Source organism: Callospermophilus lateralis, chromosome 7 (genome assembly GCF_048772815.1).
Source record: "Callospermophilus lateralis isolate mCalLat2 chromosome 7, mCalLat2.hap1, whole genome shotgun sequence".
Lineage (NCBI taxonomy): Eukaryota > Metazoa > Chordata > Mammalia > Rodentia > Sciuridae > Callospermophilus > Callospermophilus lateralis.
In genome coordinates, this window is record NC_135311.1 from 96,980,694 (window position 1) to 97,124,872 (window position 144,179).

General features: G+C 38.4%; 1 protein-coding gene across 1 annotated transcript; it reads left to right on the plus strand.

Annotated features, from left to right (window-relative positions):
• The first annotated feature begins 38,598 nt into the window (after nt 1-38,598).
• C7H1orf87 (chromosome 7 C1orf87 homolog) lies at nt 38,599-116,255 on the plus strand. Its single transcript, XM_076863477.2, has 11 exons — nt 38,599-38,705; nt 55,172-55,406; nt 66,908-67,042; nt 67,825-68,088; nt 71,381-71,502; nt 75,246-75,411; nt 82,211-82,308; nt 98,348-98,412; nt 106,451-106,530; nt 110,031-110,238; nt 116,095-116,255. Exons 1-11 carry the CDS (start codon nt 38,599-38,601, stop codon nt 116,253-116,255), a joined length of 1,641 nt encoding a protein of 546 aa, XP_076719592.2.
• The last annotated feature ends 27,924 nt before the right edge of the window (nt 116,256-144,179 follow it).

A 144,179-nucleotide genomic window follows, 5' to 3' on the forward strand; every position in this document is an offset into this window, starting at 1 on the left:
ATTCTGAATGAGTAAATGATTAAGGCAATGGTTAAAAAGCAAAATGGAAAACAATTTCTATTTTTTGAGAGGCCATTTTCAACCACAGTAGGATTTTGCCTACCCCTACGCTTATACATACTGCTCCTGCTGTTACCTCACACTTCTTCCCTTCTTAAAATAGAAGGAATATTATCCAAATCCATTTCATGATTACCTTTGATACGCTAAAGTTTAGTATTATGCTCCCAATTTTCACTGACGATTGCTATAAAAAAAAATCCCTAAAAACTTAGTACTGTATTTCTTCTTATAAAGTCCCACACTAGGAATTTCTTGTAGTGTGGGCCAATGCTTAATTTCCCCTAATGAATGGTATCCTTTCTTCTCTTTGACAATATAAGCTATTTAAGCAAGTATATTTCATTTTCACTTTAGAACTTTCTTCAAGGATGTTCAAAGCCAAATTTCTTACCCAACCAATATTCATTATATAAACGTTCTTGTTTGCATATTTAGTCTTACTTTATTTTCTGATCTACTTTAATTTAACCAATATTTACTTACACTTTATTTTTTTGCACCAAAGTGTTCTAGAGGCTTGGAGTATACCAGTTAAGAAAACGATAACATTCTACCCCTCTGGAATTCACCTGGTTTGCAGGTATGATTTTCATGTACATCATGCACATCAATTCCAAAATTAGTACAGTACATACAATCTAATGTTGATGTCTGTATTCACGAATACCTGATTCCTTCTTTTATAATGTATTCATTATAATGTATCTTTCATCTAAATTTCATAAATGCTGACTTTCACAGATTTGAAATCTATAAGAAAAACATAAAATGTTGGTGGAATTAAAATCAGCTCACTTCTGACTTTCTTAAATAATGGTAATATAAAGTTTATAGGCAGCTTCAGTAATCCCTAATCAGCGTTTCTAACACATTAGCAGTTGGTGTCTGGAGTCTGACATTTGCTGTGAATGAGTGCCTGACAGCTTTTGTTGTAAGTTTGGGCTGCTTTTGCCTAGCAATTTGCCCCCTGCTGTCTGGGGGGAGGGAACTTGACTCCAAAATGCCCTTCATAGTGTCACTGTCAATCTCCCAACCCCACCCCTGAACTCACCCCTCCCCTCACATTAACTACCCTGAAGGCTTCCTAGTTACCAATTAGGACTGACTTGTTCTGTGATGGTAGAGGACTCCTCCTGAGATGCTGAGATGCACCCACCAGTCTCCAACAACCTCTAGGAAATTTGGGGTTTGTTTGTTTGCTTGCTTGTTTTTTTAATTCAGGACCTTATCAAGACAAGTTGAGAGGTGAACCTATATAATGAACTAACAATATACAGTCTGAGAAATGCATAATAAAGCAAAATGCATCTTCAACTGTACATTTTATACAATGGATACTTGATATTTATGTCCTTTTCATCCTTTTTCCAAAGATTTAGTGAAAACTTGAGAGAGTGAGATGGCTAAGCAAATGAGATGGGTTATATCTACTCTTTTTCCTGTCATTGTCTAAGCCGTCTTCTGGGTCCCATGCTGCTCTTTTCCTATATGTCTGTTCTGCCAGAGTATCTGACCTATGGAGGCCTGAGCTGAAAATGACCCCTCATTATAGAGAAAAATGGAAATCTATTCATTATATCTGGCTCCTCCTACCCCATCTCTGTTTAATTATATTATTCTGATTATGATATAGGCTATACATACAGCAATGCTATTCTATACAACCATAATTCATGGTACAAGAAGTCAACAAATTACTTCTGTACACACAAAAGAGAAAGTGACAATAGAATATAGATAGAAATATCAGCACGGATGTGGACCCAGTATAGGTCACTCCTGCTTGTGTGATTGAAGGGTATCATTATCTATGGATGAAATAGTTCACAGTTTGCTCACTTTTGTTTTCTACATATTGATGAAAAATATGACGTCAGCACTGCAGCAAAGTAAATAAGAAGCTTCTCCCACATCACCATTATGTATCTTGGTTCATTTTCTTTTGATAAGTATACCACATTTCCAACAGCTTATTTTCTTTCACTTTCAGGCAGTTGGTGGGAAAATATATCCCTAAGTCATTCATACAAGATATAACATCAACAAATCACAAATGCATTTTACTAGGTAGAAGAAGCTAATCTCAAAAGAATATGTGCTGTATGATTCCATAGATATAATATTTAAAAAAAGACAAAACTTTTGAAAATAAATTAAAGTCTTATTTTTGTTATAAGGATGAAGACAAATCAATGGTTGCCAGGGAGGGAGGAAGAGAAACAAGCTGGCCAAAGAGACAAAATAAGGGGTCTGGGGAGGGGAGAGAGAGAAAACTGTTCCTTTCATTTCAGATATGGTTGCATGGATCCTCCCAAATCCTACTAAATTCTCTATAACTGGGAACGAATCTTATGTAAAACAAATAAACAAGCATTGAAGGACACATGATTTGTTTGTATGGTAATGGAAAGAACTTTGGTTAGATATCTCAGAATTACAGATTTGCTGAACTAATATACCATACATTTATACCATCTTTAGTTATTAGCCTTTGGATTTAAGTATCTAAGGCAATGCTATCTTATCATTTTAAGATAGGTTTAAATACTTAAATAACCTATAATCATAGAATCTAAAAGCTAGAAAGAGTCCTGAGAGATTGTCAGGAAAAATCATATCATCATCTCAACATTTTCCAAAAAATGATCAACTAAATTAAAAAAAAAATCAAACTAGGCATATAAGGGAATACCTTTAAACCAAATTCATCTGCAAAAATCCTAAGGTGGGATCATACAGAGTAGCAAAGTTGGAAGGCTTTCCCCTAATATGAGGATCAATTTGAGGATCCTTTCTCATCGCTTTAACTCCCCTCTCTGCTGGAGGTCCTGGCCAAAGACACAAGAAAATGTTAGGGAATGACAGTTATTTCATTATCTTCATTGTGGTGCTTTTTTTTCACAGATATATATTAAACATCAAAACTTAACAGATTACATACTTCAATATGTGTGACTTATTTCATATCCAGCATACATTGATAAAATTTAAGAATATATACCATTTAAGTGATGGGAAAACTGGAAATTCATATGCAGCAAAATGAAACTAAATCCCTCTCACCATGCACAAAACGCAACTCAAAGTAGATCAAGGATCTAGGAATTAGACCATAGACCCTGTGTCTAATAGAGAACAAAGTAGACCCAAATCTTCATCATGTTGGAATAGACCCGACTTCCTTAATAAGACTCCTAAAGCACAAGATATAAAATAGAGAATTAATAAATGGGATGGATTCAGACTGAAAGGCTTATTCTTAGCAAAAGAAACAATGAATGAGGTGAAGAGTGAGCCTAAATGTAGGGAGCAAATTTTTGCCACACACACATCCGATAGCACACTAATCTCTAGGATATATAAAGAACTCAAAAAACAAACAACCCAATCAATACATGGTTTAAGGAGCTGAACAGACACTTCTCAGAAGAAGATATACAATTGATCAACAAATATATGAAAAAATGTTCAATTTCACTAGTAATTAGAGAAATGCAAATCAAAACTAATCTAAGCTTTCATCTCACTCCAGTCAGAATGAAAGTTATGAAGAATACAAACAACAATAAGTGCTGGTGAGGACATGAGACAAAAGGCACACTCATATGTTGCTGGTGGAACTGTAAATTGGTGCAACCAGTCTGGAAAGCAGTATGGAGATTCCTTAGAGAACTTGGAATGGAACCACCATTTGGCCCAGCCATCCCACTCCTCATTTCATACCCAAAGGACTTAAAATCAGCATACTACAGTGACACAGCCACTTCAATGTTTATAGCTGCACAACTCACAATAGCTAAATTATGGAACCAACCTAGATTCCCTTCAATAAATGAATGGATAAAGAAACTGTAGTATATATATACAATGGAATATTACTCAGCATTAAAAGAGAATAAAATTACAGCATTTGCAGGTAAATAGATGGAGTTGGAGAATATCATGCTAAGCAAAATAAACCAACCCCCCCCAAAAAAAACAGGAGCTCAATGTTTTTTTCTGATAAGTAAATGCGAATCCGTAATGGGGTGGGGGCACATGCATGGGATAAGTGGAGGAACTTTGGATGGGGCAAAGGGAAGGAGGTAGCAGGTATAGGTAGGTGTAAGAAAGATGGTGGAATGAGATGGACATCATTACCCTAGGTACATGTATGATTGTATGAATGATGTGACTATTTCACGGACAAACAGAAAAGTGAAAAATTCTGCTCCATTTATGTACAATAAATGGAAAAGCTTTCTGCTGTCATGTATAACTGATTAGAACTAATAAAATAAATAAATAAATAGTAAAATGGACACAAAACTAAAGAAGCAAAAAAAAAAAAAAAGATACTATTTGAGTACAGTCCTTTCACCTATTAGAAGGCAAAAATATAATCCGATTCTTGGGCTCTCTGCTGTCATATCATCCTTTATGTTGGAAGTAGACCCAGTGTATTTCAGGGGCAATGGAACATTCCCTTCTGACAAGAGAACAAAGCAAATTAGAATTCCAGAAACTGTTCACTGGGACCATAAACACACTGTGGAATCTAATCTCTTTAAGAAGCAGGAAAGTACAATAAGAAGACTCAGAGTACAGAAGCACACAGATTTAAATTAATTTCCGAATTCAGCCATTCTTATTTGTATACTTTAGATATATCTATTATACTTCTGAACTTCGGTTCCTGCTCTGTAAAATTAAGACAATATATTTTCCTAGAGGTGCCATGAGGAACAAATAAATTATTCTGTATTAAATGACATTAGGCATTCAATAAATTAAGATCCCTTTCTCTTCTTCTGAGTCATCTAAGTCTTTTATGCTTTTATTCTTTTTTTCTGAAAAGTGTTGCAAATGATTATCCAACTTACTTATCAAGTATGTCTCTTCATCAACCTCAGTCTCAGTCAGTGGCTAGCATAGAAAAATCAGGCATGGCTCTTACCTAGAAAGAGCTTAGAAGAGAAAAGTAATACATAAATGCTATACAGATATCCTACAATTAAAGTCAGAGCTATCTAGAAAAGAACCATGCAGGCAGAGTGACTAATTTTTCTAATGCTTCAGGTAAGGCTTTTTAGAGAAGAAGAAAAAGCAGGTCTTGAGATGGATAAGAGTTATATGTAGATTTGATTGTGATAATTGGTATTCCAAGTGGGAAAAACAAAAATTATAATTGCATTGAAAGCTGGGTTAGTTAGCTTTTTGTTGCTATAATGAAATACCTGAGGTAGACCAAATTTATAAAGAATAGAGTTTCATTTAGTTCACAGTCCTGGAGGCTGAAAGTTCAAATGGCATGGCACAGGCCTTAGCAAAGGCATGGCAGGAGAACATGTTAGAGGAAGAAAGTCAGAGAGATGGCTAGGGCCAGGCTCAGGCTATTACAACAGTTCCTTCTCATGAACTAAAAAGGGTCCCTGAAGAAAGACTTTCAGCTCTTTTAAGGACACATGTCTTCCTTGCTCTGAGGACCTCCCACTAGGCCTCACCTCTTATAAGTTTCTACCACCTCCACACTGGGGAGCAAATTTCCAATACATGGACCCTTGGAGACAAACCAAATTCAAACCATAGCACTTGCTATCATGAGCAAAGCACTTTTTATAGCTAACACTTTATGATGTAGCTCCACATTGTTTGAGATTAACTTCAGCGACTCCTGCAGCAGGAGTGTCATTGCATAGAGATCTGACCAGAAACCTCTCTTACTCAGGCTCTGGGAAAGTACACAGAAGAAGCCAAACCCTTGACAATCTATCCTGGGGAAAAAAATGTCCCCTGTAAAGATAAATTGCACCACACTGACCTCATATCAAGGTCTCTTCTCCATTCTGTAACCACAGGAATTAGAGCAGTTGCAGGTCCCTGGAGCAAGTCAGATAGGAAGATAGAGTCTGACTGTTATTTTTTTTTTCCCAAACAATTTTCAAAGTGAAACAAACTATCAACCCCTAGGGAAAATGCTGAACACCTTAGAGAAAGGTATCAAATAACCAACCATACCATAAGCAGCAAATCTGAAACATCTGGAATCAGTTCTTTTTGGAATACACATGAAAAGCGATATATTGAATAGATCAAGGGAGGATCCTTCTCCTGAGCAGGACAAGTTAATTTGATTTGGAAGCACAAACAGAAAACTCTTCCATTTCCACTGCCTTCTAACTCATTTCCTTTCTTGAAGACTGTGGTAATATGCTGGTCTGATTAGAAGTTGCTTGGATTGAGATGCACCCTATAAAATCTGCAAATAACAGATTCTTGATTTCAAGATCTGTGCTCATTCCTTTGCAACATATTGCTTCTGAGAGAATGACAAAGGCTTTTCCCCAATCTCCACCAGACATTTTAGCAGGATCCTAAGAACACAGAACCAAGGACTGCTAAATTTTGGCGGGAGAAGAGAAGATATTGGAGATTAAGCATATGAGTCCAGAGAATGCAATGATGTAACTTCCCATAAAGAAGCAACCTAATAACTAGAAGAAGCTAAAAAGAAACACGGGAAAGTGAACTAATTACAAGTTTGGCACTATGCTAATTACTTTCTCAAAGCCAGTGATAGTTATCAATATCTCCTTTATAAAGATACAAAAACTGAAGCTTAGGGTAGTAAAGTGTCCGGTCTAAGACTGCTATTAATAACGGACAGAGTAGAGATTGCAATTAAAATCAATCTGACTCCAAAGCAAATGCTCTTAACCACTGTTCTATTCTGGAAAAAAAAAAAAAAGCTAGTAACCTGCCGCAGTCTGGCTGGGCACAAATCACGAGCCACTCACAGCTTTGTAGATTCAAACAGCAATTCTTTATTCCCGATCTCACACCGGCCGTCTACAAACACGTTCTGGGGAAATCCACGTTCTCTGCCCAAATCCACACCTCCACTGGGCTTCTGTCTCCCAAATATATTCTGAATCCCGTGAGAACTCAAGGGGAACTCAGGCAGCAGGATACGCCCTATTCTAAACGGGGAAAGCCCTAAACTCTGATTATCCTAAACCGGGAACACCCTAAACACGGATCCGCCCTGGTCCTTGAGCAAGGTCAACTTACATGCAATGTCGCTGCAAAATGTCCTATTTCCATGAGTCCTTCCACTAAAAAAAACATGGGGGTACGCTGGCAAGGAAATTGTCATACCTACTTGGCTGATGGCTCCCAGCAGTAACCAGTTTATTTATACAGCATACTTCAGAGCATACAATATGTGCTGAACAGCATGCAGAGACCAACCAGCCCACAGCCAAGAATAATGCCTTCCCTTCAAAGTTATAAAGTCACTCTAACCTGTTCTCCAATCACCTGGACACCAGCATAGTGTGGAGTGGAGGAGACATTTGAAACCACTGGACCTTTGAACCAGCAGTGGCTATGTAAATGCATAAAACTGCACACTGAGAGCAATGGAAGTACTACCATTAACCAGGTTCAAATGGAGTTTCCCTTCTCAGCTTATAGGAACTCCAATTCTTTAAAACAACAAAAAAAATGCAGATCCATTGCTGAACATGTAGTAGCTCTGTCTCCTTTTAATTCTGAATGTAGGATGAGAATACAACTCACTATGAATGCCATGGTGATGGATATAGTAAGGTAAACAGGGAACCATGCAGTCTTTTACAGAGAAACCTCAACTGGTTTGAAGGCTCAGTCAAAGCTGAAGAGACCAGGTGTAAGCAGAAGCCAGAGGAGTAAGAGAAAACTTGGGGATGGAGTAGAGGAAGTAGCTCAGGCAGAAGAGCAGCCCACGCAGCTGCCACCAGAGGAAGAAGAAGCAAAAGGAAAGGCCTGAACATGACCCTGTCACCATTTACGGCCACCAATCATAGCAAAAGTGCACTAAAGAAATTTGCTGCAAATAAATAAAATAAAATGGTCTCTGGGCCTTCAATGATTGAAGGCAATTGGTTAAAAGCTTTCCAACCAATGTTCTCTGTACTCATTCCTACAGAGTGACTTGATTTCTCTTCCCAACACTCATTTATTATCCAGCAAAATCTGTCTGGCTGACTTTCCCATCAAACCCTTATTCAGGGTTATTTTAATGTTTTAATGTGGCTGAAGGCTGTAAAGTTGGGGTTGAGTCCTGTCCAGAAGTCCTTCATTACTCCACATATAAAAGGGCCACTTAGTGGGATACCACAATCTGAAAAGTTCATGGTCTATAGGAGACTATTAGTAAGGCATGTGACTAATTAAAACCCTTCTACTAGCATTGGATACAGAGTTTAGCTGTTCCTTCTTCCCTTTTGAGTGGTATTCTTGTGTCTCCTTTGAATGATGGCTTGAACTGTTGGCTTTTTCAATGACTTTATCTGGATAGCACCAGGTAGTATGTGATGTACAGATGAATTCATTCTTTCATTTGTTCTTCCCACGGCTACCAGAGTGAAGAGGTCAGGACATACATTATTCTTAATTCTATTTTATACATGATATACTGAGGCACCAAGCTTTAAGTTCTTTAACTAATTTATTGCTGAAAAAAAGCTACCCTAAAACTTAGTATCTTAAACATTTCCTTGTGCCTCGTGATTTGGCAGGTAAGTATTTGAGCAGGGCTCATCTGGATGATTCTTCTGCTCAGATACCAGGGAGCGCTCTCATTGGTACTCAGCTGGCCAGTGGGCTGGTTCAGAAGATCTAGGTGGGCTATACTCTTAAATATGGCAAACTGGCTGATATAGTTGGAAGTTTGGGCTCTGATGAGCACATCTCTACATGGCCCTTCCAGACTGGTGGTTCCTGATTAGTCCCAAAAGAGAGTTCCAAGATACAAGGCAGAAACAGCATGACATTCACAAACTTGAAAGTTACACAGTCATTCTCTCACATTCTAGTGGTCAAACCAGTTCACACAAATTCAAAGGGAGAATTTGTAAACTTTAATTTTTAGACTGCCACAGGCTCATAGGAAATGTTGTAACTGTGACTTAAACCCAGGATTTTGATTCCAAATTTCATTCTCTCTACTGACAGTCTGAGGAGTCACCTGTCCCTGCAGGCTAGGCAGAGACATTGGAAAAGAAGCTGGAAGTCAATTGTGGCAAACCAGAAAGCAGAGATCCAGGGGATGGCCAAACATTTGTGGCCAATTGTGCTGTTCTATCATGAAAAACTAGTAATCCAGATTTTTATGTGAAATTTTCCCATTATTAATTCCCAGTATATACTTCAATATTTTTATATGCAGTTTTCTAACTCTATTCCATATCGCACAATTTTAACTTCTCTGTTTTGTTCTTATACTGGAGGGAAAAATTAGCAATTTTTTTTTCCTTTAAAACAAAAAGTTAATGCTACAAATTCAGCCTTAGATTCTAATCCTGGCTTTACCACTGGCTAATTAAGACTGGTGCCAAATTACCTATGTTCTCTAAGCTTGTGCCTGCATCTGCAGGATAAGAATAATAATTTCTTATAGGAGTACAGTGAGAACTGAATAAGGCGAAAGATGTGAGAAGTCTAGCGTTGTTCACTGAACACTGTAGGCACTCAGTCAATCTTATTTATCACGATGAAGGGGAAACACTCTTCCACAATGGGATGAGAAATACTATAGAGAACTTTCACTGTGCCTCTTAAAACCTGTGGTGTTTTTTTTTCCAAGTTATATTCTGGGTTCCCCCTCTGGCTGACTTCCTTATTCTATCCTTTTCAAGTCTCAGTTACCTAATCTGCAAAACCAGAATGATAAAATCAGTCCTACTATCTATTCTGGGGGATCAAATCAACTTTTTGTGTGTGAAGGAGCTTCATTAACTGTTACCACTGTTTAAGGCACAATGAAAATACCATCACCATGGGCTATTGAACATTCTAACCCCTTGTCAGATATCAGAAATAGAAAAGCAAAAAGTGCACTGATGAGGAATAAAGCCAGGATGTGGATCAGGAAGTAGAGAGGCTAGAAGGCAGGAGGGTCAGATCATTACTCAGATGACTTTGGCACTATTACTTAATTTCTTTGGTGCTTGCTTGAATTTCTCACTGATAATATAAATAATATAATCTCATAAAAATGATAGACATGAAGATCCACTGAACAAGCTCATGTGAGCTATCTGACAATGTCTCATGTGCATCCTTAATGAATCTGTTGAATCTGACTGTGAGTCATTCTGAAGTCAAACAGAATGAAGCCAAGAAGACTGAACGAGATTGCTCATCTTTTAAACTCAGGGGAACACACATACACACACATGAGTGAATGTAGAAAAGTTGATATAACCCAGAAAAAAACTGTGGAGTGTCCCACTATCGATCTCTTGGTTTGGAAGTTTTGGTATACTTAGATAAACATTGTGAAAAAACTAGAAACAAGGAGGTACACATAGGACTGATCTTCTTTGCTCTGTGTGTGTGTGTGTGTGTATGTGTGTGTACATGCACGCACGCCCTGTGAACCTATAGTTTTTTCAAAATAAATTTTTTTAGAAAAAGAACGAAAGGAGTAACAATAGAAAGTAAACCAAACAAAGAGGGAGAGACAGAAAGAAATCAGCAAGACACTAAATCAGAAATCAAGGCAAAGAGTGTAGGCAATAGATCAGGAAGATGGTGGGGCAAGAGAAAATCTATAGGTACCCCCCCTATAAAAAAAAAAACTAGCTAAAAAGCCTGTGGGAAAGAAAACAACTGTAGAGCAGCAGTCTTAGGTTTCAAATGAGATCATCCTCTTCAACAGCCTGAAAACTTCTTGCCTGGTTACTGCTCTGTTCAGAAAAATATTTCAGGACACAGAGAGCCCAATGGTTGAAATAGAAATAAGCAAATGACAACATGCGACTGAGGGTGCAGTAAGAATAGGGGACATCATGGAATCGTGTCCACTGGGAGACATACCCAAAGTGGACCTTTCAACAAAGTGTGTGTGGTCTGAATTTGTCTTGGAGCTTGCTCTGAGGCAAAGCCTTGAACAGTGTATTTGGCTTTCCTGCAAACTGGTGACCATTTTCTTGTTTATTCAATCCTCAGAAAGGTTAATTATGCTAGTGACTGTAGTTGGAAAACAATTCTGAGAAAATGCTTTGGTAACAACAGGTTGGCAGTGTATGGAAACCATCTGCTTCCTACAAATGTTAAGGTAAACTTTCAAATTTGTGGGGTTAGCAATTACAGATTGTATAGTTGTTTAGTGGAGTGAAAATAATGTTGTGTTGATGTAGACTTTCTGGATCTTCTTGAAACCCAGCCTAGAAGGAACACCACGTTGTAAGAAGAATGGTCTTCGGGCCTATCAAAACTTTGTGTAAGTCATCTTTGTTTGCACGTAAAAGGCTAACAGAACGAGAACATCGCACAAGGGAATACAGTATTTATACTGAATGTCTTCTAAGTAAATTAAGCCTCTCTAGTGTGCTCTTGCCTTGACCTACTAATGGGAACAAGATCATAGATGGAAGATTTGTTTCTTATGAAAATATTCAGTTTATTCTACAAAGGAACATAAAATGCTGCTCCTCTGACCCCGTGGCATGAGCTGCTCTCAAGGGCTGCAATTGTGGTGGTTCCAGCTGCTTTGTCATGGACCCGTCCATTCCTGCCTTAGAGCCGCTGGCCCCCCACCTCCACTCTGCAGGAGAGAGATGGAAATGGCTAATGTGCTCCCAATTTAGCAATCGCTGTCAAGGCAGCTATCCATCACTTATGGGTACTTCTCAAAGAGAAAGATTCTTGTGAAAATCATTCTGCAGAAGCGGAGGGGGAACATTTTAAGTCAAGTGAAATTCAAAATCATGAATGGCAGTGGGGAGTGGACACAAATCATATTTGCTAATGGAAGTGAAAAATCTAATTGGTCCCTTGTGTTTTCATCTTGCATAGCAACACGTTATTATGCGTAGGCCCTACGTGGCTTGTGTCCATTACTTATGGGGGAACAATCACATAGATACATAAAACTAAAGTTTTAGTAATCCTATATCTCTAAGTGATTAACATTCTCTGCATAGCATCCCTTGCCCTGAAAAACCATTTGTGATGCTTCTGTTAAAGTCTGAAAAGAAAGAGGGAAAAAATGATGCTCTCTACCTCAGTTTCAGTTTGTATGTGTTAGCATCATATAAGAATGGTCCTAAAGAAGGGTTGACAGAAGAAATTATATCCCAGCCAGGACACTGTAGAACATAAGAAAGAGCCCCTACTTTGCAATTAGAGAAGAGATTTGCTTGAATAGAGACTCTGCCACTATATCACTATATACTTGGTGTTGTACTGGGTATTTAAACTCTGAATCTTAAAGAATGCTCACAATTTGAACTAAAGAGACAACTACAATATGTCTCTCATAAAGTTACTGTTTGTGGCAAATATCTGGCAAACAAGTAAACACAATATCTGGCAAACAAGTAAACAATCCAAACATATCAAGACTCGGGGGAGGGGGGAAGGTAATAGAATAAGAACCAGAGATGATCTGGGTTTGAAGACATCAAACATGAACTTTATAACTACTGGTGGCACTATGATTTACATAAATAGATAATAATATAGAGATCCTAATCAGAAAATAGGAATCTATAAAAATCACATTAAAATTGTACAACAAAAATATATAATCACCCAAATGAAGAATTCAATATGAAATAAGAGTGAGCCAGGAATTAGGTCAATAGAAAATATTTAAACTAAACAAAAGTCAAAAGGATGAAAATTTTAGAAAATATAAGAGAAATAGGAGAGATAATTTAAAGGTCTATTGAGTGTGTGCGTGCGTGCGTGTGTGTGTGTGTGTGTGCGCACATGCATGTGAATGTTTGTGTTATACAGCTTTTCATTGCTCTGACAAAATACCTGAGAAAAACAACTTAAAGAAGGAAAGGCTTATTTGGGCTCATGATTTCAGAGGTTTCATTCCATGGTTGACAGGTCTCACTGCTTTTAGGCCTAGGATGAGGCAGAAATATCATGACAGAAGAGCATGGTGGAGGAAAGCTGCTCATCTCATGGCAGCCATGAAGCAAAGAGAGCTAAGGAACGGGGAGAGAAGAAACTGGAAACAAGATTTACCCTTGAAGTTACTCTATTTGTGTGTGTGTGTGTGTGTGTGTGTGTGTGTGTTGCTAGAGATTGAACCCAGGGCCTACCAACTGAGCTATATCCTCAGCCCTTACCCTGGAAGTCTACATCCCTGATGACCTAATTCCTCCAACTGTGCCCTATGTCCTTGAGTTTCCATCACCTCCTAATAGCATCATTATTTGGGGACCAAGCATTCCATTCAACAAGTAAGCTTTTAGGGGACATGTAAAATTGAAATTTTATATATATACAGAATTATAATATTAAGGTAATATATAATATATAAATTGCATATAAACCATTTTATATTATACACACATATAATGGGAATAACAATGTGAAAAAAGGTCAGAGGCAATATTTGAAAGTCAATAACTGAAAATTATCAAAATTTTTTTTTAAAAACTATCAATCCATCAATTAAAGGAGGATGTATACACAGAAAATCACAGTTTGGCAAATCATAATAAAATGCTGAACCCGAAACAAAACAATTTTAAAACAACCAGAGGTAAAAAGTTGTTTACCTTTAAAGAATCAATAATATTCATGGCTGGCTTTTCAATAGGAGCTATAGAAGTTATAGCACTATAAAAAATACTGTCTTTAAAGTAATGAAAGGGATTATCAACTATCAACCCCTAAATCTAAAATCAGTAACAAAAATCGTGAAAAATGAAAACTATCCCTTGCATTCAACAGAATTTACTTATAACCTATCAAAACACATGCACAAGAAAACTCATCACAGCTTCATTTTTAGTTGCCAAAATTTATCAATAATAAAATGGAGAGTTGGGTGTGGTGGCTCACACTTGTAATCCCAGCAGCTCAGGAGGCAGAGGCAAGAGGATTACAAATTCAAAGCCAACCTCAGTTAAAAGCAAGGCACTAAGCAACTCAGTGAGACCCTATCTCTAAATAAAATACAAAATAGGTCTGGGGATGTGGCTCAGTGGTCAAGTGTCCCTGAGTTCAATCCCCGGTATCCAATAACAATAATAATAATATGGATAAATAAATTGTGACACACTTATACAATGTCAATAAAAAATAAACTAGGACTGTTCATACATTACAGATGAACACCCATATGTAAGATTGAGTATAAAAAAGCCAGAAACAAAAGTACATATTATAAGATTCTGTTAATGTGAAGCTCAAGATTGGACAAACCTGACTTGTGGTGGGAAAACACAGAATGGTGACTACTTCTATGAGAAGAGTATTATCTGGAGGGAGGGAGCTTCTGGCATTCTGCACACATTCAAAACCCTGACTTGAATGGTACAGATGTTAAATTTTATCAAGGTGAACTCAGGATTGTGCTTCTAAATGTAATATATAAATTATTCGTCAACATTTCTTACATGATGTAAGTAAAAGTAAACAAAAGTAAACCCCCCCCAAAAAATAAAAAGTACAAATAAAAATATTTCCATAAAAGCAAACAAAAAACCTTTAGAAAATTTGTTGTCAACAGAACCACACTTAAAGATAGCTCCTCCGACAGGAGGAAAAATCATCCAAGATGATGAAATGAAAACGTAAGAAAAAATTAAGGACAATAGAAAAGGTACATAAGTAGATAAACCTAAGTGAAAACTGTTTATAAAAAACAATAATAATAATGTCTTAGGAAATCTAAATATGTATGTATTATATTGCTTGAAATAAATAACAGAAAATAAAGAGAAGAGCAAATAGGATACAAATGAGCTAAATGCTAACAACATCTAGAAAGAGGTGAAAGATCTATATTATACTGGATTATAATCAATTAAGGATTTTTTCCTATAATTTACTGAATACTCAATAAAGATATATCAAAAATTAAAGGAAATATAGCCAGTTATTTAAGAGGTTAAACAATTAGGTGATAGACATCATAGAGAAAACAAAAAGCACAAATTACTAGTAAATACATCAGACATAAATGGTCTAAATATTTCAACTAAAACAAAGATTATGTAAAACAAACACAACAATGTGCTCCGTGTCAAGACATGATCCTTCAATACAAAGACATAAACTTTAAGTTAAATGATAACTTCTTAACCTGGATTTTCGGAGAAACAGACTATGACACAAAATTCTGAGTGAAGTAGATGCCACAGTCATGTGTAGGGGAGTAGAAAAAAATAAGGCAGGGATAAGAAGGAATACGGGAGGCACCATGATCAGTTTAATGCCTGAGGCAACTGTAAATGAATCCTGCTATGGGCTTCTGAGAGGTGGTATAAAATATATATCACTATTCTCTCCACTGAGGCATGAAGAAGCTGAAGTATTAATTCCTAATCTCCCATGCCTTGGTGGTGGAAGGCCACACCTGGGGAACTGCTAACTCCCCTGCAATTCCTGCCTGCTCAAGTCAATTGAGATTAAACTGTCAAGCAGAAAGTACAATTTTTAAAAATATATATTTATTTTTAGTTGTAGTTGAACATAATATTTTTACTTTATTTATTTATTTTTATATGGTGCTGAGGATCGAACCCAGGACCTTGTACATGCTAGGTGAGTACTCTACTGCTGAGCTATAACCCCATCCGCAGAAAGTAGAATTTGACTTCACAGAGACTCAGTAGGATGCTTTGACATATCCTTGAAGAGTGCTGAGTAGCTTCTGCCATACTCAAAAGTCAAATGCTGTGCAAACATTAATGTTTAAAAACCCACTCATGTCACCATACTAATATGAAACCACGTAGGCTTCAAGACAAGACACATTCATATAAATAAAAAAAGAGCATTTCATAGATTGAAAGAAATATCTTGCACATATTAATCAATATAAACCCATTTTTGGTGTTTTGGTAAAACCCATTATCCAAGAACTGGTCTCCAAAAGTGGAAGATATCAAGAGATCAAAGAAAGAACAAATTCAGAATAGCAGCATGAAAATTATTACGGACTTACAGAGACGGTTGTGTCTTGGGTGGCAGCAATTCAGGAGGATCCCATTTTCCCAGGTGGAATGAAGGAATTTATGAACTCACTAGACAAACGTGGGTCATGGCTAACTGGGGTGTACCAAGCTTTCCCCAAAACTATCAACATATCAAACCTCAGTTAAGAAACTATGGGACGTGATAGGAACCCATAGGTTACTTTAGTGACTTTGTTTTATCCTACAAGGTTTTGAATGAATTTCAGGTTTAAAATACAAGATGCAGTAATAGTCAAGATAGCTGTAATCAGCTCAAGCTGGATCTCTACTCACCACTTTACACCATAGGAAATGTAGGTAAAATGAGAAATAAATCTACAGTCACCTGGAAATAGTGACATGCTTTTCTTAATATCTGATGTATTTCCAGGAAAAATATCAGTAAGAAAAGAGGATTTGGATAATACAAATCCCACACTGGAACTAATTGATAAATATAAAGTACTTCAAGTGAAAGCATTAGTAATGGAACATAACATACATTCTTTGCAAGGGTACAGAGAACATTTATCAGAATTGGCTGTATGCCAGACCATAAAACCAGTCTCAACAACTAACAAATTATTGATGTCATACAGAATATGCCCTCTGAAAACAAGTCATTTATGACTAGGAATCAATAAGAAAAAGTCTAAATTTATTGAATCCCTAAAATGGGAGATTATGTAAAATATTTCTAAATGGCCCTTGAGTTGAAGAATAAATCACAATGGAAATGTATGAATATTTTGTACTGAAATATAACTAAAACATAACTTTAGGCAGATGCTGAAGTAAACTTAGAGGAAAATGTGATGCTTTAAATGTACACATTATAAAAGAAAACTTAAAAGGCTGAGACTCAATGTTCTAAGAAATTAACTCAGAGAATGGTAGGAAGGAGGTAAAAAGAGAACAGAAAATGAAATGAAAAGTACATACAGAAAATGATCAAAGCAAATGTGATTATTAGACAATAAAATTAATAAATGTCTAGCAAGATTGATGAAGGGTAAAGAAACAAATAACTGGGTATAAAAATGAGCATATCAAAAGATAGATCCTAAGTCTTTTAAAAAAGAAAAATAATGAGAATATTCTGAATAACCTTATGCCAATAATGTTTAAAAGGTAAATAAAGCTGCCAAATTTCTGGGGGGAAAATTTGTTCAAATTGTCAAAAGAATAAGTAGAAATCTAATCTAATAAGTAGAAATCTAATCTGATTCTGTACCTACTTAACATTGCTAAATCTCTATTATGAGATATTCTGTAAATAACATCTCCAGACTCAGACAGCTTCAGTGGTTAATTCTCATGCTTTGAAGGAGGAAATATCATCAATCTTCCACGAAGATTCCCAGAAATAGAAAGAAGAGCAAATTTTATGAAGCCAGAATAATCTTGATACAGTAACCTGGGAAGGATATTACAAAAGAGGAAAATAACAGAGAAATCTTTCTTTAAAAATGCATTAAAAACATACATAAAATATTCATAAATCCAAACCAGCATGTAAAAATGTTAATACACCCAGGAAAAGTAGAGTTTATTTCAGAAATAAACAGTTTCTAACAATAACTAACAAAAACTATTTCTTGATGCTATAAAGATCACAATGCAAAAATGTAGAACATTGAAGTTTCCAGAATTAAATAAAAAGTGGGGGGTAGGGGGGACATTATTATATTTTTAGGTAAACAACACAGATTTATTAAATAGGACACAAAAATCAATAATAAAAAGAAAAAATTTTAAGTTAGATTACATCAAGATTAATAACTCTTATATGCCACAGATAGTATTTAGATTGGAAAGTCAAACCATAAGCTGGAGAATATACTTGCCATATATGCAGCAAAGAATCCACGTCCAGATTTTTTTTTTTTTGTAAAAAATAATAAACCTACAAATCAAGAAGAAGAAGGCAGAGAAGTGAATAGGCATTTCACAAAAGAAGATATGCATGTGGCCAATAGACACATGAAATGACATTCAACTTTAGCAGGCATTATGGAAATGCAAATTAAAATAACAAAAGCAACATCACTACAACAGAACGAGTATAAACAAAAACTCTGACCACCAACTGTTGGTGAGATACAGAGTTGCAAATCTCTCATTCTCTGCTGGTGAGAAAATAAATTCTTTGAACTACTCTGGAAAACCCTTGGACAACATTAAAGGTAAAGATGCCTATCTTCTATGATGCAGAAATTAAATGCCAGGTATGTAGCCAATAGAAAAATGTTTCTATTTTATCTTTGTATTAAGAGACAAACACAAGAATTCATAGTGTCCCCAAATTGGAAACCACCAGATGTCCTTTAGTAGTAGAATGGATAAAAAAGATACCAGACAACAATAAAGAACAAACTATTGCTACAGGAAACAACCTGGATGAATCTCACAAACATAATGGAGAGAAATAAACCAAACAGATTATACAATATATGACTCCATTAAGATAAAGTTCAGGAGAGGCAAAATCAATCTACACTGTTGGAATTCAAACAGCACTGACCTATGCCTAGGATGAGGCACTAGGGAAACACAGAAGATGTGCTTTTTTCTTTATGCTGGTGTTAGTTACATAGGCGTGTGTACTTCATAAAAAGTCATAGGTCACTTATGACTTGTAAATTTTTATACTGAAATGAGACAAAAGTGAATGTATATTAATGTACTTCATAAAATGAAAAATCTGTGAAATGAATGTACATGAAAATACTTTGCATAAAGTTTAGATCGATCGTTCAACTGTGGGAACGTGTAGATGCTTCGAATAGGTTTGATAAAGACAGAAGTATCCAAGGTGGACTGAAAGATAGAACGAAAAGGAGTTGGGGAGGGAAGGCAGATACTACTATAGCTGCCCTGCTAGCTGTCTCATTCACTCACATAACCTGTGCTTGCACAAAAAAATATACCACTGCAGCAATACAATGACACCAGGTACCAGGCTCTGAGTTTTTCTTCTATCCTGCCAGGAAGCTATTTCTACACTCATTATATTATATAGGTGACAATTATGAGGCTTAGTGAGGTTAGATAACTTTGTGCAAAATCATGCTAGGACAAGCCTGAAGGAATGTCTCTGTGACTTTCAGACACTATTAACTGGCACCTTCTACTGCTTGCACAAGAGTTTATTGTTTGTTTAGATATGTGTTTTAGAAAAGCTAAGTGAATAAGACCAAAGGATCTCATACTTCTCATACTCTTTTCCTAGTATTTATTTTTCTTTTCCTTTTAATGAACAGTGAAGATTACTCAGGAAAGGGAGAAACAAAGCAATAAGGCAGAGTGGCAACTTGACTTGCTGGACCTGGGCCATTGGAAGTGTTCTCGGGACTTGCACTTACAGGTTTAGACAGTGGGGCTCTACAGTCACGTTGACAAGTGTGCTGAGAGCTATTCACTAAAGAAAAATAGTCCTCTTCTCTCTGTGCAGGTTATGTTCCTTTCCATTGCTCAGAAAAACCTCCTCTTCTCAAGCTGGCTTTGGCCAGGGGCTAATCTGACATCCATAGTATTAACACAACACACAAACCCCTTCCATGTGACGACCTCATTCCCGGCATTTCCTACATTGAAGCAGCATCCAAATTTCACTCATCTCTTTTTAACTCTTTGTATTCAGTTTCTTGCTCCTCTGAAAATTCTTATTAAAAACATGGCTGTTGTTCATCTACTGGGTGATTTTATAGCCTTATCTCAATCAACCCTCATCACAGATCTACCAGGTAGTTTATTAATTCCCATTTTGCAGAGGAAGAATGTGATGTTAAGATATGTTTGGGTATATCTTCAAGGCATAGTTATTATGAGTCAGGTTTAGATTCTGTCAGATACTACAGACTTGGCTCTAGACCTCTGTGTATGCTGCCTGGCCCACACTGTCAGCTGGTATCAACACCTTGAGTCAGGAAGATCGGGAAAGAGACTGAGAAACCTAAAATGCTGGCCGAACTCAGCAAGCTTAGCATTTTGAGGCTAAAGGAAGAGCCCAGGGAAGGTAATGGGGAATGAGAGTGACCAAATTATGTGTCACTATGAATATGACATAAAGAATCCCACTATTATGTAGAACTATAATGTACCAATAAAAATAAATTGTACAAAAATAATAACAAATGAAAAAAAGAAAAAAGGGAAGAAAACCTTTCATACTTCAGTAGACTCTAAAACATTAGTAATTGAATTGCATTCGAATTCATAAGGTTTATTTTACTATCATTCGGGTCCACTTGTTCTTGCATTGAACAAGCAGGCCTTTTGTTAACGTCTGTTAGATGACACATACTAGGTTAAGAACCAGGAAGTCATGTGGGATTATTATTATTATCATGATTACTGACTGTGTGTCATATATTCTCATTTACTTTACAACCTAATTGGGAAGATAAACAAGTTATCAAAACAGAGTGTGTTGTCTGTTATTGCAGAGGAAATTATATCCCAGGTTATCAAGGAGAAAGTTCAAGTATGATTAGAGTTCTGTTGTCAAGCAGACATGAAAATATAAAATATATGTGTGTATTTATGCGTATGTGTATAAAATTGTTATTATTATTATTATTATTAGGGAAAGACAATTAACCTCAAGGGCATTCAGCCATTGAGCCACATCCTCAGCTTATTATTTTTTTTAATACGGGACCTTGCCATGTTGCCCAGGCTGGCCTCTCTAACTGGTGATTCTTCCCCCTCAGCCTCCTTAGTAGCTGGGATTACAGGCATGTGCCTGGCCAAAAATACATTTTAGAATTAAAATGAATATAGTATGTTTGGATCCCTTATATATATGTGCCTTGATAACTAGAAAAATATTTGGCAAAAACACATTCTTTGGATGATGCAGAATAAATAAGAGATTTTCCCAATATGACCTTTTCTTTAAACAGTAAAACCCAACTAGTATGAACTTTTAGGTCTGATTCCATCTTCTGTATCTTACAGGGTATTCTGTATAAAAAAAAGGTCTTTGGAGTCACAAACAATAATGTAAAGGTCAAATGTATCACTAGATTTTCTAATTCTTTACTTCTATTAAAAAGATCCAATTGTCTTATTTAGCTTAGCATGATATTCTCCAACTTCACCCATTTACTAGCAAATGCCATAACTGCATTCTTCTTTAGACCTGAGTAATATTCCATTGGAAAAATTATATATATATATATATATATATATATATATATATATATATATATATATCACACAATCCCCAAAAAACAAAGGCCAACTGTTTTTTCTGATATGCGGATGCTAATTCACAATGGTGGGGGGGTACTAGGGAGTTTCCTTAGACTAGGTAGAGGAGAATGAAGGGAGGGGAGGGGATAGGAAAAATAGTAGATTAAAATAGACATTATTTCCTTATGTATATATATGACTGCATGACTGATATGATTCTACAACATATATAATCAGAAAAATAAGAAGTTATACCCCATTTATGTATATATATCAAATTGCAAAAATGCATTCTATTCTCATATATAACTAATTAAAACAAAAGTTTTAAAAAGTTTTAAAAAGATCCAATTGTAAGAATACTGGCCCAAATTGTTTTAAAAACTGGGGACAGCATATAGAAACATATTTTGATACATGTCATATTATTCAGAAACTGTTTCTCACCAAAATTCTAACTCAAATTCTTTTATTATTATTTTTTTAATGGTATTTACTGACTTCCATCACTGGGAAGAGTGAGGCAGTTCCAGCCTTTTAAGTCTCTGAGGCCTCACAATGCTTTCTGAATGTTCTCCATCTCTTGCTTTTGGTGTTTTATTGTCTATATGCTTTCTCTTTTTTTATAGTTATAAATAATTTATTTATTTATTTATCTATTTATTTCTGTTTTTAGATATTTTCTTTTTTTATTGTTGGTTGTTCAAAACATTACATAGTTCTTGATATATCATATTTCACACTTTGATTCAAGTGGGTTATGAACTCCCATTTTTACCCCATATACAGATTGCAGAATCACATCAGTTACACTTCCATTGATTTATATATTGCCATACTAGTGTCTGTTGTATTCTGCTGCCTTTCCTATCCCTGAAAGCAGTTTTCTAGAGGTTTACCCCATTCTGCCTAGCAGCCCTTCAGGACAAAGCAAGTCTGTCCATTTTCTTTGTTTTGTTTCGTTTTTTAAATTTTTCTTCCACAACTTTTGTTTGTACATTCTGGTTGTACATAGTGACAGGACTGATTGCTACACATTCATACATGCACACAATGTGACAATATAATTCAGTCAGTATCAATTCCCGGTATTTCCCTTTCCCTCCTCTCTTACCTCCTCCTGGTCCCCTTTCCTTTATTCTACTGATCTCCCTTCAATTTTCATGGGATTTACCTCCGCACACTTTTTTTTTTTCCCTCCTTCTCTCTAGTTTCTACCTATGAGAGAAAATGTACAACCCTTGACATTCTGAGTTTGGCTTATTTCACTTAACATAATGGTCTCAAGTTCCATCCATCTTTCTGCAAATGACATAATTTCATTGTTCTTTATGACTGAAAAAACTCTATGGTGTACATATGCCACATTTTCTTTTTTTATTCATCTATTGATGGATACCTAGACTGAGGTCATAGTTTGGCTGTTGTGAATTGTGCTGTTGTAAACATAGTTATGCATGTGTCACCACAGTATGATAACTGATTCTTTAGGATAAATTCTGAGGGAGTGGTATAGCTGGATCATGTGGTGGTTCTATTCCTAGTCTTTTAAGGACTCTCCTTACTGACTTCCCATGTTCATGGCAGAATTAATATTGTTAAAATGGTCATATTACCAAAAGCAATACATAGACTCAATGCAATCAAAATACCAATGATATTCTTCACAGAAGTAGGAAAAAAAAGGTACTACAATTCATTTTGAAGAATAAAAGATCCTGAATAGCCAAAATATTTCTAAGCCAAAAAAGCAATGCTAAAGTTATCACAAAACCTGAGTTCAAATACTACAGAGCTATAGCAACACAAATGCTGGGTACTAGTATAAAAACACACATAGACTAACAGTATAGAATAGAAGACACAGAGACAAACCCATACCTCTATAGTCATCTGATCTTTGACAAAGGTGCCAAAAATATTCATTGGAGAAAAGCCAGTCTTTTAAACAAAAAGTTCTGAGAAAAATTGTTATCCATATATAGAAAAATGAGACTTGATCTTTCTCTCTCACCTTACACAAAAATCAACTCAAAATGCATAAAAGACCTAGGAATGAGACCAGAAATTGCAACTCCTAAAGAAAAATGGAGGGTCAACACTCCAGCATGTGGGCATAGACAACAAGTTTTTCAATAAGACCCCTAGAGCTCAGGAAATAATACCAAGAATTAATAAATGGTACAACATCAAATTAAAAAGTTTCTGCACAGCAAAGGAAACATTTAAGAATGTGAAGACAGAACCTACAGAATGAGAGAAAATTTTGATTAGCTACTCTTCTGACAGAGGATTCATAATCTAGAATAATAACTGAAAAACCTTAACAACAAACAAATAAATAACCCAAACAGTAAATGGGCAGATGAATTAATCAGACACTTCTCAAGAGAAAAAATACAAATGGCAAAAAAAAAAAAAGAAAAGAAAAAAATGGTTGGGTGCAATAGCACACACTTGTAATCCCAGTAGCTCTGGAGGCTAAGGCAGGAGGATCACAAGTTCAAAGCCAGCCTCAGCAAAAGAGAGGCACTAAGCAACTCAGTGAGACCCTGTCTTTAAATAAAATACAAAATAGGGCTGAGGATGTGGCTCAGTGGTGGAATGCCCCACCCCACCAAAATATATATATATACATATATGTATGTATACATGGAAAAATGTTCAACATCATTAGCAGTTAGGGAAATGCAGATCAAAACTGTCAGAATGGCAGTCATCAAGAATGCAAACACTGTAGAGGATGTGGATTGCACTTTCCATTTTTATGTATAAATTCCATGGATTCTGATTGACCCCACTTTCATCCTGGAGTCAACCAATGGGAATAAAATGAGAGAATTTCTATAAATGGTGAAGTAAGTCTACCTACTCTCATTTTACTTCATTTGTGTTCACGAGAAGGATATACAGGTTTGGAAGCCCTATCAAAACATCGGGACAGATTTTCTGGGGGACAGACAATTCTCTAAAGTAAAAAACGGGACAGAGAAAAGCATTCTGGAGACTATACAATTCACTAGACTTTGTCTACCTAAATCTAAAATTGGTGTATTTCTATAGACATCTCACTACATGCTGGCTTTATTTTCCTCATATATAAACTATTTCACAGGACTTTTGTAAACGTGAAATGAAATAATAAGCCAAGATGATTTATAATTGGACTTAGAATTGCTTTGTAGATGGTGGTCATTATTAATTATATTTATCCACATCTCAAAGATATAAGAAGGAAGCCCAGAGAGGTTGGGACTTGCCCTTGGCCTCATCCATGAACTTCCTAGTGGAGAGATTATAACAAGTACCAGGGCCTGGAGCCTGTGGACATCCTGTACACTCTGGGAATTACATACGTGATTTATCAATAATGACATCTGTTCCTGAGGGAGATAGAGACTCACTTTTAGCAGTGCTTAAGGACAAATGTATAATAACCATAATATCTTGTGCTGCATGGTGCTTTTATTTTTCAAAGTGTTTCCCATCAATTACATCATTTTACTCTTGAATACTCTTCCCTATGAGTCAGGGAAGACATTATCGCCATTAGTTGTTGTTCTTATTATTGATTTTTAAAAAAATGTTCTGCCTGTTATAGAGCAAATACAGCCATTCCATTTTTAAACTGTTTCTAATATGTTTTTTCCCAATGAATTCTGGTGCTTAGCTTTCTCTGACTTGAGTTGTTGTCTCCAAATTGAAAATGGCAAATTTCCTTGACAAATGCACAGCAAGATGGTTTAGGCAAAGAATCACTAAGGAATGGGAGAGCTGGAAAATGCATTTTATGTGCAAACAAATGGATCACAAAAATCTTCATTTCCCAATCCTGAACTTTTGCAGCAGCTCAAGTCAGGAGGACCAAGGGATCTGTGAACTAGCTAACACCTCAAGTTAACATCTGTTCACATGGATCCCAGGCAACTGCCAAATTAATGCATTCTCAATGTGAACAAAACCAGTGAAAAGACTGGACCTCTCAAAATATGCTGCACTCCTCCAGCTGCATGAAAATTAGTTCTTACCTTATTTTCTCACTATACAGAGTAGAATATAGGATATAGGAAGCAGAATTCCCATCTAGGTAAAAGTCAGAAGTCCTGGATTCTTCTATTTGGCCTGACCACTGTCTTGCTTTAGGAAGACACGTCCAGTCTCTGAACCCCATTTACTCTGGAGAGTGGAAATATCATGAACTTCTGAGGAAGATCTGGATGTGAATCCAGCTTCTTTACATTTTGACTGCATAGCTGGTTATTTTACTGTCAGAATTCTAATTGCATCATTTGAGCTGCTTATACTTGAAGATTAAAAAAACATCATTATGTAGGAAGAACTGGCATATGGCAAGGGAATCAATGATTATTAGTAGTGCATAATAAATAATTAAGTTTATATACATAGATTAGATACATAGATGATAAAGACACATAAGTGCTATTGTACATAACTATATATATAATATATATGTATATAATATATATATAATATATATATATAATTATGATGATACTTCCTAATAAAACTTTCACTCTTTTTAAATGATCATAAATATAGGTGATACATGATATACAATAGTATGAAACAGTTTATATTATTTACTATTTAGATTCCTTGAATACATATTCCCACTTTAAAAAGAATACCATGTGCAAAAGCAAAGGGCTGCATTATTCTATTCCTTCCCACAATGATTAAGAGCCTCTTATGCACCAGACACAGCCATGCATACAACTACTAACAACAGATGTGGTCTTTGCCTCAAATACAATAGAAGTTCAGACAATTATTTTTTAAAAATTAACTGTTTTTCCTGGGAATGGTATTTGAGAAATACATAAAAAGTCCACCCAACCCAGACTCAACAGAATTTAGCCAGGTGTAAGCAGAAGGCAGAGGGTTGTAGGCAGAGCGAAGGACTTCAGTGTACCAGCTCTACCCAGTTTTGCACAGGGCAAAAGCCATTTCCTAAGGTAGAATCTGTGGGTCTGATGGCAAGAGGTAAGATCCTCATCTACTAATAGAATTTATACAGACATCACACACTAAAGGCTGATCTTTCCATAGTTTCATCCTTCTCCTAAAATGATCAGTGTGCACATCTACAAAAACACAAGAGAGAGGGGCTTAGATGATCCACACGCTTTAGATTCCAAATATTTGTGAATTAATATCTAAATGTAACCAATTCTATAATCCATCTCTTGCCTTATGGGAAACCTAGTTTTACTGTCTGACCAGGACACTTACTAGTTATGTGTCTTTGGATAAGTCACCTAACACCTAGGCCTCAGTTTCCCCAATGTCAAATGACAACAGTCATAAATCAGCTTAGTCTTCTTTTCAACCAGCTGCATGAGACCTGCATTTTGATGACAGGCATGTTTTTGATGTCACTTCCAGCCCTGTGATTTCATATATTTATCATAAAACCTGATCTTATCATCAGCCAATAACCACTTGGGAAGAAAATGAGAAAAATCCCTGCATAACAAGACCCTTGTGAAATAGAAAGGGAAATAAAACTCATAAACTTGTAAAAATCAAGCAGCAAAACAATTTAGCTGTTGGTTAACACCAGCCTGGGCTGTGCCTTGCATGGGAAATGAGCTCAGACTTGAATGCAGCAGATTCTGCTTGTTTGGTTAGTGTTTCTAATCAAGGAATATATATTTTCCCTCAATCACAGGAAAACAAATTGGCAGTGGCATATTGCTTTGATATTTCAACCATTTGCTGAATTTCCTTCCCTCCAAAATGTCTTAAACAGAAGCATGAAGAGGCCAAACTACAGAGCCCAGTATTTATGAGCCTATTCAAACCTTATAAAGATTTGATCAGCAAATATGCCAATTGATACACCATAATGTTTTACAACTGCAGTTGTCTTGGTCTATAAAACTTATTATAATTCTGAAGGGATTTCTGCTTTCTTTGCAGACATTTGTTTTACTGCCACCGCGTGGTTCAGATTAGAATCTGCCGTGTTTTTGCTGCTGGGGTTTAAAAGTAAAACAGAATGTTTTCATTTTTAAGTATAAGATGCAAATAAATGATCCTGAAAGACATCTTCCTTTCTTTACTAATTCATCCTCCCCTTTCCATCCAAATATCTCCCCTACCACTCCCCTACACAAAATATTTCCACTAGAATCTATAAGCCCCTCATGTGGATTATCACCTACAATGTCAGTGGGCCATTCTACCTGTGAGTCCTTGAATGATTCAGTCTGCTTCTCTGGACTTCAGTTTTAAAAGGAGATTTGGTGATATACTGTAAGATTCCTTTTTGCTCTGATGACCTTCCCATCCACTTCCTATGTGGTTCTTCCAATGTAGGAAGAATTGTTCCACATCATTGTACTTATCAGAGGCTGAACGGTCCTTCAAAAATTTATGTGCTGAAGGTCTCACCTCTGGTACCTCAAAATGTGACTATATTTAGAGACTGGGCCTTTATAAGAGATGTGATTAAATTAATATGATGTCCTCAGGGTAGACCTTGACCCAATATGACCACTGTCCTCTGAGGAAGAGGAAATTTGAACACAAAGAGACAACAGGGATAGAAGCACACAGAGCAAAGATTACATAAGGACCCAGGGAGAAGGTGGTCACCTGAAAGCCCAGGAGAGAAGACTCAGGAGAAACCAAACCTGCCAACACCTTGGATTTCTAACCTTCAGAACTCTGAGGAAATAAATTCCTGAGGTTTAAGCCACTTGGTCTGTGGAACATTGTTAAGGCAGCCCTAGGAAACAAATAGCATATTTGAAACAAAGATGTCAAATAATTCATAAAGCATGTACTTTGGAGCAAGCAACTGGTGTCTTACTGAAGAGTGGCATGAAACTGCCTGAATCCCCAATTCTAAGAGGCCTCTGCTGAAGTTGATTGACAACTAAAACCTTCATCTGTGTAACTGTCCATATGCATGCATAGACAAACATATTTATATTTGCATATAATATGTACACATATATTTGTGTTTACATGAGTATATGTAAATATACATGCACACAAACAGAGATTTGAGAGTGAGGCAAACTTAGATTCAAATACAGACTATATCAATTATTAGCTGGGGGGCCAAGGCAGGACACTTTCTTCTCAAAGACTCTTTTATGATAAAATGGAGGAAAAACAAAGTGTATTGATACAATAAAGTAATATAGAAAGCATTAAAGGGAATAATTCTGTTTTCTGTAACCTGTACTTATTCCTCAGGCCAGAAGGAAAGAATTTCCACCCTTTTCTGCCCAGCATATAGCCACATACCCCCAGGGGAGGTACAGTTAATGCTGATCATGAAACCTGACAAACATTGAACCACATTTTGACCGGGGGAGAATGGTGTTACATTAAAGGAAACACCCTCTTTCCACATTATGTTTTGCTGATGCTTCGTCTGTAATCCAACAAGTCCCTGGCTGATTATACATCTCAGCGTCTGTTCTGCAGACTCAACCATCCTCACAGGAAGGACCAGATCTCAGTTTGAGGGCATCAGGAAAGATTGCAAACCTATTTTTGTCATAGTCCCAATCTTTAATATGTACTGACTATAAATAAAGATAACATTTGGGTTCCCAATTTGAATACTTATTCTAAAATCTCTATTTATTGGGCTCCAATGTGGAGAAGCATCCAGTCTGCTGATATCAGAGAACAAAATGTTATTTATGTTGAAGTGCTAGAATCAGTCTTAGGAGAAGTCTGGTGGATCTGGGCAAGACTCACTGCCCTGGACAAGCACACTGGGTTGCAAGTAGAGTTCCTCTCTTGGAGATTCCAAGAGCACTAAGCAAAGGAAACAAAAGAGGGCCCCAGTCATGATATGCTGAGGAAACGAAGAGGAGGAAAATCCCATTCCGAGAAGAATCTATTGGTCCCCCACAACTAGCTCTGAGACAGCCCAGTGATGTTGAGTCCCACTGAGTCAATGATTGTAACCTGAGAGAGCAGCATCCCCACAGTGAACATTTGACCTGGGGTTGTGCCTGTATTGCCATAATGAATGGTACACATTCCTGGCATCTAGTTCCCAAGGACTGGTGTTACTAAATGTGCTGCGATTTTATAAACAGTTCAGAATGTCCCACCCAGAAGGAAAGTGCTGCCTCCACTGACATCCACAGCCTTGACTTGACAATTGAGGCAATTATTCTTCAATCAAGTATTTTCTGAGCTCCTTCATAACAGGCCCTGAGTTAGAATTGATGGGTCTCATATTAAAAACACTTCCCTTCATAAATTTCAAAACATCTCCATGGGTATTTCATGCATTCTCACCAATATAGCAGTGCTATTCTCTTGTGGATTTTTCCTTTCCTCTCCGAGGATACCACAGAAGCCATTTGAGGATAGCACTGTCTTTCATATACTTTCAGATGAGGGTGTTCTCCAGAAGAATGTTGGTTACCTGCCAAGGATGCTTTGGTCCACAACACTCAAAACCTCAAACCCTCAAGAAACTACAGCATATCTGCAGGCCTTAAGACTCTCACTGTAACATTCTGTCACGTGTTCACCAAGCACATGCTGCATGTGTTCCTGGTCTCGGCGTCTCCCAAGTCATCTTGTTCTAGCCATGTAATGTACCTGAGCAGGATACCTAGATTTTAGATAAATACAAAAATTTTCATTCTATTTAAGGCTCAGTCCTAGATACCCAGGGGGGAAAAACACTTTCTTCTCCTTCAACAATCCTTATCCACTTTTGGAAAAAAGTCTTCATATTAGAGCATTCCCTTACCACTGAGGCCTAATCCACCAAGTCAGTTCATCACATGGGTCTAAATCCCAGTTTACACTCAAACTGAAAAAGGCCCTCCCACTTCCTATGAATTGAATTATCATTACTTTTTTATATACATGTTAAAAATTGGCATAGATTAGATACATATATACATATAACAAAAAGTGGAGTAATGAAGAAAGGAAGGGAGGAAGTCATATGTAAAATGTTTGACATACACCAGGCTCTCGATTAAAGTAATATATCACCATTAATGCTTTTGGCCACAACTCTGTTGTTATTTATGTCATTTTTAAAATGAAGAAACTGAGGTTCAAAGTCACAGGACAATAAGTTCACTGTGTTAGATTTCTAACTTAACTTTCCTGACTCTAGAGCTCAGGCACTTTCAATTGAACCATATTACCTCTGTATTCCACCACTATTTTACTTATATAAAAGTAAGATATTTTTGAGGTCATATAACAACATAACATAGGATGCTGTGTACAATACATACATGTGCTTCACTATTCAGACATGCATTTCCCTCTCCTCGAGTTCTGACAATCATGGTTTTGCTGCAGCTTGCAAGTGAAGCCAAATGAGGAGTCAGCCGTGTGTGGGCAAAGCCCTCATCACTCACAGTGCACACCAGTCTATGCTACTCCAGAGACAATAGCAGGCAGATTACAGATAGTGGTCGGTATCTTTCTTTTCTTATGGGCCACACGTGGATAAACCATAAACAACATTTCCTTCATTTGAAAATGGTAAAGGCAACAGATGGGAAAATTCCTGTTAATAGTGTGTTAGGAATCTTACATATCTATATTTTGTTTGTAAATACAAACCTGTTTGGAACCAGAGTGAATTTTCTGCAAGCGTGGATGTGGTACATCACAAGGGATCATCATCATACACTTCTCTTTCTAGCCACACGGAGACCTTGGTCAGTACCCCCAAACCCCATTTTTGTTGGGGAGGGATGAGTCACTCATTCTGGACAGGGGCAATAGGCAGAAACAATATGTGTGTTGTTTCTAGGACAGAGCACTTGGGAAACCTTCCAGAACTTTCTTCTTTTACCACAGCCATCATGGAAGAATGCTTTGAGAGGGAGGTGCTGTAGGATCCACAGAGACCAGATTGTTGAGCCAATTATGGAGGATAATTGTCCTGGAGAGTTTCCCAAATCCACAGGAGAATATTGTGTGAACGAAAACTAAACTTTTGTTTTCTTAAGCCACTGATATTTAGGTGTTGTTTGTTAGCATAGCATAACTTGGCCTCTTTTGACCAACACCATGAGGGAGGTAATTTCACTCATACCATAAAAGAAAATGCACATCTCTCTATTCTAATCAATAATAATATATGTGTTTTAATCATATACTCAAGGTCATTTACACTCTGGCCCAAACTTTCTTTCCTAATTTCGTCTTCTATCTTTTCCCAAATGAAAATAGAAACAATTCCTTGACCATATGCTTCCATTTCTTGATTTTCCTGTCTCTACTTATGCTACTCCTTAGGCTTGGGGTGTTGTCTCTTCCCTTTTCTGGTATCAAGTATTGCTTTTTAAAAGTTCAATTGATATACTAACTCTCCTGCAAAATCTTCCTTAGTCTCACTATTCTGAAGTAGTTTCTCTTGCCTTCAAATTTTCACCTTCATTTCTTGTAACCCCTTCTTGACACCATTGTCTATTTTTTATCTGTGAACATATTTTATCTTTCCTGTTGATTATCTTGAGAGGGGCCCCTAAACTGTTAATGAATCAGAATTCATCAATGTATCCTCCACCACTCATTGTGGCCTCAAAATCATGTTCAAATTCCATTACTATGTCAGACTATTAATGTACCCATAAAATAAAATAGAAGAAGAAATTAATAAAATGATAAGCTCCTAGAAAATGGGAAAAATAATATAATATGTTTGGAAAAATCTTGGAAAGGTCTTTGGTCTTCATAGGTTGAAGGTCCTATTGGAGTAGGATGGGCCTCTAATATAATATCACTTATGTAAAGAGAAGGAGATTTGGACACAGACAAGCACAGAGGGGAACATCATATGAACACGAAGACAGAGTAATGACAAAGATTGCCAGAAAACCATCAGAAGTAAGGAGAGAGGCGCAGAACAGATTTTCCCTCAACATCCTCTGAAGCAACCAACCTTGCCGACACTTTGATCTCACATTTTTAGCCTCTTGAACTATAAGACAATGAAATTCTGTTATCTAATCTACCCACCTGGCAGATCTAGAAAAGTCTACTGCAGAGTCCAAAGTCCGTCCATCTCAGCAGTATGTTCTACAGTCTTGTTTTTCAAAAGCCTTGACAGCATTTTAAGGAGGAAAGAAACCTGACCGTAATTGCATTCTATACTAAGGCCAGCCTGCCCTTGATTGTCTTTTTACCTGAAGTTCCCATTTAGTTATAAAGATCACTGGCTTGAGCCCTGTATGTTTCTTTAGTGGAAAAACAAATAAAAATAACAACAAAAAGACAGGGCACTATCCACTTGTTCTTTGCGACACAACTCAGTTTAACATCAGTAGGTCTCTTCTCTAGTTGGATAGGGACTTCACAGCAAAATGCCTCATTTTTATAGATCTATGATTAAACTGTTCAAAAGAGCAGTTCTTTATTGCTTCCTCTTTATAAACTCATTCTACTTTGACTTATACGGGCAAAACCAAAACATTGGAGACCATTTTTTCTCCTCTCCCTTACGCTGTTTGATGGTAAGTGTAAAGTCATGAAGTTTTAGGAGGGGGCATTCTTTGGTTCCCTTATTACAGCTATTCATCTTCCTTTGGGGGGAAGGGGAGAGAGAGCACTGACTCTATTGGATGGAGATGTTTCTGTGGAATCTTTCTCTGGTGACTCGTAATCTAAAGCTGTTGAATCCAAGGAAGGCAGTTTTAACCACAGTATTTAATCTTATGGAGACATTTATTGCATAGCTTTTTGTTTTGCCTTGTTTAATATAAACCACCAGAGAGATGTTTCTTGGTTATGTCATTTCATAAAGCACAGTGTGAAATGAAAATCCCAGATAAGAAAAGCCCACTCCTCCTTAAGAATTCTGTCACAGTCTCTGCATTTTGTAAGAGACCTCAAGCCCTTGAAACAACACCAATAAAAACATAGGCATTAATAATAATTATAATAACAATGGCTAATCAACATCCACAGAGGAACTCTGGAGAGGAGCTATAAAGACTACTTCTGCAATCAGACCTACCTAGATTATTATTATAGTCGGACTCTTCCTATCTATATTCCCTTGAGCAAGTTATCTTCTCTTAGCCCCAGGTTTCTCATCTCTAAAATGGGGATATTTATAATTATCATTTCAAAAAGTCATTCTGAAGATTAAATGAGATGTTAAATAACATCTCTAGAATAGTATCTGGAACATAATAAGTATTCATTAAATGTTAGCTATTTCCATAAATAAGAACATAGTTTATTATAAGCCTTTTAGTTGTCTAAGGCCTCTAAGAACATTTCTAATCCTAATAATCTTATAGGGTGATTATTGTTAGTTTTCAGATTATAGATAAAAGAACTCAATTACATGTTCAAGGCCATTTGGTTAGGAAGTGGCAAAACAGAGGTTTCCTGGGATGGGAAAAATATATCAAATTTCATCTAAATACCATCAATTGATAAAAGAATTGCCTGATAGATCCTTCCATTATTTCAAGTTGGCATTTGTAAAACCTATGAAGTCAAGATGATGTCAAAGAACAGTCTTTACTAAAATAACTGGTTTAATCAAAGTCAATTCACTACTCCTTCAAACTTCATCATAGATTTTAAAAGTGAAATTCAAACTGTCATACCATCAACTAACTGTACCCCAAATGTGAACTGTAACAACCCAAGGTTTAAGAGTTTTACTCAGGACCTTTGGGGAAAGATGGGTGAAGCATCTCTCAAAATATCTTATGCAAAAGGAAAAGCTCTTGCTTTTGTGTCCGAGAGTTCTAGAATCCAGGCTTTTTGCTTTCCTTTCCATCATCTGACTGGCTCCCTTTTCGGTTCTGCTTTCCTCTATTGATTGATTTCTTCCTCTTCTCTGGAAAAAAAAATAGACAGAATATGTGGACACAAATATTTGCCAACACCTATCCTCACAGTCTGGTAACCCCAACAGATCAAAACCCTCTTTCTCCTTCACTGTCTGCATGTTGATCATGGGTAAGAACTCTGTTTGACCTTAACCCCTAGAGTATGATCAGTTAAATGAAGAAGCAGGATGAAAGTCACTTTCACTGACAGCCACCTCTAGGATTTGTTGGAATGAGAAAAGAGGTTCCCAAAGAAAAGGCTGTAATCACAGAAAAGCAGAATGGTCAAGTGTACTAAGTAGACCAAGCTCTGCTTGATACCATGAGTACTATGTTCACTATGGTCTTTTTTCAGAAAGAAATTTTGAAGTTTAATTTTATTAAACTTTATTAATTTATTCTATTCTCCTTCATTATTCAGTCAATAAAAAAATTGCAGAGTCCTTACTATAATCTAAACAACTCTTCCATGTATTTTAAAACACATAGAAGAAAAGAAAAAGAGTTATTGAATAGCATGAATAGCATTGCATTAATTTTCCCTATGGATATTATAATAAATTAACATACTCTTGGTGGTTTATGACCAAACTCTTACAGTTTTGAAAGCCTGATGTGTAAAACAATATCACTGGGTACAATCAAGAGGTCAGCAGGCTGGTTCCTTCTGGAGTCTCTAGAAGAGTCAGTGCCCTTGCCTTTCCTAGCTTCCAGAGAGCACGTGCATTCCACGCTAAGGAATTCTCACACCACTGTGACCTATTGCTTATATCACCCATTCTCTTATTCCTCTTCTGTAATATAATCTCTCTCTGAGTCCCCCCAAAAGCCAAACTAAATAAACCAGGGTAATCTCCCCATCTCAAGATCCTTATCTTGAGCACATTTGTAAATTTCCTCTTACCATAGAAGGAAATAGTCACAGGTGCTCGAGGTTAGAAAACAGACATCTTGGGGGATCATTATTCAGCTTTCCATAAACATAATTCAGGAAAGTGTAACAATCAAATAAAACAAATAGCCACACTCTCAGGCAAAGCACAACATATTTCCTAAGAGAGAAACCACAGATTATATATAGAACAAAGAAACCACTTTCAGCTTCTAGAATTGTTTGCATCTTGATATAGAGTGATAACAGCAAACACTGATATTCCTCATTTTGGGTCAGGCATTGTTTTAATTTCTTGCTTACATAACTCAGTCTCCACAATAAACCATCCTCGTTGTACAGAAGAAGAAACTAAGTCATAAAGGTGTTAAGTGATTTTCTCAAGACCACATTGAACCAGCAGAGCTAGGATTTGAAAAAGATATTTGATTCCCAAGTGAATACTCTTGATCATTTGAAATGAAATTTAAGGAATGTTAAAACAAACTGAAACAATGAGGAAATGGAAAGGCACTGAGAACAGAATGAACAGGATGAACAAAAGCAGCAGACAGGGAAATGAAAGGCAGATTCAGGTCAGTGAGTAGACCAGGTAGGGTGCAGCATAGTAAGCCTAGGAGAAATAGTAAGAGATCAAGTAAGAGATCTAGCTTTAGGTCAGATTGTGGAAGACCTTGAAACCATGGGCATCATGTCAGAGCAGGACCTTGAGAAGATTAATCTGGCAACAGCGTAAAAGCTGGGCTGGAGGAATGCGAGGGGAGCTGCCCTCTCTCTGCTACCGTTGAAGTTTGTATACCATAGAATGTGCCTGTGTCTCCCCACTTCTAGCAAGTGAGCCCCTGGAGGGGAGCTTAGTGTGTCATCCATCTCTGACTGCATGTGCCAGTAGGAGATAAAATAAACAAAAAAATACAAAAGGGAAGAAGCACAAAGGGAAGAAGGCAGAGGACCTGGATGGTGGAGTTGAAGCAAATACTAATACCATTTTGGAATCAATTAAAGAATATTTATCCACTTTTACTGAAGTCTTTGTTTTAATTTTTAAATGTTTTATTTTTAGTTGTTGATGGACCTTTATTTTATTTATTCGTTTATATGTGATGCTGAGATCTGAACCCAGTGCCTCACACATGCTAAGCAAGTGCTCTATCATTGAGTCACAACCCCAGCCCATGTAGTCTTTTAACATAAGAAAAGGAACAGAAATTTGTGATACACAGATCTACATTGAAATCTTGACTTTTTCACTTTGTGTCTTAGATAATTTCCCAACACCCAAGCCTCATTTTTTTGCTCTTTAAAATAGGAATAAAATTAATTTACGGATAAATGTTAATTTATAAGGTAAGAGTCATATGGCTCAAATAAGGGATCTAGTGTATAAATGGTACTCAATATTATCATTATATTATTATTTATTGTTGTCCCCAATTTCACATTTAGGTCCATGTTATTGGTTTCCCTTGCTTTCCTAATGAGGAAACTTAACCTCAAGGAAAAGAAGAGATTTACCTAAAGCAATTTAGTAGAGAAGCAAGGATTAGAAGAACCTAAAGTTTAAGAATTCCAACTCCGCAAATTTCACAACAGACAAAGAAGTCTAGGGGAAAGAGCAAAAAAGGGGAACCCACAGGTGAACCAGATGGGCTTCTAAGAAACACACACCTTTGAAGAAGCGCGAATGCAGTTGTGGTGCACCTGGGCTCCTCACCTGCCAGCGCCACGCCCCTGAGCACTTTCTCAGAGGAGGGCCCGCGGCCACCTACAGTGCAGGGAATAGGGTCTCCGCCCGGCGACAGCTTTCTGCGTCCTTGACGACCAGGGCGGGAGCCGCCTCCTCAGGCGAGCCAGGCGCTGTGATTGGCCAGATCCCTGGGCTCCAATCCCCACCCGGCCCGGGTCCCCCGGGGTCTCCTTCTGTGGCTTCCTTAGGAGAAGACCGAGACACTGCGCACCTGTGAGCTACCTGGGTGGGGAAACGCCGCGTCGGGTGAGACTGCCCTTTCCTTCTCTCCCGGAAAAGGTCTCCTGGCTGACGTTCCACTGCTGGGCGCGGAAGGGACTTCACAGTCCCAAACTCTGGGCACTACAGTTTCTAGACAGCTTCAGAGAGGCCGCAGTCTACCGGGTGGCGGGGTTCACAGATTGTGGGGTTTTCCGCGCACTACATGGAACTGGGGTCTCAGGAAGGATCCTGGTCTGGCTCTCAGACCAGAGTATAGGAAAGACCTTTGTCCCTACTCTATATGACCTTGGTAAGATCGCAAACCCTCTCTGGGCTCGCTGCTCAATCCTTAAAGCGAGCATTTGGAGTACAACGATTTCTACATGCCTCTTGGATTCTGAGAGGCTTCATAAGAGAATGGTCAGCACGAGGCCAAGAATTTCTACCATTTCCCTTGGTGTCGCACCTGTTTAAACACCCAGTGCTTATCTCCAAAAATATCTCAATGTCAGGTTCATTGTTGTGGAAACGGATGGTGACAACGAAGTCCTCTTTCCTGTGCACAGTGGTCCTTCAGGCACTGGGTCTCATTGCATTCACCCTAAGTCCCTGAGAGCATAAGTGGGATTATTGCGATTTTACAAATGGCAAAGTAGCAGCACAGTCGAATAGGGATGCTTTCTATGTCTGGTTTCTTCTTTGACCTCACAAGACTCCCATCTGATGGTTTATAGTGCAGGAAAGCAAAGTCATCTAATGACTCAGTAGGTCTGCTAAACAGACCTACTGTCTGTTGGGAGTTCCAGCTTTGCTAGTTACTGCACATGTAATGTTCAGTAAGTCACATAGCAACGTATACCCATTCCCTCAAGTGTAAAGCAAGACTTTGAATAGTAGTAAAGAGGATCTGATACTTGTATTAAGAGTGGGATACCTGTATTCATATGGAAATTTCATCTTCAGTTTTTAAGAAGCATTGGGCAGGTCACAATGACTTTTTCTTTCTCTTTTTTCCTTTTTTCTTTTTTTAACTCTTGTTTTTTAAGTGCCTTTGTCTGAGGCTGTAAGATAATACAGTGCCTCTGACTGTTCTAAGTGAGATAATACAGGTGTGGGAGTGGCAAAATTCCACCTCCATTCTCTTAGGATCATGTCTGTGCCCCCAAATTAAATCTATTAATAGACAAAGAGCATATGAATTTATTTAATACAAGTTTTATGTAGCATAGGAGCCCTTATAAAAAAATGAAGACACAAAAAAGCAATTAGAATCAGATAGTATAGTATGAATTTGACAAGAATAAAATATTGTGATAAAGCAACCGAATTACGCTAGAGACTTAAAAAATAAGAATTAGTTTAACAGGGTCTGTGCAGAATTATTTCAGTTATCAAGTTTCTCGTCTTTGAAGATAAGGATGTTGCAACTTTCACATGGGAATTTCATCTTCTGTTTTTAAGGTCAGAATGACTTTTTCTTTCTCTTTTTTCTATTTTCTTTTTTTTCAACTCTTGTTTTTCAAGTGCCTCTGACCGAGCCTGTCACTATGCCAGAGCATTCTTAATCCTTCCTAGGTAAAGCAGTGTGTTCTAGTATTGTTGATGTTGTTGCTTTTGTTATTAAAAAGGATTCTGAAGTTGCTCAGTGAAAAATCAAAAGGAATGATTTACTTATTTTTCTACCTCTAGAGATTTGAAGGCATTTGAGGAAGCATCATGTCTTCAGTTTGGAAGACTCCCCCTAGGTCAAATGCAATGCCTGATATCGTTGTGAAAATCATTGGAAGCAAACACTTTCGATACCTTGCAGAGAAGCCAAAGATGTAAGTTTCCTGCTTTAAAAATATCTTTATTTCTTAGATGACAATGAAAATTTTTTAACCCAGAAATTTACATTTTAAAAATGCCATCCATGGAAAATTAAGTCATTAAGATGCAGCAGTGGGGGTAAAACGGTGTTGATAACTTCTATGTGCACTGTTTTCCTGATATTTTTCATCTTTATAATTCCCCATACTCCTTAATTACTTGGGTTGGTTTTCCAAATAGATGGGAAATATGAGCATTATGAAATTTATAAATATTAATGGAGTATTGCTGCTTCTTTTCATCACGTTTGTAATCTACCACATGTAGTAATTTGGGGACAGGGAGGGAAAAGAGGGCTGTTAGTCAATTTGCTGTGAATTAAAGGAGTGGGATTAATAATGAATCATAAGTTGTAAGGTTTTCACTTACTCTTATTCACATTGGATATTCTTCTAAGCAGCACCTTATAGAGCACAGGTAACATGTCTTTCTTCCCTTCCCATCACAGCCACAAGCAAGAACATTCCTATGTCTCAAAAAGTCACTAGATATTTGGCACAGAAGGGTATAACTGGCTCATCCTTGCAGAGTTTTGATGGTTCACAGAAGAAAAGCAAATGTTAGACCTACGTTTCTTATAGAGGACACTCCATAAATATCATCTAGTCAAGAAGTTTGCCTTTTCCTCTTGGGATTGTTTCCTTAGCAATTCCCTCAATTTCAGAAACCCACAGACTGAATAAATAAAAAAAGATATGGCATCATTGAACATAGGTACAGAGAGCAATGGTTACCAAACCTGACTCTCTTCAAAATTGACTAAATATACATTCAGGGTCCAACTCAAAACCAACCAAATCAGACCCTCTAAATGCAGGTCACCAGGAATACGGTTACAAAGGACAGGCTTCACAAAGGCTGTTAGAGCTCCATTGTGTTTTGCCTCTGCACCATCAGTATTGTCGGTCCAGAGAGATCCCAAAGTGAGTGCTGTCATCAGTGTCTGTCGGCACAGAGAAATGTGCTTGATGGCACATGACTGAGGCAGTGGAGATCCCTGCAGAACTGAGTGGTGTGAATTCAAATCCTCGTTCTGGCCAGGCACAGTGGTGCATGCCTGTAATTCCAGCATCTTGGGAATCTGAGGCAGGAGGATTTCGAGTTCAAAGTCAGCCTCAGCAAATTAGTGAGGTCCACAGACCCTGTCCCTAAATAAAATATAAAAAAGGACTGAGGATGTGATTCAGTGATTAAGTAGCCTGGGTTCAATCCCTGGCACCAAATAAATAAATAAATAAATCCTAGTTCTGTTCCTTCCTGACCTTTGATATTGGGAAAGTGATTAACATTCCTGACCTCCAATTCTACATCTGTAGAGATTAAACAACACTTATTTAGTAGGGTTGTTGTGAGAGTTAAGTGAGAAAAAGTATACAAACACCTTTTCTGTGCATCTGATGGTCCACATGCTTTAAAAAAAAAAATGGTTCTGCTATTATTACTGAAGAATGTCCTGCTATGGAAATTTAAATGATTAATGAAAAATCAAATCCTTTTCTATGAAATACTTGCCATTGCTTTTATATTCTATGCCTAGCAGGCAGGTTATCTGTTTTGCAGATGAGGAAGCTAAGACAGTATGATGAGGTAAGCAATCATTTCAAGATCTCTGGTTAATTCTCTCTAACTGTCAAGTAAGGAGAATTAGACACCTGGCTCAGAGCTCCTACCTGAAAAACGACATGACCACTCTCCTGATTCCTTTGTTTCCTGAGACTGTTTGTTTAGCCTCGTTCTATTCAAAAACACTCTACTTTTCCAGGTACATCAAGTATAATATGTTTCTAAAATGAAAGGGTGGAAGAACCCTTGTCCTTTTATAACTGGGAAAAATTTCCTGGATCTGAGAAGGTACTCCACCTTTATTTTTAAACTTCAGGAACCAGGGAATAGATAAATTGTGAAATATAATATTTATCTCTTCTGTGACACTCTAAAACATGGCATTATTTTTATGTAGAAGGTGCTTTATGTTTTCTATGAACTTGATACTATTGCCGGGATGACCTGGGACTATTAGTGTGCTTTGCTAAAGTAACTGTGTATGGTTCAAAAATAAACAACTGTGAAATGTTTTTTGTTGCTGAGGTAAGGAGAAACCCATCTCTAGATTGTCACGCGTGTCCTAGAGTTCCTCTCCTTTGAAGTGTCTACACTCAAACCAGAGCCTGAGGGTCTTTAGGTTGAAATAGTTGAACCCATTAGCCAAAGTCTATACAAGAAGCACAAGTAACCACCAAACGGATAATCTGAATTTAAAGAAAATCACAAATTAATAATGGATAGATAATAAATCTTCTGATTTTACCACATATGACTAAGATTTCTTGTAGGACACGTGTTAAAGATGGAATAATATACCAGACCTGAAGATTTAGCCAGCATGTGAGCTTGCTAAGGTTGCTGTAACAAGCTACCACAACTGGGTGGCTTAGGACAACAGCAGTTTATTATTTCACTGTTTGAGAAGCTTGAGGTCCAAAGCTAAGGAGTCTGTAGATCTGTGCTCCCTCTGAAGGTACCAGGAAAGAATCTCTCTGTCTCAGGCCTGTCTCTTTGCTTCTAGTAGTTCTCTGGCTTGTAGCATCATAACTCTTAAGTTTTAGGGTTTTTTGCCCTGACTCCACCTATGTTAAAATTTCTATACTTTATGAAGACACCCATCAATTGGATTAGATTCCCACCCTACTCCAGTAGGACCTCATCTTAATTCATTACATCTGCAATAACCCAATTTCCAAAGAAAGTCATCATTTAGGTGTGGGGGTTAAGATTTAAACATAGAGACTTGGTAGAGACAATTCATCCTTAACAACCAACCTCCTATTTTATGAATGAGCAGAGACAGCAAAGGTCTGTGGGCTTACAGCAAGCTGCTAAAGTTGTGGACCAGTTACAAAGAACTGAGACTGAATTGGAGCACTCCCTCCCTCTTCCCTAGGTTTAGCTTGTACAATTGTTGATGTAAAGGAAAATACTCAACACCTATTAGTATACAAATTTTCCATCAGGAGATCAGCCTACAGAGAGCAAAGAGTACATCAAATGGCTTGTATTTTGTGCCACCAACATTTATCTTTTAGATCACTTGCAAAGGAGCTCCTTGCCTCTGATTTTCTTGTTCTCAATTCTACTCTCTGAAGCCTTATTGTTCAGTGTGTAGTTCATGGACCAGCAACACCATCCTCACCAGGGACCTAGTTACAAACAGAACCTCAGCACCATCTCCAGATGCACTGGGTCAGAATTTGTCTTTTAGCCAGATACCCAAGTGACTCTTATGCACACTTCAGTTTGAGAAGACCAGTTTCAATTATGGCCAGAATGATCTTTCTAAAATACAAACCTGATCATATTGTACCACCCAGATTTGCCTGCTGTTCCTGTGGCTCTCATAACACCTCTACAGATACTTATTGGTGACTTCACATACATCTCTTTCTCCCTCCTTTAGATGTAAATTCTATATGTACAACGATATCCTCAGCACAAAGGACACAGTCTTGTACATGTTAAAAGCCCACTGCATGAATTAGAGCAACATAGTTGCCAAAAAAAATTAAGATCTAGAAAGACAATACTTGGTTGCTTTAAATAAATCCAAATCTAAAGACCCATGCTATTAAAATAAGCATGCAGATGTTCCTCTGGAACCCTGATGAGTGAACTTTGATACTGTATCCAAAGAAAGATATGCCAGGTGACAGCAGACATATTTTTTTCCTTCATTTACAAAAAGGAAATAAGAGTGGGTAATAAAAATCACAGAGCCAGAGGCTTGTGGACCATCTCTGGTAAGTTGTAGGCCAAAGAATTAAATATAGCATTAATTAGGAAAACAAAACATGAACGTGATTATCTCCGTGTTAACTGAAAACAGTTTGGGCCACACTCATCCTATTCCCTTTATTGAGGAGATCACGGCAGCCTAAATGAAGGAAATGATAAAGACAGAGTATCTTTCCAGGTCAACAAATCACTAAGAACATCTTTCTCATAAAGTCCTGAGACAAGACAGAATTGTGCATTGGACACTATTGAGGTAGGCGACATTCTGTAATGGTCCATTTTCGGTTTCTACTCAATACAATTCCACAGATTAGATAAATTATAAATAAAATAGATTTACTTTGGCCCATAGTTCTGGAGGTCCAAGTTTGAGGACACATAAATGTTGATGGGCTTCTTGCTAGCAGAGCCTAGCAATGGAGGAGAGCTTCACACAGCAGACACAAGTAGTGTGTGTGTGGTGTGTGTGTGTGTGTGTGTGTGCACGCACATGTGCATTTGTCTCCCCTTCTTATGAATTCCCCAGCATGCAATGGTGGGGCTTCACCTGATAACATTCTCTAATCCTAATAACTTCCCAAAGGTTCCACCTCTAAGCACCATAGTCAGATTAAGTTTCCATCCTTTTAATACCCCACAATGGGTTCTTAAACTCTCACATGAGTTTTGGAGAGAACAAACTATATTAAAGCCATAGTATATACCAATGTGGTGGTGATTAAAACAATTGTTATAAACACAACCAGCTGGAGGTAGGAAGGATTTGTTTGTGGCCATGTTCTTATTCAACAACTTTTGAATTCACAATCAAAGGAAGACAGACAAATGATTGTACATGTAAGGAAGTCTTGACAGAAAAAAAAAAGGCTAAAACTAACAAGATCAAATCAACAGAAAATATACACAAAGTTTGTCTTTAGATAAGTGGACATGTTTGTGATTATGTGGTATAAACGTCTGTTTGGTCTGCATTGGAGCTGGGCATATCCGGCCAGAGAGATCTGAAGCCCTCTGCACTCAGTACTCTGGAGTTCTGTTCTTCATTCCGGATGCCATATTATAAGAGTGATCTGGCACATTAAAAGTGGAGATAGCCAAGGGCCTGATGAACAATCCATTGTGGTAGAACCAGGGTGTGGCTTGTGTCCCAGGGAAACATTTTAAGAGAATCTAAATCTTGTTGAAGAGAAGAGGCATGGGTCCATTTCAAGAAACCCCTGTGAGAAGCTTCCAGTGAATAAAGTTGATCTCTGTAGTTCCATCCAATGCCAAAATTAAATGACCAAAGCCCTCTCTTATTTCACACATTTCTGTGATATAGCATTATTAAGCACAGGGGAAGCTTGCTGTAAACTTTTATGGGAAAAGGATAATAAATATATGTCATAATTCGCATTGATATTTATAGCCAAGAAATGTAAACTTCCAATATTTTCCTATTTGACTTTTCTGGGGCCCATATTCTGTCATTTTTCCAATCCCCCAAAGTCATTCATATAATAAGTTCTTTGTCTCTTTTCTTAAATGTTTCTAACTGAAACATTTCTAATTGAAACATTTCTGATGGTTAATGCTAAGTTGTAGACATAAATGCATATGTGAAATTCTTTCCACAAATAGGAATGACACCTACTGAGTTCCAAACCTTGAAGGTAGAGCAGTCCACCTAAAGTTCTAATGGTTGGAGACACAAAACATGTAAGCAATGTTCATCCAAATGGGGATAGTGCAATGAGGAAAAAAAGAAAGGGATTGTAGGGGTATATGGATCACAAAGGGTATTTCTGGAAGGCCTCTCTGAACGGGTGACTTTTAAACTAAAACTGTGGAGACATGCAACCAGAATTATCCACGAGAATTGTCTCAGGTTAGTGAGCAGTGAGCTGACTAAGACTGGCTCAGCCTGCATCCCAGGGAGCAGGCCTTTGCTACCAATGTTCCCTAAAATGAGTAGGTTCTTTTCCCCTTCTGTTTCAGAAGAAGCGCCTGCAACTTTCCACAGGCCACAAGCTCTCCAGATATTGGGCATGTGGTTTTTCCACCAACCTCTAAAAATAGCACTTAAGTTGAGTGCATAGAGCCCAAGCAAATTTTTTAAAATCTAAGATTTCCTTGTGTTTTTCTTATAAAAAGTATGAAGTCAGTCAGAGAGGCCAGGAGGGCTAGACTTCTGGGCTGTGTGCCACCAGAGGAACTATGGATTTCATTCTACCTATGATGGGAAACCACTGGAAAATTAAGAGCAGAAGAGAACACATCGTATTTCTACTTTCTAAAGGATGTCTCTATCTACTCAGGGAGTGAAAAGAGAGACCATTCAGGGTTCCCTTGTGGTAATCAAGGCAAGAGATGGTAGCTAGTTGTAGTCCCTAAATAAACTCTGAATAAACTTTGTGATTTAAAAATTCAAGAGCAGTGCATGCTGTATGCGTGTGTTGAAATATCACACTGTACCCCATTAGGAGGTACATTGTTATATGTTAATAAAAAATGAATTTAAAAAAATAAATAAAAATTCAAGAATCCTACTTATTTATGTTAAAGAAAAAATTAGAATACTATATCTTTGTATCTTTGCTTTTCTCAGTACAGAATCTACGTAATACCTTAATATCCATGAACTTAGCCTCTTCTTAAAATTGAACAAGAATATCAGACACAATTGTCTCCACTTTTTATGAGTTCAAAATGATGAAATAATATATGAAAATCATGTTTCTCTTCAAAGCTTCACTGCATTAAACAGTTTCTTCATTACGCTTCTATAGTGACTTTTATTTTTTTGTTTTTGATTGTTTGTGTGTTTATTCTAGGCACTGTTAGAAGTATAAAGAAGAGACCATTTGGGTTCTATTATGGTGAAGACATGGTTTTTTACATCTCTTGAAGTGTAAGACCAAGGCATAGGTCCTTAAGAGTTCAGGGCATTATGTGAGTGAATGCTAAATGAACACTTTACAAAATAGATGCCTACTGATCCCCAATCTGAGACTCTGAGATAAATGTTGTTATTTTTACCATTTGAAATTCTATATTTTAAAAAAATCAAAGTCAAAAACAAAACAGTATTTACAATGTATATGATGAAAAAATTAAATTTTTTGTTGTACAAAGAGCTCCCACAAATCAATAGGAAAAAGATTAACAGTCCAATTGCAAAACTTGGCAATAGAACTTGACAGAAATTTACAAAAGAAGAAATAAAACAAATAGGAGATACATAGGGAAATTCACATCACATGTTAATAAAATAAACAACAAGATTTCAACTCAGAGTTGACAAGGGTTTAGAGAAAAAAATACAGGCTAATGGACTTTTTCAAGTATATTTATCTAAAGCCTTAAAAGTCTTTGTACTTTGGCATGAAATATATATATATTCTGTAGAAATAATTGTGGATAGATATAATGGTTTAGTTTGAAAGATATATAAAAAAGTGTACGTTAGAATGTATAATTAGAAATCCAAATTATGATGCTCCAGGGAGGGTTTGGTTAGGAAAGAACTAATTATAAGACATAGGCTGAGATTAAGAGACCATAAGGTACAATGTATGAATTGTGGTCTACTAGAAAACAGCATGGATATTCCTCGAAAACTTGGAATGGAACCACCATTTGATTCAGTTATTCTACTCCTCAGTAAATACTCAAAGGACTTAAAATCAGCATACTACAGTGTTGCAGCCACATCAATATTTACAGCAGTTTAATTCACAATAGCTAAGCTAGGGAACCAACCTAGATGACCTTCAACACATGAATAGATAAAGAAAATTATGTATATATACACACTGGAATAACACTCAGCCATAAAAAAGAACGAGTTTAAGATTTGGCAGGTAAAAAGATGATCTGGAGACTATTATGCTAAGTGAAATAAGCCATTCCCAAAAAACCAAAGGCAGAAGGTTCTCTCTAATATGTGGATGCTAACACACAATAAGGGGTAAGGGGGAGTAGAAGTTCATTGTATTAGACAAAAGGGAATGAAGGAAAGCAAAAGGGGATAAGAATAGGAAAGACAGTAATTAGAATGAATTGGATATGACTTTCATATATTCATATATGAATATATGACCAGTGAAACTGCACACCATGTACAAACATAAGAATGATTTCCTAATTAGAAAAAGTAATACTCCATATATATATGATATGTCAAAACTTATCAAAAGCCTAGTCTCATGTCTATCTAAAAAAACAAATTTTTTTAAAAATGAATCATGGTCTAACATCTGCAAGATTGGTACCAGCACTGGGTCTGAAAAGATAACTGGAGGAGAATGTTGCTAAAACTAAATGGAGGAAGCATTCTGTAGCTCAGGCCACCTTGAGAAAAGTCATAGCCATTGGTCAGGAGACACAGGTAACCTGAATCAGTGCAGAGAGGGAACCACCTCCTGCCAGGGCTATCCATTGGCCAAAAACAAGCAGAATCAGAGGACATGGCAGCTATTGAGAGAGTCCATACAGTCTCTGAGATGGAGAAGAATGTCAAGGATCTTAGAGCAAAAAGAACAAATTTCACAGAACAGCAATGTTTAAATGAATAAAAATTTGGCAACAAAAATAATCTTCAATGCATAGGATACAATGAGATACTATTTAGACACTTAAAATATTATAGTGACATAAGTATTAATACATTGATTTTCATATTTTCAGCTGGATTTTTTAAATTAAAGATTACAAAGCTATATAGTTTTCCTTTGGTTTACAAGCAAAACAAAATAAAAGTTTCTGTACATGTGTATGAAAACTTTTTTATAGATAATATAACACCTTGTCACACTTAGGATAGCCAGTTAAAATTTGAAAATAATACAAATTTATACTTCTATGTATACTTTTAAATCTATGATTTCTCCATGTATCCCTGACTTAGTTCTATGAAGTTTGATAAAATAACATACTAGTAAATACTGTTCTCATTTCCAAAGACCTTGTGGATACATTCAGGGGCCAGTACAGAGCCAGAACTTTTATTCTACATCTTGAGTTGGCTAGAAGATCTGACTCAGAAACTGTGCTCTAAAGCATGGAGATAATTGTTGAAGAGGTCATGCAGTGGCACAGTTATTTTGTTTACACTTGCTAAAGTCAAACCAGAGAGAATGCAAATGCAAAGGACACTGAATTTCAAGCTGGTAGTGATTGGCTCAAAGATTTAGAAGCTGTGCAGTCTGAAGCCCCTGGGGATAATCCACCTTTGTACATCATGATACAACAATGTTTGGGGGGTGGTTCCCCGTAAAATTAAGAAAGCCTGATTTGTAAGAGTTTATTTGAATGCTAATTAATTGTCCTTGTTTTTGTTTTTTTTTTAAGTGAGGGATTTCTACAATTTGCATTTAGCATGATGAGATGTAACAAAGTTGGAGACAGATTTCATTAATTCCTTTTTGATCTATTTAAATAGACTTTCCTCAGTTCCTATGTACTGTGACACCTTATTCTTTTGAACATTAGATTTGCCTGCGGGTAAAGAAAGTTTTAGAAGCCCAGAGGAAAGAACATCTCTTCTGTACCTAGGTGATGAGGGAGGTGTTTTTAAGGGTAAAGAGCTTTACCTTGTGACTAACACAGAACTACCATTTGTCCAGTGTTCTCTGAGCACCAGGCTGGGAGCTTAATACATTATCCATCTTATCTTGATAAGATTTATTTTTCTCATTTCAAAGGAGAACCTAAAAATTGGAAATGTGAAATAACTTTCCCAAAGTCACACAGCTTAATTATGTTTGGGGCTGGGATTCAAACTCAAGTCTTTGGGACATAAATTGCCTGGCCTGGCAAGTACTATATACTGTACTGCCTGAAACTTTGTGTAAATTTAGCAATATATTAGAAAAGGACTTCATTTTGTTCTCCATCCTGTTGTTTCTCAAACTTTGGTGTACATAGGAATCATCTGAGATGTTTTCTAAAAATATAAAATTTCTTGTCCTGTTTCAGAAACTCCACCTTAATAGGTTCACAATGATACATTCCCTCTTTTATCATCCAGCTTCCCGCATGATTATGGATGGGCAGTGCGGGCTTAAATGTCAGAAATCACTGCCTTTTTCTCTAAGAACAAGCCCACCCTCCTACCTGGAATAGTTCTCCATCTTGTATGCTCTTTCAGAGGCCATTTCATATGTCATTTCCTTTAGGAGTTATTTCCATTTTCCTTAAGTAAATTTTATTTGAACTTCCCCTATGGTTCCATGTCTCTTTTTATATAACTTCTATTTTTTTCTATGATCACACTATATTATACATTTCTGTTAAAATGTCTGCTTCTGTATTTAAATATGAGATCTTTAAAGTCAATACATTATAAATACAATGTGTAGATTGTACACCCACCCAAACTCTACTAAGAAGGGTATCATGCATAGTTTAAAAGATGGATATAGAAAAAAAAAAAAAAAAAGCATCAGAGGGGCTGGGGATGTGGCTCAAGCAGTAGCGTGCTCGCCTGGCATGCGTGCCGCCCGGGTTCGATCCTCAGCACCACATACAAACAAAGATGTTGTATCCGCCGAAAACTGAAAAATAAAAAAATATATATTAAAATTCTCTTTCTCTCTCTCTCTCTCTCTCTCAAAAAAAAAAAATCAGAGGTCCAAATGTATCTATCACTGCAGTTTTGTATATAAGTGAGGATAGGCTGCAGGAAAACAGAAATGTTGTGATGGGATTTTTTGTAAGTTAAAAGTAAATCATATAAAAGAACAATTGCTATTTGACTTAGTTATTAATTTTGCAGCTGTCACCCTAATTTGAGATATCACTTTTATTCTGTGAAATACTGAACTTCAAATGCCATGAAAAATAAACTTGAAATATTTTCATTACTGAGAATTTGTCTCAATGTTATGAGGAAAGAAATGAGCTACCCTGTGAATAACTTCGGGAATGTAATGAATTCCCTTTCTTAGAGAAGGAACAAACCAAGACTGAATGATCACTTAGAAGTTCTGCAGGAAGACTAAGTTAGAAGATGAACTAATTGACTTTCTATGATATTTTTTTTCATTAAATTGATTGAATTTTAAGAGGAAAAGATAATTTAAAAAACCCTATTGTTTTATGCTGGATAGTTTGTAAATTATGAATATGAAACTGAGGATTTGGCCCAAAGCTTAGTTCTTTACTATCCAGCAAGGAGACCTTGGACAATTTACTTAACCTCTTCGGTCATTAGATTTTCTCCCCTATATACTATTGTGACAATAAAAGCTATTTTGCAGATTATTAGGATAAAATGAAAGAATTTATATGAATTTACATGTGATGACTGACACATGCATTTAGCAAATGTCAACTAGCGACGAGGAAAAGACGGGGCAAAATTTGGAAGCTGAATTAATTTTTTTTTAAGATGTGAGAAACATGCTCACCTGTCCAAACCCAAAGAATGGGCTCAGAGACACAGGTATAGCAAAAGGCAAAATTTACTTTAATGTGGATCTTAAAAGATCCATGTCTTGCAAAATCTGGTGTCTGGGGGAGAATAGGCACACCTAGATCAGGTACAATCAGCATTTTATCCGGTAGAGCGCAAGGTCCCTCCCTCATTTCCTCCTTGTCTGAGTACTATGGGGTATACAGTCTTTTCCACCATCGCCTAGGTTTCACTGTCTCTTATTGGGTTATTTAAAGAAATATACCTGAAGTCATCCCCACCTTCCTTTGTTCTCTTGTGACAGGAAAGTCCCCTTGGATGGAGTGCACAGTTTATCTGTGTTGGTCAAGTCAGGCCACTTTTTCCTCGCCTCCTGTTTGTCAAGGGACTGTGAATTTTTCCACTCTGGTATTAACTTCTTCTACACTTTTCATTCTGTCCTCCCCTCCAGCAGTCTTTCTTAAATCCCAAGTCATTTCACATTTAAAGCTAAATACTGTATTTCAAATTGGAACACCAGACTCCCTGTTTTTCACAAAGATCTTTCTGAAGACCAAATTTCTATGATAATGATGCATTATATAGCTCCATGGCAAAGAAAAAAAAAAAGAGAGAAAGAAAACAGAAAAAGAAGAAAGAAAAAAAGAAAAGAAAAAAAAAAAAAAAAAAACCTTGTCCTTCCTCATTTGCTACACACATTAGCACAGGCTTCAAGTTTCAACTCCCCTGTGGAGTTGGGTAAGATTTTTCAGCTGTTCTCCCTTCCCTTTCCTATTTTATTTTTTATTGTCTTTTTTTTTTTTTTTAAGAAAAGTCTGGTTGTGTTGATGAGCACTTATCACTTCTAAATAAGAGCATGCTTTCATTTATTGAAATTAGATCCCCATTCACTGCCCTGGCACTGTCCAGGCTGTCTACTCCAGAGGGTTTAGGGCCTGTTAGTTGGCGCACAGTTGGAAACTGGGGGCATTGAGTGGCTGCCAAGGCTGGCAGACCTTTAAGATGGCATCTGGTGACCTTTTGCTGAGCCCCCTGGGTCGTTCATTTGAGATTTTATGTTCCCGGCAGGGGTGTAATCCAAATCAAATGTGAGATCTGGTGAGGTGGAGTTACACAGGGTAGGACCAACAGGGATCCCTACATTGCCTTGGGCAGAGGAGGCTACTGCAGGTCCTTACCGTCCTCTTTCTAACCCTGAGACTCTGAGCTCTGGTAGAAGGTGGCACTGAAGGGCTGGTTTATAGCGAGAGCTCAGTGTGAGAGAGGGAGCAAAGGAACTGTTTTCTCATTTATTTATCATTCTGCAACAGCACAGCAATCCTCCCTAATTGCCCTAGTTCCTGGATGACACTGAACTCTTCATGACACCTCCTGGAGCAGCCTGGGGAGGTCGGAAGTGCGCATGTGGAAGCTAGCTGTGTGGCGCTTCGAGAATCATCCATGGCATTCTTTCCCTTTCTTTTGAAATGGCAAATTTCTATTTTCAGTAATGTAGGTAGCTAGCGCACAAGCCTGGAGGGAAGAACTGTGAGTTCGTGAACAACATAACAACAAATGTGTGCTGTGGGATTGTTTGTGCTAACCACAGGCACAGGCTGTTTCTCAGCGACAGTCATTTTCATGTTAATTTTTAAAGTGCTATGTATTTTTTTAAACAGCTTTTACTTGAAACAGATTTTACAGGTTATTTTTGGTTTTACATCCACTGTGGCTGTTTTCAAAGAGAGGCAGATACATTTCAGAATTTCTCAGGCCATTCTGTCCTGAGACTGCCCAGAAAAGGGTTTTGAGGGTAATTGAAACAAACATAACATATAGTCCTTGCTTCCATCCAGCAGAGAATTTCTCTGCTCCACAACTATTTCTGCCTTCAAAACTTGCACTTCCTGCTTTGGTTGCCTGCTTTTTTGCTTTCTGCTCCTCCAGAATTCCAAACTTTGGTGGACTGTCTACATACTTTATTGGTATAAAGGGTCTGAGTTTGCAGGAAACCAAGTAGACTTGGGTTTAAAAGCTAGGCTCACTACTGAAAAGCTATGTAGAACTGGACAAGTCACATGAACTTTCTGAGCCTTGATTTCTTCATGTTAAAAGAGAATAATATGAGCACCTGCCTATGGAGTTGATAAATAAATTAAGGTATATAAATGGCTATAGTGTTGGCTATCATATAGTTAAAAGCTCAAAGCACAATTTATTTTTGTAATCATTGCAGACCATAGTTATTTCTCTTTTTTCTTATCTTCAAATAGTATTGGTTCTTTATAATATTCATTTGGCATTTATTTATATGCTAACTATGTTTCATATTTTTATGTAATTTTCATACCAACTTCTTTTAACACTTTAGAGAAATATATCTACATTTACATAAAAGTACACTTGTCAAAGCCAACCACAAAATGATATGATATACCAACCACACAAATATGATATATCCATTCACCAAACACCCAGATCAGGAAAGAATAGACCAGTATCCCAGAAGACCCCCACACTCTCTTCGGTATTCTATACCTTACAAAGATAACCACCATTCTGTCTTGTAGAATTATTTATATCAATTGTTGACTTAATTGTTTGTGTTATTTTTGTGCAGCCAAATGAAAAGTAAGTGTGTTGATGTCAGGAAACTAATATCTCCTCTCACATCTCAAGAACTGTATGTCAGATATATATACTTCTTGTAAGATTCCCATCTTGCACTGTTACCCTTCCTCTGAACCTATCTTGGAAAGTCCTAGTCATAGGTGAGCTCCATGAAGACTAGTGTTCAATCCGGAGGAGAGTATCCAGCCATCTAGCTGATACTACAAAACCTGTAGTCTCCAACTTAACTGGCCCCTGTCTTATTTTTCTGATCAGTTCTCTTCCACTCTTCAAACCATCTGTCTTTAATTCTGACTCTCTATCTCACTATTTTCCCCATGAGACCTAACAAGTTATGGTCCCTTGTCATCAGAGGAAAAAAACTCAAGATGTCGACAATCTCACCAACCTCTTGTTACCACGCACAAACAGTTGCCTAGAAACACCCATCTCACTAACACCTTTCCTGATGTTCCCTTCCTGCTTCTTTCCTCTCAGTGACATCCCATTTCCTTTTGTCAGATTGCAATTCATCAATGACATCCTCTCCTTTCTCCAGGTCTGCTGGCTCTTCACCCAGGTCCCTGCCAGCTTTAAATATGACAATAACCAGGCGCCATCTGAAACTCACATTCCACATCTACTCCCACCCTATCTTTCCCCTCTTACAGTCAGAATCTTCACCAAGGTCTTTATGCCTCCTGTCTACAATTTATCCCCTCTCTTTCTTCAGCCACTTCACTCTAGGGTTCACCTCCATTATCTCATAGGATCCCCATCTCCCACGACACGCATGCAACATCCTTACAACTAAACCACACAGATCCTTTTCAGAACTTACCTTTCTCAGCAGTGTTTGATCTCTTCCCTCTCCCTGGATTATCCTCTTTGCTTGGCTGCCAAACCCCCACTCTCCTTGTTTCCCTCCTACTTTACTGGAAATTGCATTTTAATATCCCTTTAGGGAGCTCTCTTCCCTCCATAAACATGCTTTCCATCAGAGTTCTTTCTTAAAATTGCTTTTCTTCTATGCTACCACTTCTACAAAAGGATGACCATAAAAAAATACCCATTCATTCAAATCACTGCCTCTCATTTGACCTTATTCAAATCAGCAAATACTAGAGCAAAAATTTTATTCTCAGTTAACATGTCATGCTTCAAAGTGGATTCTTTGCACCATATCAAAGGAACTGTTAGTACTTAGCCTTCTGGTGGAAAACATATCTACCTTGAATTTAATTTTTTTTATGATTATAAATGTTCTCATTTAGAATAATAATATTATAAGATAGACTATGACACACATAGGGCCCAATTTTTCATATGTCTGGTTGTATACAAAGTATATTCATACCAATTCATGTCTTCATACATGTACTTTGGATAATAATGTCCATCACATTATACCATCATTTCTAACCCTATGCCCCTTCCCTTATTATCCGAAATACATGTATGAAGATATGAATTGGTGTGAATATACTTTGTATACAACCAGAGATTTAAAAAATTGTGCTCTATATGTATAATAAGAATTATAATGCATTCTGCTGTCATATATAAATAAAAAATTAGTTTTAAAAAATATATAATATGATATAATGTATTAAAACACAGTATAATACCCCAAGTTCTATGATCCAGAGACACTTACTGTTAATTTCTGGCATTTTTTTCTAGACTAACTAAATAAGCTCACACATTACTTACATACATTTTATTTGTTGAAATAATCATATTCTTCACTTTTATGACTGGGCATTTATTTGTGTCATTAAAATTAATCATAAATATTTTAATGGCTCTATAATGTCTATCCTATGAATATAGGATCATCCAAGCATTACTACATATTTTAAGTTTTCAAATTTCTTCTATACATTTTTTTCTTAGTACACATTCATAAAAATTGACCTACTTCATCAAAAAGCTTCAGCTGTCTGACTCTTAAGGAAATCTTATAAAGTCATCTACTTCAAGTATTATGTCTATTTATGTGGCATTAGTATGGGTGTTTCTTATTTTCAGAAATGTTTTCTACATTTAAAATAACATTATTGTTTTGATTCAGAAGTCTTTAGTTATTAAACAAAGTTGGCTTTTGGTTAATTTTGTTTGTTATTTATATATTTTTAAAAACCATTCCTTCCATTTTTTTTTCTTTCTCCTACCTGCTAAATATTAAATGTAGATGAAACAGTACTGAGAGAAAAAGAAATCTCCATGTGAGGCATCTGAGGAGAGACAGAGCAGAGCAGAGCTAGAACTGGCAAATTGTGCTGACTTTCTTCCTTTTCTAGTTGCAAAGGCTGAAAATACCTGTTAGATTTGTAATTGAGAAATGTAATAACCTTTAGGGCCATTTTTCACACTGTTCCCAGCTTCCCGTAAGGGTCGGGAGAAGATGGATGGGTGATATTTATGAGGAAGTAGGGAGGGAAAAAAAATGAAACCTGGAAAGACAACAGCACTCTCTCTATGGCAAATGATCCATAGACAAATACCAACATTTACTTCTGCATTCCACTCTGCCGAGTTAACGATGCTCATGCCACCACACTAACACCTCCTGTTTCTCATGTCACCCTACTGTTTGAGGAGTCTGCCCCATGAGTAACAAAGTGCAAAACTGTTTCTTCACAGCAAGCAGAATGAGAACCTGGAGGTGGAAACTGAAACAGCGCTCCAGAACCCCAGGACTGGGAATGCCAGGGAGATGAGTAGGGATGCACCAGCTCCCGCTGACCCCTCTGATCACAAAACCATGGATAACCAAGATGACATGGAAGAGGGTAAGCACCCAGCCAACAACCAGAAACCAGAGAACCGCCAGAAACTCCTAACAGGAACATACTGTGGCAGATTCCTGGATGGCAAAGTGAGTAACGATAAATTCCCAAGCTTTTTTTTTTGTAATTTACTAGGAAAATGGAAACGAAAATATAGGGTCCCACAAACACACACTTGTACACATAAAAATTAATATGTTTTGCATGAAATGGAAATTAGAATCATTACTTTTTCAATCTGAAAATAAATTTCAAGATCATCTGTATACTGCATCTTTATTGACCACCAATTGAGTTGGTCAACCTACTCTGGCGATAGCTAAATCAGTGTTATTCAGTAGTAACTATAGTGATTAAATATCACTATCTGTGCAAAGTTCTGGCCTGCTGGAGGAGCAAGGTCTGTCTGCGTTCACATTACAGGAAGAGAAAATTTATTTTCAAAATCCAATGCAACCATGTCTAAATATCAAAAAATTATAGGCCAAAAACTATCTTGATAGAAATATGTATCACTGCATGTTGTTAACAATCAACCAAACAATCCATAGCAAACTGACTTTATAATGATGAATCTAAATGATTAGTAATTTGTAATTAAAAAGCAAGTATAGCAGCAATTGAAAACTGGATCTAAATCAAGACAAAACTAATGATTCATTGATAACAAAGTACAATTTCCAAAAATTGCTGAAATTGCAATTAAACAGATACATAGGGTAGGAGTTTTGCAGTGCTGCCAAGCTCTAAGTGACAGCCAGATATTTTAATAGAATACTGATTAGGGTCTGCAGAAAACTCTAACATAACTATTTTTGGTTGAAAAATTTAATAGCCCTTTTAAAATCACTGAGATACTATCTGGTCTTTAGTTATATGAGAAAAGGACTACCTGGAGAATTGTGATCTTTTGCTCATAAGAATTACTCAACGTATTACAGATTTTGAGTAGTGGAAGCATACCAATGGACGTGACACATTGCTCCATAAGGTCTAGTTCAACACTGAAGTCCATTTATAAAAGTGACTCTCTCAAAATGTAAGTGGCATAGCCTAGATTGGAACCAGGGCCTCCTAGTCTCCATTTATTGAGGTTTTGTGTTTTTTTGGCTTTCCCAGAATGAGTTCTTGAATTTTGTTCCTTCTTAGAGCAGGAGATAATGAATCTGGAGAGGTGAAATAATCTAGTATAAACTTCTAAAGACTTCTGAGTTGTACTCTCAAATTTGACTCTGACATTGATAAATTTCTTGTTGTTCCTGTTGCTTCCCAAGGATGATATTGGTAATAATAATTCAGTTAAAAAACCCTTATTATTGACTGCTTGCATGTAAATTTTATTATTAATAAAATTAACAAATAGTGCTACTATTAATAGGTAGCACTATTACTTCCATCATCGTGGTATGGATGATAAAACTGAGACTCAGAAAAGTTGAAGTGACTCAGGTGTGCAGGTAAAATGTTTACCCAGGTCTTTTTAAATCTTTTTTTTCCTTCTTCTTCACTTGAATTTTTAATTGATCATTCTAATTATAAAATATTACATATTCATGTAGAAATTCTGAAAAAGAGAAGGAAGTAAAACGTAACCAAAGAAACTAGTGGTTCTCTTGCCCTTGGTTTCTCTTCTTTTCTCCATGCATAGATACAGAATGGAATCATTATGTGTATGTTCATTGTTATCCTGCTCAATTCACTACATATATAGAATTCTCTCCTTGGAATGAAAAAAAAAATCATCCTACACATCATATTTAATGACTCTGTAAGAGTCATATTCAGAACTAACACTTGGATAGCATTTGCTATGTGCCAGGCACTATTCTAATCTTTTTACATATATTAACTAATTTACTATTCCCAAGCACCCAGTGAGGTAGGAACTCTTATTATCTTTAGTTCATGGATAAGGAAACTGAATAACAAAAGGTCAAGTGACTTGCCAATTTCATAAGGCTAACTAGTGTCAAAGCCACAATTCAAGCCCAAGTAGTAGGTCCTGAATCACTAAATTGCATCTCTTCCTCTCTATAGATAGAATGTGATTAATTTAATATGTCCCTTATGGGTATTTAAGTCAATTCTAGTTTTCCTCTTACAAATGGAAATTTGTTTCTTGACACTTCTCCTAATACATCCACCCACCATTCATGCTATGAATTCTGCATCCACCATTGCAATGGTCAGAATGTTCATTGGGTGAGCAGCTCTTGGACCTCCGTGATCTGGAATCTTTGCTGGCTCTATGGTAGCAGAGAGAGGGGATTTACCTCTCTTTTCTCAGAACTCATCAGGGTTTTGTGGGAGGCTCAGCAGGGCTAACACCCAGCCACCAAATTCAGGAAGGCCTCGTGGGAAGTGTGGGGACTGACTAATTGGTTCTGTCTGCCAGGCAAGCCTGTAATGCTGGCTTGCCAGATGGCTGCCACCGTCGCCGGCTACAGAGACCCTCATTACCACCTTGACTAAGTGGTAAATGGAATCCTGCCGCAGTTACAGAAGCAAACCAATCAGAACTCCTTCTAGATCCTTGTCACTCACACATAGATGAAAATAAGTTTCCCTGCCTGGGACATAACAGGCAATCTGGACTGGCTGAATTTGCTCCAAAAGCAAAGTTGCTGATAAAGAGGGAGCTAACATGAGTGAAGCTGGGCAAGTGTGAAATAACAGATTAAGTTCAATGAGTATCATTGGTAGGAGGTAAATAAAGCTGAAAATGCGGCAAGAATCCATTTTAAGTATATGAGAACAATAAGGTATTGTATAGATCAACAAGTACAAAGCTTGATTTCACAAATGAAAAACAAGAGACCCGGGGGGCTTCAGTGATTTGTGAAGGTTCATGCGAAGAGAGCTTGTTTCCTCTTCCCATCTCCTTAGGATGTTTCTCCTGGAGAGTCTGCTCCTAATGGGTAAGTCTTTGAAGATGCATATATTGTTATATTGTTTTTCAGAATCATTAGCTTTGCCTTCTCTCAGAAAAATAAAAAAAAAAGTGTGATGAGCAATAAACTCAGTAACACAGTTTCAAAAATAAAATTTGATCATGATTTTTGCATCTGTCAGCATGAAAATAAAAGTGTGCTTTAATTTTAATAGTCTTCACAGTTCACTGCTTGGGCATGATTTTCAAAACGCTTTAGCATGTATTTTCCTTGTTACACTCCCATGAGGTAGGAAGAAGCACATGATTCTATCTTCATTGAATAGATGAATAGGCAGAGGTCAAGGACCCTCCTGCCTGGTTGTGTATTCACAGTGTATTCACCATGTGCAGAGCAGAACCTGTGATCCTGCTATTCCTTTGGTAGTCTATATCTCATAGAATGATCCCATCCTTCTTCCATTGGTGCCAGCAAGAAACCTGAGCATACTTTCCTTCTCTCTCTCCCCCTCACTCTGATGTCCAACCAATCTCTGAGTCTTTTCCGCTTTTGCACCTTCATGTTTCTCAGAATGTTTTCTTTCATTTGTTTCTTCTGTTATCACCCCAGTCAGACCACCATTCTATCCCACCAGTGACTTTAGTGTTCCTCAAACTACTTTCTTTTCTCTAAACCCCCCTATCTATACTGGTTAGCTATTATAAATCAATACTGCGGTGTAACCAATCATCCAGTACTCAGTGGTTTATAACAATAATTGAATATGCTCATATTCAAATATATGAGCCAAGGCAGCATTTACTGATCTCATGTGGGTTTTGTCTGGGCTTGGCTGTATCTGCTTATTTGGTTCAAGTCTGCTTGTTTTTCTTATTCTGAATCCATCGGGTCCCTCCAAGCATGTTCATCGCATGGTGATAGAGGACAAATTCAACTACTCAAGTACATTTTAAGTCTTTGCTTATGTCATACCCACTAACATATTATTGGTTAAAGCAATCAGTCCACCACAAGGCCAAGCACAACACCGATGAGTCAGTGATTTTATATATGCCATGTAAATAGAAGACCTATAGAATTCAAAAGAAAAATCTACCTAATATAATTTGTGTATGGTAAAGTTTACATCACAAATGAACAGGGGAAAGATGGACTTTTTAATCAGTGATATTGAGATTATTGGAAAGTCACACAGAAAATTTAAATTGGGCCTATTCCACATATGTCATATATATATATAATGATATATTCCAAATGGATCTGAGATTTCAGTGTTAAAAAATAAAATTACAAATAGCATAGGTAAACATGGGTATTTCTTCTAACTCCTGGGCTGAAAGAGAATTTTCTTAACTCTGACTCAACATTCACATATACTAAGAAAAAGAGTGAAATTTTCACTATTTATTTATGGACAAAACCACTGTAAGCAAAGTGCCAAAATCGGAAAAAATGAGGAGAAATTTGTCATTGATATCATGATAAAATATAGACCTAACACATAGAATTGTCTATGTGAAAAAAGAGATTAAACTATTAGAAAAATAGGCAAGATAAACAAACAAAATGAATTTGTTTTTACAGAAAAACAAATGTAAATGTTTCTTAAACTTACCAAAAAACAGTGCCTTGCTCTTAATAAGTGGAATCATAAATTAATTCTTTCTTACAATAAAATTTTCTTACTGGCAAAATCAAGAAATTGATAGCATGCTTTGTTTAAAAGCTGTGGCAAAGAGATACTCTACTATATCAATAAAGGAAATTTAGAATGGAACAACCACTTTGGAAGAAAACATTACAATGATTAGAAGCTCTTCCTATGTATTTAGTTTTTAGCATGAAAATTGCACTTTCAGAAATCTATTTAAAGAAACACTGGAAAATTATTAGAGGTTTCATTCAGATATTACTTGTTATACCAAAAAATAAACAACTTAAACAACTTAAATGTTCATCGATAAGGAATGGCTGAATAAACAAAGATACATCCATATATGGAGTACTATGAAACTAAAAAAAGAAATTATGGGGTTGGGGCTATACATCAGCTAGTAGAGTGCTTGCCTCACATGCACAAGGCCCTGGGTCCAATCCCTAGCATCACAAAAAAAAAAAAAAAAAGAAAGAAAGAAAGAAATTAGGAATTTTTACATACGTATGTGTGTGTGTATACATACATATAAATACTGGTATTTATCACTGTATAAAATAATCTAACTACATATATTATTATTTGAATAAAAGCAGAGATATATAGATATCTCTACCAAGTATCTACCTATACCAGATATCTATATACCTATTCCTTATGATTTTTAAAAGGAAGGAATTAAGAATTTTGACTTTTGTTTGTCTTTGGTTTTTTGTTTTGTTTGTTTTTGGAGGTGTTTTTGGTTTTGTTTGGTTGATTTTTCCAGTGCTAGGAAACAAACCCAGGACTTCATACATGCCAGACAAGGGGCTCTACCACTGACCCACATCCTCAAGTGCTTTTTGGAAAAAGTAGTTATCTGTTAAAAATAGATGGAACAGGATTGAGGGAATCAAAAATAGGAAACATTTTTCTGAATAAATCTTGTGTTTTGGGCATTGGAACTACATAAATATTTTGCACATTTATAAAACAAAATTAAATATTAACAAAATCAATTCCTAAAATAAAAAAAAGAAGTTAAATCCGGTTTAGTTGTCCATTGCTTTGTAACAAATTGCCTCAAAAGTTACACTTAAATCAATAAACTTGTATTAATTCTCACTGTTTCTGCAGGATAAGAATTCAGGTACAGCTTAGGTCAGATATTTTGGCTCAAGAGCTCATGATATTATATTCCCAACATCCCCTGGGAAGGCAGTCCTCTGAGGGTTCCCCTGGGGCTGAGGATCCCCTTCAAGCTCCATCACGTGGCTATTATCAGAGGCTTTAGTTACTTGTCAACTGTGGCCAGAGATTTATTTTTTTTCTCTATTTGGGCCCCTTCTCTAGGCCTGCTCAAAGATAGCAGGTGGCTCCCCTAATTGTGAAATATCCAATAAAGAAAAAAGACAGAGCACATACAACCTTATAAGAAGCCACAACATCATTTACATTTATAACCTGGTATCAGAAGTAGCATAACTCACTTCCTCAACTTTCTGCTGGTAACACAGGCTAACCCTAATTGAATGGTAGGGGTCAGGGGCGACTAAATGAGAACATGAAACCAGGAGGCAGTTCCACTGAAGCCACCTTGAAAACTGGCCACTACATAAACCCAACTCTCAATTGTCAGTAAAACCAAACAGAATGGAATTATCATAAATGACTTTGAAGCATGACTTCACTGTATGTCCCTAGAAGTATTATATAATGAGAAGAATTTATATATATATATATATATATATATATATATATATATATATATATATATAAACATTTTCAGAACTACTATGTTGTTATCATTGTTTTGTATATACATTATGGAGGAAGTGAGTCTTGATGTTTTTTGCTGCCACATGTCAATGAGAACCCTAGATGTGCATTTTGCTCAGTGAAATTCTGAAGCTGATTCCAGGTTTGTTCCAAGAGTATCTAGTTAAAAGCAGTAAAGATACCACAGACCTTTTAAGACTTATCAGAAAAACCTCAGGATCTAACATAAAGAGGACCCCACTAGTCAAAAATGGAACAATGTAGGCATTGATGAAAATAATACAACAATGGATTAAAACACATCAAATATGGTTAAATCCCTAACCTAGTGAACTTTTAAAAACAAGCAAACCCTCATTAATCACCCCTAAAGAATACTAGGGAACAAACTATTTTTTTTAAACTGGCAAATAAGAGAATTAAGTATTTACTCAATCTGTATTTCCTGTGCAAACTGTATGTTAATAGCAAATGAGTGGAAGTTTCTCTTTAGTGAAGCATTCCAATTAATATATTAATAAATGGTAGCATAAGAATTTAATTCTGCAAAATCCTGCCCCCCCCAAAAAAGGAGGGACTTAAGCAATGTGACCAAAAAGATAACCAGACATCAGTTGCTTCTACAGGAAAAATACTCCATTTATGAAAAAAACTTCCTAAACAAATTGAATTTTCATACGATCTAGACTCTAGATCTAACTACCATTTACGGTATATATGGTAAATGTTGTTAAACTGTATAGGAATGCAAGCAATGAAATAGAGACTATGTAAAACTCTGTAAGGCAAAAAATACAGCTTTTCAATAAATAAATTGCAAGAAGAAAAGTGCCAAAAGGAAAAGGAGAAAAAATAGAAATTTAAAAAGATGTCAGAGATATCAGCCAATTGCAATATACAGACCGTATTTGTTTCTTGTTTTGAATAAACAAACTATAACAATAAGATTTATCAGATAATTGGGATTTAGACACTATATTTGATGCTATGAGCAATTACTATTAATATTGAAGTTTTTTTATTGTGATAGTGTTATTGTGGTTGCATTTTCAAAGAAGTCCTACCTTTCATGCATCAGAATCAATGGAGCCTTATCGAAACAAATTTTGGAGCCTCACCCTGAGAAATTTTATTCAGTGTGTCTGGGTGGTTCTTATGTCTCATAAGTTCCCAAATGAGACCAAGGCTTCTGGACCAAGGGCGATACTTTGAGAATCACAGGTTTATAGATAACATGCTGAAATTGTGTGGATAAACCAATAAAATTGGGCTCACTTCATCCCTGGAGAGCAGAAGGTAATGTGGGTGCAAATAAAATAATATTGTCAATTGATAATTGGATCATGGTGGTTACTTTATGAAGTTTCATTAGATTATTCTTGATACCTGTTTGAAAGTTCCTCAACTGAAAGGTTAGAATCTAAAATATAGGGCTGGGGTTGTGGCTCAGTGGTAGAGCGCTTGCCTGGCATGTGTAAGGCACTGGGTTTGATTCTCAGCACCTCATATAAACAAATAAAATAAAGGTCCATTGACAACCAAAAAAAATCATTTTTTAAAAATGTAAAATATAAAATTGTATAAAATATTAAATGATAAACATTAATATTCAGTGAATTGTTTGAAGCATATATTTAAATTACATATCATGTATAGTATCATTGGGAATTTTTTTTTAATTCTACATTTCTTTAAAAACTATGTATCAAACTTTTCACTGGCTTCTTTCTCACAGTTGTCTTCATTATCAACAATGTCCTTTTTTGAGCCATTTGACAGCTTTCTAAAACACATCAGGGGCTTGGTCTAAGTTGTTTAAGAAACGAAACTTCAAGTCTGCATTTGATGCTTTTTCTGGAATTTCCTCTCAAGCCACAGCATACATCTCACAATATTAAGACAATTAGCAGTTGTGCTCTCTTGTCTTAGAGGATCAGAATTCATAACTTCCATAATGTAACCACTTAAAAATTGTTCTACTAGGAGCAATATTTAAAAGATTTGTTTACACTTCCAACATTTGCAAGTTTCAACACCGCCAAGGAGAGTTAGTAAATGTGTGTTAATTTTTATGCTTTGTTTGTACCAATTATTTTAAGCAAGTATCACAATACTATTATTAATCAAAGTCACTTCAGGCTATTTTGTCATCCCCCAAGCAGTATTTTGTGATTCAAGTAAACCAAATGAAAGAAGCCTGTATATCAGAAATTTGTAGGCGCTTTGGAAGCTCCCAAGGTCAGATGAATCTTGATCAGAATTTCCCATTTCATCTTCTTTGACACTTTAGGGACACTCTTGTTTTTTTAAAAAAACAGCAATTCAGTCCAGGGTGATTTATATTAGTAAAGGGAGAAATCTGATGGTGCAACCAGGCACTAGTAGCGCCAATGGCTTGTCACTGTTTCATGACACTGTCTCTCTATTCATTCAACAGACTCAGCACTGGTTTTGATGCTGGAGTTCAGCAGGATACAAGACAAAGTGTTGGCCCAAGTGGAGATCATATTACTGGAGGGGCATACACTTCAAAAATAGTATCGAATATAGTCTGGGAATTTACAAAATATTTAAAGTACACAACACTCATTCATCACAGTACCTGTGAGAGTGAAATGCATGTTCCTTTTTCTGTAGGTGAGAATATAACATTTAGTTTGTGATATCTAGGCCAAAACACCTATGAGGGCAGGAACCATGGGTGCCTTGTTCACCTGTTTCTAGAGTGCAAAGGATAAAGGTGCTCTCACTTCTGGTGTTTAAATGAAAGCAAAGAAGGCTAACAGGCACCTTGACTCTGTTGGGACTATGAAATATAGACTTCTGTCTGTATCTGCCAGGTATTGGTTCAGGACCCCTAAGGATACCAAAATCTAAAGATGCTCAAGTCTTGTATATAAAATGGCATGGTACATCCTTATATCCTCTTATATACTTTAAATCATCTCTAGATTACTTGAAATGTCTAATAACATGTCAATGCTATGTAGACTGTTGTTCTATTGTATCATTTAGAAAATGACAAGAAAAAAGGTCTGCACATATTCAGTATAGAGGCAACTATCTTCCCTATGACATTCATCAAATCTGAGAATGGGGAACTAGTAGATATATAAGGGTTTACTGTATGTATATAAAAACCCAAAAAAATGGGAATATTTTATGTTCCAAATAATTTGCAAAGAAAAATACTGCACCCAGAACAATATGTCTGAAAGACCTAACTAAATATTTCAAGAGTGTGAAATTGCTCTGTGAACTAAATATTAAATTCTCTTATTCTAGGGCAGTAGTAAAAAAAAACAAGATGCAGATCTTGTCTGCAAAATTTACTGGGAGGGAATGTTGGACACACTTACCTAGTCATTGCTCTACTAAAACCGTTTCCATGGTTCCCCCCATTGCCCTCAGAATAAAGCATAGAGGCTGATTGACTGCCTCTTTCCTGCCTCCCTCTCCAGCCTTATCTTTTGCCTTTCCCAAAAGTTTATGTTCTGGAAGTATCCATCCCTCTCTCTCTCTCTCTCTCTCTCTCTGTCTCTCTCTCTAGCATGCATGAGTGTACCTTTTAAGTTTTCTATATCCAGTTCCCTTTTTCTGTCACCTTTGTTCTTCTCCGTTTCTCTCTCCAGTCGTTAGTTTATCTAGATGTAACTTACTTTTCAAGCCTGGACTTAGGTGTAAGTCCCTCTGGAAGGTTAGGTGGGCATTTGGACCGTTGCAATAGTGGTCTACCACCCCATATGCTTGCTGTGCCTTCCTTTCTCTCAAGCAAGGGTAAGTCTGGTTTTCTTCACTCAGGCCTTCCACAGTGCCTTGACCAGACTAGGCAAGTCATAGATATTTCTTAAATGAAGGAATAAAATTATTTAACTTCTGCAAACCTCAGCTTTCCTAATGTAAAGAGGATTTAAAATACCTACCTCATATTAAATTAAATGGCATTAATGAAGCCCCTACATCATGCCTTATACAGAGTATAGGTCAAATAAATAGCTTGCTATTTTTACGTGTCCCCTAGGACCCTCGGTCATCCGAGACCACTCTGAAAGTCTCTTGGTTTTTCTTTAAAATACTTCATGACAACTAAGCCCTTGTTGGCTGCTATTCATCTTGAAAGGTTGTTCAGCATAACTATCAATTGTGTACAGATAATTGGTTTCAGTTCTTCAAATTTTGTCACCTTTCAGTGGCCTGACACTAAAAATAACCATGTGTCTCAATTTTTACTCAGGATTTAGTTTTAATCAGATATATTAAAATGATAGACATGAGGACAGCTGCCTTTGAAAGAAGAGTTAATCACATTTCCCAGGAGAAGGGGTCATACCACCCCATGAGGGTCACGTGGGGAAGCGCGGAGTGGGAAGGTGAAAGGACAATATAGGAAAAGCCCACAGAATTTGGTGACGTTTCTGTAGGAAAGGCAAGGCAGAGTAGGGGAATAGCTTTGTACTGGCCAGTCAGAATAATTCCCTCAGGCTTTGGGACATAAAGTTGGTTTCTATTTGTCTAGAACCTGGTCCTGGATGGATTTGGGGCAGAACAAATAATGGCTTAGTATGTGAAAGTTAGATAAAGGGAGCATTTGAGGGTTTGAACTCAGAATTGGTTGGTTTGTATGAGTGAAAGATGTGTTTGCAAGAGAGTTGTTTACCGTCTCTAGGAATCACCTAGCCCTGGGAGGAGCAGTCTTCCCTAAGTGGCAGAGTCCCTTATCCTAAGATGTCAAACCATTGTAAAATGCAGACAGTTCTTTAAAAAAAAAAAAAAAAAAAGGTTCATACACTATGCTCTATGGCAACAGGCAGTGGGACTTTATTCTTGACCCTAGTTTGATTATTATTCTATGGTAACTTTTAATAACATTGCTCACGGGCTGTAATAGTCTAGGCTTTTTAATCTCTTCCATTCTTGACAAAGCTCACAATTTCCATTGCAGCTCTTCCTGAACCTGCTAATTTAAACAGCCTAAGGATGCTCTTATCAATAAAAACCCCACATTTGCCTACAAACACTTTATGTTTTACCTTTTTTTTTTTTTTTAGGTCTGCCACAAACACTTTTCTTGTACAAATGAGACAGTATCTAATTGTTAACATATTTGTCAAACATGTGTTAATTGCCTATTGCTGAAATGTGTGTCATTGTAAGCTTTCTTCATTGGGGATTTAATTTATTTAGAATCAGGATTGTGTTTAAAGGAGCTGTTTGTCTTACATGCTCCCTTCTTTCCTCTCTCCCCAACCTGTCTTTTCCTTGCTTCCATTTGTCTTTCTTCTTTAAGGTTCCCCATCAGGCCCACTGCAGCTCTGTACCATCTGGAGACCAGTCCCTATCCTACATGCATGGCCTCCCCAGGAGAAATCTTAGAGACTGGTCCTTGGAGCAGTTGGTGAGAGGTGGCCCCAGCCAACCTGAGGTATGTACTCAGAGTTGTAAAGTTGTTTCCTACTGTGAATGAACAGGTATTATTTGTTGTCTGTATATCTTTAAAAAAAAAAAACAACTTTTTTTAGTTGTAGATGGACATGACACCTTTATTTTATGTATTTATTTTTATGTGGTGCTGAGGATCGAACCCAGTGCCTCACACATGCTAGGTAAGTGCTCTACCACAGAGCCACTACCCCAGCCCCTTGTCTGTATACTTAATGTGGAGCAGATGATAAGACAGTCTGAGGATGGACTGATGGATACTAAACTCCATATGTCCAGACGGCTTTCTGGGAAACGTCCTTGATGAGTTTACAGGCAAAACCTACAGATCTAACTGAATTCATCATCTTCCTGTCCCTGACCTACCTTCCTTCCAGAGATTTCCAAGATTGAAGGGCCATTGTGCTCCCAATTAACTGAGTCGGGATCTGGGCTTCATCCTTGGTCTAAACCCCTGGACCTAAACCTCCCAATCCAATGAGTCTATAAGATAGGTTATCCTAATTCTTATGCAATTAAAGAAGAATTTTATTTTGTAAAAGACAGATGGTGGATGTTAAGGAGCCATGTGTACTCTAAGAAGATGCTTCTTTTTTTCTTCTGAAGGAATAGACCTGAGGCATGGTACACTAATGACAACACAGCTTGGATACTCAGGAGTGACCTCAGGAGTGATCCTCTGATTCCAGCCCCTGTGCACTTTTGCATCCTTGTCTGGGCCTTTCACCATCCTCATGTTCATTCTTTTTCTCATCGTTGTGTTAGGATATCGTCCAGAGGCCCAGTGGAACAACAAAAGAAGATTCTTTTCTTCTTGCCCTGGTCAGAAAGGAACTCAAGTCACACCCTCTGAGCTCCAGATTGTTAGACAAGATTCAGAAAGAGCTGACGATCCTGGACCCAATCTCTTCAGGGTTTCTCCTTCAGTCTCAGCTGAGCCACCTCTTCCTGAGGCATGGAGTCCCTCTGCAATTGCCAACAGTCAAGATCCTTTGCCAGAGATTTTCTAGGAAGGGCTCTCCTGAAATGGTATGGCCACTATTTTAAGTGTGGATGTCTTTTATGTCTCTTATTTGTACTCACCGGTTAATAGAATTAAGAAGTTGTGTTTTTTTTCCTTGAAAATAACCTTTTCTATGGACACTGTGTTAGTTAGGTTTTCATCCCTATGACCCAAATACCTGACAAGAACTACTTGGAGGAGGAAAAGTTTATTTTGGGTTCATGATTTCAGAGTTGAAGTCCATGGTTGGCCACTCCATTGCTCTGAGCCAGAAGTGAGGCAGCACAAGGTGGTAAAAGAGCATAGCGATGGAGAGCTACTCCACTTCAGCACCCAAGAAGCAAAGAGAGAAATGGGAAGGTGGCAAAGGAAAGATGAACCCTCTCATGGCAGGCCCCCAGTGACCCACCTTCTCCAGCCATGCCCTACCTTCCTACAGTTTCCACCCAGTTAGTCCATCCAAACTAGAGTGGACTGATTAGGTTACAACTCTCATGATCAAATCATTCCATCTCTAAATATTTCTGCGTTAACATAGGAGTCTTGGGATTACTCTTTATAGCCACACCATAAAAGATGTCTAAGCTTACTTATATTCATGTGGAAATTTCTAGTTAGAACAGACAGGAATAGAAAAATAGATGTAGAGTTCTTACCTCTGTTTAATTTCTCTTAAAATTGGTATCCTGTCCTAACTTTTACTGTCTGCTTTCAACACCATGAGGGTGGTTCATGATGATGGGCCCTCTTGAGTCTAGTAATGCACTCATTCAGTCAGAACAGAGAACTTGGCAAAGATCTCCTGTTTGTTGGGATAAGTCCTTAGACTGAGAGAGGTAGGGGATATCCTTGAAATATAATTTACTCCACCACCTGCGTGACCCACACAACTTAATTAGAAACTGGCTAGGAGGAATGGGGGATTTAGAAATACAAACAACTGTAAACCCAGTGGCTTGGGAGGCTGAGACAGGAAGATTGTGAGTTCAAAGCCAGATTTAGCAAAAGTGAGTTGCTAAGCAACTCAGAGAGATCCTGTCTCTAAATAAAATACAAAAAATAGGGCTGGGGATGTGGCTCAGTGGTCAAGTGCCCCTGAGTTCAATCCCAGGTACCCCCACATTGTCCTGCAATGAAGAAACAATGACCCAGAGCTACTGTAGCATGTTTATTATATAGGTTTTCTCATCAAGAGGTTATTTGTGGAGTTTCTGCAAAGCAGACAGTCTTGAAGGTCACAATCACTTGTGAGACTTTGTAGTTAACTTACTATGCCCAGAATTCTCTACCCTCAGCAGCTAATGCCTGAGCTCAAGGTCCAGACTGATATAGTGCCTTGCCTTTGCACAGAGCCTTTTCAAGTAGGGCATCATCATAGCAACCGGGCAATCTTGATCTGCACCTTTGCACAGGAAGTTCCCAGTGCAGATGCAGCCACAAGGCAGTCAGAGACCATAATCCAAGTCACTGCTCTCCACAATCCCCATTTTACAGATTAGAAAACTGATGCCCAGAGGTTGCCAAGGACTTGGCTCAGGCACTCAAGAATTAATGGCAGAGCTGAAACACAAGCTCTCCAACAAGTCCAAAGTTCTTTGGATACTGCACATCTCTGGGCACTGAGCCTGAACTCACACTTGTAGCAGAATATAGGGTGGTCTAAATATAACCAAGTTCCCAGAACCACAGGAAAATATCCACAAGAAGAACTAATAGCAATGAACAAATCATTAGTGAGTGTGTATGAATAGCAAGCCTTGTTTCTGAAGAACAAACCTCAGAAACCTGGACTTTAATCCTAGTTCCATCTTTGTCTCTGTCCCATGGGGTTCATTCTACTTAATGTCCCTGATGTCTCAGTGATATCATCTGGAAAGCCAGGTAAAAACCAACCTCATAGATGTTGACTCAAGATTTAGTGACAGGATAAATGCAAATTTGTGGTCCCATGTCCAGCATTTAGGGGGTACTCAAATGATAATTTTCTCATCTCTAACCTTCCCTAGTGAAATCTCCAAATATTTATAAGATGTATTTAGCAATACTGCTGGGAGCCATCAGCCAAGTAGGTATGACAAATTCCTTGCCAGCTTACTCCCATGCTGTCTAGTGGAAGGACTTCTGAAAGGTGACCTTGCTCAAGGACCAGGGCAGGATCCGTGTTTAGGGTGTTCCCCCTTTAGAATAGGGCAGTTTAGCATAATAGGAGAGTAGGGTGTTTCCCCTTTAGAATAGGGCGGTTTAGTAATAGGAGATTAGGGTGTTCCTCTTTTGGAATAGGGCGTATCCTGCTGCTGAGTTCCTCTTGAGTGCTTAGGGTCAGACAGTATATTTTGGGAGACAGAAGCCCATGCGGAGTGGATTTAGGCAGGAGTGGATTTGGGCGGAGTGGATTTGGGCAGAGAACGTGGATTCCCCCAGAGCGTGTTTGTAGTCGGCCCGTGTGAGTTCGGGAATAAAGAATTGCTGTTTGAATCTACAAGCTGTGTGGAGACTCGTGATTTGTGCCCAGCCAGAGACTGCGGCACAATACAATGTCAAATTATTATACAGAGTATATATGAAACTTTCTGGCTAACATCTAATTTATATCTAGCTTCGTTCCTTCACTGCTACCCTCCAATTCCCTAGAGTCGCCTACAGACCAGAGCTCCTAGGATCCCATCCAGACTAGCAGTGGACATTGGTGACATTCCCTCAGTCCTTACCTATGTGGAAAAGTAATCTTGAGATTTTTTTCACCTAGGCTAATAGATTCTTATCCTTATAAAAGCTGAATACATCTAAACATAAGCATGCATTCTATACACTAAATATGTTAGAGATGTGAGAGGGAGACAGCGAGAGGCTAGAGTCAAATGTTTATTTTTTAATCTGCATTACATTTCCATAACAAGTTAACCATAAGCCCTTCTCCTCACTTACTATCTTAGCTACAGGACCCAGGCTGATGGAACAGCCACTCTGGAATATTTTTGGACATGATAGAAGAGTGGGGAGAAAAAGTGAGCTCCAGCAGATCTCATGGCAACAGTTTAATCCTCCACCCAAAGTGGCACTTGTCACCTCTGCTCATAAGACATTAGCCAGAACTAGTCACACGGCCCTACCCAAACACAAGGCAACCAGGAAGTAGAATTTTACATTTGGTACAGAGGGATAATATTTGATTTTAAAAGACACTAACTCTTATATTTCTATTTTTAAACAATTTTTTAAAACTTTAAATATAAAAAGTTTCCAAATACATTTTATTTCAGCAGGTTTTTTTTCCCTTCATATAGAGTAAATGAGGCTGTTCTTATTCTTAATTTTCAGGTGAATTATGAAAAGCTACTCTGGTTTTTAAAAAGTGCAGCCTCAGATGACTTACAGCAATGCAAAACAGTTGTGGACAGTAACCTGAAGAAAACTCAGAGTCAAAGTGATCCTAAACAAAGGTATTTCCTCCCTTTTCCTGGGCCCATTGTTCTGATGTATCTCAGTCAATTCAGGCTGCAGTCATGGAATACCACAGACTGGCTGGCTTATAAAGTGCTGGCATTATTTCTCATCTTTCTGGAGTCTGGACGTTTAAGATCAGTGTACCTTCCTATGATTAGTGGTCCAGTTCTGGTGAGAGTCCATGTCCAGGTTGCAGGCAGCTAACTCTTTCCTGCATCCTTACTGGCAGGAAGAATGTGAGCCCTCTCTAGCCCCTTCTTATAAGGGCATTGATCTCATTCCTGAGGGCTCAACCCTCTGGACCAGATCACCTCCCAAAGCCCCACCTCCTGGTACCATCATGCTGGGATTAGAGTTTCAACATTTGAACTTTGTTGGGAGAAACATCCAGTCCATTGCACTAGACTTCTAGAGCTGGCAGGGATCTTGAAGGCATTCACTCGAAAATATTCCCAATGCAAAATCACTTTGCTCTTCACCAACACTTGGCTTATGCATATAATTTTTTTTTCTCCTTCTCTTGTATGCAGGCCAGCATAGAAAGTTATTTGTAGCAATTGCATATGTTTCTTAACACCAAGCATGTGTCTTTTTATGAGGTTGTTGTGTGAAAATGAAAACCTCATTATGAAATAAGAAATGATTGTGTATGGGTGCAGAGCTCATCTATAACATATGATTCCAGAAATAGGTTCTGTCTGTGAACCTCTGGGTTACAGGCACTAGCTAATGGTTGAAATACAGAAATCAGTAATACCTTCACATAATCTTAAGGAAAAGAAGTGACTGAAATTTTCAAAAAGGTTGTGAGAAATATCATTATAAATGCAGCACACCAAAGTATGATATTCTGCACAAAGAAAAGTGACAAAGTGCAGTCGGTAGGAACATGAGCTCCACGGCCAGAAAGCTGAGTTGAACTTCTGTCTCTGCCATTAGTAACTGTTTGGCCTTGGCATTCACTTAACCTCTCTGTGCTTCCATTCTGTAATAGGAGAATAAGAATAGATTGTTGATTTGTAACAGTACCTACGTTAATAAACGCAAAGTTCTTAAAAACAGTGCCTAATACACAGTCAGTGCAATATAGGTGTTTTTTATTACTTTTAAACTTCCCTCCAGACAACCTTCTGTCAGTTACAAACAATGTGACCCTTTTTTTTGGAAAAATGTCCCTGAGCCAAGCATTAGAATTTTTTCCTCTCTACAGGGTGCCACTTTTGACCATGATTCTTTATTTAACAAAGACTTATAGGATAACAGCTGATTGTCAAGTCCATTTTTCTGACCCAGTCAATTCCAAAGTTAGCAAGCTCATAATCCAAAGAAAATGAATACTGCTGCCTGAGTACTACAGTCAAGTATAGTTCTGGGAGCAACTGACCTACTGGGAGCCATAAGCCTTAGAGATTTTTTAAAATAGGCGCTCTCCCTTCATGTAATACAGATTGTAAAATTATGGTCCTAAGAGGTTATTCACTATGTAGAAGAACATATGGCCATTCATTTATATAAATGGAGCCTTTTAGTTCTAGAAAGGAAGCTTTTTCTGACCCCTGAACTAGGTTCTATCTCTTTGTTTTATCATCCCATAGGCTTCCCCTTCATAACAGTCATTGCATTTGTAAATATTCATTTGAAGGTAGGAATGGTGTCTGTCCTCATGAACTATCTTAATCCTAACATAGCTCCTGGCATTTAAGAGGTGCTCAATAAACATTTGTTAAATGTAATTGGCCTCTTCAATTACCTGAAGAGTTTACATCACTAGGCTTGCAGGAACATGTGAATATCTGCTCTATTTTTAAAAAGTGCATAAAATCATTTTGAGCACATCAGAGAAGGCACTGCTTTATATGGACTAGAGAGTGTGTCTATAGAAACATGGGACTGATGGGCTGATGTAATGAAGCCCAGCTCTTTGATAATGAACACACTATGCAAGAAAATGCACTCTCCATAGTTTGTCAGATAGAGGCTCTAATGGAGTAGCTCTGTGATGGGGCAGCAATAGCCCTCATTGCCTAGAATGGATCAAAGGAAATACATCCAGCAACACACTTTCCAAGAAGCCCTATCAGCTGCAGTAAGTGGGTTTCACACAACATCTACCCACTAAGTACTGAGCCAGGGTCAAAGCCTCATGAATTCCTACTCCCAGGAGCTATTGGTATTGCCAACAAAGAGGAAGGAAACTACGGATTCAAATCTTGAACAGACATTCCTATTGGCAGAGTCTGGGTCATGTGCCCTAGTGTAGAGAGTGGCTAGTAACACAAATACCAATATTCTCTTGCTAGAATGAGACAGACTGTGTCGGGAGCTTGGAACTTCCTGAACAAGGGAAGGAGATGCAAAAGCTGCTGACCAAACCAAAGACACATGTCCACCTTTCCTTTCCTGGACCAAACGTTTGGAAAATATTACATATTATTAAGTAGTTCAGCATCATATAATTTGGGGCCAAAGCTCCTCTAAGAATAATAGAGGGGAAAAAAGTGTAAAATATGACTTTTAGAAAAAAATTATATACATCTAAAACTAATCAATTCCATGTACTGCTCAAAATACCTGGGAAATAGTAAGGAACAAATCAGACTTGACCTCATGAAGCAGCCAATCAGGGAAGTAAGATTTGAAACACTAAGGAATAGACCTGTGATCTGAAGGGAGACCTATTAAGATATGAAAGGGTATATTAGCACAGATGCCCTAGGGCAAAGCATGGGGCCTGATTATGCACACACCACTTCCCAACTCTTCATTCAAAGATGTCACCTTGTTAAGTTGAAACCAGCCAATAACAGAAGTATTTACACCATGGAAATTGGTAATGCTACAAATCAGGGCTTTATCTTGAAGGCTTGGTTAAGGATTTACCAGTACACCACTGAAAGGAACATGATTCAAATGAGTGGTGTTCAGGGGAGATCATAGAATGTCCCTTTAGGAAATTGGCATTTAAGTTGAGACAGTGTACATCAGGAAAAGCTTCACAAAGAAGACAACAGTTCAGCTGAATCTGGAGGAACAAATAAATCTGAATGTTAGGTGAGTAAAGATCTCAAATTAGTTCACAATACAAATGACTATAAAGTTTTATCTTTATTACTTTTCACCCATTATTTAAAGCAAAAATAATTAGATAAACCATCTTAATAACTATATACATTTGCATGCCAGATTATAAATAAATGATTACTCCCAAAATATTTCTAGGTTTCCCAGATATAAAAAGCAGAGTCAAAGACAATGCAGACATTCTCCTGATTTGGGATTTGCTCCTGCGTAGGTTCCCTGTTACAGGGATTTGGCAGGATCTGCTTTGCCTTGCTCTGCTAGTAGCAATAAACAGTGTGGAAATTTGATTTGCCATCAATAATTTCTGAGTTTAAGAAAAGTAAGATCAATTAGGAAAACTACTACAATCATTTGTTTTTCTCTCCATTTGGGAAAAAGAAGAGGAGGTTGATTTAAGAATCTCAGTCTATATTGCAGTCAGATTGGTTGGTGCCTCATGGGAAGAAGCTCTAGAGCTTAGTCCGATGAGGCAGGTTTTAGTTAATCTGTGAAATTTTCACTTGCAGTCCCATGGCCAGGTCACCAAATATTTAGGATGTAGCCCATAGGTTCTTGGGAATCCACGGTGGGTAACAGAGTTGAGAGACACAGTATGGAAACACGCAACTACTTCAAATGCATCTTCTTTTCGTAGCCTTTCCTCTGCCCCTCCAATAAGAACCCCACCTCAAGACTACAGCTCACCATCAGAAGAGGACAAGAGCCTGTTGGAGATTTTGAGGATGGTACTAAGGACAACCAATGGCAAACTCAACATAGAGAATCTCAACCTTAGTTTTCGAAAAGAAGACCGCTCATTCTCTGGCTGTCTCCCCCCAGCCAAGGTAACCAAAATTACATTTTGGATTTGTTCAGCTAAAGGCAACTTCAGAACATTGAGCCTCCAAAAATAAGGAGTAGTTATGGATCTCTGTTCTGCCTGTGAATGACATTACACAATTGTTTTTTATGCTTGTGAGGAGAAAAACAAAATACAAGAGGAATTATGAAATGTGCAGAATTGGTCCAGGAGTTACTTATAATTGGGCTGTCTTATGTTAATAATAGAAAATATTACAATATCCAAATAATATTTCACAATGGAAAACAATATTTTCAAGGCCAAATTCATTTCTCACATGCTCTCCAGCTTCCAGTAAAATCAGCATGTGGTGTCTCATTCCTTAGGAACACCATATTTTAGGGACTGATGTAATTTATTGCTGATAGAGGTTAGCATGCTGCTTTGGAGCATTAATTAACAGTGCAGATGTGTTTCATGAAAGAAGATCCAGAACCATATTAATTCATGGATATTTGGTAGCCAGATGTACCCAAGACTACCTTAGATACAGGTAAAATAATCATTGCCATTGTTTTAAAAATACCTCATCCCCCCCACATTACTGAATTCTTACAAGAACCTTGCAAAATGCTTTACTAACATGATCTCATATAACACTGAAAAAGTTTATTCCTTATAAAATACCACAAAGGTAGACATTATCCTTCCATTTAGTAAATGAGTCATGAAGAGGTCAACTCCAATCAAGGGCCAGGTAACAAGAGGTGGAGCCAGGATTCCAAGTAGAAGAGTTCTGGAAATAGAGAGCCAGAACTGAAAGTCCCCTAGGTAGAAAGTGCCCATTGAATCCAATAGACAAGATTAGAATTCTACAGGATTGGAAAAGGGTGGAAATGACAGCTGGGGAAATGTTCTGTCAGAAAATCAGCATATACCTTTCATCTAGGTATTCTGAGGTTTAAAAATGATGTTTCCTAAGGAAGCAGGGATACAAGATGCTGAAGGAAGTTCTTATTCTATAACCAAAAACAGCTTCCTCGGAGCCTTCAGATATAGAGTTAACTGTGCAATTATGTTAACATCAATGTGTGTGTGTGTGTGTGTGTGTGTGTGCGCGCGCGCGTGTGCGTGCACGTGTGTGTTATACATGCAACATATTTCACTAGAAGGAGAAAGAATAGTGCTGGAGAGTGTGAGGCTGCCCATCATAAATAACTTTTACTGTGTTCATGAGAGGATCTTTAGAAACAGACTAAGAAGCAGAAATTCTTTTTTAGATTTGAAAACACAAAATACCATTGATGAACCTGAATGCCCTCAAATGATACTCAAAGAATGGAACATAAACAGCTTGACAATTAAAATGCATTTACTTAATCTCCTTGAGTCTCATTTTTTTTTTCATCTGGAAACAATGGGTTCCAAATAGCTACCTCCTGTGTCTATTCTGAGGATTAAATGAAGTAAATATGTGAAAGTATTTAGCATACTACCTGACATACCAGGCTCTAAATATTAGCTTCCTTTCCCTCTTCTATTAAAAATAGATATTTTTGGTGAGAATTTCACTTCAAAACAGCCTATAGAAAGAGGAGCCTCTCATGGTCTGGTGATGGTCACATCGAACACTGGCTATGGGGGAAGAGCTTGAGCGTTCTTATTCCCCAAAAGCTCAATCTTGTGGTTTAGATCCAAAGTAATGGGGCACACTTTCTTGAAGCTGTTCTGCCTTTCATGAGCCATCTGGCATCTCTTAAGACATCTGGAATTCACTCAAAGTTTATTACAGTTCTGGGAGGCATGGAAAATAGAATTTTGTTTCCTCAAAACGTGAGGCAAATTGAGGCCCAAGGGAAGCAGCAGCAGCCACACCACACTTCCTTGCTCCTGGATGCAGGACTTCAGAGTAGAATGGGAAAGGCCATATCTGAACTAGAGAGCTTTTTCCTTTTGACTAGTAGTTCTTAACAACCTCAGAGTATAGAAGACAGAACTGTGAACCTTCTTGATTATCTCATGAAAGCTGTGTGCTTTCTATCCAGGAAAATAAAAATGTATATTTAAAAATAAGCATATCCAAACAGCTGCTATTTCAAAGGGTTCTCAGACCATCTATAGCTTCCAAGATAAATAAACACTGCCTTCAAGGATAATCCCTAGGTCTTGTCATCAAATCCATGAATTTTGACTATGCACAAAGAACAGAATGGAAACTGGTCAAGTATCTGTCATCTTTGTTCTCTGGACCCACTCTTCCTATTCCTCTTGCACTTTTTTGATATAGTGGTGATTTTTGGTGGGACTGCTAATATAATACGGATCCACATATATTTGTTTACCAACCACTTATCATTACCCAAGTCAAGTGTAGATTCAATAGGACTGTAGAACCTAAGAAGTTCCTAAATGTTCAGGGTCCATTTAACCCTTTACACATAACCCACATTCTTCACCTCTTGAACTCATCCTCATTCTGCTTCACATCAGGAGCCCTTCCCAAACTCCTGCCAGACCTTCCTCTCAGAAAGAACTCGCTGGAGCACAGGCCGCTCGTCTCTTAGTACTCTCGGCTTCAAGTTCATGTAGCTTCTTCACTGTTATCAGGAGGGGATCTATTACTGAGCTGACCAAGGTTTGTAGATGTGAAATTCATTCTTACCATAGGGCTTTAGCTGGAACACTAATTTACCTAGTGAGTCAGGACCATCAGACCTTCTGCAGTTGGTCGGGCCCCTTTTTCCATACTTAGTTGTTTCAATATCTGTGCATCTCCCCTAAAATAGTCAAAGCGAAGATTACTATTAATTCTGAATCACTGCCCTCCTCCAGTGCAATAGGCATCTTTCTGATCAATAAGGTGTATTTAATCTATTTTTGCATTTAACATGATACTCCTTCCATGTGTTCTAGGCACTGCGGATGATGGGTTGTATTATTTCAGTTCCTTCTTTCTCCAGGAGTATAGGGAAAATTCAACGTGTCATCACAATTCTGCGATAAACACAGTGGTAGCGCAGACTTTAAAGATAGAGAAAGTGCACCAATGTATCCTGGCCTGAAAGCCCACAAAGTAGATGATGCAAATGCTGAATCTTAGAGGACATACGAGTTTGGCAAAGATTGGGGGTAAGGATAATATGGGGCAAGAGAAGAGAGCGGAAAGGTATTCTAGGAGAAAGGAACCATGTGAAATAGCACTGGCACAAGGGCTAATTTAGGGACTGCTATAAGTCCCTGCTCAAATTATTATTAGAATGAAAAGCAGGAGCCAGTGTGAAAAGGGTTTTTCTGATGAGTGTGAATTTTATCCTAAAGGTCCAAAGTAATCAGGGTAGGATATTAAATTAGTGCATGGTGTGATCGAATTTGAAATTTTAAAAATGAGCATCCTGATATTATTTGGAGAATTAGTTAGAGGCGGGAAAAATTAGAAGCAGAGAGAACCTTTTTGAAGGCTGCTTATTCAATGATCCAGCAAGAGATTCTGAGGGTTGAAACTAAGGCACTAACAAGAGGGATCGAGCTAAAAGGAGATAGAAAAGCAGGTCCTAGTGTCTAATTGAATGAAAGCTCTGGATTAGGAGGAATCAAAATGATTCCTAAGTCATTAGCTTGGCAGCTGATTGAATGGTGGTGCCATTCTATGAGAGAGGAAACAGAAAATGAGTAATCTGCAGGGGTATAGGATGGACTGATGAGTTCAACCTGGCCCAGGTAGATCAGTAGAGGCTGAAGATAAATAATGTTTTAAGACACTTCCATAAGGAGTGAAAGCCATGGGCATAGTTAAGATTACTCAAGGACATAATGGAATGTGGGAAAGGAAGGGGGTCAAGAATTATATGCGTTGTTAAAGAGTAGGTAGCCAAAAAGAAGTCAATAAGAGAGACTAAAAATAACAAAAGGAGATAGGGGAGTGATCAATAAAGCCAAAAGGGAAGAGAGTTTAGGGGAGTATGACATGATCATCTCAGACCCACACCCACACCTCAAAGATATCTTTATAACTAGAACTATAAAGAATTTGTAGCCAGGACCATGGCACTTGCCTGTAATCCCAGCTATTGGGGAGGCTGAGGCAGGAGGATAGCAAGTTCAATGCCAGCCCAGCAACTTAGTGAGACCCTGTCTTAAAATAAAAAATTAAAAGGACTGTAGATATAGCTCAGGGGTAAAGCACCTCAGGTTCAATCCGCAGTACCAAAAAAAATTAAAAAATTGTAAAATGTAAACTCATAGAAGTTTCTATTAACTTGGTAAACAGAATTAAGTATAGCAGTAGGGTAAAGGGAAATGGAACTACTCATAGGAAAGGAGGGAGTCATGACAGTATGTACCATTCTTTCAAGCAGTATTTTGAGGAAATGTTTAGTCATCTCATATCTTTTTTTTAAGTAGCAGCTATTTTATTTACTTCTAACTGAAAACATTTTCTAGTAAGCAGAAGAACATTTTCTTCCTAAGGGTCATCATTATGAATATTAATGCTTTAAAATATTTTAATAATCGTCGTGAATAACACTAAATGACAAGGCTTTTCTGGCACATGTTTCTGTTTCTCCTCTTCAACTGTCAGCAGTCAGTTCTTAGTAGCTGTCAATCGATCTGTTTCTAGGAACGTTGATGTACCATTTCTAATCTACTGTTCATTTTAGCCAAGAGCAAAACCAGAAGTGAATGATCTGTTTTTAGAATAACCTTTTAATGTCGATGTTTAAAAATACATCAATATGTGCTAATCATGTGGATTATTTAGTTCTTATTTATGGAGTCAAATGGCATAATGCAACCAACTTCTACCTCTTTTTGTTTTGTGCCAACCTCCACCCACACACACTCCACTCTCCAGTGACTTCAACTCATTCATCCGCCCACTCATTCATCCATGTATTAAATTGTTGATCCTTTATTTTTTAAAATTGTGCTAGGCAATGGTGATAAGAAAATGAATGAAACACAGGTCAAGCACTGATTAAACCACTGTCACGTAAGAAAGCACAGCAAGTAACAAAAAAATTACTGCCTACACAGGAAAAGGGTGCAAAACCACACTAGATTGGGTAACGTCAAACTCATACCTTCCCCGATAGCACCAAGTTTGTTTTTACCCATTATTTACACTTGCTTTTCCTCTGCCTAGAATTCTCCCCAACTCCTTATTCTTTAGGTAAACTCTGTTCATTTTTTTCCTGTTTCAAAACAATCTTTTTTTTTCTCTTTTCAGCTTCCCCGACTTTATTCCTCTGTACCTAAAAAGTAATAGACACAAGCTTCAAATGCAGATTTGGTGTCTTTCCTTTTATAGCAACAAGTGAAGATGGACTTTTGGTGACTGGCTGTTCATTTGTTTTCTAATTCTGGGGATTGAACCCAGGGCCTCCTGCATGTTAGGCAAATGCTCTACCATTGAGCTACTCCCCACTGTTTTAAAATGTAGGTTTTATTATTATTTTGTTATGGTGAGACCAGCAGATCAGGAGACAGTTGTCACTGAAAAGATGGTTTATTTCTTGAAGTTTCTACAAGGAGGAGGCCTGCTGCACCACACAGAGAAGCAACAGGGCAGGCAGCAGGCAGTGGGGGTAAGAGGGGAAATGTGGACAAGAGCTTTTGTTGTGTTTTTCTCAAGAATAATGAGCAAACCAGGGCAAGCAGGTTTAGGATTGGCTAGTTTGGAGAACTTCAGGGGACTCTGGGACACTAGAGGCTATCCCTAGTTCCCTGGTACCTAGACCTCAGGTAATTAGGGGGAGAAATAGTGGTCCTGTGAGAGCCCTTTGGTTTGCATTTGAAAATCTTACTTTTAGCTGAGTTCTTTTCTCTCTAGAAATTGTCCAGCCTTAAGAATGACAAGCTCTTTAGAGTCAACAAGGGCTCAGGGTTTCAAAGCAAAAAAAAAATAGAAGATACACTTACTATACTCATTGTACTGAACTTCCTTTCAAAATAATAACAGTAGCTACCAATAGTTTAGTTTGGATGATTTAGTTTGGTTACTAGCTACTATTTAGTACAAACATTGAATTAGGAAATTTTTTCTTACTACTTTCCTTCCTCTTTCTCTTCCTTTCTCCCTCTTTCTCCCCGCACCCCACCCCACATCTCTTTCTCCCTTCTCTCCATGTCTCTTTCCTCTCCCATTTCTGTATTTCTCTTCTCCCCTCCTCATTCACCTATTTCCCTGTCCTTCCACTCCACTCCCTTCCTTCTTTTCTTTATTTCAAATAAAATTCAAATGCCTACTAAAAACCAAGTGCCATTCTAACTATTCACATTCTCATGTAACCTTCACAGAATCCATGGAAATTAAGAGTATCCTACTTAGTAGATGAAGTAATTGGACACAGAAAGATTAAGTAACTTCCCATGGCACAGGCAGCTGATCTGGTGTACAAAATAAGATCTCTTGGATTCCAAAGTCTATTTTTAAATGATTATTATAAACACACAACATATGCTATCACATCCATGAAAATATGGCATAATTTAAGCATCATTCACCCACCAACCGGATATCTGAATTGGTTTCTTAGCTGAACCTAGAACATATTACATCCTTGGGAACTACTATGACACTGTATTCAACCAAAAAATACTTATTGAGCATCTGGTGTCTATACAAAGCTAATACAACTTCTAAATTATAAATTCTGTGTCAATTAAATAAAAATGTATTGATTATAAGCATTCAACTAGATATTCTTGTCCTCAATGATATCCAATAGAATGCACTCCTGGGTATTAATTCACCATCAAAATCATGTAGGCTCTAATTATGGAAAGGAAATTCAATCATTAGTTTCATCCTAGTAAAACTTTAAATCTTTTCTTATTTCTAGGTCAGGGCTATATGTGGGAAGCATGGATTATACCTGACCTTGAGCCTGCTGGAAACATTGCTTAACCACCAAAACTTGGGTTACCAAGATGAAATAAAGTAAGTTGATTTTTGTTATAGACTAAACATTTGTACCATTCCTAATTATAAATTCTTGACTTCCAATGGGATGATACTAGGAGGTGAGCCCTCTGAAAGGTAATAGAATTTAGATGAGATCATTAAGATAGAATTGGTATCTTTTCAAGAAGAGGAGACACTTCCTCTTTTGTCATAAGAGGACATATACATCAAGAAGGTAGGGGCCACCTAAAAACCAAGAAGAGGGTCCTCACCAAGAACTAAATCTGTTCAAATTTTGATCTTGCATTTTTCAGTCAGTCCCAAACTGTGAAAGACAAATGTGTGTTTTTAAAGACTATTGTCACACAGTCTATGGTATTTTAGGAAGCTAAGACAACTTTTTATGCTCTCATTTTCCTACTAGGATGCCAAACACTGAGATCTGTCTTAAGATTACAAGTTTTATATGTGACCGAATCAATTTCAGTCACTTGACAATCAGGTTAAAGAATGTTTGCTTTTATTAAGATCAAAGGGTTTTCTTGGTCATAGAAAAACAAAGCAGGAAATTTCTCCTTCTGGCCATTATGAATCATCAAGAGTTATAATCGTCACAAAAAAGGACAAAATATATGGTGCAATGTTTTCAGACATTGGACATCAAGAATTATAGAATGGTGATTCCTGAAAGAAGGAAAACCAATGAGAGCAGCTCAACTTATTGCACAGGAAAGGAGAAGCCAAATAGAACTCAGATGTTTCCTTGAGTTGAAGGAATAGAGTTTGGAGATCAGAAAGACTGATCAGAAAGACTGAAGATAGAGGATGGAATGCACACTACAGAGAAGAAGGGAGGAGGAAATGAATCCCCAGAGATATTTCTCTGGAAATTTCCAAGAATTGCCATTGGGACTTCATGAGAGTATTGAGTAATGTATATATTTGAGGAAACTACCTAAGCCAAGAACAGAAACACAAGATAAAGATGTAGAAAAATTTTTAGATCACTTGCAGTGTTAGAAATAGTTCATTTTTCCAACAGTCAATGAAGAAAACCTCTTAACACATGCCGCATTGAGTAGAGTCCTGAGAAGGGTATTGATTGTATTGAAGAGGGGCCAATTACTCCACAAATCTTAAAAGCCCTAAAGAAACAAAAAAATGATCAGACTTTCTTCAAATTACTTAAATATATCCAAGAAAAAAGCTCTCAAATTTCTAAAGAAATAAAATAATTTTAATCAACTATGTAAACTTTACAATTTCTAGCATACATACAAAAATTATGAAAAGAAGCAAGAAAAATATGACCTAATATTAAGAGAAAAGTAAATCAATAAAAGCATGTACATAAATAAAACAGATAATATAATTAATGGTCAAGGATTTTTTGGTTCTAATTAGTTATATATAATAGTAGAATGCACTTTGATTCATCATAACTAAATGGAGTATAAATTCTAATTCTTCTGGTTATACATAATGTAGAATCACACTGTTCATGTACATAGGGTAATAATTTCTGATTCATTCTACTATACCTCCTACCCCCATGCCCCATATACTTCATATATGTACTATACAAGAAATATCTTCTTTTATTAAAAAGGCATGAACATAATGAGAAATAGGGATGAAAGAAAAAGACACAAATGAAGCTTCTAGGTAGAAAAAATACATGTCTTCTTCCTCAAAACAAATAACAGAATAATAATAAGAAAAACATTAAACCAATCACAATAGAGGGATAGCTGACCAGTGCTCCTCAAAATTGTAAGGACCATGAAAATCTGAGAAATTGTCCCTATCGAGAAGAACATAAGAAGACAGTAAGATTAAATCTGATACAGTAGCTAGGATGGAAACTAGAGAAGAAAGGACAAGTATATAAAATCTAATATGAAAATAAAGTATGAGTTTTATTTAATTGAAATTAACAATATTGGCCCTTAATTGTACCATAATAGGGTAAGATGCTGATGAAAAGGGAAACTGGGTGAAAGGTGAGTGATAATTTTCTGTCTTATTTTTAAATTTTTTTAGTAAATTTAAAACTGTAATAAAATAGATTATTTTAAAAATGTAATGCTTAAAATTTTTCTTGATAGAAATAATAGCAAATTAAACAGGGAATAAAAATAACTTGAAGACATAGAAATAAACACTATTCATAATAGAATTAATTATGAAGAATAATGAAGGAAAAATTAACAAAGGATTACTGCAGCTTTGTGACACCATCAACAGATTTAATGTACAAAAATTCAAATCTCAGAAAGGGAAAGAGAGGGGAACAGAAAAGAATGTTGAACAATTAATAGCTGAAATTTTTTCTAAATTTGGAGAAAACTACAAAGACATGGGCCCAAGAAGTCCAATGAATCTTGAAAAAAAGAAATCTTGAAATAAACCATCCAAAGAATCATTATAGACAAATTTCTTAAAGCAATGTAAAGACAAAGTCTAAAAAGCACACTGAGACCAAAACAACACCAAATAACAGAGCTAAGAATATAACAGATTTCTCTTTAGGAACAATGTAAGAAATAAGATGGTGGAATGACATCTACACATTATTGAAAGAAAGCTATCAACTAGAATTCTGTATTCAGAAAAGTTGCATTGCATAAAACAAATATGACATAAAGACATTGTCACATACCCAAGAAAGGAGTAAATTAATAACCTGCAGATCAACACCACAAGAAATATTTTAATAAGTTCTTCAAATGGAACAAAAATAATTATTCTATATCTACATGAAGGAATAAAGAGAATGGGAATAGTAAACATGTGGATGAATAAAATAGTACATTTTTGTTTAATTTTTAAAAACTATTTAAAAGATAATTCGACGTTTAAAACAAAAATAAGAACAATGTTGTATGAAGTTTTGTAACATAAATAAAAGTCTAATATATGATAACATCATATAAGGACAAGAGGGGAAAGTAAAAAATAAATAAAATACTGTGATGATGCTCTTATACTGTAACTGGAGTACTATAATTTTTTAAAAGATGCTAAAAGAATGCTTTAATTAATTAAAGATGCTAAAAGAATATTTTAAAATGGAAGCCTAACCACAGTCAATACACACGGAGACAAAAAGATAACAAACAACATAGATAAGACAAATATAAAATAAATATCAATAAGATAGGATTAAAACCTAATTACATCAATAGTTACTTTTAGTATAAATGATCCAAATGTACTAATTAAAAAGCAGAGATTTTCAGATTCCATTTGTAAAGGAAGAACTAGTTAAATGCTTTCTATAATAACAATTTTTGATTTAAACATATAGACAAGCTAAAAGTAAAAGGATAGAAAAAGATATAGCACACCAACTCTAAAAAAAGTTGGAACAGTTATATTCATGTCAGACAAAGTAGATTCCCAGAAATCAATTGCATTCCTATTCTCCAATGATGAATTAGCTGAAAGAGAAATTAGAAAAAAAAACATCCCATTTCCAATAACCTGGGGATGGGGGAACTTGAAAATCAACCTAACAAAAGAGGTAAAGGACCTCTACAATAAAAACTACAGAACACTAATGAAAGAAATTGAGGAAGACCTTAGAAGATGGAAAGACCTCCCATATTATTGGATAGGCAGAATTAATATTGTCAAAATGGTCATACCACCAAAAGTGCTAAACAGATTCAATGCAATTCCCATCAAAATCCCAATATTCTTTATAGAAATAACAAAAGCAGTCATGAAATTCATTTGGAAAAATAAGAGGCCCATATAGCCAAACCAATCCTTAATGAGAAAAGCAAAACAGGCAGCATCACAGTACCAGACCTTAAATTATACTACACACCTATAGTAACAAAAACAGCAGAGTATTGGCACTGAAACAGGAAAGAAGACCAATGGAACAGAATAGAAGACACAGACACAAACCCATATAAATACAGTTACCTCATACTAGACAAAGGTGCCAAGAACATATTTTGGAGAAAAGGTTGCCTCTTCAACAAATGGTGCTGAGAAAGCTGGAAATACCTATGTAGTAGAATGAAATTTAACCCCCATCTCTTACCTTGCAAAAAACTCAACTCAAGTGGATCAAAATCCTAGGAACTATAGCAGAAACCCTGCACATACTAGAGGAAAATATAAGCTTAACACTCCAACTTATAGGCTGAGGAACTGACTTCCTTAAAAAAAAAAAAAGTCCTAAAGTGCGAGAACTAAAATAAAAAATAAATAATAGGATAACATCAAAATAAAAATCTTCTTCACAACAAAGTAAATAAGAGTATGAAAAGAGAACCCACAGAATGGGTGAGAATTTTTGCCACCTGCATCTCAGATGGGGCATTAATTTCCAGGATATATAAAAACTTACACCATAATAATAATAATAATAATAATAATAACAACAACAACAACAACCCAAATCAGTAAATGGGCAAAGGAACTAAACAGACCCTTCTCAAAAGAAGAAATATGAATGGTCAACAAATATATGAAAAAATGTTCAACATTTCTAGCAATTAGAGAAATGAAACTAAAACTACGAGATTTCTTCTCTCTCCAGAATGGAAGTTATTAAGAATACAAGCAACAGTAAATGTTGGTGAGAATGTGGGGAAAAGGGTACTCATACATTGGTGGGACTACAAATTGGTGCAACCATTCTGGAAAGCAGTATGGAGATTCCTCAAAAATTAATAATGGAATCACCATTTGACCCAATTATTCTACTCCTCAGTATATATCCAAAGGATTTAAAATCAGCATGCTACAGTAATGCAGCCACATCAATAGTTATAGTAGCACAATTCACAAGAGCTAAGCTATGGAGCCAACCTCAGTGCTCTTCAAGAGATGAATGGATAAAGAAAATATGGCATATATACACAATCAAATATTACTCAATTATTAAGAAGAATGACTTTGTGACATTGGCCAGTAAGTGGATGGATCTGGAGAGTATCATGCTAAGTGAAATAAGCCAACCCCCTAAAAAATACAAAGGTCAAATGTTTTTACTGATACATGGAAGGTACCCTACAGTAAGGGGTGGGGGTAGAATAGAAGTTCAGTAGATGAGAAAAAGGGAATGAAGGGAAGGAAAGGGGGATACAACAAGCAAAGACAGTGGAATGAATCCGACATAATTTTCCTGTGTACATGTATGAATACACCACAGTGAATCCAACCATGATGTACATCCACAAGAATGGTTTCCTAATTAGAATAAGACATATTTCATATTTGTATAATTATATCAAAATGGATTCTACTATCATGTATAACTAAAAAGAACCAATTAAAAAAAACTAAAATAGTATACATCATTGCTCTGCCCCCAAAGACTTCAAAGGCACCTATCACTCAGGGAAGAAAAGTTCTTATAGAGTTCTATATGATCTGCTCCCCCATCATCTCTCTGGCTCCATCTAAAAGCTACTTTGCCCATTCTGTTCCAGTTACACTGTAAACCTTATCTTTCTCAGATGGACTAGGCAAAGATCCACCTTGGCACCTATCCTCTGAATGTCTCCTCCACCTATAATGCTCTTTACGGCTCAGATGTCCTCCTGCCAACCTCTTCCCTTTCTTCAACTTTTTGTTCACATAACTCCTTATCAGTGAGACAAGGCCAACACTAACTCCCCTATTCAAATTTATCACCTCCCACACTTCTTGTTCCTTTTAACCTGCTCTACTTTTGTTTTCTTCTCTTGTCTTCTTCAACTGCTCATAAATTGGGCCATTTGCTGATTTATTTTATTTATTGTCATATGTCTCACCCTAACAAACAGCAGAATATATCATGCCAGGATATTCAGGGTCTTTGTTTTATTCACTCACGCAGGCACTGTCTAGAGCAGTGCCTGCTACAATAAATATTATTATAATAAATATTTATGTACTTGAACTGAATTAGGTGAAGAATAGTATGTTGAAATACTCTCAGGGATGGCAGTATGTGCATTCTTCCCAGTCCCTAGCTCACAGTCAAATTGAAGGACACCTTCCCTAACCATCTCATCAACATCCGGTTCCTTCTGCTGAGTACTCTCATAGAACCCAGCCCTTTTATTTCCTAACACTGATATTTGTAATTATGTATTTATTTGTCTGATGTTAGTTTGCTATTTACAATAGTGCCCTCCCTAATGATGGGCAACGTGACTTATTTGCTCACACTGTATTCCCAACATATATCCCAGTACTGACTCCTGGTAGTTATAAGAATGTGATGAAATCACTTATCCATTCATTTAACATTTATTGATTGCCTGCTACATACCAACTGTGGGATACCAACCTTGCACTTGACTGAGTCACACTCCCTGGCTGGGTGCTGAGGCACTAAGTCACAGAAATGTGGCAGAGCTTTCCCCATCCTTCTTGGGTGCGAGGGTCGCTGTCTCGTGCATGGGTGTGTCTTGCTACAGCCCCATGGGTGAAGCTATGCTCACCTGTTCTTTTGTAATATAACCCCTTGCCCTGTTTAGGACAGAATCTTCCATGGAAGTGCCTTGTGTGTGTCCCCTTCTCTTTCTGTGCCCTTGGGTGTGGCCAACCAGGTGTCAGTCAACCTGCTGACAGTGGACATCATGAAGATAGACTCAGCCCCCTGAAACCTGACTCCTTGCCTCATTTGAATAGCTTCTCCTCAGTAAAAGGGTCAGTCAGTGGTGCTCTTGCTCTCTCTTCCTTCGGACCCTTAAGGTCAGAGGAGCTGTCACACGACCCCAAAGAAAAAGGTATTTGTGTCTCTTGTGTGGTTATTTGGTGCAGCCCAGTTAGCCCAGTTCAACCGGAGTGACCCCTGAGCCTTTTAATCGCAAGAAAAGAAACCTGGCAACCAACCACTACTCTAGACCCTGGGAATACAGGTATGACTAAAACAAAGCCTTTCCCTCTTGAAATTTATATATTCCGGTGGGGTGAAGAAGAGAAATAGTAAGTGAGTTAGAATATATGGTACATCACATGGCGACAAGAGCAATGCAGAAAAATAAAGTGGAGTGAAGGTTATGTGGGGTGTTTTGGTCAGCTTTGTGTCACTCTAACCAAAACACCTGACAAGAACAACTTAGAGAAGGAAGTTTATTTTGGTTCTTGGTGTCAAATAATCAGTCCATGGTCAGACAACTCCATTGCTCTAGGTCCAAGATGAGGCAGAATATCTTGGTGGAAGGGCACAGTGGAGGAAACCTACTCAGTTCATAATAGCCCAGAAGCAGAGAGAGCTCTACTCACCAGTCACATCTCCAGTCCACAGTTGCCACCCAGTTAATCCATTCAAGCCTATTAAATCACTGATGAAACTACAGCTCTTGGAATCTAATCATTTCACCTCTGAACATTCTTGCATTGTCTCACATATGAGCTTTAGGAGGACACCTCATATCCAAACTATAGCAGGGAGCATCAATCAATGATTAAATGTTAAATTAATAATGAGGCCAGGAGCTCGAACGCAGTAAGTGTATTTCCAGTGGAACAGATTTGAACATGGGAATTTCTCTTCTCTAAAATCTTACGGGTGATTGGGTAAAGGTAAGAGACATGGTTAAACAAAAAGATCAGGAAAGTGAGCTCAAAGCTAAGTGGAAAAGCAGAGAGCTGAAATTGAGAGTCCTGAAACGGCTCCAATCTAAAGGCAGAAAGAGCATGTTTCAAAGTTCACATTGTCCCTGGTATATAGTGGAGACTCAATAGATATTAGTTGATTAAAAGCTGGGGTCCAAACCAATATTCCACAAATTAGGAATATGAGATCAAGAGAGAGTGGGGGGCAAGTGAGGGGAAGCTGCTTTTTATTATATCAAAATTCTCAATTTCCACTGCTTTTGGGAAAATCAGAGAAACACGCTAATTTTTTTTTATTTACCTGTCTTTGACCTTTGAATATTCAAGGACATCAAAACCATGAGAACCAATGAAGAATTGCATTTATAAGAGATAAACCTGTTTCATCCTTAAACAGTCATTGGCTAAAGCTTCTTCTGTTGAATTAAATCCATTTCGTTAAGGGCTTTGTATGCAAATCTATATCCTTAAGAGATTAAAGATGCAATTTAGACACACATTTTAGGAGCTGAATGCACGAATCATTATTTTAGTACATATTGTCCATTAATCTGCTGTTCAATTGGGAACCCATTTGGAATGTGGCTGCTTGCTAATTAGCAGGATTCTAGTGCTGAGCTGCTTCCTGATTAAATGTCCTTTAGAATCAATAAAACATCAGGAGGGATTATGGTGATGTGGGATTAGCCCCATCTAACCAAATAAAATGAGTTGCGTTCCCTTCTTAAACTGTCATGTTGCAAGAGCTGACAAGCAGAGCAATTTTGTGAGCCCCGTAACAAAGTAGTTGTTGTTGTTGTTGTTTTTAACATTGAGATTTTGTTTTTTTGCCATTTGCCTACCAATTAGCAGCGACATTAGTGAATGACTGCCAGGGTAAGGCGATTTTGAGAAAGACTTGATTACGATTTCAAATCTCGACTCTGAATCACCCTTATGTAAAATGAGTTCAGGTTGTGTTGGTAAAAATTATTATCCCTGCTCTTGGCCAGGAACGTGTAAGTCAGAATTCGCATTTAATGTTTCTGTGTGACTTGTAATAAGTGGTAATTAAGGACAGCAGAGAGAGAACAGGAGGCAAACTAATACTCTAAAATTGTATTGGCAAAATTAAATGCTTCAGACCAGTTTAAAACACATGCACAGGAGCCAAATTGTGTTGGGGGTGGGGGGGAATAATGAAGCCTCTATGGAAGCTTCGTGAATAGATGGAGCCATTGACACAGCCACAAGTAGGACTTATCATACACATCTGGCCCATTATTGAGAGTGCAATTAGGTTGAAAAGGACCCGTTTTGCTAATCCCAGGAACTACCAGAGGATTTCAGGAGATAAAGGAAACATGAGGTGTCTGATTCAGCAATTACTTTGTAAAGGGAATAGGAAAGGGTTAGCCAAGAGCTATTAGAGATGTGGTATGGCCTGCACATTGGTTGGGCTTTAGAAATTAGACCTAGCTTTTCCATTCTACATTATAATAATAATAATAATAATAATAATAATAATAATAATAATTGTTATTATTATTAGTTATAGCCCACACTTACTTAGTGCTAAATGTATTTCAAGAAATATTCTAAGTGCCTTATAAATATTAACTCTTTTAATCCTTGCATCTGCCCCATGAGGTGAGCACTAATATTTTTCAAATGAAGAAACACAGAGAGATTAAAACTTATATGTAATCCATACCTGAATTCATCAATAAAGCTAAGCTAAATGCAGGCCCTCTGGTTTCAGAGTTTGGGGGTTTAGTCACTGCACTATAGCAACATTCCTGCTTGCCCTACAATACTCAGAAACTTTTACAAGACTGTGGCTAAGACAGAGGTGTTTGGGGAAAATTGCCTGAGTCCCAGAGCTGGCTTCACGCTTGGGCTTGGTGCTGAACACAATTCTGGATCTGAGGAATCGGGTAACTCTTGCCCTCTACCCATACCCTGATTTGGACTTTTGACCTCCAAAACTGTGAGAAATTTCTGTTGAAGCCACATGGTCTGTGGTGTTTCATTGTGGCAGCCTTAGTCCGTTTGGGCTTCCATAACAAAACACTATAAACTAGGTAGCTTATTAAAAAAAAAAAAAAAGCCTTTTATTCCACAGTTCTGGAGATGAGAATTCAAGGATGTGGGCAGATTCGGTGCCTGGGAAGGTCTGCTTCCTTCTAGATGGCTTTCTTTCCACTGTGACCTTACATGGCAGGGAGAATGAGTGGGTCTCTCTTGAGCTTCTTTTGTATGGACACTGATCCCATTCAAGAGGGCTCTGACCCATAACCTAAACACTTTTCAAAGACTCCCACCTCCTAATACCTTGGAGGTGAGTATTCCATAGACTAGGACCGTAACACAGTCCTCGCAAACTAACATGGTCCTACAGGATAATAGATTCCTAGGCAGCCTCCTTTCTAGCTGTTTTCTCCATCTAGCATATTCTGTAACCCCTCAGAAATTTCTAGAGTTGGGAATTTCAGAAGTCTGAAAGGCACGGCTATAATGCCTAAATTTTTTAAATCCTGGGACATAATTTCTGATTCTGGAAGTTTGGATAGAGTTGACTTCTCAGCATTGTTCTATGCTATGTACTCAGCTGAGCTTAATGGGATTCATGGGAGCTAACAGAGTGAGAGACAGGAGAAGTATTTCAGAGAGCAAGAGCAGTAGGTGCAAAGACAGAAACACAAGCAAAGCTTGGCAAGTTTGGATTACCACAAACTTTTCCTCATGGCTGGAGTATACATTTCAGGAGGTGGAGAAAGATAATGAATGGACTTGGGAGGTGGTTGCTGGCATACCTTTTGACATAAGCCTCTATGAAGCTGTTAGAAGAACATGCCACCTGAAACTAGCTTCACCAAGATTTCCAAGGGCCTTTCAATAAAATAGCCCACATCTTGTGTGCTTAGTATATTTAGGTTTGTTTTCTTTATTCATACAAGACTTTTTTATCAAAAGGCATCTGCTTAACAGCACCTGACAAAAATTCCTACAAAGAAAGAAAAAAGCCCAAAACACATAAGCAGAAAAACTCACTAACAGGAACGCTAGTGTCAGAATCTAGCAGGAACCTCTGCTATGAGTTTCTGCAATGTGGGAAAATCAATGAGTTGCCTGCCCCACACTTCACCCTGCTTGCCTATAAGAAGTGTGGAAGATACTTTCTCCCTTCACCATGGCCTTCCCTTTGGTTTGGAGACCACAAGTCTTAGCCAACTAGAAAATTGAAAAGGCGCTGTTTATAGTAGCAGTCTGAGTTCTTCTGTTCCCTGCTTCTCTTTCCCCTCCCTTCCCTGCCCAAAGAAACACACCTGTGTATTTACCCACACATCACTTTTCTGTACCTATTCAGAGATACAGATGTATCCTGTATGTCTCCCCAATAATGACAGAGCAAAAAGTTAAGATGAGCAAGGAGAGAAAGGAAACCCAGGTGTGACGTATGGTGTTTGCACCTGGTGAAGTATAATTCCTGAAAATTAAGTCATGGGGGTTAGAATGGAGAAAGGGAGACCGCTGGTAGTTGTTTACACTAACAGGTATATAAAATATGACACACTGCACCAATCTTAAGTGTCTGGTACCCAGCGAACGTGGTGAAAAGATCCCACCTCCATTCTACCAAGGTGCATGAGGCGAGTGACTAAGAGAAATCAGTATGGAATGGGGTTGCCTTCTATCCTTGACGGGAGGTTCAGGTTTGCAGGGAACACAGTCACAGGAAAGCAAGGCAGCTTAACTGTGGGTCACAGTGAATGTGAGGAGATCCTCATACGAAGCCCAGTAAAGAAAAAACACCAACATTTAAGAAAATACCGCAGAATGTGAAAGGGAAAAATCATCATCCGGCAGGCTCCAAATCTCAACCAAGCTTAGAAAATGATCTACTCTAGAAATTAGAAAAATAATTTAGGAAAGCACCGTGATTCTATGCAGTATATAAGAAACCGTTGCCTCTACGGAATTGAATTAGAAAGTAATAAGTATAATGAGATTTTTAAGATCTATAAAAATCAAATTTAAAAAGCACAAAAAATGAACAGAAGAAATTAGAAAGAATTTGGGGGAAATACAGATGGTATCAAGGAAGCTAAAGCTTCTCTAGGCAAATTAAAAGGTAACCAGGAATCAATAAGAAGTGAAATTAACACTAGAGGAAAATACGTAATGTCAAACTTAAGGGACTTCTGCAAAAGGTAGTGAAGAAAAAGAACAGAGAAGGAAATGAGAGAGAATAGTAGATATAAAATTATAATAGTAGAGATGCAATCTAAGAGGACTTGGTATTATGGAAAAGGGAATTTAAAAAAATTGGAGGAAAAAGTAAAAATGAAACTCTCAATTACATTAGTTCATTTTCTGTTGCTATCACAAAATAAAGAAAAATGGCTTATTGAGCCAGCAGTATTAGAAGGTGAAAGTTCAAGATCAGACAGCCCCGTCTGTTGGGCCTCTGGTGTGTGTGTGTGGGGGGGGGGGGGGGGGCTCTTGGCTGTATCATAGCAGATGTCATCATTGTGGAAATATTTGTGAAAGCAAGAGGTCACATGGTGAGAACAAAGGTCAAGGAGTGAGGAGGACAGTCTTAGAACAACCCACTCTCAAGGAAATTAACCAGATTCCCAGAGCTATACATCCCCTCCAAAGGAGATGCCCCCAGTTACCTAATCCCCTTCCACTAAGCTCCACCCCTCAGAGTTCTACTGCTTTAGCACCTCCACACTGAGGACCCAGCTTCCAGCATACAAATCCTTGGGGGACCCAATCAAACCATGACCACAACTGAAAAATCTTGAAAACTGCTGGGGGAAAAAAAAAAAAGTATACAGGTTGACGTTCTCACCATGATCTCAGTGAAGTTATGGGGGGAAAAAATGTACCTATGTCTATCCCAATAAAACTTTTGTATTACTAAGACAAAGAAAATAAGCCAAAGATCCTGGCCCAAAACAGAATAAAACTGAACTACAGTAAATATTGGGAAAAATATAATTATCAATGGACAAAAATCTGGCCATCCTCAGATAGACTTCTGCAATAATAAATTTTAGAAAACACTAAAGCCATACCCATGGAATTTCAAAGAGTAAAAACATGTAACTGAAGCAAAATTGCATAAATCCATGTGGATTTGGAGTCAGACAGCCAGGGTGTAATCCTGGATGCCCCTGAGATCCATGTGTTCTTGGTCAAGTCATTTACTTATCTCATAGGATGGCTATCTGCATTGAATGAAATAATGAACAGAAAGTACTTGGATCACTCGCTAAACGCTGTTGTTAACTTGACAAACTCACTTAGAGTTTGAACTCATGTTTACCTGAATCTAGAACTAGGCTCATAGGCCTTATTCTCCAGTTCCAACCTCTCTGACTTGACACTATCAGTGGGGACTTGGCTCTGTCACTCCTCCTGACAGTGGAACCCATAAACCCATTTAAATCATGAGTCTCTTTGAAGGTCTTGGAGTAATGGAAAAAAATGGAGAGAAAGGGAATATTTTACTGGAAGGCTCTTTAGAATGTTATTAATCACATAAGTCTTTATATGTCATTTAAATAAGATGATGCTCAACTTCAATACTTTGAAAATTTCCCCAAATCTTCTTACCCCACTCTTAGCATATGATTAAGAAGGAGCAAGAGAGTTTGTGGTGCCATTTTATCCAAGGACCTTACCTCATATAACATCTAGAAGATCACTACCTGATAGCTCCTGACAACCCTGAGAATAATAGAACGTGTGCGAGTATTAATGGACCTAGGCATTGGGTTGTTGAGCTTTGTTATCAAAGGATGGGAAGAGGCTCTTAGCATAGGCCTAGTCTTCCTAAAAGGGTCTAGAAAGCCATTATAAGGAGAACAGATAACAGGAAATGCTTCTTTGCAATTTATTTCCAGAACTGTGCTAATGTCATGTCTCTACATGATTATCAGTGTTAGAGAGTGCTACTTCTTTTCCAATTTTCTTTTACCTTCCTAGACCTGTAGCAGCTGGTAGAGTCACCAGCTTATCTGACTTTCCACACTGCACACCACACCTGACATGAAGCTCTGAAGGACACATTTCTAAAACTCTTATCAGAGCACATACATTGACCAAAGAATGTTTCTGACTCATGATATTGTGTATAGAAAAAGTATTATGATGGAAAGCAAAATGAATTAGGTACATATTTAAGAAATCATTTTTATATAAATAGAATAAAATCACATGACATTAGAACTCTGTGAGAAAACCCAGGACAAGTATTTCAAAACTCTCTCTTTATTTTTGCTGAACTTCTTATGATAGGCAAGACAAAGATCAAAATTAGTATTATTTGCATTTTGGTACCTAGCAAGAAAACCTGTCTTTTGCTAACATTAGCAAAAAAAAAAAAAAAAAAAAAACTATTTTTAAAGAATGTTAAGTAATTCAGAAAACAGAAGAAAAAATAAACCTTCAAGAAGGACCAAAACCAAAAATTTAAGACAGAGGTTGAGACAGAGGGGGGAAAAAAGAGAGGGAAGAAGGGAGGTTATAGTGTAAGTGATAGACAGATTGAGATCAATTAGAAAAGGTCTGTCTGAACACTGACTGAAGCAGGATATGAGACTTTAAATATAGTCCTAACCATAATATGTGCAGGAAAGTGGGTGCTTATTACTCCAGAGAAGAGCATATTTATATTTAAATAGAGGGTGGTATTAGGCAAATGTTTTAGTCAGCTTTTTCGCTATTGTAGCCAAAAATTCTGAAAGAACAAGAACCAAAAGGTTTTGGGGACTGACTATTTCAGAGGTGTCAGTCCATGATTGTTAACTTCATTACTCAGGACCTGGGATGAAGTAGAGCATCATGGAAGAAGTTTGTGGCAGAGCTGGGATCATGGTGCCAGAGAGCAGAGTGAGAGAGAGTTCCACTTAACAACGACAAAATATATACCCCAAAGGCAAGCCCCCAGGGACCAACCTCTTCCAGCCACATCCTACCTGCCTACAATTACCATCAAGTTAATTCCTATCAGAGAATTAATTCACTAATAGGATTAAGATTTTTATAACCCAATCATTTCACTTCAAAGCCTTCTTGCATTGTCTCACACATGAGCTTTTGGGGGGCATCTCATATCTAAACCATAACAGCAAACACATATTAGTGGTCTCTTCTACCAAAGCTTTGCTGGAGTACTTTTAAGCTTTTAATAACTACTTGATTGACACTTTCAGGCATATTGCCCAGTGCAATTTCATCTTGGGCAATTTACTAAATATCACCTATTAGATAATATTTATCTATCCCCTTTATCTCTCCCCTAACACCTTTCTCCATCCTCTTCTGTGTTGCAGTTCTTCCATAATCCTGAAGGCCAAAAGGAACATTTCTGTGTGGCATTTATACACAATGGAGTATTACTCTGCATTAAAAAATGACAAAATCATAGAATTTGCAGGGAAATGGATGGCATTAGAAAAGATTATGCTAAGTGAAGCTAGCCAATCCCTAAAAAACAAATGCCAAGTGTTTTCTTTGATATAAGGAGAGTAACTAAAGAACAGAGTAGGGAGGAAGAGCATGAGAAGAAGATTAACATTAAACAGGGGTGAGAGGTGGGAGGGAAAAGGAAAGAGAAGGGAAATTGCATGGAAATGGAAGGAGACCCTCATGGTTATACAAAATTACATACAAGAGGAAGTGAGGGGAAAGGGGGTCAAAAAGACAAGGGGGAGAAATGAATTACAGTAGATGGGGTAGAGAGAGAAGATGGAAGTGGAGGGGATGGGGGATAGTAGAGGATAGGAAAGGCAGCAGAATACAACAGACAATAGTATAGCAATATGTAAAACAGTGGATGTGTAATCCATGTGATGCTGCAATCTGTATACGGGGTAAAAATGGGAGTTCATAATCCACTTGAATCAAAGTGTGAAATATGATATGTTAAGAACTATGTTTTGAACAACCAACAATAAAAATTAAAGAAAAAAAAAAGGGAACATTTCTGGAATCCCCTTGACACAAAGATTTCAGAATTGATCTAACTTATTTAATGAAATGCAATTAGATAAGATTTAAGAGGCAGAAGAGGGGGAGGAGGGATAGAGGTGAAGAGCCAGTTTAGGTATTTACTTTCTTATAGCAGTATCAACATAGTTTTTCCAGTGGCCAGAATACACCTGGTACGACAGTCATCACCTTCATGACTAGCAGCAACTGAGACATCAACCAGATTGTCCTGGGGTTCCTCGATCTTTGGACCACATTTTCTGAGTCCTGACCCAATTCTTAGCACCAATCTATGATATCCTAGCCTTGCAATGGTTGGAATGGTGGGGAACTCAATTCCCTATATTTTCTAATAGAAATAAATTAGTTTATTTCCTACATTAAACCAGGAATGACACAGGTACAAAAAGTTCTTTCAACATCACTCTACCAACCACTATAAATTTAGAGCTTTGCTGCACATTCTTCCAGGGCAATGATATTGATCAGCAATATTATGTTTCTTTTTCTTACACAGATGGCAGAATTTTGTTGAGTTGCTGAGCAGAGCTTCTTCTGATTTGTTGTCTGGTTTGCCTCCAGGTGAGTTCCATAATTTTGCTGCTCCTGAGAGACTGCCCATTTCCCAGCACTATTGTTAATAATGCTGCTTAGCATGAGTGGTTTACTCTCTGGGCTTCGTTTCATTCCTCCCAGAAATGTACATGGCTCATCAGTGAAGGAAAAATAGGAGTGGGAATTGCCTTAATGCATAGTCTTTTAGGCCAGTTCGGTTATAAAAGGAATAATTCTTCAAGTTTTATCACAAGGCATACTCTAGTGGTAGCCCTTTAAGATGAGTGCAGCACACTCATCTTAAAGTTGGTATTATTAAATATAATTGGCATAGTACCTTTGATCTAGGAATCCTGCTGCCAGGTATTTATTCTACTTGTCTCACTAAAAAAAAAAAAAAAAAATTAAGATATATGTTTGTATGTGTGTGTGTACGTGTGTGTGTGTGTGTGTGTGTGTGTGTGTGTGTGTGTGTATGTATCTAGTACAGTGGTTTTTGGTAATTTTTTTCAATGGAAAAAGTGAAATGATCCTTTAGGGACCATTTAATTAGATCACAATACAACCAATTGGTAAAATTAAGTAGTTGTAAAATTACATGACCAAACAGCTACAGAAAGATTTCCAACACATATTACTAAGTGAATTTATCAAGATGAACTAGGCAAAATATTTAGCAATTTGCAAGTTTTAAATATGACAGGTGAAAAAAATTTACATTGATATCAATCCACTGTTGTAGTTTTTCTATTTACTACAACCATCAAATACTTACAGACTACCATTTGAATCAAAATATAAGGGAGGGAGGGAGGGAGGGAGGGAGAGAGAGAGAGTGTGTGTGTGTGTTGGGGAATGGATATATCAGTCTGCATCCAAGTAGAAAAGCAGAAAATTTACTAGATATTTCAATCAGAGGGATTCATTACAGGGGATTGGTTATATCACAAGGCTGAAAGAATAAAAAAGGGAATGATGAATGTATTCATTTTTCCAAGCTGCTGTAACAAATTACAGAAAAAAACAGATATATCTTCTCACACAGTTCTGAAGACTAGAGCACTAAGGTGTTATTAGACCCATGCCCCCTCCAAAGATTCTAGGAAAGAATCTTTTCTTGCCCCTTTCAATTTCCAGTGGTCCCAGGCCTCTCTTGGCTTGTTACTGTATAACTCCAATCTTGGTCCATGTCTTTACATAGCTTTGTTCATTTCACCTCTAGGTCTCTGTATCCAAATATCCCTCTCTTTTCTCTTATAAAGACACCAGTCATTGAATTTCACGCCCACAATCTAGAGTGATTTCAACTGGTTTACATTCACAAAGGCTATTTTCAACTAAAAGCAGATCCACAGGTACTGGTGGAGAGGACATGGATATATCTTTGGGGACAAATTCAATCCACCACAATGAGGTAATCCAGACCTTAGTAACTATAGAAAGCAGCTTCACCCTTCAGGCTGAAAGAACAAAGAGAAATGTACTCTACATCAAAATCTAGGAGCTAATTCCCCTACACAGGATCTAAGAAAATGCCAAGTAACCTGGAGAAAGGATTTCAGAGGTGACACACAGCTGGTTCTAAAAGTTTCACTTGGAGTTCAGATCTCTAAGAAGGTGGCTGTGCTCGAATCTCTTATAAAACACTTTGTTTCCTTGTGTTTAATCTCAGGGTTAGTATACCTGTTGTTCTACAAACCACTCGATTATTTATTAAAAACAATTCAAAGAAAGAAAAAAACCTATATAGTCAATATATATAGTCTACTGAAGGGATACAGAGGTTACTGAAGGGATGCCTGTGGCTGTTAACCTAACCTCTGAGGTTTCACACATAGCTAGTGCTCAGAATGTTTAAAACCATGCCCCAATTCTGGACAGATTCTTGCTGTATCCACACATGGCCTTTCCTCTGTGTGTGTGTGCATCCCTGGTATCTCTCAGCATCCAGATTTCCTCTTCTCATAAGAATACCCAGTCAGATTAGATTGGGACCTACCTTAACAGTCTCATTTAAATTTATTCAACTCTTTAAAGACACTGTCTCCAAACACAGTCACATTGCAAAGTACTGGGCATTAGGACTTCAATACATAAATGTTGGGTAACACAATTTAGCTTATAGCACATAGCATAGCTGGACAATACGTAAAATACAGGTTGAAGTATCACTTTTGCAACTAAATCACCTTGTGTGGATCACTTATTTTACTTCACTCCAACTTATTTTTTTCTCATGTCTAAAACTGAGAAAGAGAAATTAAGAAAAAAGGAAGGAAGGGAAGGAGAGAGAGAAAAGGGGGGAAAGTAAGGAAAAGGGCAGGGAAGAAAGAAAACCTGTTCTGTTGATCTGACAGAGGGACTGTTGAGTCTGATAAACAACATAGGCAATGAATCTTTTTTTTTTTTCTGGTACTGGGAATTGAACCCAGGAGCACTTAACCACTGAGCCATATCCCCAGCCTTTTTCGTGTTTTTATTTAGAGACGGGGCTTAGGGCCTTGCTTAAGTTGCTGAGGCTGGCTTCGAACTTACAATCCTGTTGCTCAGCCTCCTGAGCCATTACAGGCACATGCCAGCTTCACTAATCTTTTAGTCCATGTAAGACTCTCCAGAGCAACAAGGTTGTTGAGGTGATGTTGCTGTTGTCACTTTGTGTGATAGTTTATTGCCTACTAAGTTAATATCTTGGTCTCTTCCCATTTCTATATCACTAGGACTAAGATTGTTAAGTGTTCTGAAGTACGGAGTGAGCCATTTTATTTGTATGTTTTCTTGCCCACAAGCAAATGTTTTAAAAGGGAAGAGGATCATACAAAAAAGAAACTGACTCATTAGGAGTATATAAAATTGTACATTTTCTTCTTTTGACTCAAAGATGCTATGATAACTTGATCAAAATGACTCATTTTATATATGCTGCATTTTATTATAAACTTCATCTCCTTTGTAATCATAAAAATCCTGCACACTTATTCTTTAATGTGCATATATGATTTTCACATAATACTTAATATCAGTGATTTGCACTAATGACAAGATTAGACTAATTATCAGCTGACCAGATCTCTTGGCAAGAACAACTAGATGATTAAATAAAAATACATAAGAATATTTGTTTGAAGCCTTTTATTTGGAATTCAAATTAAACTACCAAACAGAAGGATGAAAAGGTCCTCTTGATCCTTTGTAGGAATCAAGAAGAAACATCACACAAAAGCTCTGTGTGTTTCATATGGAGTTTTCAGTTTCTATTTAAAAATACGAGTAACAATGCAAGCAGAAAATAGATTTTTGAAATAACTGTAATTAATTATGTTCAAGAAAATGAATGAAAAATGGAGAATTTTCAACAAAGAATTTAAAAACCTACAAAAGGAATTGAATGGACTCTATAAACTGAAAAATATTAAAACTATATTTTTAAAACTCAGTGAGATTAAGAAAAAATTGGACAAAGCTGAAGAGAGGTTAGTTAACTAAAATATAGTTCAGTAGAAAATATCCAAATTGAGGTATCAATAAGAAATAAAGATGGAACATGTGAAAAAAATATGTAAGAGATATCTAGGGAATGGTGACACTATCCAACATACATGCAACTGAAATCATAGAAGCACAAGAAGAAGAGAATAGAGCTAAAGCAATTCTTGAGGAAATTAGGAGAAATTTCCAAAAGTGATGAAAGATCTCAAGCCACAGATCCCAGAAATGCTATGAACTCCCATTAAGACAAAAAAAAAAAAAAAAAAGAGCTTAGGATCCACCAAACATGGTATGGTCTAAGATCAAAGGTATTTCCCAAAAATTATGTATGACTCCAAATTTCAATCTCCTCATTTCAGAGACTGAGTGAGGAAGCGAAGAAGGAGAATATGTAAGCAAGGAGTAGAACTGAAAAAACTTGGAGAGGAAAATTTGGAGGGAATGAAAAGTAGCCACAAAAGTTCATTGAGTTCCCTCCAACATTCATAAAAACCTATCACTACAGACAGAAAACATAAAAATGGTGACAAATTGGCCTCTGTTTTATTAAGGAAAGAAGTCCACATAATTACTAGTTACAACTATTTACATTAAAGGGATATAAAAGCCAACTCACTTGGTTTACCCAATAAAGATATTGTGGATTATTTATCTGAAATGTCTCATAGCAGTAAGATCTTTGATCTAGCCATTCAAATGTCCAAATTAGCAATGTGCTTTCCTTCTTTGGGTTCTCTGTTCTGCTTTACCTGGTGTGGGCATCATCTCTGGGCTTTATGTGACACTCCCCTGACTACTCCAAGCACTCCTTTCACAACAACAGAAAAGCTAAGGTTGCTGTGACCCAGCACTATTTTGGTAGGCGCTGCCAAGGTGGAGGAACCTTTACTATCTAAGCAGCAGTTATCTTCTCTCCACCCAGAAGCTCAGATTGAGTTTTATGACCATCTTAGAACCAAAATTGATATGATGGATATGAGGGTACAATGGCAAACTTAAATTAGTCAGAGACCAAGCTTAGAATTGGAACTGGAGGTCAACCCTACCAAACCACAGTGCACTGTAAAGAGGGAAGGGTGAGCCCCACAAAGCAAAATACGTTTGCTGTTGCCAGAGGAGATGGTAAAGGGAGACTCACCAGGGAAGAAATGAATGCTGGAAAGAAAAAAATAAATAAAACTTCAGTCACATGACATGGCCCATGATACCCTTTAGTTCCATGAACACTTAACCCACTTTTCTTCCCTTCTTATTCTGCCTAAGGCCTTTGTATTTGCTGTAACTTTTTCCTCAAATGCACTTTCCCCAGATATTTTTCTTACTTGCTCCCTTGACTCCCCTCTGCTCAGGGTTCTACTTAATTATCACCTCTTCAAAGGCCTTGGGTGAATTCCCTATCAAGTTAGTAATTGCCACCCCCATAACTGACATCACAGCACTTAATCAGACCTGGCATTGTTTTTTGTGTCTGTTTGCCCTCAGCACAAGAATGCACTCACTTTGAAAGGACTCTTTCCTGGTCAGTGTTGTGACATAGTACCTAGGACAATGCCCAGCCTTTAGAAAGCACCTAACACATATTCTCAGAGTGAATGAATGAGTTGGAAACACAGGCCTTCATCTACACTTGGTCTGTCAAATGGGGATAATTTCTACCTCACAGGTTATTCTTTAGATAATATGGGAAATATCTGTCCTTTATAGATATTTGACCCATATTAGCTTCCTTCTCACAAGATCTTCATTCAGTAAATCCAATGAGGCCAATAGCCTTTGTTTTAAATCAGTAATCCTCTACCCTGGTTTCACTTTAGAATCATCTAGGGAATTTTTTTTTAAACTGCTGAAATGGGTCTCTTCCCCCCTCCTCCTCACCCCCGCATCCCCCATGTTTGTGATTTAATTGGTCTGGTGTGACACCTGAGCACTGGTAAGTTTTAAAGCTCCCCAGGTGGCTCTAACATGCAGCCTTTTCTGAAGACCACTGATTTCAAGTCATTAGTGGGGGCAGACAGGAGGGCTGGCTGTGTAACCATCAGAATCCACTGGAAGCCCTGTAAAACCTGGCCCTTCCCACACCTGGAAATCTCTAGTAGCCAGCTTGGCTTATTTCCTCCAATACAAATCTTCAACTGGCAGACTAGACAGATGGTTATTATTTATCCTTCCTGCTGTGTTTAAAAAAAAAAAAAAGGAAAGGGAAAAAAATAGAGCTCTGCCTCAGGCCTTTCAAACAATTTTTACATATGCAAACCATTACCTTTTTATATGCTATTAGCTATAAGGGAGGAAAAGGGGCAGCTTAAAAGAAACCAAGTAGAGGAGCTCGTATTTTCTCTTAATGGAAACTTTGAAAAGTACAGACAGAAGAGAAGAACCAGACTGGGACAAAGTTGAGGTTCTAGATCTTATTCTTTGAGAAGACAATTCAATGATCAATGTCCAGAAAAAGTTCTGGTATATTGTAATCAATAATAGGTCCTCTTCTCTGGGGGAATTAGATTGGCTTAAGGCCGGTAATAACACAACAACAAATAAGACCCTGTATTTTGAGCATCTTCAATGGGTTAAGTATTTTATGTAAAAAGTTTCTATCTCACAATGACTAGAATTTCACAAATGAAAGAACTGATTTGATATCCTATAGCTGGTAAAGGAAAAAATCAGGGTTGATGTTCAGGTTTGTCTAACCATGAAATTTATATTCCTGCCTGCTCATGTTATATACAGCTTCTAGAATCCCTTTAACCATCTAACTCCATGATTTGGAGTAATTATATTGCCCTGCAATAAACAGAAAGCTTTTCTTTCATATTCTGGGTGAAATGAGCTGGGGCCAATGTACTAGGTGATGATGGGTTCCCATGACAACTTAAATTTTCAACAGACCAAATAAGATCTGCCTCAAAGGTGCTGCCCTTACTGGCTACCATCATGATGCTTGATAAACTTCTATTAAGGCTTACCATATATGGCTTCCGCATTAGGTATGGAAGAGTGAAAAAATGCGAGAAAATTCTCTCCTCTTCAAGGATCAGAAAAGAATTGGAGAACCAAACAAATAAAGAATACATACAAAAATTTTTTATATATATATGTGTGTGTGTGTGTGTGTGTGTGTGTATATATATATATATATATATATATATATATACATACTGATATATATGTCACACTCTTTTCCAAATTCCAAACAAAGAATACATGATTATTCCATTATTCAACAAGTATGCTTTGAATACTTATTCTAATGCTGGGGTCTGGGCTTTCAGAGAATAATATGAAATTACATCATCTTCTCCATCAAGAAATTGAAGAAGATTCATAATGATTCATGGTTGCAATGCTAAAAGTCTAACGAAAGTGTTTTAAATCTGATCCGTTAATTGATTTATGAAAACATCCTTTCCTAGATAGCACTATTACTTAGCCTTTATTGATCCCTTGCTACGATCCAGGTACTTGCTTTACACTTTGTAATCCAATTTAATCCTGCCAATAACCTGTAGGTCTCATTACCTCCATTTTACAGGAGCAGCAGCTGAGGCACAAGCAGCTTGCCCAGGTCATGCAGCTAATAAAGAAAGGTTATCTGGCCTCAGAGCCTATGCTCTCAACCCCTGTGTTATTTGCCTCCTCTTAACTTTAATATTTATTCATAGAATAAGTTTATTGAAAATAATGAGATCCAACTCAGAAATAATACATATTTAATGGCATACTTGAATTATGAACTGAATATTGAAGTTGAGGCTCCCAGAAATCTGTGCTGAGTGGTCACCACAGGGATTAGCAACGTAAGCAAGTCACCAAGTCGGATGGAAGGTGCTGAGTGATGAATGCGTGGTGTCTGCAGGAAGCCCTGGTGAACCCAGCAGCAGGTCTTTCCTGCCTCTGAAGGAGGCCTGTTCGTGAAGGCAGCAGCCTGCAGCGAGGAGTACCCAGTAGAATGCCCTGGGTGAGGGTTGCTGTTCACACCTCGTTCTATATAAGGCTGAGGCCATTGAAGGGAGCAGAGAAGTCTATGCCTGACCTTTCAGGTGCATACCTACAAGGAAAGAGTGGTGGAAGTGCTTGATTCTTAAGAGACAGGCTCTCAGGAAGAAGCGCCTGACTACTCCCTAAGTGAGCCCAGCCTTTCTGATTAAGGGGCCTTTCTGCAAGCTCTTGTCTCAGCTGCTCTGGAACTCTCTGCTCCATAGGCACCATGAGCACAGCCTTGGCCTAGATGACATCTACTCATCCCTCAGGTTGACAGTTTGTGTCACTTTTTCCAAAAAGCCATCCCTGACCCCCACCTCTCCTGCCATTCAAGTGCTTTCTTACGTGCCCATATTTGTCTTTTGAATTACTTGTGGTAGCTTGCAGTTAAATAACAATTTTGAGCAATTATTTGGCATCCCACCTGGTCTGAGGTGCATCAGGGTGGGAACCAGGTTTTCATTCATAATGTGTCCCCATCACCTAACACAGTGCCAGCCACACACAGAGCCTCAGCATCTTTTTTTTGCCTGGTGTCTATGTGAGTGTGTTAAATGAAGATCAAACCAAACCCTTCCTGTTATTGTTTCTTGTTTAGGAAAGAATGAAAAGGAAGCCCCTGCCATTCCCGAGCAGCCTGAAGTCTCTGAGATATCTCAAAGCAAAGCTGAACATATGGTATGCACCTGGGGTACACAGAACATGCATGGGGAAAGTCCTCATCTTCTCTTCTCTGATGTTGGGGAGGGCCTCGCCTGTGGTCTCTGATTTCCACCCAACCTCTTGATGTCAGACTGACTCCAAGACTCTTCAGGGAGAGAAGAGAGGCAGAGGAACTCCAAAGAGTGTGGTCAGCTCCTTTCCAGTTTGCCAGAAACCTTCGCCATCAATAGTTAAAGAGTTTGCCACCGACCCCAAGAAATGACACCCATTGCCTATGTGCAAGAGTTCTCCCAAAGCTTGCGGCCCATCCGCCAAATTGCCATCAAAACAAAGGGTAGAGATGAGACCTATTTTAACATCTCAAGTCCAGCTTCCAGAAACTGACGGTGACCTTTTCCTCAGGCATCACATTTTAAAATATAGCAGGCTCTCTGATTTAAAAAAAAAAAAAAGAAAGAAAAAAAGAAAATCTGGCAAGCAGTTAAAATCCATTTTAATATTCCCAGCATTTAGCCAGGAGATGTTGTAGAATTGAAAAACAGCCTGAGTTTTTCTATTGTTGTTGTTTTTTAAATGCCCGGATTAGAACATAATTCATCTTAAAATGACGGGAGGCCTCTTCATGCACTTCACACGTTGAAATATTTTAGAAAACAGAATCATTTTGGCAAGTCTCTTGCCATGCAGGAAACAACAGCAAATGCTTTTCTCCTTGAGTGTTAAGTCTGTTGTGAATAAGGTTGTAAAAAATATATTTTGCTCTTTTATTTTGCCTCTTGTTTGAGGATTTTATTGCATCTCTGAGATAATTGATTCTTCTCACATTCTTGTATGAGCAGCATTCATTGTCCCACTTTTTAAAGAAGAATAACTAAAGTACCGAGTTAGTAAAGCAACTTTTCTATTTTCCTAGAGAAAATCATTCATTCGTTCCCTCACTTATTCAGTCATCAAACATGCCTTGAGAACCTACGCAGTGCCAGGCACTCCAGGACCTTGAGGTTACATCAACATACCTCTGATGAAGGAGGGGCCAACACTGTAGAGAGAGAAAAGCAAGGAATCCTGACACAGTGGGATGAGAATGGTATAGGGCACGTTGGTTTGTTAGTTAGCTAGCTAGTTAGTTGTTAGTTAGCTATTAGTTAGTTACTTGAGCTCAACTCAGATCCATATAAACCTCTACTTTCCCTTTTCTTTAGTGGTCAAGGAGAGTTGAACTCTCTAGAGAAATATAAAACTATTTAACATCAGTTTTTCAGATCCATGATCACCTTGATCTCTCCAAAATCATCCATGAAAATAAAACCAAACGTACATTAACTTGGGCAGATTTTCTTTCTTCAGATTTATGAAGTGGTCCACAGCTCTAAAAATGCATAAGAATCAGTCATCTACTGTATGAAAACATTCTACTTTTCCAAAAATTGATTTTGTCATTGTAGGAATTATTTTATATTAATTAATCCTTAAAACGTACTGGCTTCTTGTCATCCATGTGGGTATAATTTGGTATTGTGTTCTATTATTTCAAAGAAAATGGTTCTTTAAATACCCCTGCAACAGCTTAATCTGTGTTTCTTAGTTAATGCAGGACTTGGTAATTTCTATTGCAATAAATATTCTTTAGGAGTATGGAATTTTTGCAGCCTATATGTGGGAAGTTTAAGACAAACTTACAAAATTGGAAAAATTCAGGCACTTGAAAGTTTAGGGGACACAGATGGTATTCAGAAATTAGAGGTATGATTTTATGGTGCATCAGAATTATTTGTATTACAATGAACATAACCAACTTTACAAATTTAATTAATTGGAAGGCTAGAGAAGTTTATTATATTACCCAAGGAAAACAATGCAACAGTAAATGAAAACCAGAGTCTCGAACACAGTTAAGACTTCCCATTTTTTCTTTTCTCTGCTGTCAACTTCATCTTCTCTTTCTTGACTGACCATCTTTTTCTCATTTCTAATGCACAGGGAGAAAATCTGCAAGTGTTTTAAGGTCTCACACAGAAAGATCTGTGCTTCTTCCTTTATCTTTCCTTCTCACAAATAGATCCCAAACTCCTGAACAATAGGTCTATTTGCCTGTTTTGCACCAGAAGCCCAGTTCTGAACTGTGCAGCTGAAACGTGGTAATTCTCTCTACAACTACATGGATTTGCAGGAGAGCATTTCCAGGAAAAACAGAGTTGGTCATATTAAACTCTCCCTATGTGGAAGGTGGTGTTAGGAAGCCTTAAATGGCAATGTTTGGATCCATTTGTCTATTTCTTTCTAAACACATCTCTATTTTGTACTAGATATGGGATTAGGATACCTAGGTTAACTCACCTCCACTTCTGTTTATAGTCTTGGGTCTACCCTAAGATCTAGGCAACCTCAGCAATTTACTTGCACTCTCTGGGCCTCAGCTTCCTGTGTTAAATGAACAGGACCAGCAGACTAGAGGTGTTTTAATAGACCTTCAAGGGGGCCGGTGAGCCTAGGGTAATATCACTATTGCTTCGATCACTTTTTGCCAAAAAAATGTCACTCTCAGAATTCAGAAGAAAATTTAAGCTTTGCCAGAAAACCATCCTCAGTAGATCCTACTAGTGGTACTATTGATACCTCTAGTTACTGGTGACGAGTTCTGCTTCCTCACATGTTGAAGTATAACATTAGAGAAGCACACAGAGGCAAGCATATAAAACAGGGTTTATCAAAAAGAGGTAACATAGACTTCTCCCAGAAGGGAGAAGGGGACCGTAACTGGTATCCTGTTACCCTGAGAAGCAAGACATTCTACCCTTTTTTATATGTCCTAGGCTTCCTTTGCTCTCCTGTTCTCTTCCCCTTATCTTTATCCTTTCTGTGTTTGTGACTAGGCCCAGGAGATGCTTGGTGGGATGGCCAAAAGCTGGGAAACAGGTGGGCTGAAGGGCAGGATGGAGCAGCCCAGGACACATTAATTAACAACTTTTACAACTCAATGTGGGAGCGGGGACAATTCCTAAGATAGGTTACCTTAGCATCATATTGAGCAGGGACACGTTATCTTCATAGGGTGGAGGAAGGGCTCTGAAGACATTTCAATCCCTCTAGAGGCAGTCTCCAACTTCCTGGACTCACTCACATTGGCCTCCTTGATCTGACCTGACTCGATTGACCTATCTATACTGACTGCCTGTGTAATTCTGCCTTCACTATTAGAATAGAACCTCAAGGAAAAGTCTCAGCCAGTTACTTACACAGTCCTCTGCTTTGTGTAAGTCAAAAATGAAAACTGAATAAAAGTGATGATGTCACCTTCTCTTTAAAAAAAAAAAAAAACTTAACCATGTTTGCATCCAGCAAAACTTGGCAGATATGGCCCTATGGTAGTGAGGATTTGAAACTCATCCTTGCTTTCCAAAGCCAGACCTTGCAATAAATCTTCCTAGTTGTGTGGCCTCATCTTTGGCCAAGAGACTAGAGAAGCTCTGGGTGGTGAATGTGCTGCCAGTGAGATGCTTGCATTATTTTGGTAGAAAACTCCAGAAGAGAAGCTGAATCCAGGAAACCCTCCTGCTGAGACTCCAACCCCCAATGATCCTCCAAGCAGTTTGAAGATCCGGCCAGTCTCCCAGCCCTTCCTCAGTCGGGCCATGAAGAACCACTCTGAAGAATGTGAGACGTGGATTGACAGGTTCAGAAAGCTGGAAAACGCCCTGTATCTGTGTGATCTGAGTAATACAGGTGAGGTATGAACTGTAAAGAGCCCTCCCTTTCTATTTGTGTTCTAGTCTAAACGTGGACACCTCATTTTCTTACATTTCTTGAACAAATAATACAATTTGTATATAAACCATGTGCCTGGCACTACGCTAAGCACAATCAGAAAATACAAAGATGCATCTGATATCAATCCCCCATGAGGTTGCCTACAGTATCTTCATGTCCCTGATCTTTCCTGCACTTCACTGCCAAGTCCAACCCACAATCTAATCTTATAATTCCCTAATCAAAAGTCTTCGGGGTCCCCTACTGCTACCAGGATGATCTCCAAACACCTTAGCAAGGGAAAATCTATTCCCTGACCCCCTGACCAGTCTTTTCTGTAGCTACTCGCTCAGCATATCCTGCTTAGTCAAAATAAATAACTTGTCTTTCCTCAAACATGCCTTACTTTCTCATGTGTCTGTCTCTTTTCTAACCCCAAGCTTTCCAACTGTGCTGTCTCTTTCTACTCCATCAACCCTCACTCTCCCACCCCTTCAGCACACACAGTCTCTCCACCTGGCTACTTCACACCTACCTTTATTTTATATTAGAATTCGAGCACTCCCCTGAGAGACTCTGGACAGTTCTAGGCCAATCTTCATCTGGCCTCTCAGGGTTATTTAACATCCCTTATCATATTTGATATACTAGACTTTTTTTGTTTGAAGACTTATTATATTTTCATCAGAAGACTATATTCTTTTTTTTTTTTTTTGACACGAGAACCTGCACAACTTTCCCCAAAGTTTTGTTTTTGAGTCAGCAGTAAATGAATGCATATGTATAAATAAGTCAATGCAAGATGGAAGTTGATATATGCCATTAGAGTGTGCTATGTAGGCATTCAGAGAAAGGGGAATCTCTTCCCACTGTGATCAGGGAGGGAAGGTGATATTAATGTTAAATTGGTCAGTAAGGGAAAAGTGCAATTTAAATGCAAAGGGGTAAAATGTGAGACTTTCTGGCAAAAGTTGGGAGGTTGGCCAAGAAAATCGCTGTGTGCTGGATGTAAGGGGTTCGATGAGGACAGAGAGTAGGGGTTATTCAGAGAGTGTTAAGATGGAAACAGACTGGGGCCACATATTCAGAGGTTTAAAATGCCAGACCACAAAACTGAGACTTAATTCAAAAGTAGTGTTTAGGACTGAACCTTTCTAAGCAGAGGAGTGGTTTGATGAAACTGTAATTCAGAAAGATTCTTTATGCCTATAGGTAGAATGGAAAAAATGAAATATAGTCAAGCAGAAAGGAAATCAGTTCAGTGTCTCAGTGAGAGAGAATGAAGTCAAGAATGAGGCCAGAGACTTCCAGAATAGGCAGACACTAAAGCACGTGGACAAAACCGCCCCTCTTCATTACAGAACGTGCCTAGGGAAGAGCTGTCATTCACATTAGCACTCTCCGGAAGTAACCATATAGCAAAAGCAATGACTTCATTTTCTTTGTGTGTGTTCATTTTTTCCCTTCTTGCTCTTTCTCTTTTGGTTTTATTTTGTTTTTGAGTTTCCAAAGCAATTTAATTCTAGAGCACATGAAGTATAACGGATATTTAGTAATTATAACAAAGACAGAAAAAGACACTGAAAGCTTTAAATGAATGCTTGATCTAGTTGGATTATAAAAGTATTTATGAAAATGAACCCAGCAGTGTAGTAGAGGCTGGACCAAGAGGAAAACCAGAATGGATGGCACAAGTCTTTTCAAAGATCCTTTAGGTAAGACACAGAGACTGGTAATAGTTCAACACCAGTAAAATAGAAAAGAGAGAAAAGGAAAGGAAAGGAAGAAAAAAAAGAATAGCATATCATAAATTGTTACAATTGAGAGCACAAATGAGTGCTCAATAATCAAAAGGAAGACAACAGCTACCAAGTCAGAGTTAGAAGAAAGAAGTTTCCTGTGTGCTACCGCACTGTAGGGTGACTAGAGATAGCAATAATGAACTGTGTGTTTCAAAAAAGTTAAAATAAAGGCTCCTTAATCTTTTTACCTTGAAGAAATGAAATATGTTTGAGGACATAGATATGCCTACCCTGATTTGAACATTATACAGTGTAAACATTTATCAAAGTGTCACAGGTTACCCCATAAACATGTACAATTTTTATGTCAATTTAAAATGTTGAGATTCAAAAGGAAATAGAAAAGAGATGAAAGGCCACCATCTAATGTGAGTTTGGATTTCAGAAAGTGCTCCTTGGAAAAGAAAGCTGGAGCTGAGATATGAGGCAAGGGAAACTCTGGGGACTCCGGCAAGCCATTCTGACTTTGAATCCATCTTCTGCAGAAGTTAGGAGTGGGAAGGATTGTGATGGGGAAAGGCATGAGCAAGACAAGCCTGGAGGTTGATGTTGGATCCCTAGGAAAGCCGAGATCCTGCTCTGAATCCCAAGGGCAGGAAAAGGCTTTCTGCTCCAGCCAGCATCTACCAAGGTTCAACCAGAGGAGGACATCATGAAGGCTGAGATGGATTATTTAGGGAAAAATCTGGAGAAAAGATTAGAAGGTTATTGACAGAACTCCAAGTCTGTGTATTCACATCAGGACTGTGAGGGTAGCTATGGGTTCCAAACAAAAAACAAAAATTAAAAATTAAAACCAAAACCTGAGCAGATAGAAAACCCATTGCTAAAGATACAAATGCTGAGTTCATGATGACCGATAATGTATCATAAACTTAGCTGCTGAGAGGCTCCCCAGAGATTGGGACCTTTCTCACAGGAACAGAATGGTTCTGAGGAAAAGCCAAGCTTTGTTGACTTTGGAGACGGATTCCAACAGCTTTGAAATGCCTTTCTCATGGCCTCTTCACTATTTATGCCTGTTTTCCCTGTTTCTATGAAATTCATTAGTTCCTCAACAGCCAAGGAATGTGTCAGCCCAATCTGGGATCATCTACAACTGTCTTTAATGAGGAAGGAGGATTAACTGAGGTCATTCTGCTGGTTTACTGGCCGCAGGGTTTAGCAGACCACTCGGCCCCTTCTACATGTTGAGCAGATGACACCTACTTTGCCCACAGATGAATCACTGTTCTTTATTATGTGCAAGGAAATATGTAGGCCAGAGTGTTCTTCATCCAGGATGAAGACAGACCATCCATCATCAAATCAGTGTTTCTGGGAACCTACCAAGCTTATTCTCTAATGGGGTTTGTCAAGAAAATAGCCTTGAGGAGAAGGAATAAGGAATGACTATGAATAACTGGTCTTTTTTTTTTTTCTAAAGAAAGAAGGGTGGTTGGGATAAATGTCTGAGCAAATGGTGCACTTGGAATTTGCCCAGAGAACCAAAGGCTGCATAGAAAATATTTTAAAGTTCAAGGAGGCAGAATGCCTTAAAGGACATTCTCGGCATGGGCTTGCACGGTACACACACTTCATGGCTAAATTCTCACATCTAACACATGCTGAAGGAATTAGCACTCTTATTTACAGAGGAGGAACTCAAGCTTAACGCGATAAAATCATAGCCACTAGGAAGTTGAGCCATAATTCAAACCCAGCTCTATGTGACTTCCTGGTACAGCCAGCTTTCATGATGTGCTGGAAAGAACATGAGGATTTGCTTATTTTTCTTTCATCAGAAGATTAAGATTCAAGTCCAGGCTCCACCAATTGTCGAGTCCTGAAAACTAGTAACTTACTCAGAACCTATTTTCTTATCTATAAATTAGGACTGATAAAAATAAAACATACCTCCCAGATTTGAGAAAGGCTCAAGTAAGAGAGAGAGAAAAAAAATGGAAAGTTCTTTATAAATTTTAAAACAAAGTGGATATTAAAGAGGTTCTTCTTGTCAACTCTTTCATTTTGTTTCTGGCTGAGAAAGGATAGCTTTCTGACACTGAGATGAATTGTAGGTGACATTTTATGCAGCCATTCTGGCCATCCTCTAATGACAGAATGGAGAGAGAAAAACTTCTATGAGTGGACTTTGGTTTGACACTAGCAATCTTTTACCAATGGCGAAGCTTAGACGGCAGAAAAATACCATTGTGATTCTGACATGGAACTTTTTCATTTTTCATTGCTTTTCATTTTTTAATTAAAATACAAACTACATGTTACATATTCTAGTAACTTTTTCATATCAAAATTCATCTTATGTGTTTTTACTAATGTTGATATCATTATTATAATTATCCTATACAATATTTGCCATCAATGAGTCTTACTAATATGGACATATGCTAAGAAGTTAATATTTTATTGGATTTCACAAATTTTATTATCCTTATTTTAAAGTTGAGGAAATGAGGTTCAAAAATTAAAGTAACTTCTCTAAGGTCTTACAGTCAGAAACTTCCTCCATAGCCTTACATTTCCAGAGGAAGGATATGGAAAATGTCTGGAAGGAGCAAACCTAAGCAGAATTGGAAATAGCCAACCATTCCAGAGAATTCCAAAGAGAGAAGAGATTATTTAAAGTTTGGGTCATATTGATTCCTAAATATATTCCCTGAATTGTGAAGATGTACACTACAGGTGTCAATGAAAATCTTTTAAATATCTTTTATAAGGACGAAAAGTACATCACTTGAGTTTTGCTCTTCCCGTCCCTTTGCCTGTACAGACTATTAAGAGCAATTATAAAATTCTTTCTCAAAGAATCCAGAGGCAGTGCCCTGTTCATTTTGTAGCATTGGCCTACACAAAGAAGGAGATTCAAATAGTCTAGGACATTCAAATAAGCTAAATAGACAACACACAAATCAAAACAGACTAGGCAATAAACTGGAATGGAATGAATAGAACAGAATGGGTGACATTAGAACTACCACTCTGTGGCCCACTGTTAAGAATACCCATTAGAAGCTGGGCACTATGACATATGCCTGTAATCCTAGCTACTTAGGAGATAGAGGCAGGAGGATCACAACTTTGAGTCCAACTATGGCAACTCAGCCAGACCCTGTCATAAAATAAAAATAAAAAAGGGCTGGGGATGCAGCTCAGTGGTAATCACTTGCCTAGCAAGTCCAGGCCCTGGGTTCAACCCCCTAGTACTACAAACGAAAGAAAGAAATAACCCCTGTGAGTAATTGAGAGGGAAGGTTTAAGCCCAGCAGTCCTGGCACATAAAAATATGAATAGTACTTGGTAACTTAAAGTGGGATGACAGCCATCACCACTGCCCGTGTCAACTGGGCTAACAATGCCTGCTACAAAGTGACCAAGGCACTGCCTCTGGATTGTTTGAGAAAGAATTTTGCAGTCTCTCATAACAGTCTATACAGGTAAAGGGAATAGAAGAGAAACATGCAAGGGATGTACTTTTTATTCCTATAAAAGGTATTTAAAATCTTTTCATTAACACTTGTATCATAAATCTTCACAGTTCAAGGAATGCATTTAGGAAGCAATCTCCTCTCGTTCCATAGTGTAGTATAGTGGTTAACCTTGAGCAACCTTAGGCAAGTGACTTTTTCACTCTAGGCCTCAGTTTTTCCCTTTGTGAAATGGGAGGTTGTCAGGTTTCAATGAGTCGATATTGGAAAAAAACTGTTTGGAACAGTGCTTGGAACCCAGTTACGTTTTATATATAAATATCAGTCATGATGTTTACTGTCTGCATAACTTGTCTTCCAGATCAGGAAGTTTCCAGAGGTAACATCATTTCTCTAGTCCTCTCTGTTCCCAAGGACAGTACCCATGCATATCCAGGAATATAAATAGTTTTTAAGGTGTCACTTGATTTTTAAGAGGCTTACGGTTTCAAAATAGTAGCATTTTGTGTCTACCTACAAGTTATTCAAGTTAATGTATATCTTTCTCTGTTCTCGTCTTCCTCTTTAAAAAAAAACCTCCACCCATTCCAATCCAATCACAGGAGTTCTGGAGAAGGAAAGAGCCAGACGCCTCATTCACAACTACAATCTCATTTACAACCTGTCCCTGAGCCCTCGGAAAATCGACCAGGCCTTGCGGAGATTCCGTTCTGGAGAAAATATGCTCTTGGAGCCAGCACTGCGGTACTTAAAGGAGCTATGATAACAAGCCCATATTGTGTGAACAGATGTTTCTCTTATCTCCCTTCTTACCCAGACACATCTTTATCCCCAGCCTAAGAGCAATGGTGAAGGCTTTCTAGGAGTTGAGGCCATTGCAGCTATGGTAGATGCTTTTGACCAGCTCTTGGATTCTGGTTTTTGATGCTTGCTCACGTGCAGTTCTGCATGATCAGAGAAAACCAGGTTTTCTGTTCTGATGTGGCAAGAACCCAACTACTTAAGATGCTCATATAATAAAACTTATTAATATGACATGTATGATATTTTTTCGACATTACTCATCAAACTGTTTTTGCAAACCTCACTGCTCCGTATAGCAAAAAATACATGCCAGATGTAATTGATTCCCTGAAGCACCTGGTGCATAGTACACATAAGTACATCATTTTTTGCATGGATAAATATGCCCTACCCTAGAAGCTGTTCTAAGAAGAACATACTAACATTATCTTAACACTAAGCAGAAGAATAACTTCAAGCAAGGCTTTCTGAACAAGCACAGTATCTTCTACAGTGCAAAACTAGATAATATAATGTTATCTCTAGGGATATTTCCAAGAGTCATGGTTAGAAGGGTTGAGAAAGGACTCCTGAGACAAAAGATTCTGAGAATAGGTAACCTGTTCTGCTCTCTTGAGTCAGGAAAACCAGGTGAAACATTCTACCAGTTCCCATAATTCTATCCTGAACATTCCCCAGAACTATCCCCCACCCATGTAACCCACATCACACACAGGTAGCTATGGGTTGTTGAAGGAACACCAGCTTGGGACTTCAAAAACAAGTTGCATCTGCTCATCACTAACTCAGTGGGACCCGGATACTGACCTTCAAGTCAATATGGGAGAGAGGAGGACTAGTTAAGTCAAGGAGAAAACCAAACAGAAAAGTCTCTGAGCTTCTCCCTTTATCCATTTTAAACAGTGGTGTGATGAGCAATCTATGAACAAAATTTCAAGAACAAAACCATTTGAACTCACTAAAATAAATGCGTTAGTTTTTATAATCCTTGCATTGTCCATAAAAATGTCTCATGAGATGCACTGATCGCTTTCCTATCATTCTAGAATCCTTGGACCTGCTCACTGTTTTTAGGTCAGAAGAGTAAGTAAACAGGCATGACTTTCACATTCTACAAAAAATGCCAAGTGAGAAAAATTAGAATACTAGGTCAAGCAATTTAATATACACTGGGCAACTACTGTGTGCCAGGAACTTGATGTATTTTGTCTCCTCCAATTCTGACAACTCAATAAGACAGATTTTACAGCCTCATTTCACTGATGAGGAAACAGAGACCCAGAGAAGAGAAAGGTAAGAAAGCTGTTTAATTATGCCAGTTAATAGTCTGCAGAGGAAGAGGGCCTGGGGAGCACTGGGAGAGGGCGACCTAAGCATGACTTGGTACCAGCTTCATGTCTGAGGCAAGTGGGCTGGATAGGCGGTCAGAGTCAAGGGAGGCCCTAAACATGAAATCAGAGTTATTAGACTAACTCAGAAGGTCCTCAAAAGTGGTGATTTTATCCTGCCCAGTTCTTTATGTCCAACATAAATACAGTTGCTGCTCTTTGACCTCAGCACCACCGAGCTGCACAAATGGAAGGCATTCTACTTACATGGAATGCAGCACAAGCTCTGACTACATTTGATGACCTGTAATCCCAAAGTGATGGCTAAATGACTATTTCTATAAGCCGGACAGCCACAGCCAGACTGTGATCCTCAGTGACCCATTGCCAACTGTACTTCCACAGCAAACAGGAAAAAAAAAAAAAAAAAGGCATGATAACAGCCTATATCCTGCACTTTGCACTTAGAGCTAGAAGCCTCAGCAAGTTGCTGGTCTCCCTGAACTTTAGCTTCTTCATCTATAAAAAGGGAGTTGTTAACCCCTGTTCTCAGGAGGATTATTAACACTGAAAGCAATGCCATTTGGACACTTCCTTGTAGTGTAGACATGCCATTCTTTTCTTTTGTGTATGCATGTGTGTTACTCTATCATTGAATTATACTCCCAGACCCTGGATGTACCTTTCTTTAGTGGCTGAACATTCAGGAAGGTTCAAAAGACTGAACAATTGTCTGTGTGAAAAGTCCTAGAGAGACCAGACCACTACTATTGCAAAAACACATTTGGAGATGTATCCTGTCCTTCTATTTCCAAGTGACAATTGCTTTTGAATCATCTTCTGTCTAGAATTCTCCACTGCTTTATCCCAATGTGTGTGTGCGGGTGTATGTGTGTAGGTGAGTTAAGCAAAACACATCCTGACACTTGTGAAAATGGTAAATCAGCTTTTATTCGGAACTATCACAATAGGTATAGGGACTACTGCAACAGCGTCTACATTAGGGAAGAAATACTGGGCTCAATTCCAAATAAAACAAAGAAAAGTGAAAATCCATAGACATGAGAAGCAGGGCTCAGGGATTGTTGTATGGAAAATTACTAAGATGAAGCATCAGTTGTGAGAGGGGATTCCAACTAAAACTACCTGACAGGATATCTGCTGAAGCCAGGCCAGGATGACCAGACCCCACCAGGGGGCGAAGTAAGGTGATTAGACTTTAGTCAAGAAGAGAATCCTTGTCAGTGTGTGTGTGTGTGTGTGTGTGCATGCACATTTGCAAGACTTACACATTGCTAAAGTACGTACTCATTCCTTTTTCCTCTGAGTAAACATTAAAAGAACCAAAATTATTTAACTTAAGTCACAGAGAAAACTGTAGCTATCAAGGGACAATGTGACAGCTGAGGTTACATGAGGCCTGGCTAGGAGGCACACCACTGTCCCAAACAGGAGCATGTTATAAAATGTCATTATGCTTTAATCACTGTGACTTCTAATGCTGGGACTTTGTGGGTTTGCTTATGAAAAAATCCATTACGACATCTTTTGTTTCTCAGATAAGTGGAACTTTGTATACTCCCCATGGCTGTGTCATTGCGAGCTTCTAATAAATGCTGGGTAGGAAAGTCTGGAATCTTGGGGCTTCATCAGCCTCCTCTGGCAGAACTTTTCCAAATAGGGGTTTGCATGCAGTGGCCTTGCTAACCTACAGCAGGCCCTGGAGAGACACAGAATGAACTGTGTGTGCATTAATCTTCCAAGAGCCTCAGCCTTTAAAGATGGAAAAAGCACAGAAAGAGGACAGAGAAAGGAACTCACAGGTAGGCAGACTTTCCCACTGTGTAACCCTGAGCAATTCACTAACTACCCAAGAGCACCATTCATAGCAAATGAGATAATGCATGCAAATTGCCTAGCACTGTAACTGGCACATGGACATGCCCATAGTGAGAGTTTAGTGTATTTTATTCTTACGTGGTATTTCACTTTACCCCATTCAATGTGCCAAATCATTAAGTGCATTTTCCGGGTACAGACACCTTCCAACCAACATATAGCTCATTGACTGTGGGGTCCCAGAGATCAGAGAGTTTCCCACATTCCTGTTCTTCATTCTCCCACCTGCACTTATTCTTCATAGTAAACAAACTAGGTTGGTGCTACTCTGCCCATTGTACAGATGAGAAACTGAGGTTCACAGTAACAGATGTGGTTGCCCATGATCTAATGGCTAGGGAGTGACTGAGTCAAGATGAAAACCCAACTGTGCAGGACTCAGAGTCCAACACCACCATGAAGGTCGCAGTTAAAGTAAATAACCCACAGAATTCTCATTAGTATGATCTGTCTCTCCCACAAGTCTGGGGGTAAATACAAGCTGGAGTCAAGATCTACCTCTTCGTCAGTCATCAGCATAGAACTTAGATTCTGCACCAAGAGCACACCTGGTAAACTCCTGTTGAATGGAATTCCCACAGGAACGTTTTGAAAACCCTACTACTTTCTGCCCTCTTCCAATTCTCCCAGCTCCTGTGCCACATCTGGTTGCTGGAATAAAAGATGCCTTCAGAATGCTTTGGTGATCTATTCATGTAACCAGAAGCACCTCGGTAGAGATGGCACAGTCCAAAGAGTTTGCTAAGTGCTCGCTGCTGACTCTTCAGAGGAATTTCCCAAGATCATTAAGAGAAACAATAGCAGGGGGTTGGTATTCTAATTGGGATCAGAAATTGGACAGCTTTGGAGTTGGCCTGAGAACTGTGAGGCTCTGAAAACAAATGCATGTCTTTCTTCCCTCTCTCTCCTCACTCCCCCTCTTGTAAGAGCCTTTCAGCTACAGTTCCAATGCTCCTTAGCAACAAAGGCGGGGTGCCCAGAGCCTGGGTGCCTCCGGAATGCCAGCCATTCCCCTCATTAGCATTGAGGGGCCTCATCTGCCTGCACAGTTGGCCACGGGGACCATGCAAAAGGCAAGTGGCTTGGGGGAGGCCCAGCATTTAGCGTGGTTTGTTGGGAAATGGGAAACCTTCACAAAAGTTTCCAAACAAAAGCCATCAATATTATTTGTGAAGCCATCAGACTGCCTGGGTACAATATGGCTCTGACTTGGCCGCATGCTCTCTCCCCAGGTTCTGTGCAAAGGCACAACAGCACCCCCACCCCCAGATGTATCTCCATCTCCAATGCCAGCCTGCTGGAATGTCCCCGCCCCCCTCTTCTGTCCTGTCTCTCTTCAGACTCAGTTTTTCCAGGTGGACAATGGGTGGACTCCAACTGGCAGTGGGGGTGCCCAGAGGAGGGGAGTTAACAAAGGGTAAATGGTCAGATGGTAGGACAATCATGAACAGATGGCACTGTGGGGAATGGATTCCAGACAGATTCACAGGCAGACTGAGCGCTGACAAAGGCCGAATGAGACTTATTTGGTGAAGTGCAATTGGCACTCGGTACCAAACCCTTGCACAAAACACACCCGCCCCTCTCCCATACAATCTCCCCCACTTAGAGGAGAGAGACATGGATCCCAGATTCTGTCTCACTGGAATCCCAAAGTACTGGTTAGTAGATTAGTCCCTGGAAGATTACAAAAAGCAAAGCTTTTTTTCAGTGTAGAACCAACCCTTCTCAGAGTTTCCTTCAGCTTCCCTGTGCTTGGATACCTTTAGTGATATGGCTCTCACTACTTATCATCTTGTCCTCTCCAGACAGCTCCAGATTTGTTTTTCTAAAATCGGTCTCTCTTTTAACCTCTTCTCTATTCTTCCCTTGTGATCAGATAGAATGTGAAGTTTGATTGATAATTATAAAAGCAGTGACAATACTAGCCCTGTGCCCGGTCTATGTAGACATCAGGGCTGCTAAACACTTTTAAAACCAAATGAAGAAGGAACAGCAAAGAGATAAAATCTTGTTTCTCACCTGCAGAACTGAATCAAGTTGGGGAAGGAGTAAAGAGGGGAGGAAAATATAGGGGGACAAATGGATAAGCCAGTATATTGGTTTGCTAGGGTGACTGTAACCAATTACTACAAAGCTGGTCATTTAAACAACAGAAATTCATTGTCTCACTGTGGGGGAGCTAAAATCAAGGTGGGTTGGTTCCTCCTGAGGGCTGCTAGGGAGTCTGTTCTGTGCCTCTTTCCAGCTTCGTGTGGGTTTTGGTAATCTTTGCTGTTCCTTGGTTTTTAGATGCATGACCTTGGTGTCTGACTTCATCTTTGCATGATGTTCTTTTTGAATGCATGCCTACTTCTGAATCCAAATTTCCCCTTTATTATAAGGACACCATCATTGAATTGGGCCCTCCATAAGGACTGCATTTTAATAGATCACCTTTGAAAAGGTCCAGTTCCAAATAAGATTGTATTCTGTGGTGCTAGGCATTAAGACTTCTACAGATATTTTATGCTGGCACACAATCCAACCTATGACAGCACAGAGAAATAATTGTAACGTGTGGTAAGCACTTTCTCAGATTTTCCGTGGGAAAATGAGCACACAATAGAAGAATTAAATGTCTCCACCTGAGGGGCTCTGTGGGATTCTCCTGGGGGAGAAGTACTGGGCTCAGCTAGCATGTTGTCTTTTGCCAGGTAAGTGAACAGAGATGATCTTTTCAAGAAATGGAAAGTGTTTGCAAGCCACATAAGTCTCTTTTCCACCTGACAGTTTTTCAAGATTTGTTCCTCTGTCCCTACAGTACACACAAACTCCCCGGGGTGGACATACTCTCCCAATTCCCAATCCCTCCATAAGCCAGGATTTAGGATCCTTTCTTCATGATGGTGCTGTCCCCCAGAGAGTACTAAACACAAGGATCCAGGATGACTGAGAACAGCCCTGGGTGAGCAGACTTGACCGCAGACACTCATAAGACTGGAAATATAAATCCTCTTTTTCATGATGAGTTACTGCCAACAACTGATGGTGTGATTCTTGCCTGAAATTGAAGAACAAATCCACAGGACCTTCCAGTATCTGGACCCCAAAAGCTGAGCATATTGTATTATTTTTCAAAATGGCTATTGTTCAACATTTGTTTTCTCTCCCTGAAGAATATGTTCACACCCACTGATTTCAGACGTGGCTAGTAACTTGTGACTTTTCTCTCAGGCAGAGAAATGTCAACTCCACCTGATTAAACCCCATTTCATTAGTAAATCTGGATACAAGTGACACAGAACTCCCAAAAGTAGCTCTGAAGAACATCGTGCAGTTCTCTGTTCTTTTTCTTCTTCGACAAGCCAGACATCTCTCTAATAGGATCCAAAGTAATGACAACATGGATCAGAGTAGAAGTCAACACTATGGACTCATCATGGACGTGAACATAAACAGAAATAAGTCTTTGAACATGAACAAAAAAATAAGCTAGTAAGAATGCAAGACCATTTGTTAACATTGCAAAACTTACTGAGATTTATTTATGTACACCCTGGCAAGCCAAAGAAAAGGGGGCATAATTCCAGAGAGAGCCCTTTATATTCTGCAGAGCATCTATACTCTTCCGGGTCTCTCTCCGGCTCCTTCATGGAGTGTATATTTCTCCACCAAAATTATCAGAGTTAGCCAGCTGCCTACCAAATTTCACCCTTTCTCTTCCATGAAGAGGAGAAGAAAGTAGAAAGCAGTTGTCCAGCAAGGCTACATTTCTCAGTTCTCCTGTATCTAAGCATGGCTTTTTCAAAAGGTCTCACCAGTGGAATGTGAATTGAAATAATATCCAATCCTTCCTGGCCGTATACTTTAAGCAGTAGCTGGCTTCTCTCTATTCTCTTTGTTTTTCTACCCTGTCCTTAAGGACCAAAACCATGTGAATCTTCATGGATTTTCTGATATTAGTAGGTGTTCCTCAGAGTGTGTTTCCTGTAATGACAAGGCCAGGTGAAAATTCCAGACACTTGCTCCAAGTTCTAGTAGGCTTGGGAAACATCATGTGCTGTATCCCTTTCTCATTGATGAGTCTCAATATTCAAGGCACAATACAATAAAACTGAAACCAAAGTAAAAAATACTTTTACTCTCATTTAATATAAACATATTTGACTAAAGTACTTTTTATTACCAAATAACATTTTAGCCTATCTCATAACAAGTGTTTTATACAAGGCACTATGGGAAATGCTGTCTTGGTCACCTCAATCTTCCACCTACCTACTGCACTTATTGACCCATCAAATGCATATAAAGCACACAATATGTCCCAGATCATGTGCCATCAAACTCCAGGGTCCTTAATAGGATATCAAGTAATCATGAATAATTGAAAATCATGACAGAAAACTGCATATTATCTAAATGGTTGTTCTTACCCACCAAATAAGACTAACTGCAGCTTAGCTAACATCTAAACAGAAATAAGCATCTCGTTGCACACCTTTGTCTCATGACGACCCATCCCTCATGCCTCATTTAACACCATCCCTTCACTTTTGTTTCACATGGATAAGTGTCTGCTTCCTAAAGGTCTCATGCAGATTTGAGGGATTTTGCATTTGTACATGCAATTGTATTCTTGCAATATCTTTTTCTCTCCTTTTTAACTGTAACATCTAAATCATCTGTACTTTGGTAAATCATTTGTACCTTGCTGTATAAAACTTTCCATAACCCGTATCCTGACCTACTACTTTTCCCTCTATATGTACAAACTCTGAAAATCAAACAGTCCATCCCAATTAAGTATCACAACTACTCCTATGAGGACTGACCTTGGTTAACACTCCTTACTCAGCACTGGTGACACTTGCCCTTCTGTTCAGCATGTGGGAGAGAGAATGAGAAAGCATAAAGGCAGGAGGGAAAGGTACTGCGCTCTTTTAGGAGCCAGGATTGGGGAAAAGAATAGCAGAAGTTATAGAGAGATGGATTTTGACGCAACTTCCAAAAAGCATACGAACCATCAGAACCAATGGACATGACTACTTGTCTGTGCTATAGGATTGGACACTTCTGGTCCTTAAAAGCACTCAAGATGGACAAAAATCTGTCCATGTTAAAAAAAAAAAAGATTGGTGGTCCCTTCCACAGGTTAGACATTATGGATGATGGAATATTTTTGTTTGGAAGAATCTCTGAGAGGTTGCCCTATTTTGACCACCCAGTGGCAGAAAGAGGAAGAGAAGATACAATTACCCATAGACTGGATTAGTTTTCTCAGGTCTTTTGTGCCATCATCATACTTATAACCACACTAACCCAGCAGTCCCTGTTTAGATAGAGTCCTGCCATTTATCAACCAAATATTGAATAAAGTCCAGTGCTTAATGGGAGCTTGCAGAGCCTAAGATCCAATCTACCTGATGCCTGTGGTAGGAACAAGTGGGGCTCATTATTCCCCAGGCCTCCTGGAGGGACTGACTTCTGGTCAGGTCAACTATAATAGCCTATGTATTATCCAGGGCATGTTTCCAGGTGTGTCCTCTGTCCTCAGAAGAGCACACAAAACTGGTCAAGGAGGGAGTGGAAAACAAGAAGAACGATGACCATTTGAGGATGCTGAGATGAGAGAAGTTCTGTGACTTTCCAAAGGTACAAGAAGAGAGAGACAGATGAGAACCTGCCTTTCTTCTACAAAGTTCTTAGTGACCATCCTTTGTAGACTTGGCAGTCTTGCTGTATCCTGACTTGTTATCCAACTTCCAGCAGCAGGTTCTGCCTGTCGCAAGGGCCAGGCAAGCAGGTGAGAGGAACATTGGTCCCACATAGCAGGCAGCTCTGGGGATTTGTTTCCTGCTACCACATGGTCCACTGAACCTAGGAGAAGGGGAGGGAACTCGCGAAGTATTGCACACGTGTTGAAGGCAGGTTCTCTGATCTTACCTAACACCTGTGGCAGCCCTCAGAGGTAGAAATTAGTTCTGCTTTATGAATGAAGAAATGAGGTTTAGCAAGAGTAGACTTAAAAAGACATATTCCCAAGACCAAAGCCTGCGGTGACCTCACCCTTGGCCTGGAGGGAGCCATTATGGTCTGAATGTGGCTTCTTTCTGAAGCTTCTACCTGAGCCTCTTGAATCGGGGGATGGAAAAGAGGCGCTCAGCCTTTATATTTCTCTCTTTTTGTATTCAATAAATATTTTTCTGAGCACCTACCATGTGCCATACCTCAGTGAATAATTTGAATGGATTTCCAAAGCTATGTCCACATTTCCTTGATAAGGTTCTTTCTCAAATTCTACTGACTCACTTGGACTCCCTTCCAATACTGAGCCTCTTCTGGAATTGATCAGTTGGTAATGTCTCTCCATGGCATTTAGGGGGTTAGGAAATATGTGTGTACTCCCATTTACCCTTCTTCTGGCCCAGCCTTCCTCACTCTGAGAATATGACTCAGCCAACACCATGTCCCTCAGCCCCTTCTAGGATCCCACCAATGCATTAATAACCTATTCCTATCTAGATAGTTTTGTTATCTGAGGCCTTCATAAATACTTCAAACAAGCCACACAGATGCTTTAAAAGGAAGCCTTCCTCCTATCCATCTGTCTGTTCATTCATTCACTCATCAGTCTAATATGTACAAATTCTGCACTATTCTTGGTGCTATGCTGAGTACTATCACACAGCAATGAGCAAAGCAGAGTTCACAGTGTGTTCCTGAAGGCAGACACTGAAGCTATGGGATACAGCAGTGTGTTAGCGCCATGTGAGAGGAAATCGGAGTGCTGGGTCTCAACAGAAGTCTACATGGCTTGGCTTAGTAATAGGACCATGGCTATTGTCAGAGAAGACCTCTTAGAGAATGACTGAGCCAAGTGTTGGCAAAGGAAAACTAAATGACCAGAATGGGGGTGGGATGTGGGACAGGAAATGACTTTTCTTGATAGAACAAGTGAAATGAATGATGATCCTACAACACCAATCCACCCTCTGTAAACTATGGTTATATACATGTATGATGTTCCAGGGGAAAGGGGTGGACACAGGGTCAGACTTGAAGGTCTCTAAATGCCCTCCTAAGACGCCAAATAAAGGGTCAGGAGGGTGTTGATGGCCAGAGGAATGTTTGATTACTCAGCAACCATTTGGTGAAACAGAATAGCATTAGGGAAAATCCATGACATCCCACTTGTGTGACTTGGAGAAATCACTTCATGTCATTAAATTTCTGTATCTTTATCTGTAAAGCAGGCTCTAAAGTGTCTACTGAGCAGGATTCTCATAAGGGCTGGATATAAGAGTCAGAAAGCACCTCACAGAGTCTAACTCTAAATAAATCTCCTAACGGCGGCCATGTATTTTATCATTCTCGTCTTCTGTAATAACCTGATCACAAAGGGAACTTGCAAAGTGAATGGTCTTCTTTAGGAAGAGCTTGAAGGGACCATGCCATCAGCAGAACGGCTTCAAGGGAGTCACTGACACACACACGAGTGAATAATTTATGTCTTTGGACCACTTTAAAAAGCCCCATTATTATTCCTTCTCCCCGTCTCACAATGATGCTGATAGCTGCAGCACATTAGTTAATTTCATGGCCCTGTTGTGAATCTTACAATATTTCATCCTCCTAATTCTAAATATTCATTCCAAGTGGTTCCAACTTTACAAATAAATAATTCCTGTTGGAAAATGGAGTTTTTCCATCTGCCCAGCCCCATTTTCCATCTGTTCTTACAAGCTCATGGCAGGACAGAGCTGGGTCGTGAGGCCCCGTTGATTAGTCCTGATTTAAGAAGGAATGGCTTTCTCCCAGATGGATTGTGCATTAGTGATAAAGATTGGTTTCCACTGTTATCAGTTACTATGTTATGAGACAGTTTTAAAGACCTGGAAGTGGATTGAAAAGTACATGCTAGATAGAAGGAAGGAGAGAAGAGTCACACAGGCTTAGCTCCCACTATAACAGGGTTCTAGAAACTACCCACACCATATATGCATCATTTCATAAGACAACAACCCAACAGGTGTATATGATGATGTTCATCGGACAGATGACATAACTGAGGATCAGACAGGCTTAAATATTTGCCTAAAGTCACATACTTCATAAATAGGGAAGCTAGAACTGCTTCCAAACCCCAGTGTCTTTTCACAAGATGAAATTCAAAAGAGCACTGTGCTTTTTGAATGGGAAGTACACTGGCAAAGGAATTGTGATTTTTTTTCAATAACCATGTCACATTATAATGGAAGCTTATCCCATGAATTAAGGTTGATTCTCCTTGATGAGTCCTTACACTAGCACAGAGCTAGACAAAAGTGAGCCACTTCTAGATAGGATCACTGTACAAAGTCCTATCTTCTTGGAAAGAGATGGGCTATGAATTGGGAAACTTGGGCTCATCCTCTGGATCCCCAACTTGTTATCTTAATGACAAGGGCAAATTACTTAACTGTGAAAAGTGTGGCTTCCTGAAGTAGAAGGTGATGGTTTATGTTGTGTTGCCTCTTGTGTCAACTTCACAAGATCTGAGAAGACACAGCTATGGGGATCACAGAAGAATATAGAAGGGCGTACAGTTTGACAATAATAGGGTTCTGTGCAAATATGAGATGACGTTTTATCTTCTATGCCTGCCTGCAACAAGGAGCTTACGTCAGAATATAAGTCTATGTAACCCTTCCTTCACTGAAGAAGTCTGACTACAAAAAATTATTATCTGAACTAAATGGTGTATTCAGTGATACAGTTGATTTACTTTATCACAGATGGAGCAAACGGCCTATGGACCCATGCCAGCTGTGGCCCACATGTTTAGTCTTGCTATCTGTAACGCATTGAAGAATGTAGATGGTGTGAACATTGAAGCCAGAATGCCTGGGAGTGAAGTCTCAGAAGACAGTTTGTGAGCTTCATATGACCTTAATCAAGTTACTCAATCTTAGTTCCCTCTTCTATAAAATGGGGTTAACAATGTTAGATTCATAGGGTGATTGTGAACATGAAGTGAGAATACATAGGAATTCTTAGGACAGGGTCCAGAACATAATAAACATTGAAAGAATGCTATTTATGGTTCACCCAAAGCATCTGTCCTCCTGGTCCACCACAGTGTGTGCATTCCCACCACTAGAGGGTGTGACTGCTACCACAATCAGGGAGGTTGTGCTACTGTCTTCTAGTGACTACAGACCAGAGATGCTTCCAACTATCCCAGAGATACTTCGAACTATGTGTTTTAAAAATACATATATTGCTCCCCAGAACAAGGAATTATCCAAGCCCAAACACAAATGGTGCTGAGGTTGAGAGCTTTGCATTAGAGTCAGATCAAGATTTAATGACAGATTTTAGGCTAACCTAAACTTGTGGTTTCATAGACCATCTTTGAGATCATATGATTCAAATGTGTTTTTTACTTAAAGTAAACCTTTGGGGGCAAAGACTTGCCTTCTCCCTCTTATGTTCGGCAATAAAAATTACCTTTCTGTTTATTCTGCCCTTCAATCATCTCTCCTAAAACCACATTCCCCGGATTGATTAGACCCAAGGTCAAGGACATTGGGCTACCAAGTAAAAGAGGTAAAACTGTAGTCCATATTTCTGGGTGCAGTAGCCGAGACTCGAGAAGAGGAGAGGTCAGTACATCCCAGGGCATATGCAGTGCAGAAACCAAACTCCACATGTCCTGACCACTCACCCCCAGAGTCTGGCATAGAGAAGGGAGGCATGCAGGAAATATTATAATGGCAAACAGCCTGCACTTTGACTTGGAAGCAAAAGACTTGGAATTCAGTCCTGCCTAATAAAATAATGTTAATAAAAGGTACTTACCACAGTGAACAGCTTTTAAGATAAGTGAGACCCAAACTACAGGTGCAAGCTGTTATTCAAGATTAAGATACAGACTTTGGAACCAAAGAGCTTGGGTTCAAATCTTAGCTCTGCCAATTACTAGCTGTGTGACCTTGGGGAAGTCACCCAACTTCACTTTGCCAGTTTTCTCATGTCCAAATAGGCATAGTAATATTATTACCTATTTCATACTATTGTTGTGAGAATTTAATACACTAGTATACATAAAGTGCAAATAGAAAAGGGCCTGGCTCATTGCAAGTTTTATGCAGAATAGTATAGCTCTTATTGTTAACTGTCCTTTGCCCTTCTGCTTCTTCCTAATGAAGTCAAAAAGGCAACCAAATTTGTTAACTCTACAAGAGCCAAAAAGACACCCACTTTTTTCCTCCCAAACTCTGTGATGGTATCTTCCTGCCAAATATTTATTGGGATTAGGAGGCAACAGCGCCCTCTGCTGTTCTGAACTGAAACAGTAACATCACCCCCTTTGGAGGCTTCATTAATATTCTGTTCTTTCTGTCCTGCCAATCTTGTCTTCTGAAAATGCGCTTCCTATACTGATGAAATTGCTTCTGTGTACTAATATCATCAGTGAGGCATTTTCCTAAGCAGCTGACTCGTGACTTTTTTTCCCTATCAAAAGGAACCATCCTTCTAGGCTCCAGTTAGAATTGAAATAGCTGCCTGTTCTCCAGTTCTCAGTAGGTAGCAGGGCTCTGGACCCCCCAATCATTGGAGTCACTGGGCATTCTCCCCACCTGGGAGAAGCAGCAGAATTGGAGCATTATGACAAATCGCTCCCATCTACCAATCACTATGTAACATGGCTGTTTTCAAGGTAAACTCATTTGTCTTGTTGAACAGATGGCAAAAAAAAAAAAAAAAAAAAAAAAAAGCTTTAGCTTTTTCTCTGTGTTTCTGACTTCCTTCAAAAACTCTATCTTAGGTTCAGAAGGGGGCAAAAAGCCTTTTAACACATACAGGGCCACACAGACTGAGTAAAGTGGTGTGTCCCTATTTCCTCAGAAAGGAGACCAGCATTCATCGAAAATCTGCTATGCCAGGGTACTGGGTACAGTTGAATAAGAGAAATAACTTCTTGTTATTGTTAACTTCTCATTAAACATAGTAGGGCAACTATGGTTGAAGACAGTTAATTGTATGTTTCAAAGTAGATAGTAGAGAGGAGTTTGAATGTTCTCAACACAAAGAAATGATAAATGCTTAAGGTGATGGATATACCAGTTACCCTGAGCTAATCATCACACAATGATCTAGATATATAGAAATATTACACTGTTCCCCATAAATATGTAAGAGTACATCAGTTAAAATTTTAAAAATACATATATTTTTAAAAAGAAAAGATAACCTACCATGCCAGATATTTTAACAAAGTATTATATTATTTCATTCTTCCTCACAACAGCCCTATAGTCTAAAGTTTACTGTGCTCAGTTCCCATTAGGAAGCAGTGCTCTGGAGTCCCAATCACTGGAGTCACTGCGCTGAGGCTGATGCAAGGGCTGAGGCTGTGAGAGCCTTGAGAATGTGAGCCCAAGGTCATAGAAGTTTACAGCACTAGAGAAACTCCAAGGCCAAGGCTCCCCTATGCCACATTGTCTCCCAGAGATGCAAACTGTGGCCGGAGACCCTGTGGTCTGAGATTGGGAGATCATACCACAAGAGACCAGAGAGAAGGTGCCCAGGAAAAGGGCACCTCTATTCCCTGTTCATGGGGAGCTTCTCAAGGGCCTAAAGTGGGAAACTTTTCTCATCCTTCCCAGGATAGATCCTTAGTCATCAAAAGGGACTCTGAGTCACCCAGGGCTGTCTAGAACATGAAAAATCTCCTAAGTAATGGAATCTACTGAAAAAATTCCACCAAGTATTTGAAAAAGAAATAATATCAATTCTATGCAAACTCTTCCCAGAATATAGGAAAGGAAAAAACACAGAACTCTAATTCTACCTGAATATTAAAGCTAAGAAATATACACATTGACATCCCTATGAATATACACTCAAAAATCCTTAACAAAATATTAGCAAATCAAATCCAATAATACATTAAAAATATAATACAAAGTAAAATTATCTTGGGAATGCAAGGTTGGTTCAACATTCAAAAATCAATCAAAGTTATTCACTTTATCAGTAAGCTAAAGAAGAAAATTTACCTGCAAAGACAGAAATGATGGAGTCTGGCTCTGGTATTCTCTGAATAAGAAGCCCTAGGATGAGACATCCCCAAGGTCACAAATTAATGACAACTCTAGATCCAGAATCCATCCCTCCAGAATACAAAGCTATGTTGGGTTGTCCCTCATGCAGGAAGCCATAGAAATCTGTAAGTATAGAAGGGAAATAACACATTCTTCCTTCTCAGCTCTTCTATAGCTGGAAGTGACATGAGTGAATGGGAGCGAGATGATTCTAGTCCACACCATGCTAGACAATTCCTGAAGTTCACAGGAAAAAAAAAAAAAAAAGCATGACATTGAGGGAGGAAAGTCAGGCAAATTGCAAATATTGAAAATGCGATATAAGAAATCTACTTTATAATTTGAGAAACACAAGCTTGTGGCTCTTGGAAAATAATAGTGAAACTAAAGTGTTCCATTATTTTTCTCCAGGCAAGTTTCCAGTGGTTCTTTCCCTTGAAAACACTTTCTATCCACATTTCCCTCCCCAAAACATATAAAATCGCATCTCTTTTTCTATCTCTTCCTTTTCTTGGTTCAGAATTCCTGTGTCAGGTGTATACAAATTCACTCTGAAGCAATAATCAACAACAAACTAATCTCGGCCTCAGCATCCTCCAAGTGAATTAGAATTTGGATATGCCTTTTCTCCATGCATTTCCCTTTTGAGTTGGTTTAATTTGGTTTTTTGAGTATTATTATTTAAAAGGTACTCAAACATCCAAGGCTTCCAATTATCTCATATTTCTAATTTACAGACAAGGAAAGTGTAGCTCAGGGGATAGGTAAGTTTCTGCCACTCTCCAACTGTCCGACAAAGCCATGAATCTGGACCATGTTGCATGGTATACAGAAGTATTATGGCACTCAACCCAACTCACTAGTGACACAAAGAAATCTGTAAACAGTGGCCTAAAAATAGTAATTATTTAATGAGTTCTTACTGTGTTCTGTACAGTGAGCTACAAATTTTTCTTCACTATCTTATTTAATCCACAAAGTCACCTGGTGGGGCAGGTGTGATTATCCCCATTTTATTAAAAGATGAAGCTGCAAGAGGTCATTGAACATGACCAGAGTGATGCATAATCAGTAGGCAATAGACTCAGGACATGAACTTGGGCCTGAGGCCAAAACCTGAGCTCATAACCTTGCACCTGACTGCATTCTGGAAAGTCAAGGGTCCTGAAAGAAATACAAATGGGTATGCTGTGGAGTTAAGTATGTGGTGGGAGCTGGGGTGTCAGGAAAGCAGTTGAGAAGTGAGCACATATGTTTGCAGGAGGGTAAATCAGAGAAGACTATGCAGCACTTGATCGACAATTGACAAATAGGATTTGAAAAGGTATAGAGAATGGGAGATGGAATCCAGGTTTCTAGATGGAGGCTGGGGGCAGGAAAGTATCCTTTGTATGCACATGATTACAATTCTTTTGGGATGGAGGACTTGGTCACTCGGTGTTAGGATCAGGTGCAAGGTGCTTTGCAAGAAATATGATACTGATGGTGAAGAATGAAAAGTTTGATTTCATGTAATTTTTCATACAAATTAAAGTCAGCATTATTCTTATAAATGCATTGGTTCTTACACTCAAGAAACTGGCATTCTCTTGGGAAGATAAAGCAACAAGCAACTGCAGCATAACAGTAAATTCTATGAAAGGGGTAGGAACAAAGCGGTCCTGACCATGGGGCTATAACTGAGGCATACTGGACAGTGATGCCCAAGAAGAGAAGTGGTTGCGCTTGATGCCCACAAAACAAAGGACGGGGTTCTTTAGCAAGGAGTTGATAGCAAGGACAGCTGTGCCAAGGCCCAGACGGGAGAGAGCCCTTACGTAGCTTGTTTGGGAGGCTGCAGGTGTTAAGTAGAAGAGGAGAGAGCAGGTGGGAATTACTAGCATGGGAGGCCAGGAAGCCTACACCGGGTCAGCTCCTGATGAGACTGTGCGCCGTGTTAAAAAGAGTGTGTAGTAAGGTGCCCTGGCCCTGCACGGGCACGGGCTGGCTTCCCATTGCAGTCAGCAAATCAATTACGCCCTCCACCGACTTTCGCCTTGTGTATTTAGAATGCATGGAGTTCGCCTGCCAAACATCTGCTCTCGCTATTAAGCATGCCATGGTAACCATTGCACTCCCGTGCGTCAGCGCCACCAGGATTGGTAATAATCACAAGTGTCAAAAACGAGAAAGAATGGAGAAGGAAAGCTGTGTAAAATCCAGCGGCAAGATGATTGGGCTGGCAGCTCCGCTCTGGGGCCCCGCCAGCTGCACCTTCTGCTGCCCCTGTTGGGGGCAGGGGAATTGATGCAGCTCTGGCCTCCTCTTGCCCCTTCTGTTGATCCCTCTCCCTGTATTATTCATCCGCTGCTTCCACCGACATTGGAAAATGCGCCGTGCCTTTGCCAGAACAACATATGTGCCCCTGCGCCATTGTGTGTGATAGATACACCCGCCAGCGCTACCCAGACCCAGGGGCCCTCTGGGTGAAGACCCCGCGTTGACTCAGGCAGGCAGCACGGTGTCTTGGCAGGGGTGCAGTTCTGAAGACAGCCCTGGCTTAGGATTTCAGTGTGGCAACGTCACAGCCTTGAGACCTCCGGCAACCCTCTCAGGCTCTCACCGCCACCACCACCCCTTGCCTGGCGGTGAAGCCTGGGTGGAAGGCGTGTCTCTAGAGTGACTTGGGGGCTGAGCGAAATGGAGGGGAGAGCACAGGGCCTTTCACAGAATCAGCGGTCAAGGTTAGGCTACTTTGGTTTTCTTTTTAATTGAGCTCTCAAAGAAAATTACGAGGCACCCTGCTGAGAACCTTATTCAATTACTCAAGTTCCACAACTGTAAGGTAGACATCGCGATCCCCATTTTACAGAGAAAAGCACTGAGGCTAGCAGAGGTGCCCTGGCTCCGCCGAGTGCTGGAGCTGGGGATGGCAGGCCTAGCGCATGCTGCCTGCCACACCTGCAGAGGCTTCGCACGTTTAGCAGGACTCTCTTTGTTGGTATTATTTGTAAGTTCCAGTTCTGCTGCTGGGGCCACAAAAAGAAAAAAGAAAGGGGGGGTGGGGGGGTGGGAGAGTCTATTTCCTCTTCCAAACAAAAGCCCTTCAGAAAGGCTGAGCCAGCTCCCACCGCCCCCGTCTTCTTTGCAGGGACTAATAGGCCCCTGGGCATGTTAACCTCCTATCACTTCCCCCAAGGGACCCTCCACCCTGGCTGGAGCTTGTCTCAGAGGTCGGTCCAGAAACCCGTGCAGTGGGAATACAGGGGTGGGGGTTGTGTCTGGCTTTCCAGCCCTACGTGTCACTGCATGCGGGGAGCGCACAGAGTATCAGAACCTGGAGCTGGTAGGGTTGAAGCCATCGACCCAAAAGCTCCGCGTCTGATCGCCCTTCTGCCTTTCAGCGGAATCTGTCTCCAGGCCAAAGAGCGGTAACGTGGGCTCCTGCGCCCTCTTGTGGCCACAGAGAGAAATCTGCGGGAAATGAGAATCAGGTGGACCGGGAAGAATGGAGAAAGCCACTGAAAGCCACTGATTGTCTTTGTAAAAACAAACAAAACAAAACAACACGTCCAGAGAGCCGGCCTTTTGTTTCAGTCTCTTGACGCGTTGGTGCGAGATGGCCGATATCCCTGCAGCCATCTGTAGGTAAGTCTGCTGTTATTTCTCATGTCAACCTGGAAAGAGGCAAGTGTGAGTCCTTTCCCCAAAGCCTGCCTTTAGTAAGATCTCACTTAGCAGGCTCATCCCCACCGTTCTTCCAACTGTGCTGAGGCCATAAAGAGAAGGTGTGTGTAAACACCTGGGCCCAAGCATCCTAAGTAAAGACATACTCCCTCCCACCTCTGCTCCATCAGTGAGGACAGTGAAGAATATGAGAGCAAGGAAGGGTACACCTGGGGCAGTAGTGGGCAATAGGTAAGAGCATAGGTGCCCAGGGTTGCTGAAATACCCACCACTGATCCCACTTCCCTGCTTTATGCAAATATTATCTGGGAACAGTTCTTTCTCTACCAAAGCTCACTGGGGTATTGATGAAGGAGGTGTCATAGGTCCCTCCCTTCCATAGTCATTGAGTTCTAACATAAAATTTTCACCAGATGGATTTCAGCCATCTAGCAGACTCCTGAGGGACTGAGCTACAGGATTGCTGTGCTTCTATAGTGAACTATGAAATAGAAAAAGAACTAGCACCAAGTACCCTGCAGTGCTGAACAAATACAGTGCTGACACCATGATTTTCTTCCTTCATTGGCTTCAACAAATCAAGAATGAAAACAGTATGTGGAGTTTTTAATTGCTGACCTTTAGTAGCCTTATAGGTAAGGGAGCCTGTGTGTAGGAATCAGGCTCAAATATTGTAGTTGTGTCAGCTCTCTTGTAGTTGTGTCTCTTACAGAGGGACAGCTATCCCTGATTAAACATCTTCAGTTTATCAATGTGTCATGAGCTATTGATTTATAATCTTGGTTGTAGTAGCTGGGAGAAGAACATGGCCATCACAAAGATGGCCCAGAATGGCTGCCTTGGTCATCTGTGTGCTCATCTCCTTGGTTAGACCCTTCACACCTGTCTGCCACTTCCAAAGGTCCATCCTCTGACTGATATTGTCACTGCCTATGGAACCAATTGTGGTAAATGAAGCTGCAATGGCCCACAGCTCTGCTGGAATACCTTCCCTCTTGAGAAATCCCCCAGAGTGATCACCAGCTTACACAACTTGCTGCTCTTTTGGCTAGTGCCATCTCTCCTCCCTGGATCTCCAGGCTCTCTGAGACCCACGAGCTGGCTGTGCTAGGAGGATCCATTTACTGGTGTATGGAGGGGAGAAGGAGGAACAAGAGGAGGAAAAAAGAGTGAAGTAAGGGTGACTAGACCATAAAAGACAAGAAATGGGGAGGAGGAGAGTAACAAGGAAGAGAAGAAAAGGAATGATGTGAGAAAGCTAGCTATAAAATTATTCCAAATATTTTCATCTGTTACCATTCAAATATTCTCAACCGTTCTTTGATTGACAGTTCAGAGATTTTTCTTTTTCTTTTCAGTGATGGGGATGGAAGCCAGGGCCTCAAGCACGCTAGGCAAGCACTCTACAACCCAGCTACATCCCCAGCCCCAGGAGATCTTTTTGAAACCAATGCTTTTTGGAGAAGGAAAGAAGGTCGAGCATCATAAACTTTTTATTGAGAGCTGTGGTATTAGTTTCAGATAAGCTATATCAGGTTCGTCTTTGTTGTGTTAAAGTTATAACTGCAGTTGGAGATCCCAGGGCAAAATGACCAGCATTGCTGCCTGTTCACATTCCACTTGTTCAGGAAAACAAAGAATGATTCTTGCAATAGGAGTTTGTGACACCATGATCTGGGGGAATCTTGGGGACATGAGACATACTGATCTGACAGGCTGGCAGATTGTCTAGCAGTTTGTCCTTTTACATGCATTGAAAAAGCTTCATCTTCAATCTTGATCGCAGTACACAAATGATTAGATTTCTTATTTATAGGGAATACTAATAAATTAGATTTTCTAGTCTGTCTAAAAGACCAATATTTTAATATTTAACATAGCATAATCCCTCCATGTCCACACCTAGGATATCCCATTTCTCCTTCAGCAGTAGGAACACGAAATGAACTTTGCCTCATGCTTTAGACACAGAAGGCAGAGGCTTTGCTGAGTATGTTTTCCATCTCATTCAAAATCAGAGCCCAGAAAGCCCAGCCTTGCACACAGATACACACTCAGAGATGGCACACACAAAGGCCAGAATCGGCTGCAGGAGGCAGATAACAAGGCAGGTGCAGGCAAGCAGAGGCTGCCACAGCCTGGGAAGGAGCCGCCAGCCCCTCGAAGCCCTTGATAACAGAATCCCCATCCCTGCTGCTTGTGGGAGGCCATGTTAATGCAGCTTAAGGGTTATTTTCTCCTTTAAAGAATAGGTCGAGTTTTAAAACCCCATCTTCTTCCAGCCGACAAGCTCATGCTTTGCCAAGCTCTGTTAAACACTGACTCATTGGAAAGGAACAGCCCTTTCCAAAGAGGAAATTGGATGTATATTTGTGTAAACCCCCTTTAAGAGGTTTGCATAAACCCCTTGTGATTACATGGCCTGGAGATTTGTTCCTGGCTTTGTGGATCCTCCAGCAAGAGCTTTCTTTCATGGTTATCTCAGCTCATTCTTAAAACTCGTGTAAGCTTTTGTATCTGGAGTTCTCAGCCTAAACCAGAAACTGCATCTGCTCAAAGGCTAACTGGCTCAGAGATGGAGGCCAAGGTCATATTTCAAGGGGAGTAAAAAAAGGGAAGCTTGGGTGTATATTGTAAAAGCAAAATGACTGGTGTGGGGAGCAGTTTTGCCTGAAGAGCTTAGATTTCCTTAATCCAAATAACTTGTGCTTTCAACCACCCACCCCGACACAATCTGCGACATGAAGGCTGTGACTACATGATGAATAAACCACCACCCAGAAAGTTAGAAAGAAATCAATCAAAGGTGTTTGGTGATATGGATAGAAGTTTATGTTGCTTCTTTTCTCCCTCCAAATATGACTTCAGCCAAATAAATTGGTGTGTGAAGATAGTCACAGATAGCCTTCATTTTCCTCTATTACCAGTCACCCTTTTGCAAAGTTATTTCTACTAATAAATCCAAGTGCTATTTGTTTTTTGTTGTTTGTTTGTTCGTTTGCCACCATTGAGCAGTATTGTCACATTTATACTTAATACATGAGATATGTCTTTAGAGAAGAGCACTATAATAAACAGAATATCACCTTTGAAGTCAGGGAGGTCTGTCTTTGGTTCCTAGCTCTGCCATTTGTCAGCTACATGATCTGTCTGCTCCTCAGTTTCCAGGTCTGTAAACTGGGCCCAGTAGAATGAGAAATATTTGCAGCCCGGGGCTGCTGTGCTGACTCAATGAAACAATACAATAAATACTTCTAAGGTACCCAGAACATGGCAAGCCTTTCATAAATGTCTTTATGAACAGACAATGAAAAGAATTCCCTGGGAGCCCTTTAGAAGGAGGGAAAGTTGAGGATGTAAAGAAGTGCTGTAATGAAAGGTTGACTCACCATCATAAAAAGACTGGGCTGAGCTTACATTACCACCAGACTGAGAATCAATCTTAATAAATATAATTTCTCTGTCCCACCATCTTGCTCCTGGACCAAATAATTATCAAACAGCAACATGCAATCTTGACCATCACCACACTTCCCAAATAAATCAATCCCACATGATATGTGTATAAAGATTTATTATTCCCAAATAAATCAACCAAAAGCATGATTTCACAATTTACCCAACTAACATGAAATCATGATTCATGATCCTCAGAATTCACATAGGTTCCTGGACCATCAAATCAAGTTCACCACAGCTCACTCCTGCCATTCCACAGATCTCAGAACAGTCACACACAGCAGGCACAGAGAAGAAGCATTTGGAGATGGGCAAGTTGTCTAGACAGAAGCTAGACAGAAGCTGGACCAATATGACAATTGGTGACCACTCATTATACCTTTTATTTTGTGTCTTTTCTCACAAATGTAATAAATCTCTTCTTGTGTTGGTGGCATGCAATTGGAGTAAAAAGGCTTCTGAACTCTGTTCCATATCTATACTCACTTTCTAGTTGATTTCATCTATCTGTGGTTTTCTGTATCACTGACATCCAACATTTCCCAATTTATATTTCCAACCTAGCCCTCTCCTCTGGCTACAGATATCCAACTCCTTATTTGACATCTTCATTTGTCTGCTTAAGAGCTATCTCAAACTTCACAGTTCCAGAAATGAACTCCCAACTCTCCACCACCATCATTATTCCAAACCTTATGCAACTTCTAGAAGAAAATGGCAATTTGATTAATCCAAAACCCGAGAGTCACTCATCATTCCTCTATTTTTCATATATACCATGTTTGTGCTATCAGTAAATCCTATAAACTGTCATCTCAAAATGCATCCTCTAGCTGACATATTCTTGTGATCCTCCAAATATCACTCTGGCCTAGGCTCCCATCATCTCTCATCTAGATTATTACAATAGACACTTAAGTAATCTCATGTGTCAGTATTGTCCAGTCCTAATAAAAATCTCTCCCCACCTAGCATGAAAAGTTCATCTCTAAAGATGTGAGACAGACATTGTGTACAATCAGAGAAATAAAAAGTTTTGCTCTATTTGTATACAATGAAATGAAATACATTCTGCTGTCTTGTGTAACTAATTAGATCAAATAAAAATAAATAAATAAAGACACTTGCTATTAATTGTAATAAATAAATAAATAAGAAGTAAGACAGATCATGTTTTTCCTCTCCTTGATACCCTCCATTGGCTTCCCATGGCATTTGGAATGAAAACACCCAAATTTTGCTGTATGAATGTAAGCATTTCTTGAAGCAAATTTGTAATATGGAATATTTTTTCTAATTTTTTAGAGAAAGAAAATCAGGATCTAAGGAGACATTCGTCTAGTTGGTAGTCAACAAATGCAACTTTTCTATATTTGGAAAACTTCCCATATGATGCAAAACCATCTTCACAAAGTAGAAGCTGGGACTCAATTTTCCAGTTTCTCCTACAACTAGAATATAGCCATGTGCCCAAGGCTGTGCTCATTAGTTGCAGCTTTGCAAGATTTTTATTCACAACATAAATTGTCAGGAAGTAGGCATTGGCTGAGTCCATTCAAAGAACTGAAAGGTAGAAAGAATGGTGGTGGTGAGCTTCCAGGGACATCAACACTGACATCCCACCTGGAGTGTTCACATGCCAGGTCCTGGCAGAGGCGAGATGGATTCCAGCAAGGCAAATGGGTGTTGTTTGGGCCCTGTGCCCTCCGGGCCCCATTCTTTATTCAATTTGGAGACTCTTTGATCTACCTAATATGTTTTTATACATTTTGCTTAAACCAGCTCAGATGACTTTCGTTTATTGCCATGACTGATCACACACCAAACACTACTCAGCATGTCAAAAAAAAAGTGTGTGTGTGGGGGGGGGGGGGGGTTGCCTATACTTTCAAAAAGAGACACATGGACCAAACAGACATAAACCTGTCATCATTAATGTCTGATCTCACCTTTCAAGTTAGGTATCAAACAACATGTGATTTCAGGTATCAAGTAGCATAAGTTAGATCCATTGGTTTTCTTTATAAATTCCCATTATAAATTCAAATTTGTAAAGTATTTTACTAGAAAAATGCAAAGAGAAGTTGGCTTTTCATGAGAGATCTTATGTTAAATCCTCATTTGGAAAGTTTTCCAATAAAAATGTGAATGCTGTCTTGTGTCCTGGTGAGGAAAGCTGCCCAGAGGAAAGGTTGCTTGTCCAGGACCAGAGAGCTGTTTATCGGCTTCTCCAGGGCTGGAGTCCAGGTCTCGACTCCCAAGTCCACGCCTTCTGAGTTTCAAGATGATGTCTTGATTGAAAACGGGACTAGAACATACACACCAGTGATCACGAGAGCCAAAGGTGAAAGCAACCCAAATCAATAGATGAATGGATAAACAACCTAGAGCATATACATAAATGGATTATTATTAAGGCACAAAAGGAGCGAGGTTCTGACACATGTCATAACATCGATGCACCTCGAAAACACCACACGAAGTAAAATAGGCCAGACACAAAATGGCAAATGTGTAATTCCTCTTTGACAAAACATCTAAAATAGGCAAAATTTTAAAAACAGAAAGTAGATTAGAGGTTTCAGGGACTGGAGGAGAAATTTGGGGGTGAGTTATCATTTCAAGGGTATGAAGTTTGGAGTGACAAAAAAATTTTGGAATTAATGGCAATAGTTGTACAAAATTGTGAATATAATTAATATCACTGAATTGAAAACTTAAAAATGATTAAAATGTCAAATATCATTATGTGTATGTATATATTGCTGCAATGTAAAAATTAATAATATCCAAAATATTGAAGTGTACACTTTATTTTTTTTTAATTTTTTGTAATTGTAGATGGACAGAATACCTTTATTTTATTTGTTTGTCTTCGTGTGGTGCTGAGGATCGAACCCAGTGCCTCACATTCATGGCATGTGCTCTGCCACTGAGCTACAGCCCCAGCCCTGAAGCGTACACTTTAAAGGGGTAAATTGTATGTGAGCTTATACACATATAAGTTTGTGAACTATATCTCAATAAAGCCATTTTAAAATAAAATATTCTGGATAAAATAGAACAATTTTCTAAAGTATCAAAACAGAAAAATATGTTGACTCATCCGTTCTCACTTATTAGAGACATTTATCAGTTCATTAATAAAAATGAAAAATAATCTCATTTTGAACAATACAATTCACCCATTAAAACAACAAGGTTGCAAAAAGGTAGAATGGACTGTTCTTAGGTGGATGGAATAATTGGTTTGTTTAAAGGTCCTACAGTGGTGCCAAATGTCCTGCACTTTTAAACTTGTGGAATAGTGGCCACATGGTGTTCTGCTCCGTGGTGGCCCTGGGGATATTCAGATTTCAATCCCAACTCTACCATTTATTTAATGTACTGCATTGTGTCTTGTCACTTGTATCACTGTTCAGTTACAGCATCTTGAGCACGTAAATGTCAGTCTCCACAGAACCCAGGGCTTTACTCTGATTCTATTCCCATGATTTGGTCCTTCTGGGATTAATAATTTACTCTCATTTGCTTAGTTTCCAATATCAACAACTCTAATTCTTCACTAGCTGTCTATAAGTCAACTCTAAATAGTATTTTTCATAAGATCAAATGGCACATAAACCACAAGACCTGTTATTGCTCTGGAGCTACTCCTTTTAGTCTCTTCCCCTGTTCCTGTTCCAATGGTTGTTCTCAGCCTGCTGCATGGGTGCCCTCTGGGGCTTTCCTTTGTCGCTCTCATGGTTTGAGTTCCAGGATCAAGAGTCATCTAGATTATATATTTACATATGCCTAGGTCTATCCCCTTTTTTGGTTTTGGTTTGGTTTGATACAGGGAATTGAACCCAGGGGCACTTAACTACTGAGCCAAATCCTCAGCCCTTTTTAAATTTTGAGACAGGGTCTTGCTAAGTTGCTTAGGACCTCCCCAAATTGCTGAGGCTGGCTTTGAACTTGCAATTCTCCTGCCTCAGCTTCCTGAACCATAGGTCTACCCCCCAAAGACTCATTGCAACATAGCCTTACATAGCTTCCTAGGCAGTAATTTTTGCAAGGTAAGTAAATTTTGGAAATGTACATTTTTGAAAAGTCTCATTCTGCCTTCATTTTTTAATGACATAGCTTTATTGAGATATAATTCACACACCATAAAATTTTCCCATTTAAAGTATACAATTAAATGTTTTTAGAGTATTTACAAAGTTTTGCAACCATCACCAAAATCTATTTTTAGAACATTTTGTGACTCCAAAAAGAAACCCTATATCCATCAGCATCACTCCTTATTTTTCACCTTACCCTACCTCAGTCACCATGAATTTATTTTTCTAGAAATTTCATCTGACAGCAATCATATAATATATGGTCTTTCTTCCTTTAGAGAGGTTATTGAGGTTAATACATTTTTCTAGATTTTTTAGCATTTTATTTTCCTTTATTGACAACATTCTATTATATGGCTATAACATTCTGATTATCCATTATTGGTTAAACATTTGGATTGTTTATACTCTTTTGTTATTCTTAATAATATATATGAATATCTACATACTGATTTTTACAGTGACTCTAAATTTAAGATTTTTGAGGAAATTTTAGATTGATTTCCAAAATAGATGGAGAATGGTTCATTTTTGTAACATAAAAGTCACTGAAACCTATGGAAAGAGCAGACGTGAAAAGAAAGAGAGTAAGCTACATGACAGTTCTTCAATGAGCAGGAGTGACCAGCAGCTAGCTGGACAGTGAATCTATGCAGCACAGCAAGGTAGAATGGGCTGGTGCTTCAGAAGAACTGTGATGTTGTAGGAAAGAGAGAGAGAGAGAGAGAGAGAGAGAGAGAGAGAGAGAGAGGGGCCACAAGGAACCACGGACAACTACTACCTCCAATTCCAGTTCTACAGAGGGCATGCGAGAAAATAATGAGCTAACAGGACTGTAGCCCAGTGACTGGGGAAAGCAATGTTCCCTGGTTGAAGTTGGTTTCAAGTAGAGCAAGAAAGCAAACTTTTTATCATTCAGATAAAAAGGTTAAGGACATGGGAGTTTTGCTAATGGTAAATGGTGGAATCCACAGGGCAGAGCAGAAGCGTTGGGTGTGAGGTTTTTCAAATCAGTGGAGACACAGAAAGGTCTGGAGATACAGGCCCAGGTAACCTGGAATGAGCCTGAGACACTGACCTCTGGTGGCAGCATTCAGAGTAGCAGGGCAGAATGGAAGTGGCCGTGAGGGTCTGTTAGCAGAAATCCAGTGATCAGTCCTAATTTTAGCCTTCGTCTTACAGGTGTTATTTGGCAGCTCTTAGTAGTAAAGAGAGAAATATTCAGAGTAGGGAACCTTATTGTCTCAGCAGGAGCACAGAGCTCTGTGTTCCTTCCCATCACCGTAAATCCTGCCGAGCAGGGTGCCAAGACCGTATGCCTGGCATTGCTCCGTGGGCTTCCAGCTTCCAGAAG

What these genes read in the sequence shown, in the direction of transcription:
- C7H1orf87 (XM_076863477.2), top strand. Translation starts at nt 38,599, where the DNA reads ATGTCTTCAGTTTGGAAGACTCCCCCTAGGTCAAATGCAATGCCTGAT. An exon ending in GCAGATTCCTGGATGGCAAA is followed by an intron (nt 55,407 to 66,907) that starts GTGAGTAACGAT and finishes TTCTTCTTTAAG; the next exon opens with GTTCCCCATCAGGCCCACTG. An exon ending in GTTGTCTGGTTTGCCTCCAG is followed by an intron (nt 98,413 to 106,450) that starts GTGAGTTCCATA and finishes TTTCTTGTTTAG; the next exon opens with GAAAGAATGAAAAGGAAGCC.